The 144179-nt window shown below is 50.2% G+C and overlaps 3 protein-coding genes and 3 non-coding genes across 7 annotated transcripts in view; 2 read left to right on the forward strand and 4 right to left on the reverse strand.

Annotated features, from left to right (window-relative positions):
* Positions 1–10601, forward strand: part of CCDC24 (coiled-coil domain containing 24) — a 58074-nt gene extending 47473 nt beyond the window's left edge. The window contains exons 7-9 of the mRNA XM_040360952.1: positions 7035–7098; positions 7170–7284; positions 9977–10601. Of these exons, the coding sequence (XP_040216886.1) occupies positions 7035–7098; positions 7170–7284; positions 9977–10436 (639 nt within the window). The 3' untranslated portion in view covers positions 10437–10601. The remainder of the gene's footprint in view (positions 1–7034; positions 7099–7169; positions 7285–9976) is intronic.
* Positions 10602–19421: 8820 nt separating this feature from the next.
* LOC120946428 lies at positions 19422–19550 on the reverse strand. The gene has a single exon (XR_005750750.1). It is a non-coding gene; the product is annotated as a small nucleolar RNA SNORA35 (small nucleolar RNA).
* A 258-nt stretch (positions 19551–19808) lies between these two features.
* Positions 19809–28791, reverse strand: RPS8 (ribosomal protein S8). The gene is made up of 6 exons (XM_040360953.1): positions 28687–28791; positions 25919–26025; positions 25502–25601; positions 22580–22755; positions 20870–20999; positions 19809–19967 (listed from the first exon to the last, which is right to left on the reverse strand). Exons 1-6 carry the CDS (start codon positions 28688–28690, stop codon positions 19858–19860), a joined length of 627 nt encoding a protein of 208 aa, XP_040216887.1. The 5' UTR covers positions 28691–28791; the 3' UTR covers positions 19809–19857.
* LOC120946389 lies at positions 22414–22485 on the reverse strand. The gene has a single exon (XR_005750718.1). It is a non-coding gene; the product is annotated as a small nucleolar RNA SNORD38 (small nucleolar RNA).
* On the reverse strand, positions 25675–25779 carry LOC120946391. Its single transcript, XR_005750719.1, has one exon. It is a non-coding gene; the product is annotated as a small nucleolar RNA SNORD46 (small nucleolar RNA).
* Positions 28792–44616: 15825 nt separating the features above from the next.
* On the forward strand, positions 44617–117145 carry DMAP1 (DNA methyltransferase 1 associated protein 1). Of its 2 annotated transcripts, none has more exons than XM_040360955.1 (11): positions 44617–44718; positions 49455–49564; positions 50479–50570; positions 52557–52752; positions 54629–54787; positions 55896–56063; positions 67797–67982; positions 79137–79208; positions 99799–99871; positions 101787–102073; positions 116831–117145. In XM_040360955.1, the coding sequence occupies exons 2-11, from the start codon at positions 49463–49465 to the stop codon at positions 116888–116890; spliced, it is 1395 nt and encodes a 464-aa protein (XP_040216889.1). In that variant the 5' UTR covers positions 44617–44718; positions 49455–49462; the 3' UTR covers positions 116891–117145. The 2 variants fall into 2 exon arrangements, with proteins under 2 accessions (XP_040216889.1, XP_040216888.1); XM_040360954.1 differs by having other exon boundaries at positions 44618–44718; positions 49429–49564.
* Positions 117146–144179: the final 27034 nt, after the last annotated feature.

Genomic DNA, 144179 nt, shown 5'->3' on the forward strand with positions numbered 1-144179 from the left:
GTGGTTAATTGCCCCTCCCCCATGGCTCCCCCTTTAACCCTTTCCTAGCCATAGTCTTACATCACGCTTGTATAGACACAATGGGGGTGATGTACTAAAGGCAAATAGACTGAGCACTTTGCAGTTGCTCCAAAGCTTAGTAAACGAGGAAAAGCTCTGCTGACTTCCATCATCCAATCATGTGCAAGCAAACACTGGGCTGGATTCAAGTAGAATTGCGCTTTTTTTTACGGAGGCGCAGGGCAACGTTTTTGCCCTGCGCCCCCGCAAATTTACTGCGCTGCCCTTAATTCATGGAGCAGTAGCTCCGTAAATTGCGTGGGCGCGCCGGCAAAATGCCCGGCGTAAGCGCGCGCAATTTAAATGATCCCATAGGGGGCGGGAATCATTTAAATTAGGCGCGTTCCCGCGCCGATCGTAGAGCGCATGCTCCGTCGGGAAACTTTTTCGACGTGCATTGCGGCAAATGACGTCCCAAGGACGTAATTTGCTTCAAAGTGAACGTGAATCACTTACGCAAACTACGTAAATTTCAAATTTCGCAGCGCGGGAACGACGGGTATACGTAACATTGGCTGCCCCTAATAGCAGGGGCAGCCTTACTCAAAAAACGCCGTACGGAAACGACGTAACTTGCGTACGCAGGGCTCGCGCAACGTTGTGAATCGGCGTTAGTATGCAATTTGCATACTATACGCTGAGCACAACGGGAGCGCCCCCTAGCGGTCAACGCAAGAATGCAGCCTAAGATATGTGGGTATAAGAGCCTTATGTCGCGCAGATTTTAGGCTGCAGTCGGCGTAACGAGGTTCCTGAATCAGGAGCATTTGTTACGCCGGCGCAAGTAAGCAATTGCGCCTGTGTAACTTATGGTTACACAGGCGCAATTGCGTCTTGAATCCAGGCCAATGTTTTTATAATTTTCCCTGCATGTGAAGCTTCTCTTCATTTCCCAAGCTCTGGAATCTCTGCACTTTGCGCGGTGCACAGGCTGTTTGCCTTTAGTAAATCAGCCCCGTTGTATTTTGTCTTCCCTGGTCCCCCCTCCCCCGTCCCCGTGTGATAATGATATTCAGTGATATTCAGTCCTCCATTTTTTCGCTCCCCCGCCGTCTTTTGTTGGGCTGCCACTATGACAATGTGCCTTGTATATGGCGCCCTCCAGTGGTGAATTGTGAACACTGCTGGTCCTTCCATCTTCTCCCTTCCGGGTTCACGCCGTCTGGCTGTTTGAATGGTCGGGCTGCAATGACATCACCCCCACGCATGCGCACGGGAGCCACAATCGTGGCACATCTCTCTCTGCACTGATGACGCAGTCAGTGATCGCTGAGACACCTGATGTAGGGGAGCACTGTGATGAGGACACCTGATGTAGGGGAGCACTGTGATGGGGACACCTGATGTAGAGGAGCACTGTGATGAGGACACCTGATGTAGGGGAGCACTGTGATGGGGACACCTGATGTAGAGAGCACTGTGATGGGGACACCTGATGTAGGGGAGCACTGTGATGGGGACACCTGATGTAGGGGAGCACTGTGATGAGGACACCTGATGTAGGGGAGCACTGTGATGAGGACACCTGATGTAGGGGGGGGCACTGTGATGGGGACACCTGATGTAGGGAGCACTGTGATGAGGACACCTGATGTAGAGGAGCACTGTGATGAGGACACCTGATGTAGGGGAGCACTGTGATGGGGACACCTGATGTAGAGAGCACTGTGATGGGGACACCTGATGTAGGGGAGCACTGTGATGAGGACACCTGATGTAGGGGAGCACTGTGATGGGGACACCTGATGTAGGTGAGCACTGTGATGGGGACACCTGATGTAGGGAGCACTGTGATGAGGACACCTGATGTAGGGGAGCACTGTGATGAGGACACCTCATGTAGGGAGCGCTGTGATGAGGACACCTGATGTAGGGGAGCACTGTGATGAGGACACCTGATGTAGGGGAGCACTGTGATGAGGACACCTGATGAAGAGGAGCACTGTGATGGGGACACCTGATGTAGGGAAGCACTGTGATGGGGACACCTGATGTAGGGAGCACTGTGATGAGGACACCTGATGTAGGGGAGCACTGTGATGAGGACACCTGATGTAGGGGAGCACTGTGATGAGGACACCTCATGTAGGGAGCGCTGTGATGGGGACACCTGATGTAGGGGAGCACTGTGATGGGGACACCTGATGTAGGGGAGCGCTGTGATGAGGACACCTGATGTAGGGGAGCACTGTGATGAGGACACCTGATGTAGGGGAGCACTGTGATGGGGACACCTGATGTAGGTGAGCACTGTGATGGGGACACCTGATGTAGGGGAGCACTGTGATGAGGACACCTGATGTAGGGGAGCACTGTGATGAGGACACCTGATGTAGGGGAGCACTGTGATGGGGACACCTGATGTAGGTGAGCACTGTGATGGGGACACCTGATGTAGGGAGCACTGTGATGAGGACACCTGATGTAGGGGAGCACTGTGATGGGGACGCCTGATGTAGGGAGCGCTGTGATGAGGACACCTGATGTAGGGGAGCACTGTGATGGGGACACCTGATGTAGGGAGCGCTGTGATGAGGACACCTGATGTAGGGGAGCACTGTGATGGGGACGCCTGATGTAGGGGAGCACTGTGATGAGGACACCTGATGTAGGGGAGCACTGTGATGGGGACACCTGATGTAGAGAGCACTGTGATGGGGACACCTGATGTAGGGGAGCACTGTGATGAGGACACCTGATGTAGGGGAGCACTGTGATGAGGACACCTGATGTAGGGGGGGCACTGTGATGGGGACACCTGATGTAGGGAGCACTGTGATGAGGACACCTGATGTAGAGGAGCACTGTGATGAGGACACCTGATGTAGGGGAGCACTGTGATGGGGACACCTGATGTAGAGAGCACTGTGATGGGGACACCTGATGTAGGGGGAGCACTGTGATGAGGACACCTGATGTAGGGGGAGCACTGTGATGAGGACACCTGATGTAGGGAGCACTGTGATGAGGACACCTGATGTAGGGGAGCACTGTGATGGGGACACCTGATGTAGGTGAGCACTGTGATGGGGACACCTGATGTAGGGAGCACTGTGATGAGGACACCTGATGTAGGGGAGCACTGTGATGAGGACACCTGATGTAGGGGAGCACTGTGATGAGGACACCTGATGTAGGGGAGCACTGTGATGGGGACACCTGATGTAGGGGAGCACTGTGATGAGGACACCTGATGTAGGGGAGCACTGTGATGAGGACACCTGATGTAGGGGAGCACTGTGATGGGGACACCTGATGTAGGTGAGCACTGTGATGGGGACACCTGATGTAGGGAGCGCTGTGATGAGGACACCTGATGTAGGGGAGCACTGTGATGAGGACACCTGATGAAGAGGAGCACTGTGATGGGGACACCTGATGTAGGGGAGCACTGTGATGGGGACACCTGATGTAGGGGAGCACTGTGATGAGGACACCTGATGTAGGGGAGCACTGTGATGAGGACACCTGATGTAGGGGAGCACTGTGATGGGGACACCTGATGTAGGGAAGCACTGTGATGGGGACACCTGATGTAGGGAGCACTGTGATGAGGACACCTGATGTAGGGGAGCACTGTGATGAGGACACCTGATGAAGAGGAGCACTGTGATGGGGACACCTGATGTAGGGAAGCACTGTGATGGGGACACCTGATGTAGGGGGGGCACTCTGATGGGGACACCTGATGTAGGGGGGGCACTGTGATGGGGACACCTGATGTAGGGGGGGCACTGTGATGAGGACACCTGATGTAGGGAGCACTGTGATGGGGGACACCTGATGTAGGGGGGGCACTGTGATGGGGACACCTGATGTAGGGGAGCACTGTGATGGGGACACCTGATGTAGGGGAGCACTGTGATGGGGACACCTGATGTAGGGGAGCACTGTGATGAGGACACCTGATGTAGGGGAGCACTGTGATGGGGACACCTGATGTAGGGGAGCACTGTGATGGGGACACCTGATGTAGGGGAGCACTGTGATGGGGACACCTGATGTAGGGGAGCACTGTGATGGGGACACCTGATGTGGGGGGAGCACTGTGATGGGGACACCTGATGTAGGGCAAAGAGGAGGCAGTCCAGACATGGGAGCCCATGGTGTCAGATGGGGCCCCAGCTATGTAGGACAAGAGAAGCTCCTGTACTGATTGGGCAGAAACGCATACATAGCCTTCCTTACTGCAGAATATGGGCCCCCCCACCCTCAGACTCCTCATCGTCCAATCAGCGGCTCATGGACGGACAGAGCGTCTTGTTCTCCTCTGGTCCCTGACAGGCCATTAGAAATGATGGGTCCCCTATGATGCTGCACTGAGGTGGCTCCCATTGGGCCAGTAAGGGAAGCCCATTGGATCAGTGGGGGAGTCCATTGGGCCAGTAGGGGGGGGACCATTGAATTAGTAGGGGGGAGCCCGTTGGGTAAGTAGGGGGGGTCCATTGGGCCAGTAGGGGGAGCCCATTGGGTAAGTAGGGGGGTCCATTGGGCCAGTAGGGGGAGTCCATTGGGCCAGTAGGGAGGGCCCATTGGGCCAGTAAGGGAAGCCCATTGGATCAGTAGGGGGAGCCCATTGGGAAAGTAGCGGGAGCCCATTGGATCAGTGGGGGAGTCCATTGGGCCAGTAGGGGGGGGCCATTGAATTAGTAGGGGGAGCCCATTGGGTAAGTAGGGGGGGTCCATTGGGCCAGTAGGGGGGGTCCATTGGGTCAGTAGGGGGAGTCCATTGGGCCAGTAGGGGGGGGGGACCATTGGGTCAGTAGGGGGAGTCCATTGGGTCAGTAGGGGGAGTCCATTGAGCCAGTAGGGGGGTCCATTGGGCCAGTAGGGGGGGTCAGTAGGGGGAGTCAATTGGGTCAGTAGGGGGGGTCCATTGGGTCAGTAGGGGGGGTCCATTGGGTCAGTAGGGGGAGTCCATTGGGTCAGTAGGGGGAGTCCATTGGGTCAGTAGGGGGAGTCCATTGGGCCAGTAGGAGTCCATTGGGCCGGTAGGGGGAGTCCATTGGGCCGGTAGGGGGGAGTCCATTGGGCCAGTAGGGGGGAGTCCATTGGGCCAGTAGGGAGGGCCCATTGGGCCAGTAAGGGAAGCCCATTGGATCAGTAGGGGGAGCCCATTGGGAAAGTAGCGGGAGCCCATTGGATCAGTGGGGGAGTCCATTGGGCCAGTAGGGGGGGACCATTGAATTAGTAGGGGGGAGCCCGTTGGGTAAGTAGGGGGGGTCCATTGGGCCAGTAGGGGGAGCCCATTGGGTAAGTAGGGGGGTCCATTGGGCCAGTAGGGGGAGTCCATTAGGCCAGTAGGGAGGGCCCATTGGGCCAGTAAGGGAAGCCCATTGGATCAGTAGGGGGAGCCCATTGGGAAAGTAGCGGGAGCCCATTGGATCAGTGGGGGAGTCCATTGGGCCAGTAGGGGGGGACCATTGAATTAGTAGGGGGAGCCCATTGGGTAAGTAGGGGGGGTCCATTGGGCCAGTAGGGGGGGTCCATTGGGTCAGTAGGGGGAGTCCATTGGGCCAGTAGGGGGGGGGGACCATTGGGTCAGTAGGGGGAGTCCATTGGGTCAGTAGGGGGAGTCCATTGAGCCAGTAGGGGGGTCCATTGGGCCAGTAGGGGGGGTCAGTAGGGGGAGTCAATTGGGTCAGTAGGGGGGGGTCCATTGGGTCAGTAGGGGGAGTCCATTGGGTCAGTAGGGGGAGTCCATTGGGCCAGTAGGAGTCCATTGGGCCGGTAGGGGGAGTCCATTGGGTCAGTAGGGGGGAGCCCATTGGGTCAGTAGGGGGGGTCCATTGGGTCAGTAGGGGGGAGCCCATTGGGTCAGTAGGGGGGGTCCATTGGGTCAGTAGGGGGGGTCCATTGGGTCAGTAGGGGGAGTCCATTGGGCCAGTAGGGGGAGTCCATTGGGTCAGTAGGGGGAGTCCATTGGGTCAGTAGGGGGGTCCATTGGGTCAGTAGGGGGAGCCCATTGAGTCAGTAGGGGGGTCCATTGGGTCAGTAGGGGGGTCCATTGGGTCAGTAGGGGGAGTCCATTGGGTCAGTAGGGGGGGATCCATTGGGTCAGTAGGGGGGAGTCCATTGGGCCAGTAGGGGGGTCCATTGGGCCAGTAGGGGGAGTCCATTGGGCCAGTAGGGGGAGTCCATTGGGCCAGTAGGGGGAGTCCATTGGATCAGTAGGGGGGTCCATTGGGCCAGTAGGGGGAGTCCATTGGGTCAGTAGGGGGGGATCCATTGGGTCAGTAGGGGGGAGTCCATTGGGCCAGTAGGGGGGTCCATTGGGCCAGTAGGGGGAGTCCATTGGGCCAGTAGGGGGAGTCCATTGGGCCAGTAGGGGGAGTCCATTGGGCCAGTAGGGGGAGCCCATTGGGCCAGTAGGGGGAGTCCATTGGGTCAGTAGGGGGAGTCCATTGGGCCAGTAGGGGGAGTCCATTGGGCCAGTAGGGGGAGTCCATTGGGTCAGTAGGGGGAGTCCATTGGGTCAGTAGGGGGAGCCCATTGGGTCAGTAGGGGGAGTCCATTGGGTCAGTAGGGGGAGCCCATTGGGTCAGTAGGGGGAGTCCATTGGGCCAGTAGGGGGAGTCCATTGGGTCAGTAGGGGGGGTCCATTGGGCCAGTAGGGGGGCTCACGCTGGGTATAGGGGGGGCTGGGTGTGCTGCTCGGAAAGTGATGGGACTCCCTGCTGCAGCTATAAAGAGTCCTGAAACGCGTCGGCGCTGAAGGCGTCATTAATATTTGGGAATCATTGTTACATCGGATGTATTCGGGGAAGAAGACGAGTCGCTCTCATGGTGAAGAATGAACTTTTCTTCTGCTCCATAACATCCAATCAGATTCTTTATTCTATTCACCCATAATGCCCTAGACATGAGAGTCCGGTGTGGTTGCTGGGGGCAACCAAGCTGTTATTAGCTCCGCCCCCCTGTGATGGGGTGTGTCTCTCGGGATCTGACGTCTCCTCCCCCTCTTCTCTATATAGGAGCTCCTAGAAGAAGACTATCTGTACGCCGAGGAGATCCGGACGCCGGAACCTTCTCTGACAGGTAGGTGGATGTTACCGATCGCCTGGCCGCCATCACACCGGAAACATTTCTGACTTTTTCTCTCTTTGTAGAGCTGAAGGAGGAGCGACGGATCATCGAGAGAGATCTGCAGAGCGATCGGCCGCCGGTGACACCCGTACAATCAGCCAAGATGGCGTCTGCCAGGATAACGACCCCCCCGGCCAGGTGAGGGGGGGGAGGGGTGTGTGTGCACTGCCCCCGTCAGGAATTACACTGCAAAAGCAGATCGCGAGTTCTGATTGGCTGCAGGCTCATTCCCCCAAAGACTGCCAGGCATCGAGCATTTTCTGAAAGAAAGCAATGGCAGCCTTGACATCCCTCTGGAGGGGATTTGTTACATTGTATCTCCACCAAAACTTCTCTATGAGGTTTAGATAGCAGGCAAAAGGACCGGAAATCCCCCCGTCAGTGTGTCCTCACTGGGGGGGGGGGGGGCACCCAGACAGGAAGTGATGGGAATTCTAAGATTTTATGGTTGTCACCCAGACAGGAAGTGATGGGAATTCTAAGATTTTATGGTTGTCACCCAGACAGGAAGTGAGGGGAAATCATCCAAAGGGGGACACCTGCTCTGGGGACAAATGGATTTATTGTCACTTCCTGTTGTGCAGACAAGACAGGAAGGGGACACAAAGGATAACAAAAAATGATTTCTTGATTCAACAGGTCTGGCAGTAATCAGGCCTGGGTGTGTCAGGCGAAACGTAACTCTAAAATTGTGGTTAATCACAGTTCATTCATGATTCAGCATGGGAGGGGGTGATTACTTTTTCTCATAGGGCCAGGCAGGTTTGAAAAGCTTTTTTTTTTCCCCCTTAACCACTTCAGTCCCGAACCATTTGGTTGCCCAAAGACCAGAGCACTTTTGGCGTTTCGGCGCTGCGTCGCTTTAACTGACAATTGCGCGGTTGTGCGATGCGGCTCCCAAACAAAATTGGCGTCCTTTTTTTCCCACAAATAGAACTTTCTTTTGGTGGTATTTGATCTCCTCTGTGGTTTTTATTTTTTGCGCTATAAACAAAAATAGAGCGGCAATTTTGAAAAAAAAGCAATATTTTTTACATTTTGCTACAAAATATCCCCAAAAATATATAAAAAAATGTTTTTCCTCAGTTTAGGCCGATACGTATTCTTCTACATATTCTTGGTAAAAAAAGCGTTTATTGATTGGTTTGCGCAAAAGTTATAACGTCTACAAAATAAGGGATAGTTTTATGGCATTTCTATTTTAAAAAAATTGTTTTACTAGTAATGGCGCCGATCAGCGATTTTTATCGTGACTGCCATATTGTGGCGGACACTTTTGGCGCCATTTTGTGACCATTGTCATTTATACAGCGATGAGTGCAATAAAAATGCACCGATTACTATAAAAATGACACTGGCAGTGAAGGGGTTAACCTGTAGGGGGCTAGGAAAGGGTTAAGTGTGTGCTAGGGAGTGATTCTAACTGTTAGGGGGCGTGGCTACGAGTGACATGTCACTGATCGTTGCTCCTGATGACTGGGAGCTGTGATCAGTGTCCTGTCACTAGTAAGACTGGGGAAATGCCTTGTTTACTTCAGAATTTCCCCGTTCTTCCTCCCTGTGAGACGATCACGGGGTCCGCAGGACCCACAGGGCTTGCGGCCGGCGCGCCCACAGTGCCGCATATTAACCACTTAAGGACCGCCTCCTGCACATATACGTTGGCAGAATGGCACGACTGGGCACATCCACGTACATGTAGGTCCTCTTTAAGTGCCCAGCCGTGGGTCACGGGCGCAAGCCCTGGTCCGAAGCTCCGTGACCGCAGGACCCGATCGCCGCTGGAGTCCCGCGATCGGTCCCCGGAGCTGAAGAACGGGGAGAGGCGAGTGTAAACACACCTTCCCCGTTCTTCACTGTGGCGCCGTCATGGATCACGTGTTCCCTGATTATAGGGAACAATCAATGACGTCACACCTACAGCCACACCCCCCTACAGTTAGAAAAACATATGAGGTCACACTTAACCCCATCAGCGCCCCCTTGTGGTTAACTCCCAAACTGCAACTGTCATTTTCACAGTAATCGGTGCATTTTTTGCTGTGAAAATGACAATGGTCCCAAAATTGTGTCAAAATTGTCCGAAGTTTCCGCCATAATGTCGCAGTCATGAAAAAAATCGCTGATCGCCGCCATTAGTAGTAAAAAAACATTTTTTTAAAAAAATGCAAAAAAATATCCCCTATTTTGTAAACGCTATAAATTTTGCGCAAACCAACCGATAAACACTTTCCAAAAATACATAGAAGAATTCGTATCGGTCTAAACTGAGGGAAAAAAAATGTTATATAGATTTTTGGGGGATATTTATTATAGCAAAAAGTAAAAAATATTGAATTTTTTTCAAAATTGTCACTCTATTTTTGTTTATAGCGCAAAAAATAAAAACCGCAGAGGTGATCAAATACCACCAAAAGAAAGCTCTATTTGTGGGGAAAAAAGGACGCCAACTTTGTTTGGGAGCCACGTCGCACGACCGCGCAATTGTATGTTAAAGCGACGCAGTGCCGAATCGCAAAAAACTGGCCAGGTCCTTTAGCTGCCTAAAGGTCCGGGGCTTAAGTGGTTAAAGGCGCTGTACCTGTACGCCCATATGCCCAGTCGAGCCATTGTGCCGATGTATATCGTCATGCGGTTAATAAATGATCTCGGATTTCCTCGGATTATCTTTGTGTAATATTAAAATTAGTTTGATGATCTGAATCAGTTAAGTGTGAGAAATATGCAAAATAAATAAAGGGTGCAAATACTTTTTCCCAGCCCTGTCTGTCTGGCCGGAGTGCCGCACTCTTTGCCCCTCCCCTAATGTTGTGCTTTCCGTGTTCCTCAGGTCTCTGGAGGCTGTAAAGAGGGACTTGTTGGGGGATCCGGGGCGCCGGGCCCCTCCACAGACGCCGGGCTCTTCTGAATTACACCGCTACAAGCGGGCGCCGTGCCCTCCACACCCAAAACTGAGGACCACACAGGAAGCCCTCTGCTCCACCCCTCCCCCACCCTCACGAAGGGGTCCCTCTGCTGGACAAGAACTGGGCTCACATCATCCCCATAAACCTGCTAATGCACCTGGCAGTCTGGAGCGCCTGTCCCGGGTGTACGCCCCTGGCAGGAGTACCGGCCCGTCCACCATGAACTGTGTCCCTGCGGAGAGCAGTCAGTCTACACATGGAGTGAAGCCACCAGACGCTCTGTATGTTCCTGCCCCTCCCCCGGCTCAAAGACCGCCCAGCGGGGCCAACTCTGCACCAGCATTCCGCAGGGCGAGGGCGAAGGCGCCGACTATTCCACCGTGACCTGAAATGTCTGAGAGTGGGCGGAGCAAATGGAGGTGTACCCGCCGGATGGGCGTCCAGAGTAGGACAACCGCAGTCAAGTGAGGGTGGAGCCTTTTGTCCAAATTGTTGGTGTCTTTGGCCTGGATTCAAGAAGCAATTGCGCCTGTGTAACCATAGGTTACACAGCGCAATTGCTTACTTGCCCCGGCGTAACGAATGCTCCTGATTCAGGAACCTCGTTAGGCCGACTGCAGCCTAAGATATGCGTGGCATAAGGCTCTTATGCCCGCATATCTTAGGCTGCATTCTTGCGTTGGCCGCTAGGTGGCGTTCCCGTTGTGCTCAGCGTATAGTATGCAAATTGCATACTAACACCGATTCACAACTTTGCGCGAGCCCTGCATACGCAATTTACGCAGTTTCCGTACGGCGGTTTTTGCGTAAGGCTGCCCCTGCTATTAGCAGGGGCAGCCAATGTTACGTATACCCGTCGTTCCCGCGTGGCGAAATTTGAATTTTACGTAAGTGAATCGTGAATGGTGCTGGACGCCATTCACGTTCACTTTGAAGCAAATGACGTCCTTGCGACGTCATTTGCCGCAATGCACGTCGGGAAAGTTTCCCGACGGAGCATGCGCTCTACGATCGACGTGGGAACGCGCCTAATTTAAATGATTCCCGCCCCCTACGGTATTATTTAAATTGCGCGCGCTTACGCCAGGCATTTTGCCGGCGCTCGCGCAATTTACGGAGCTTCTGCTCCGTGAATCGAGGGCAGCGCAAAAAAATTGCGGGGGCGCAGGGCAAAAACGTTGCCATGCGCCTCCGTAAAAAAAGCGCAATTCTTACTGAATCCGGGCCATTGAGAGGAATTGTGCCCTTTCATTGGGGGAGGGAAGATAATGCCCCAAGATAAAAGCAAGCAAAGGCTACATCTGGGCAACAGTTTGAAGGCCATCAGGGAGAAATGTGGCTCTGCACACCACCCCCCCACCTTGCCCCCATGTTGATGGGGACAAGGGCCTCATCCCGACAACCCTGTGTAGTGTGAAAAAAACAGTACCGTGTTTCCCCGAAAATAAGCCCGGGTCTTATATTAATTATGCCAACAAAAGACACAGTAGGGCTTATTTTTAGGGTAGGTCTTACCATGTAATGTGCTGTCTTCTCTCCCTCCCTGTCAGGCATTCCCAGTGTGATCCGAGTTAAAATGATTGTAAAATCCGACAATCCACTTTATTACAGTATCATATAATGTACAATGTGTGTGTTCCTGTAATATAATTGTGCCAAATACCTTTGTTATAGCGCCATTCTGCGCTTCTTTGACCCGCTGGAGCTCTCTTTCCCGCATTTATATTTCAGAAACACACACATTGTACATCACATACTACTGTAATGTGGATTACAGGATTTTACAAGCATTTTAAACTAGGGCTTATTTTCGGGGTAGGGCTTATATTGCATCCCTCCTGGAAAATAACGCTAGGTCTTATTTTCAGGGTAGGTCTTATTTTTGGGGAAACAGGGTAGACAGTTTTTTGACAAGTCTTTTAATAAAAATATCTTCTTCCTTCATCCTCCGGGCTTCTCCTTCCTCTGCCGCCGCCAGCCCTTTCTCTGATCCTGCGTCCCCGCTAATCTGTCCACAACAATGTCAGGCATTTCTTAGATAAAGATGGGGCATGGCCATTGGATAATGTCATCCAGAAGCCCCGCCCTTGTGTGACATCACCAGCAGGGGCAAGATGGGTCCGTGATGTCACAGGGGAGGCGGGGGCCTCCAGATGACACTGTCCGATTGCCACGCCCCCATCGTTATCCAAGAAATGCTCGACATCGGCGCAGACAGATCAACGGAACGCAGCATGAGGAGGGTAATTTGCATAAATTACAAATCCCCCCCACCCAATATGGAGAAGGGGGGGGGGCATTATGTAGTCCTGCCCTAGGGTGACAGCACTGCTCCATAGATACATTATAGCCAGTGATGTCACTCTAGGACAGGAAGTGCATTACTGGCAGGATCACCAGGTGCCAACATGGTAATGCAGCCAATACATCGAAGGATTGGTAACCAGCAATACGTGACATTTTTTATTCTTGGGTTTAGCTAGACTTTGGGTCAGTGATCAGTTCAGACCTCAAATCCTCTGTACTTGTAAAAGGTCAGCAACAGTCATAACAGAAGGAAAAAAAAAAAGAAAGATATATAGTGGAACCTCAGATTGCAAGTAACAAGCGCTTCGCAATACAAGCTTTTTTTTTTTCTTCAAAATCCTGACTCGGTTTGCGAGTGTTGTCTCCCAAAACAAGCAGGCTTCAAGCCTCTGCAGTACCACATTTGGCCTGAGGTTGGGGGGTGCGCCGGTGACACCCGAAGCCGTTCGGAATCACTCCATTTACGAGTGTTTCCAACTGCAGCCCAGCGGTCTCCGGCGAATTGCATGACTGTTAGGCCCCTTTCACACGATCAGACCGTTGAGGTCTGCCTGTCAGTTTTTTTTTTTACGGCCGCTCCATGCAGTCCTATGGAGCATCGGAGGTCAGCGGAGACATGTCCGTCTGACATCCAACCTGATAAAAAATAGGATTTTTGTACTCACCGTAAAATCCATTTCTCTGGACGGACACAGCAGCCTTTGACCTTAGGGTATTATATCCTTAAGGTCAAAGGCTGCTGTGTCCGTCCATGAACAGAAGAGAAAATCAGACAGCTGGCGATCCCCCATGGATGGATGGGGATGTATCGGGTGAGATCTGATGAAAGACAGACATGCTGTCCGTTTTCATCAGGTCTCTCCATAAGAGACAGCGGCACTGCACAAGCCCCTCCCCGCTCAGTGAGCAGGGAGGAGCTTGTCATCTGCCGGCTCAGCGGAGATCTTCCGTAGTGACAGAGGGCTAATTGACATTTCTAAAAGTGAGCATTGAATGCTGAAAATTGGCCTCGTTAGGAAAGGGGGGGGTATACAAGTGCCCGGTGGGCAAGTGTCCCAAACAGATGAGGCCCATCAGTGGGCGTTTTTTTTTTTTTACTACAACATATACCATAGGGAACCGTCTACTGTGCCGAGATTTCGCTCCTAGCAACTACAGTGACATAGAACGCTACATTACCTGTGCATGGAAGCTTCCAATCACAGCCAACCACGTGACCTGAATACCAGTTTACCTGTATTTGATTCCCATAAACACCTCGGCCCAGATTAACAAAGCACTTACGCCAAAGTAAGTGAAAATGTGCGCCGTAGTATCTGTGCGCCAGACCCACAAACAGATATGCGCCTAAAACCAGAATCCATACCACCAACACTGTGCCAGTTCATGTTATCTGCCTGCTGTGGTTTTTCTTTGATGTGCCGTGGTGAACAAGTGTCTTTATCGTTTGGGTCTTTTATAATTTTTACTATTTTTATACATTGGACGATTTCCTTGCTGTGTACTACTATTTTTTATGAGATTTGGACTATCTCTTTGTTTATGTCAAAACATTTTTTGATCAAGAATTTTAAATAAATTTCTACACTATGAGGAGGTGTTTTCTCCCTCTTTTCTCATATCCCTCATGAAATCGGGAGTTTCCCCTCCTTATCATCTCACGTGACGTTCCTGTGGCTGGTGTTACTAACCCTCCTTCTGGGATCCATCCGGAGCATCGGAATTGGGACATCCATCCACCCATTGGTGCAACTGAAGGACGGCCAGCATATACAAGCCTTGAGGACCTACCCACCATACGGTGAGCTGTGGGTCAACTAAAGCTGGTAAGAGTACCTTAACTTTTATATGCCAAGGAATGTCCTTTTGAAGATGTGCAATTTCTGAGGGAAAGGATTCTCCATTGATGTGGAAGAGGTGTTTTCCAACTGAAGTGACGAACAGTCAGCTCTGGGAGTGCCCCCCTTCCTACTTTTCAGAACTTTTATTTATTTTATTTTTGTGTTTGTTCACCTTTATAATCACCTATCACATAAGATTTTTCTTTTGTATGCTTTTTAATACCATTCAGGTATAATATTAGCACTCAGAGTTAATATAGCTCTGTTATATATGTATGATTAGTCCACGGAGTTTGGTTTTTCCTAAATACAACTCTCACTACAGAGGTCACATCCTCACAACCAATTAGTGGTTACCCCTTTCTTTATAGTTTTGGCGCTACATTAATTTCTTTTATCTGCTTACACTTATCCACTGGTATGTTGGCTGCCTATTTACACTATATATACACTTAGATTTGTTTAGCGCAATATATTCTTTTTATATATTTTTAAAACCAGGCTACACCCCGCCAACTTAACTTTCCTACGTCGGCGTAGGGTGGGCGCACGCACATTTAAGCTGGGCGCATGGTGCCGCTCCCATTGATTAGCCATTCAAACATGCAAATGAGGGTAATACGGCGATTCACGAACCTGCGTGCCCCCAACCCAGGCTACGAGAGGTGCGCGTAAGTTGTACATCCGGCGTAAAGTTATTCCCCATAAAGGAGGTGCAACCCGGCAACAGACATGCAAAGGTCTGCACCAGGGAACACAAGCCGGCGTATTTTACGTTGGCTGGGCGTAGGTTACGTTCACTCCGTACGCAGTGATCCGGCGTAGTTTAGGTAGTTGTTCCGATGTGGTTGTGAGCAGGGGGATGCGTCCACTTCACGGCGCAGTTCGTAATCCGTATCTGTCTGGCGCTCGGCCCATCATTTGCATGGGGTCACGCCGGAGTACACCTTCAAATCCGACGCAGCGTTGGGAGCACTAGCTTGCAAAATGCAATGCTTGCCTCTCTGCGCTACGCCGGCGTAATGTGCACCCACACTCGGTTACATGACCACATTGGTGTCCCCAGGGAAATGCCACTTTTGAGAAGGGTCACTAGCCAAAGAGGCCAGGAGCATCACCTGGGGATCCCAGAAAAAGATCAAAGCCGCTCAGTGCAAAACCCTTACAAAAGGAAGAGGTTGATTGCCGCCATTACTAGTAGTAAAAAAAAATTAATAAAAAAAATAGGATTTTTGTTCTCACCGTAAAATCCATTTCTCCGAGTTCATGGACGGACACAGCAGCAATTGACCTTAGGGTATTATCCTCCTTTTAGGAGATTGACTAGGCAGAAAAACAGCATGTTAAGTGTTAAAACACTCCACATAGTACAGTACACCTCCCAGGGGGTGGTTCCCCCAGGTACATCCCCCATTCTCTGTTCTGCAGCTCCAGTTCGTAAACAAGGAGTACAAACAAAAGAGGGGTGGGTGCTGTGTCCGTCCATGAACTCAAGAGAAATGGATTTTACGGTGAGTACAAAAATCCTATTTTCTCTTCCGTTCATGGACGGACACAGTAGCATATTGACCTTAGGGACGTCCCCAAGCAGTGTCAAAAAATCGTGGGGTGGGAAAACACAGCAAACCAACTTCACCCCAAACAAACCAGAGCTCCTCAACAGAGGAACTTCAACCTTAAAACAGCCGCCTGCAAAACCTTGCGGCCAAAAGGAGGCATCCGAAGACGCACTCACATCCACCTTGTAAAACTTTGAGAAGGTGTGGCCTGACGACCAGGTCACCGCCTTACACACCTGTAAAACAGACGCTTGATGGCGGAAAGCCTAAGAGGCACCAATCACCCTGGTCGAATGCGCTGTAACCGGGAAGGGAGGCGCCCGCCCCTTTAGGGCATAGGCCTGGAGCACGACTTGTCTGATCCACCTAGAAATTGTGGCCGACGAGACCGCCAGACCTTTCTTAGGACCGGTCACCGACAAGAACAGTGACCTCCGAAACTGAGCCGAAGCAGACACGTACACCCGTAGGGCTCGAACCACGTCCAAGGAATGAAACGCGGCCTCTTTTGGGTTCACCGGCCGAGGACACAAGGATGGAAGAACAATGTCCTCATTAATGTGAAAGGCCGAAACAACCTTAGGAAGGAATGACGGCTGCAGCACCACCTTATCCCTGTGGATGAGCAAGGGGCCTTGCAAGACAAGGCGCTAATTCAGAAACCCGTCTGACCGATGTAATTGCCACCGGAAAAAGTCAATAAAGGGATTTTCCGAATGTCCTCAAACGGAGACTTGAAGCACCGAGAGGACTAAATTCAAGTCCCATGGAGGCAGTGGAGGATGCACAGGAGGGGCCACATGTCGAACCCCCTGCACAAAACGTACGCACCAGGGAGTGCGCTGCCAAGGGTCGCTGAAAGTAAACCGCCAAGGCTGAAATCTGCCCCTCACCGTACTTAAGGCGAGAGCCTGCTCCACTCCACGCTGTAAGAACAGCAGAATCCGGGACACCACGTATGTACGGGGGTGCCAATTCATCTCCTCACACAGAGATGTAGGCCTTCCACGTACGATGGTAAATCTTCCAGGAAGTAGACTTCCGCGCCCGCAGCATGGTAGAGATCACTGAGTCCGACAGGCCTCAATCCTTCAGCACCTGGCTCTCAATAGCCACGCCGTTAAAGCCAACGACTGTAAAGCAGGATGAAAGATAGGACCCTGTGACCGATGGTCCCCTCGCAGTGGCAGGCACCACGGAACATCTGCCACCAGACGCCGGAAGATCTGCGTACCACGGATGGCGAGGCCAAGCCGGAGCAATTAGGATTGTTGGTATCCCCTCGGCTTCCACTCTGCGTAGCAGGCGAGGAAGAAGCTTCAGAGGAGGGAAGGCGTAGATTAGGCAATAGTGACCCCCCCACAGCACCACGAACTGCGACACCTTCCGATTTAGTTGTGATGCCAGGCGATCCACGTCTGGAGTGCCCCATTTCAGTGCCAGTTCTGTACACGGCCGAAAGAGCCAGAACTTTCTGTTCGGCCCACCGGAGGATGTGCGCGACTTCCACCGCTGCAGCCGAGCTCCTTGTGCCCCCCTGATGATTGACATACGCCATGGCGTTGTCTGACTGAATCCTGACCAAGCGGCCCTGTAGTCTCAGAGACCACTTGGAGAGGCACAGCCTGATCGCCCGGAGTTCCAGGACATTGATTGGCAGGCAGGATTCTTCCCGAGTCCAGCGCACCTGGGCTGACTGAACACCTCAGACTCCCACCCCCCCCAGCCAGAGAGACTGGCATCCTTCGAGACCACCGTCGGCATCAGCCACCACATTAGGGAGGACCTGACCAGGCGACTCACCCAGACTTTGCAATCCAAGGACGAAGTGCGCTTGTCCCAACGCGACAGAATCTTTCTGTAACACGTGTGAAATTGAGCATATGAAACCGCCTCGAAAGAGGCCACCATCAGACCCAGAACTCGCATGCAAAAGCAAAGTGACAACCACTTCTGGTTTGCCAACCGCCTCACCGGAGCTCGCAGTGTCTGGTTTCTCCGTGGGAAGAAAAGCTCTCGCCTCAGAGGAATCCAGGACCAACCCCAGGTATTCCAGGCGCTGAAACAGTACCAGCACCGACATCTGAACATTTAAGCAGCCAACTGAATTCCCGGAGGGTCTAGCAGGTGATAGACACATCCACCTCTAACTCTGAGCTTGAAGAAGCTCTAAGAAGGTGGTCGTCCAGGTATCCTACAATAGCAATCCCGCGCTGTCTCAGCAGGGCCAGAATCGAAGCGAGCACCTTGGTGAAAACCCTTGGCGCCGAAGTCAGGGAGGACCACAAATTGAAAGTGGTCCTCCCCGACCGCAAAGCGCAGAAATCTCCGGTGCTTCGCACATATGGGGATATGCAAGTACGTGTCCGTGATATCCAAGGGTGTCAGGAAATCCCGATGGAGTGTCGCCACTACCAAGCGAATCGACTCCATCCTGAACTTTTGCACCTTGACAAAACAGTTGAGGGCCTTGAGGCACCATTTGATTTTTGACACTGCTTGGGGACGTCCCTAAGGTCAATTACGGCTGTGTCCGTCCATGAACGGAAGAGAAACATAAAATAAAACATAACAGACAAAGCCCATTTTTTTTCTTTTATTTGAGAATCCTTGTAAATTACAGAAATGTCATTAAGGACAAAAAAAAAAAAAAAAAAAAAAAACACAATTTTAAAATATTGGCACACCACTATCGGAGATCTCCTGGGACAACAACCGTTCATTAGTCGACCATGATGGAGCCAAGAGCAACAATGAACCCCCCCCCCCCCCCCCCATAGGTGTGATGTTTAGAGACACAATGGATGGGTGCAGCATGTCCCGCTCCAGTCACATGAGCGCCAAGACCTCTACAGCATGAATGAGGCGTTCAGAGGAGCCTGGAGCCGTGTGCCGGTGTTTCAGATTTGGTGACCTGTAAGAGTTGGTAACGGAAGTGACATTCCATCACCTCCATCTTGCTACACCCAGCACTCTATTGTAAGGAAACCGAGAAGGGGGAAAGCAGACATCTTTTTACACTTAACAGTAAACCGAGTTTATAAAGTGAAATACAGGTCCTTAGAACCCCGTCTGACTGGTTAGATGTTGAATTTTAAAAGGCAGTGAACTTCTGTCAGATTAGCAAACCTGAGATGGAGACGGCTCGCCGCCGCTTGTAAAATTCAACATCATAACAGTCAGACGGAGTTCCAAGTACTGGATTTCACTATATAAATTCACTTTACTGTTAAATATAAAGTGTAAAATGCAAAACCCCGGTGGGTGCAACAAGATGTCCGCTTCCCGCTTCTCAGTATCCTTACAATGGAGCAGTATGGGGTGTAGCAAGATGGCGGCGACGGGACGTCACTTCTGTTACCAATTCAGACGGGTTGCCTAATCCGACGAAACACGGGCAGCCTGCGACTGAATGGAGATGCAGTAACAATACAGACAGCTGGACGTCTGAGCTCAGACAGTCAGTGGCCCCAGAAGGAAGAGGGATGTGGCCTCCAGCGGGGACATCATGTGCTTTATTTGCAGGCAAGTGCCACATAAAGGGTTAATTTGCAATGCAGGGAATTGGACTAAAACCAAATCGGGGTTGGGGTTCACTCTCTTTAAAGAGACAGAACTGGGGGGGGGGTAGAAAATGGAAGTTGAGGCATTTAGCCATTAACAGGTGTTCCCAGCTTTCGGAAGGGTCGGCCCACAGCAGAGTCCGGCCTTTCTGCAAGAAGGGGATTATTCTGGCACCGGAATGAGACCCCAGAGTCAGAGGAAGACCAAGGAGACACTTAACAGTGCGGATGGCAAACAATGACCCAAAAAGAGACCACCCCCTCCCAAGTGCACCCCCTCACCACAACCCAAAGACCACCCCCTCACCACAACCCAAAGACCACCCCCTCACCACAACCCAAAAAATCACCCCCTCCCCAGTGCAGCCAACCCCTACAATGACCCAATATACCACCCCCCAAAGAGCAGCCACCCCATAATGACCTCAAATCACATAGCTAACCCACACCCCCTGACGTCACCTCGGAAAGAAGAACACACAGACGTTGTGTTTAATAAAGTTCTGTTTATTAGATGCCGGGGAGGGTGTGGGGTTTATTTGCCCTTCTTGGCCTTGATCTTCCTCAGGTAGAACTCCAACTCCTTGCCTTCAAGAACGTATCCGTCCGCTCGGCCACACTGTCCTGGCCTAGAGGCGATGCACGCTGCAAGAAGAACGTAGCGTTAGAGACCCCCCAGCAAAGACAATAAGATTCCTGAACCAAAAAAAATAGTGAGGAGCAGCCAACACCCCCCAGCCAATCCAAGTCTACAGACTGATAAAAAGCCATTCCACCTGGGGGGAGGGGGCGCTCCGATAAACAATTGTGCGAGAATTAAAACCGATACTTTACGGTGCGATTTGCATCAATACAAAAATGAATTGTGATTGCCTTTATCTGGCCCTTTGCGCACTATTCCACCTACTGACATCAGTGGGGCACTATTTGTACCATTCAACCCAATGATGGGGCACCAATGCCGGGACATTTTATACTCCCATGGGCCCCCCCCTAAGACCCCTCTCACACTTGGGGTGTATTGCAGGCGCCATAGCGTTAAAAATAGCGCCTGCAATCTGCCCTAAAAAGTACAGCTCCATTGTCTTTAGTGTGAAAGCCCGTATTGCGGGTGGTTTTAACTCTCGGCCAAAATGCACCACAAATCCACCCATAGCGGCTTGGAGTCCAAAGCTTGAAGGAGTCCAAAGCTTGAAGGAGTCCAAAGCTTGAAGGAGTCCAAAGCTTGAAGGAGTCCAAAGCTTGAAGGAGTCCAAAGCTTGAAGGAGTCCAAAGCTTGAAGGAGTCCAAAGCTTGAAGGAGTCCAAAGCTTGAAGGAGTCCAAAGCTTGAAGGAGTCCAAAGCTTGAAGGAGTCCAAAGCTGCCCTTTGCTCAGTAAGTTGAGGGCCCTAGCGTATAGAAAGGGAAAAGCACCATCTAGTGGGCAGTTTATTATGAAATTTTCAAAATCTGCATAAGTGTCCCACCAGTGACAGCAAATCAGTGGCTGTAGATGTGGGTCTGCCCCCGGGCCGCCCCAGTGGCATCTAGCAGCTGCAGATACTCACCAAGCAGTTTTCCCTGTTGAAACTGTTCCTCCAGCAGAGGGCTGATCTTTGCTGTCTTTTTGCGATCTTCATATTTTTTCTGGGTTTTCTTAGATCTTTTCTTGTTGAGGATTTCTTCTTCCTCAGGAGTCTAGATAAAGGGGAGGGGACAATGTTAGAATATCACCAACATGGGCAGCGCCAGCCACCTACAATGCAGAACTTACAAAAAAAGTGAAAAGGAATATTGCGATAAAATACAGAGGGGTAAATGACAGCACAAGCACTGCTATGCATCATGCTTTAAAGCCGGGGTCTCAAACTAGCGGCCCTCCAGCTGTTGCAAAACTACAAGTCCCATGAGGCATTGCAAGGCTGACAGTTCCAAGCATGACTCCCACAGGCAGACATGATGAGACTTAGTTCTGCAACAGCTGAAGGGCCACCAGTTTGAGACCCCCGCTTTAAAGGATCAAGGGGAGGATAAAACCTGTAAAGCTGAGCGGTTGCTTTAAGGAGCTGCACCAGATTCTGAGTGTTTCAGGTTTAGTATTGCTCGGTTTACATTGGGAGACCCTTCAGGGGACCAAATCTGACAAGTCACACGACATTCAGTGCAATGGAACGGTTCGAAGCGACTCAAGTCGTTCCGACTTAGGAAAATAAAAAGTTCCTGCACTACTTGGGGGGCAAATTGCATTGACGTCTATTAAAATAAGTAGTTAGAAAGCCATGATGACGTCACTCTAGTGTGAGCCGAGTCTTGGTAAATATCCCAGTATGGGGGGGGGGGGGGGCCACATTGTAGCCAAGTGAAATTCTGTCATCTTGCATAATTCCTAATTGTTGGCTAAAATTAGTGTGGATGGAATTTTACAAGAGTGATGGTGGATGTGCAGAGAAATGGAACTTAATTACCATCAAAGTACAACCTTGGGGTTGATTTACTAAAACTGGAGAGTGCAAAATCTGGTGCAGTTCCCAAACCAATCAGCGTCCAATTTTTTTGTCGTCAAAGCTTCATTGAGGCCCAAGTTCACCCGAGTGCGATGCAAGACATCGCATGTGAATCGCATTGCTGTTCAGACCACACAATGCGATTTCAGCCATACAAGCCCTGTATAGCTGAAATCGCATCACATTCGCAGGACCTTTTTTTGGTAGGCACTGGAATCGGATGGCAATGGGCGTTCACTTATGTGATCCGATTCCTGCACCATTTCACACTGCGATCTGCTGACCAATCTGCGGGTGTCGCCAACAACCATCAACACCCGCAGCGATTGGCAGATCTCAGTGTGAACCACTCTGCAATTCATGTGCGATGCCGGAACCCGCCCTGAATTCGCAGGCTTCTCACATCGCACCGGTGTGAACCCGGCCTGAAGAAGCTGAAGTTAGAAGCCGATTGGCTCCCATGCAGAGCTGCACCAGATTCTGCACTCTCCAGTTTTAGTAAATCTCCCCCCCAATAAGTAGATGTGGTGACAGTGAAGGAAAGAACCAAGAATTATCAGCGGCCGTGCTTGTAGGACAGATACATGCGGCAGACTCCTCCTCCCCGTCTTCCTCAGATCTGAAGTATCACCACTTACACTCAGTAGCAGAACTGGACAGAAAATTATCATCACTGGAAGATTGAGAAGGGAGTCTGAGCGACCTCTGGCTGGAGTGCGACAGTCACGCCCCCCCACACACCCAAACGACACAGCAAGCCCCTCCCACACTTACCAGCTTAGCTCCCTTCTTGCGCCCGAGCGGTGTGGCGTAGTGCGCCTCGTACCACTGCCTGTAGGGGGTGCTGTCGATCAGGAGGATGCAGTTCTTCACCAGAGTCTTGGTTCTGACCAGCTCGTTGTTCGACGCGTTGTAGACGACATCGATGATCCTGGTCTTCCGGGTGCAGCCTGCACGGGGGGGTACAAGTGTCAGAGAATGGCTGAAAGGACGCCGGACCCCACCACACGCTGCCAGATTAATGGAGACCTCTGCCAAGAGAAACCTTAAACCCTCGTACACGATCGGACTTCCAGACTTTTCCCGTGGATTTTGGTCTGAAGGGGCGTTGGCCGTGAACTTGTTCTGCATACACACAGCAGAACATTCAGCCAACATTCACCAAATCTCGCGACCGTTCAGCTCTTTACTGCCACCCTTTGGGCAACTTCTGCCATTGTTTGGTGGTTTCCGAGCATGCGTGTTTGTATTTTGGATTTTAGTCCGATGGGCTTGTGTACACATGATCGGATAATCCGAAGGCAACATTTGTTGATGGAAAGTTTGAGCGCATGCACAGAGAACATGGAAATTCCAACAATTGTCCGATGGAGCGTACAGATGGGTCGGACTGTCGTCAGAAAGTCTGATCGTGTGCGAGGGTTTACATTACCAGCAACCTTCTGAACACGCCGGCTGTCCCGGGCTTCAACACTGACCCTGAACAAGCATGCTGCAAGTGAACTTCCGATATGTACAGACTGAACGATTGACGCCGGAGCAGCCGGGCGATTCCAGAAGGAGGGGCACCAATGTAGCTCAAGGTGTAGGATTTACTTTACACCCAACACTAGCCTTCTGAGTTAGTTTAAATCAAAAGTCTCAAATTGGTGACTCTGCAGCTGTTGCGAAAGTCCTGTGAGGCTTTGCAAGGCCGACAGTTACAAGGATGTCTCCCACAGGCAGAGGCATGATGGGACTTGTAGTTTTACAACAGCTGGAGGCCTGTCAGTTTGAGACCCCTGCTTTAAATGTGGGTGGTTAGTGGTCGATGGTCCTAATAAAGATACGGCACCTCATCCCTTAATATGGAATTGAGAAAGGGAGTGGAGGGGTGTGGGATTATTGTGGTGCCAGCAAATAGAGACCAAAACACAATAGATATAAAAATAAAAAAAGATTCGATTACAAGATGGTTCAAGCATGTAAACAAAGCAATAGAGACGTGGAAGCAAGACAGGCCAATATCTCCATGTCTTGCTACCATGTCTCTATTGCTTTGTTTACATCAGGGATCCACAAACTACGACCCGCCAGCTGTTGCAGAACTACACATCCCATGAGGCATTGTAAACCTGACATTTACAGACATGACTGGGCATGATGGGAATTGTAGTTCCTGAACTACTGGAGGGCCGTAGTTTGAAGATCCCTGGTTTACATGCTTGAACCAAATGTTATGTTTGTGTAATCAATAAATCTTTTTATTTTTATATATCTATTGTGTTTTGGTTTCTATTTGCTGGCACCGCAATAATCCCACACCCCTCCACTCCCTTTCCCTGCTTTAAATGGTTTGGGCCAAACCGTTTGAAATGATTTCCTTCACTAATACATGCGATCGATGTCAGATGTACAGCGCAGAATCAAAACAGCGGGGGGGGGGGGGGGGGGGGGGGTCACAGTCCGTTATATATCACAGGCCACATCGACATTATGGCTGCCCTCAAAAGGCCAGTTGTATAAGGGGGGCACAGGCACTGCATACTCTGATGCGACAGGTTATACAGCACCAACTACAACTGCATGCAACAGTAAAGGAAATCATTTGGGTCAGCTTGGCCTGGATCCACAAAAAAATTAAATAAAAAAAATAAAAATAAAAATGGAACAAGACCTGGTTAGTCTTTCATCCTCCACTCAGAATTATCACTGCTGAACACCAAACACTCACATGGCAAGCACAGTACTGAGAGGAGCTCCTATATAGGGTTGTCTGTAGCAGTGGTCATCACCCCTGCCCCGTCCTCAGGACCACTAACAGGCCAGGTTTGCAAGATAACTGAAATACATGACAGGTGATCTTGCTGCTCAGTGATTGAAGAATTCTAGCCAAGGAAATACATAAGACCTGGCCTGTTAGTGGGCCCCAAGGACAGGAGTGGATGACCACTGGTCTGTAGTATACAAAAGCGCAATCAGAGTAACTATGACAAATCCCGGCACGGCGAGGGGTCACAGTCAGAATGACCGAATCTCCTCACATAGGGGACAAAGTTATCATCACGTGCGCTGAGCCAAGTTCATACATTTCTATTACAATGTGTCCAATCAGGAACGTCGGACTGTTCCACAACCCCCCCGTACCCCGACCCATTTCTACCCCTTGACTGGCCCAGGAAGTTCAAATATTCATCAGCCAATACGAGACAGATCTGTAGTGTAAAGATCTTAAATTGTAACAATTACTCCTCATGAGGAGAAGGTAAAAAGTGTCACATGACATACTTCGGCATCATGGCTTCAGTCACATGGACCCAGCCAGATCTTCAGGGGTTCAATGTTCAGGCAGCCAATCAGCAGCTCGTCTTCTAATGCCACATTACTGTACAGCATTGGTCTCCAAACTACCGTCCTTTGCCTTTATCCTGCCCTCGGGGCACCATTGCTGCCCCCAATGCCAAAGATGGGGCACTCTTCACTCCCGTGACCCCAGAACATTTTCTACCCACTCCAGCCCCCTAAAGTCTGAAGGACAATAAGCTGGCCCTCTGTGTAGATAGTTTGGAGACCCCCCTCCCCGTACAGAATGAGCTTTCCCAATACAGGAGACTGTGCAGGAAAGGCTGCAATTTCAGACAGACGCTGGCAGTACAGGAGAACGGGCACACGCCATCATTGCCTCCATGCCGGGCCACGGACGGTTGTTTCACTTACACTCAGATCCCCAAGAGAAGTTTCCGGCGTCCAACCTCAGAGCTCTGTACTTCTTATTCCCTCCCCGGACTCTCACGGTGTGGATGCGGCGTGGGCCGATCTAAAAAAATAAAATAAAATAATAAATAAAACAAAGATTCTAAAACAAAAAACACACTGTCTCTATAAATGGCGGCACATCAGAGTAACTATGACAAGCCTATCACTGGCCGGCAGAGCTGAGATGACCAAGACGGTCCACTCTGCCAGCCTAAGGTCAGTATTTCATCACATGTGCCGCTGAGCTGCATTTTAAAGGTCACGTCACAGCGGACTACAACTTCACCAACACCTGTGTGTACCCGGGAGATGGCACCAGACAGGTTCTTCAATAACCAATTACTGCCCCCCACCCCTCCTGATCACAGTCTATAGTACCTTGGTGTTGGCGGCAGGGCGGCCCAACTCATACTTCCTCTTCTTGTGGTACGGCTTCCTTTTGCCTCCAGTCTTGCGGCGCTTGTGCCAGTTATCCCGTGAGATACCTGGGGGTGGAGAGAAACAGGTGATGGGGGTGAGTGATATAGGGAACAATAGTGGCACCCCTTTACCAGGGGGAGGGGGGGTGAGAGTGCTCAGTTCTCCAAGGAGATTTCCACAGCAGTTTCAGGAACAGCAGCGTTTATCATCATCGCACTTCCCCCCCCCCCCCCCCCTAATATAAAGCATAAATCTCCAATCTCCCCCATAACATTCTAGAAAGCAAATCCCTCCCCCATCCATATATAAACCACTAATACTACCCCCCCCAATTATACATTAGAGATTAAATCTTCCCCATCCATATTTATATGCAATTAACATCCACATAGAGATCACTTGTGTCCCGTCACCCCCCTAAAAGTAGTTTAACATTATAAATGTACAGAATATATCTGGGCACTGACATTTATAGGTAAAGGTGATCCGGGAAATATTCGATTGCCTCTCAGGGGATCAGGAAGGATTTTTTTTGCCCTGCTGGAGCAAATTGGAGCATGCGCTGCTGGTGTGTATTTTTTTGCCTTCCTCTGGAGTGTGTATTTTTTTTCCTACCCTTTAATTGGTTGAACTAGATGGCTGACTATGTAACTGTGTAAGAGATGCACCTTTATCCATCTCACCTAATAGGAGTGAGAAAGAATTTATATATAAAAATCTCTCAATTTCATTTAACAGGTGTGTGTACATTACACACACGCAAGATTTTTCTCCCCTTCAGGCTAGGTTCACACTGCTGCGAATTCAAAATCGCGATTTTGCGGCTGCGATTTAAGAGACATCTGTGCAGGGTTCAATGTAAATCACTGCCCGAAATCGCAAAAAAGTAGTACAGGAACTACTTTTTGAAATCGGTGCAGGATGTGGCGTCGCACCGATTAGGACAGTGCCATTGCCGGCAAATTCCGCCGATTTGACATGTGAAATCGCATCTCAAATCGTACCCAGTGTGAACCTGGGCTCAATTGGTTGAACTAGATGCCTTTTTTTAAAGTTTATGTAACATAGGGTGTGTGGCTTTTTTTTCCATGGGGAACCCAGTTCCACCACCTCTGGCCCAGACCCTTCGGTGTCTGCTCACCGCAATCACTTGTAAACACAGAGGTCTGGTTTCTGTGTGTACAAGTGACAGTTCTGTATGCAATCCTGGTATTTAATGCACCTTCAAGACCCTTCTACTGTTTGTGAAATCTGAACGGGTCATAATTGAGTTCCTGCACCTATTTTCTGAGTGCACACCCCCTATTAGAAATCTAAAATTATATATATTTTTAGACCTCTAATAGGAGGGGGTGTGAAATATATATATATTTTACACACACACGCGATTCCCCCCCCAATATAAATTAGATTTGTCCGGACGGAGACGTTAATAAAAGCGCAGCTTTCCCCTCCCCCTGTGATCACCTGCATACTGGTTCATAGCGTTATAAAAACTTTCCATCTACATAGCAAACCCTCCAATCAACTTCTAGAATATTCTGTAACCCCAACCACCCCCCCACACAGATTTTTTTTTAATATATATATATATATATATAGTTGTGTATTATACAATCTCCATACACACAGTATAATATACAGAACAGTCTCCATATAATACACAGTATAGACAGTAAATCCCTCCATACAATAGAGGAGATGTGCCGTACATGACACGGATCTCCACACATTTCTATACCTACAATGTATGACATATGGGAGACCCCCCCCCCCCCCACTATATATAATCCCGATAGATACACACCTTATATTCCTCCACTCAGCACCTCTATATACAAGGAGCCCCCCCCTCTATATATACACTCCATGTATTTCTCCATAAACATCTCATTGTTCTCTCCATTCTGTACATCCCCCCCCCCCCCCCCCTCTATACACAATACAGGGGATATCAGAGGGGAGCCCCCCCAGGGTCTCTATACTCACTGAGGGGTGCATGTCATTCTTGTAGGGGTATAAAGATAACATGGGGGGGATATTTGTGAGCTAGAGAGGGGCAATATGAAGACCTCAGCAGAGGGGCAGCTCTGCACACAATTGGGGGGGCAGCACATTATGGGGGTGTATTGTTGGCATGGCATAGTATTGGGGTGAACAGGCAGTAAAGGGGGGGGGGGGGTATCTATAGAAGGGTAATATGAAGCTGTCAGCAGACATACAGGGGGGGAGATTGTATTCTATGAAGGGGGGTAAATAATGCTCCGCACACACCATGGATTGCTGGGGTATTATTGGGGGGGGGTACTACTATTATCATTATGGGGGTGTATTAGTATTATTAGGGGTGTATTTGGAACAAACCATCACAGAAGAGAAGGATCTGTCAGAAGACATGTGGGGGCCCCATAGAGGGGGAGGGGGATAATTTGCGGCACACAGAGGTAACCAGCCCGGCACAGGAACCCTCAGAGGCCCCTCGTGTACCGGGACTCTGGAAGTCTCGGTGTGGCCCCTCAAGCTCGGTGCGGCCTCCTCCTCGGTGTACAGCCCGGCTCTATCCTCCATGATGGCGGTCGGATCCCTCCCCGGCCCCCCCGTCACAGAATCTCCCCTCCTGTCGGTGCCCCGGCCCCCCACTATCACCCCCCGAGCCCGGTCAGGGGGAAGCGGAGGCTCCCCGGTAAGGATGGCGACGGATGAGCGGAGAAGACGGCAGGACGTACCCATGTCTCAGGCGCTGGCTGGAAAGAGGAAGTCGCAGAGGATCCCGGGAGAGTTTGTTCCCGGGGAAATATCGCGAGAGGACCGGCGCAGTGACGTCACTTCCCCCGCGACACCGAGACTGCCTGGGAAACCATGGCAACAGTGCGCGCGGCTCAAAGTGTTGTCATCATCCCCAACATAACATAACACTCCCACCATCATCATCCTCATCCCCTCATTATTATTATTATTATTATTATTATTATTATTATTATCAAAAGTCTGACCTTCACCATCCTCATCCCCACATAACATTCCCACCATCATCATCCTCATCCCCTCATCATTATTTTTATTATTATTATTATTATTATTATTATTAAAAGTCTGACCTTCATCATCCTCACATAATAAATACACATCTGTCCTTTCTCTCCACATTGTTATCCCATCATCCTCATCCCTTTCCATAATTATCCTCATCCCTTTCCATCATCTTCATCCCTTTCCATCCTCATCCCTTTCCATAATCATCATCCCCATCCCTTTCCATAATTATCATCCTCATCCCTTTCCATATTCATCATCCTCATCCCTTTCCACATTCATCATCCTCATCCCTTTCCATCCTCATCCCTTTCCATAATCATCAGCCTCATCTTCATCTCTTTCCATAATCATCATCCTCGTCCCTTTCCATAATCATCATCCTAATCCCTTTCCATAATCATCCTCCTCATCCCTTTCCATAATCATCCTCATCCCTTTCCACAATCCTCATTTTTTTCCATAATCATCATCCTCATCTTCATCCGTTTCCATAATCATCATCCTCGTCTCTTTCCATAATCATCATCCTAATCCCTTTCCTTATTCATCATCCTCATCCCTTTCCATAATCCTCATCCCTTTCCATAATCATCGTCATCATCCTCATCTTCATCCCTTTCCATAATCATCATCTTTATACCTTGCCATAATCATCCTCCTCATTCCTTTCCATAATCATCCTCCACATCCCTTTCCATAATCATCATCCTCATCCCTTTCCATATTCATCATCCTTATCCCTTTCCTTAGTCATCATCCTCATTACTTTCCATAATCATCCTCCTCATTCCTTTCCATAAACATCCTCCTCATCCCTTTCCATAATCATCCCCCTCATTCCTTTCCATAATCATCCTCCTCATCCCTTTCCATAATCCTCATCCTCATCCCTTTCCATAATCATCATCCTCGTCCCTTTCCATAATCATCATCCTCATCCCTTTCCTTAGTCATCATCCTCATCCCTTTCCATAATCCTCATCCTTTTCCATAATCCTTATCCCTTTCCATAATCATCCTCCTCATTCCTTTTCATAATCATCATCCTCATCCCTTTCCATAATCATCCTCCTCATTCCTTTCCATAATCATCATCCTAATCCCTTTCCATAATCATCATCCTCATCCCTTTCCATAATCATCATCCTCATCCCTTTCCATAATCATCATCCTCACCCCTTTCCATAATCATCCTCCTCATCCCTTTCCATAATCATCCTCCTCATCCCTTTCCATAATCATCATCCTAATCCCTTTCCATAATCATCATCCTCACCCCTTTCCATAATCATCCTCCTCATTCCTTTCCATAATCATCATCCTCACCCCTTTCCATAATCATCCTCCTCATCCCTTTCCATAATCATCATCCTCACCCCTTTCCTTAGTCATCATCCTCGTCCCTTTCCATAATCATCATCCTCATCCCTTTCCTTAGTCATCATCCTCATCCCTTTCCATAATCCTCATCCTTTTCCATAATCCTCATCCTTATCCCTTTCCATAATCATCCTCCTCATTCCTTTTCATAATCATCATCCTCATCCCTTTCCATAATCATCCTCCTCATTCCTTTCCATAATCATCATCCTAATCCCTTTCCATAATCATCATCCTCATCCCTTTCCATAATCATCATCCTCATCCCTTTCCATAATCATCATCCTCACCCCTTTCCATAATCATCCTCCTCATCCCTTTCCATAATCATCCTCCTCATCCCTTTCCATAATCATCCTCCTCATCCCTTTCCATAATCATCATCCTAATCCCTTTCCATAATCATCCTCCTCATCCCTTTCCATAATCATCATCCTCATCTTCATCCCTTTCCATAATCATCCTCCTCATTCCTTTCCATAATCATCCTCCTCATTGTTTTTCATAATCATCCTCCTCATCCCTTTCCATAATCATTATCCTCATCCCTTTCCATATTCATCCTCCTCATCCCTTTCCATAATCATCCTCTGCCCACGTGTCCCTGATTGCCCGGGACTATTCCTTAACCACTTCAATACCGGGGGGGCCTATTCTGGCACTTCTCTCCTACATGTACAAATCCTCATTATTTTGCTAGAAAATTACGCAGAACCTTCAAACATTATATATGTTTTTTTTAGCAGACACCCTAGGGAATAAAACGACGGTCATTGCAACATTTTAGCTTGCACGGTATTTGCGCAATAACTTTTCAAACACCTTTTTTTTGGAAAAAAATGGTTTCATGAATTAAAAAATAACAAAACAGCCCAATTTTTTTGTAAAATATGAAAGATGATGTTATGCCGAGTAAATAGATACCTAACATGTCACGCTTTAAAATTGCGCACACTCATGGAATGGCGCCAAACTTCGGTACTTAAAAATCTCCATAGGCGACGATTTGAATTTTTTTACTGGTTACCAGTTTAGATTTACAGAGGAGGTCTAGTGCAAGAATTGTTGCACACGCTCTAACGCACACGGTTTGTGTTTTGAACTGCGTTTACGTATGTGGGCGGGACTTATGTGTGTGTTTTCTTCAGGGCGCAAGCTACCGGGGACAGGGGCATTTTAATTTCTTTTTTATTATTATTATTTTTATTTTACTTATTTTTTTTTAACACTTTTATTCCTATTACAAGGAATGTAAACATCCCTTGTAATAGGAAATGTGTGTGACAGGTCCTCTTTATGGAGAGATGCGGGGTCAATAAGACCTTCCCCTCCCCCACATCTCTCCTCCATGCTGGAAAGCATATGAGATTGTGAAAAAATGTCACGATCTCATGATTAGTATTGCTTACTAGCCGCAATCGCGGCTTTGTTTACTTCCGGGTACCCGGGCGTGACGTCATCACATCGCGCCCGGGCCCCATCTGGTCACCAGTCATCTCTATGCTTCCTGCCAGCGACGGACGATTATTTCTCCGGGCCCCCGATGCACGGGAGACCCCGGAGAAGCACCGGATGGTGGCGGGAGGGGGGGGGTGTCCCCTTCCGCCGCCTATAAGAACGATCAAGCGGCTGAACCGCCGCTATAATCATTCTTACGGTGCACAGAATCACCGGCACTAAAGAAGGATATCTGAATGATGCCTCTAGCTGCCCCCATCATTCGGATATCACCACACAAAGCCCAGGACGTCATATGACTATGGCTGGGTATTGAAGTGACATATTTGTCCCCGGTCCCGGACACCTTCATTCCAGGACAATACAGTGTTCTGGAATGAAACTGACACTGGGAACATTCAGCAAACCAGGGGACAGGGGCGGACCGAGTCGCCATAGCGCTGGCTCTGGACCCGCCTCCACACCCACCTGACTGCAGGGATGGACTGGCCATTGGGACTACAGGGAGTTTCCCGGTGGGCCAATGGCTCAGTGGGCCGGCTTCAGTGACAGTGGACCGCCGCCGACCCCCTCCGCTGCTCTGTCTGTCCCTTCCCGCATCGCTCACCTCCTCTCCCTCCCCGCAGCGCTCACCTGGGGGGGGACAAAGAAGCAGGGGGAGGACCAGAGGAGCAGGGGGGGGTGACAGAGGAGCATGGGGGGACCAGAAAGAGCACGGTAGAGGGGACAGACTCAACAGGGCTGAGTCAACAGCTATGGCCTGGGAGTTTCTCACGTCTGCCTAATCTTGTCCCATAAGGGGGGGCACCGAACTGATTCTTTGCCCCGGGTGAAATAATGTCTAGCTTCCCCACTGGTACTGTCTATAAGAGTACCAGTACCAGCCGTTCTACTCTAATAAAGTAGAACGGCTAGTGGCTAGTGAAGAGGGGGGGGGGGCTTGGGTGGCCAGGGGGGGGGTACGGGAGTTGTCCGGCCACCATGGGAGAGACCTGTTAAAGTGGGCCAGTCTAGATGAAGTCCAGGGCCAAATTTTTGTCCCAGTCCAGCCCTGCCTGACTGTACTCCTGATCACTGGTTGCTATAGCCGCCTGGCGTCTGGCAACCAATGACGTTACATGGCCATGACTCCCCCCCTGCCCAGCGTTGAAAACGGAGAAGGATTTCACTTCCTCCTCCTCCGCACTAGTGTTCCTGGGGCCCAAAGCAGGCGAGGTAGAGGTGCATCACACACACACCTACCCACAGACAGGGGTTGGTACAGTAGGGACTGCAGGCGCCAGGCAGGGAGTAGGGTTTCACTTTCACCCACCCCCCTCTCTCTCTCTCCCATCCCCCTCTCCAACACCCCCCTCCCCCTCTCTCACCCTTCCTCTCTCTCCCCCTCACCTCCCCTCTCACCCCTCCTCTCTCACCCCCTCACCCTCTCTCACCCCCTCCCCCTCTCTCTCACCCCTCCTCTCTAACCCCCCCTCCCCCTCTCTCACCCTTCCTCTCTCTCCCCCTCACCCCCCCTCTCACCCCTCCTCTCTCACCCCCTCACCCTCTCTCACCCCCTCCCCCTCTCTCTCACCCTTCCTCTCTCTCCCCCTCACCCCCCTCTCACCCCTCCTCTCTCCCATCCCCCTCTCTCACCCCCTCCCCCTCTCTCACCTCCTCCCCCTCTCTCTCCCCCCTCCTCTCTCACCCCCTCACCCTCTCTTACCCCTCCTCTCTCTCCCCCTCACCCCCCCTCTCACCCCTCCTCTCTCACCCCCTCACCCTCTCTCACCCCCTCCCCCTCTCTCTCACCCCTCCTCTCTCACCCCCCCTCCCCCTCTCTCACCCTTCCTCTCTCTCCCCCTCACCCCCCCTCTCACCCCTCCTCTCTCACCCCCTCACCCTCTCTCACCCCCTCCCCCTCTCTCTCACCCTTCCTCTCTCCCCCCTCCCCCCCCTCTCACCCCTCCTCTCTCCCATCCCCCTCTCTCCCCCCCTCCCCCTCTCTCACCTCCTCCCCCTCTCTCTCACCCCTCCTCTCTCACCCCCTCACCCTCTCTTACCCCTCCTCTCTCTCTCTCATCCCCCTCCCCTCCCCCTCTATCTCTCCCCCTCTCTCACCCCTCCTCTCTCCCATCCCCCTCTCTCACCCCCTCCCCCTCTCTCACCTCCTCCCCCTCTCTCTCACCCCTCCTCTCTCACCCCCCTCACCCTCTCTTACCCCTCCTCTCTCTCTCATCCCCCTCCCCTCCCCCTCTATCTCTCCCCCTCTCTCACCCCTCCTCTCTCCCATCCCCCTCTCTCACCCCCTCCCCCTCTCTCACCTCCTCCCCCTCTCTCTCACCCCTCCTCTCTCACCCCCTCACCCTCTCTCACCCCTCCCCCTCTCTCTCACCCTTCCTCTCTCTCCCCCTCACCCCCCCTCTCACCCCTCCTCTCTCCCATCCCCCTCTCTCACTCCCTCCCCCTCTCTCACCTCCTCCCCCTCTCTCTCACCCCTCCTCTCTCACCCCCTCACCCTCTCTTACCCCTCCTCTCTCTCTCTCATCCCCCTCCCCTCCCCCTCTATCTCTCCCCCTCTCTCACCCCTCCTCTCTCTCCCCCTCACCCTCTCTCTCTCTTACTCACCCCCATCCACCCCCCTCACCAACCCCCTGTCTTCTCCCACCCCCACCACTGCCTCTGACCTCATCCTCCTAATGAAGGACTACAGGTCTCAGCATGAGCCCCTCAGAGCTGAGGATGTGAAAAGCCCCCGCCCCCCTGGTAGGTCAGTGTAGGGGTCAGGTAGGTCAGTGTAGTGGACAGGTAGGTCAGTGTAGTGGATTCAGGACAGGTTGTTCAGTGTAGTGGATCAGGTAGGTCAGTGTAGTGGATTCAGGTAGGTCAGTGTAGTGGACAATGTAGGAATCAGGTAGGTCAGTGTAGTGGTCAGTGTAGGGGTCAGGTATTTCAGTGTCGGATTCAGGTAGGTCAGTGTAGTGGACAGGTAGGTCCGTATAGTGGTCAGTGTAGGGGTCAGGTTGGTCAGTGTAGTGGATCAGGTAGGTCAGTGTAGTGGATTCAGGTAGGTCAGTGTAGTGGACAGTGTAGGAATCAGGTAGGTTAGTGTAGTGGTCAGTGTAGGAATCAGGTAGGTCAGTGTAGTGGTCAGTGTAGGAGTCAGGTAGGTCAGTGTAGTGGATCAGGTAGGTCAGTGTAGTGGATCAGGTAGGTCAGTGTAGTGGATTCAGGTAGGTTAGTGTAGTGGTCAGTGTAGGAATCAGGTAGGTCAGTGTAGTGGTCAGTGTAGGAATCAGGTAGGTCAGTGTAGTGGTCAGTGTAGGAATCAGGTAGGTCAGTGTAGTGGTCAGTGTAGGAATCAGGTAGGTCAGTGTAGTGGTCAGTGTAGGAATCAGGTAGGTCAGTGTAGTGGTCAGTGTAGGAATCAGGTAGGTCAGTGTAGTGGTCAGTGTAGGAGTCAGGTAGGTCAGTGTAGTGTATCAGGTAGGTCCGTGTAGGATTTTGGTAGGTCAGTGTAGTGGACAGGTAGGTCGAACATCGTATGTTAGCCGAATTTCGAACATTATGGGCCGTTTGCGTCAAATTCAAGTGGCGCGTCACTGCCTAATAATCACTGCGTCATCGCAGTGCGTTGCTGGCTGATGATTGGCCAAGCATGCATTATGACCCGCATGCTTGGCCAATCACAATGCAGTCAGTACAGAGAGCCGTAATTGGCCAAAGAAAGGGTGCCTTTGGCCAATCATGGCTCAGGGGAGTAGGTACACGCCCCACACTAAATAAGGCAGCCTGCGTGTCGGCCTTGTGTAGTGTGTGGCGGAAAGAGTCTGATAGATAAATTGATGGCACAACTATCAGCCCATCCCCACATGTCAAGGTCCTAGGAGTAGTCCTGGACTCTGAACTGTCCTTTAAAGCGGTGGTTCCCCTAAAAATAAAGTTTTGACATTGCATTTGCTATAATAATTACAGTTAGAATCGGCTGGTTTTATGTAAAAAATACCTCCGTACGTAGCGTTTGTATTATTCGTTCCCACCGCCACTTCCGGGTACGATGCTGGCGGTGGGCGTTCCTTATTGATGGACAGGCATCCGACCGACGCATCCATCACGTCACGAGATGCCGAAAGAAGCCGAACGTCGGTGCAGCTCTATACGGCGCATGCGCAACGACGTTCGGCTTCTTTCGGCATCTCGTGACGCGATGGATGCGTCGGTCGGATGCCTGTCCATCAATAAGGAACGCCCACCGCCAGCATCGTACCCGGAAGTGGCGGTGGGAACGAATAATACAAACGCTACGTACGGAGGTATTTTTTACATAAAACCAGCCGATTCTAACTGTAATTATTATAGCAAATGCAATGTCAAAACTTTATTTTTAGGGGAACCACCCCTTTAAGCCTCACGTTCAATCACTGTCCAAATCTTGCCGCCTCAACCTCCGCAACATCTCCAAAATACGCCCCTTTCTAACCAATGACGCCACAAAGCTCTTAATTCACTCCCTGGTCATCTCTCGCCTCGATTACTGCAACTCCCTTCTCATTGGCTTACCGCTGCATACTCTAACCCCCCTTCAATCCATCATGAATGCTGCGGCCAGACTTATCCACCTTACCAACCGCTCTGTCTCTGCTACTCCTCTCTGTCAATCCCTCCACTGGCTTCCGCTCGCCCAACAAATTAAATTCAAACTACTAACTACTACCTACAAAGCCATCCACAACTCTGCCCCCAGCTACATCTCTGACCTAGTCTCCAAATACCAACCTAATCGCTCTCTTCGTTCTTCTCAAGACCTCCTACTCTCTAGCTCTCTCATCACCTCCTCCCATGCTCGTCTACAGGACTTTTCCAGAGCCTCTCCAAGCCTATGGAACTCCTTACCCCAAACTATCCGTTTATCTCCTTCTCTTTTAGCTTTTCGAGGATCCCTGAAAACCCTCCTCTTCAGAGAAGCCTATCCTACCCACATCTAACAACTGTATTTTAACTTTGCCCACCTGATCACCCCCCACATCTACTACCCTCTGTTCCACTTCACCCTCCCTTCTAGATTGTAAGCTCTAACGAGCAGGGCCCTCTGATCATTCCTGTATTAAATTGTATTGTAACTATAATGTCTTCCCTGATGTTGTAAAGCGCTGCGTAAACTGTTGGCGCTATATAAATCCTGTATAATAATAATAATAATAGAGATAGAGAGAGTCAGAGTGTCATTTGATTTCAGTTAGATAGAGCAGTCAGGCGATTGAGTTAGCTTTAGTCAGTGTATTTAGTATATATAGGCATCCTAGGAGTTGTACTGTAAACAATCAGACTTTGTACTGTATACAATCAGACAATCAGACTTGGACACCTTCCCCACCGAAAATCCTCTGGCTTACTGAGTCTTGAGGATGGATCACTGGCCAGAGCTTGCACAGTACGCAATTGAGCTACTGGCTTGTCCTGCATCCAGCGTTCTTTCAGAACGCACATTCAGTGCTGCTGGAGGCTTTGTAACCAATCACAGGGTGCGCCTCTCCACCGACTCGGTCGATCGGCTGACCTTCATAAAAATGAATCAGGCTTGGATCACAACCAGCTACCAAGCACCTGATGCTGATGTAAAAGAATAATTGTATTTTGAATGTCAGATCCCTTGGAGACTGACTATCCTGTTATGCTGAGTGACTATCCTTTTCCTCCTCAATGATCTTGCTGATAGCTTGTAAGAACATTTTTGGTTCTGGGCACCGCCACCGGTGGCTAAGGCCCAATTTTTCTGCCCCTGTTTAACAGGGGCGTCTAATAACAATTTTTGATGCAATACTTTGCATGAGGCTTTTTGCTGCACTCCAACTAGAGTATCTGTGAGGGGTTGCAGAGTTGTGCATATCTCCCAACTTTGTGAGATGGGAATGAGGGACACCTATCAGCAAAAGTATGTAGGCATAGAACACACCCCTTGCCACGCCCCCTTAAAGGAGAATTGTACAAAAAAATAAGATTGGTTAAACCCACAAGTGCTTTTTTTACTACTACTATTTCTTTATATTGGCTTTTGGAATTTACAAATGCAGCAATTTAGAAATCAGATGAAAGGTTTAGCGCCGGGAAACAATTTTTGATAGATAAAAAAAGCATTTTATATACATCTGTATAGATCAGACCAAAATGAGGGACAAATGAGGAGAATGAGGGACAGAGGGACATTGCTCGAAATCAGGGACAGTCCCTCGAAATCAGGGACAGTTGGGAGGTATGGTTGTGGCACCAGCACCAGTGCCTCAGGCCCAATTTTTCTGCCCCTGTTCAACAATGGAGTGTAATTACAATTCTTGATCTAATATTTCACAGCAGGGCGTTCCAGCACCCACCAAGACTAACTGTGAGGGCTTACAGTGTTGTGGCAACACCAACACCTAAGGCCCAGATTTCTGTAGAGTATATACGTCAGGCTACCGGGGACAGGGGCGTTTTAATTTTTTTAATTTATTTTTTTATTTTTTATTTTCCTATTTATTAATTTTTTGCACTTTTTTTTACATTTTTTTTCCGATCACTTTTATTCCTATTACAAGGAATGTAAACATCCCTTGTAAGAGGAATCGTGTGTGACAGGTCCTCTTTATGGAGAGATGCGGGGTCAATAAGACCTCCCCCTTCCCCTTTCCTATAGAAATGACATTTTGTGCAGGGACAGTTCTAAACACGGAAAACACGCGCCACTTTACAGGCATACTATAGACACCCCCCAGGTACAATATTTAAACACTCCCCTGGGTCAGGACCCGGGGGCCCCCAACACTCCCATGGGGCAGGACTAGGGTTGCCACCTGTCCGCGATTCACCCGGACAGTACGGGTCTTGAATCATGTGCCCGGGTTTTGTACTGCTTGACACCCGGGCACATTACTCTGCGCAGACTAGGGCTAGACCATCTGGGCAGGGGGACCATTAGAACACCTGCCACTGTGGAGACAGCAGAAAAGGCATTTCTTCTAAATACACAGTGCCTGTGGTGTGTGTTGAAAATCCGACGCTCCTTTCTGTCTCCTCCCCCCCCTCCAGTCTCCTGCAGGCAGAGTATCTCTGATCTCTGACTGAACCCCCCAATCACCAGTGCGGTGTAGTGAGAGAACCGGGAGGCAGAGCTCACTGTAATTTCTGTCGGGCTGGCTGCTGTTCACACTGCATGCAGGGAGAGGTGAGCCGAGTTTTTTGTGACAAGTCTCCATGGATGGAAAGTTGTAAACTTTCAGGAGGATTTGTTTCACTGATGCACTGAAGGGTTAAGATGACATTAGAATCGGAAGAGATATTGGGCCGTCGTAAGTCCAAATGGGCGCCGTCGTATCTATGCGCCTGATTCTTTGAATCGGTTACGCTAGAATTCGGCCAAGATACGAGTGACGCAAGTCTCCTACGCCGTCGTATCTTGGGTGCATATTTACGCTGGCCGCTAGGGGCGCTTCCGTAGATTTACGCGTCGAATATGTAAATGAGCTAGATACGCCGATTCACGAACGTACTTGCGCCCGCTACGCCATTTACGTAAGGCTTAGTCGTACGTGAATGGGGCTGTGCGTAGGTTACGTTCACGTCACAGGCATAGAGCCGGCGTATCTTATGGTGTAAATTCGACGTGATACTGAACATGCGCGCGCATGCGCCGTTCGTTAGGCGCGTCATTTACGTGGGGTCACGATTCATTTCCATACAACACGCCCCCTACCAGCCTATTTTGAATTAGGCGGGCTTGCGCCGGCCAACTTACGCTACGCCGCCGCAATTTACGGAGCAAGTGCTTTGTGAGTACTTCACTTGCCTGTCCAAGTTGCGGAGGCGTAGCGTAAATTAAGATACGCTTCGCCCGCACAAACATACGCCCAGGTACGGGAATCTGGCCCAGTGAGTGTGTGTGTGGGGTGGGGGGAGTCTACAGCTGACAGTCTATCTACCAAGCCTGAACACTTGTCTGTACAAACATCCCCAAATCCTCATTCCAGATAATGTGACGTCATTTATGACCATTCATGTAACCCTGTGTGTGTGTGTGGTCTGATTGTACACTCTGAGCTTGGAAAACACAGTGTTACATGAATGGTCATCCATTAACTTCACATCATCCAGGTATGCAGAGTGCTAGGAGCTGGATTACAGTATATAGATATATACTTCTTATACCAGATTGTTTTCATTGAGCAGTATTGTATATAGCAGTGGATGAGCTTTTTTTTCATTATAGACATCGCTATCTGACCCCTTCTCAGCCCCTCACTCCCCCCAGCTTACATCACCCCCAGACCACTTCATAAAGACATCACTCCGAGCTGCTTCCTACCCCCAGCTAAGAGACATCATTCCATGGTCACTTACCTTCCCTTCTCTACCTAACATCGCTCCCTGGTAACCCCATAGACACTGCAAGAAATCCCTCCCCATACTTCCCCCATCATATCCTCCACACTCCTCTCTTGTACATACTGCCCCCATCATACCCTCCACACTCCTCTCCTGTACATACTGCCCCCACCATACCCTCCACACTCCTCTCCTGTACATACTGCCCCCACCATACCCTCCACACTCCTCTCCTGTACATACTGCCCCCACCATACCCTCCACACTCCTCTCCTGTACATACTTTCCACATCATACCCTCCACTATCCTCTCCTGTACATACTGCCCCCACCATACCCTCCACACTCCTCTCCTGTACATACTGCCCCCATCATACCCTCCACACTCCTCTCCTGTACATACTTCCCACATCATACCCTCCACACTCCTCTCCTGTACATACTGCCCCCACCATACCCTCCACACTCCTCTCCTGTACATACTGCCCCCATCATACCCTCCACACTCCTCTCCTGTACATACTTCCCACACCATACCCTCCACACTCCTCTCCTGTACATACTGCCCCCACCATACCCTCCACACTCCTCTCCTGTACATACTGCCCTCACCACACCCTCCACACTCCTCTCCTGTACATACTGCCCCCACCATACCCTCCACACTCCTCTCCTGTACATGCTGCCCCCATCATACCCTCCACACTCCTCTCCTGTACATACTGCCCCCACCATACCCTCCACACTCCTCTCTTGTACATACTGCCCCCACCATACCCTCCACACTCCTCTTCTGTACATACTGCCCCCATCATACCCACCACAGTCCTCTCCTGTACATACTGCCCCCATCATACCCACCACAGTCCTCTCCTGTACATACTGCCCCCACCATACCCACCACAGTCCTCTCCTGTTTGTACTGCCCCCATCATACCCTCCACAGTCCTCTCCTGTACGTACTGCCCCCACCATACCCACCACAGTCCCCTCCTGTACGTACTGCCCCCATCATACCCACCACAGTCCTCTCCTGTACGTACTGCCCCCACCATACCCACCACAGTCCTCTCCTGTACATACTGCCCCCATCATACCCACCACAGTCCTCTCCTGTACATACCGCCCCCATCATACCCTCCACACTCCTCTCCTGTACATCCCGCCCCCATCATACCCTCTGCACACCTCTGAAGATTCAGATATAAAGGGAAACTCTGTGGATTCAGATGTAGAAGGGGAACTCCTGTAATTAACTCCATATGATTAGAAATGTTATTTAATTACAAAATTGCTGTGCATTGCTTTGTATAGAGGTAATACATTGAATGTACTACAAAAAAAAATAAAAACATTTGCTTGAGCTGCTGAAGTGTTCGGGTTTGGCTTGATGAAAAGGTGGCAACCCTAGGCAGGACTTGGGTCCCCAAACACTCCCCTGGGGCAGGACCCGGGTCCCCAAACACTCCCCTGGGGCAGGACCTGGGTCCCCAAACACTCCCCTGGGGCAGGACCCGAGTCCCCAAACACTCCCCTGGGGCAGGATCCGGGTCCCCAAACACTCCCCTGGGGCAGGACCCGGGTCCCCAAACACTCCCCTGGGGCAAGACCCGGGCCCCAAACACTCCCCTGGGGCAGGACCCGGGTCCCCAAACACTCCCCTGGGGCAGGACCCGGGTCCCCAAACACTCCCCTGGGGCAGGACCCGGGTCCCCAACCCCTTTTTAGGACAATAACTTGCATGTAAGCCTTAAAAATTTTCACTTTTGATTTCGAACGTCCCAAAGTCCCAAAGACTTCAATGAGGTTCTAAAGTTTGCGCAAACGTTCGGTCCGTTCAAAGGTTCTGGTGCGAACCAAGCGGGGTGGGGGGGGTTTGTTCGGCTCGTCCCTATTGTTCACTAAGGTTCTCTAACAAACCTCTGAGAGCTTCACAGAACAGCTGTATTTATACTGAGATTACACGACACACAGGTGGACTCTATTTACTAATTAGGTGACTTCTGAAGGCGATTGGTTCCTCTAGATTTTAGTTATCAGAGTAAAGGGGGCTGAATACAAATACCCCTCCCCCACACACTTTTCACATATTTATTTGTATCATTTTCCTTCCACTTCACAATTATGTGACACTTTGTGTCTCTCACATAAAATCACAATAAAATACATTTACGTTTTTGGTTGTAACATGGCAAAATATGGGTAATTTCAAGGGGATTGAAAACTTTTTCCAGGCTCTATATATAGAGGGGTATGTTCCGGTCCGGGTCATGTGTGACGCGTTTCAGTTCGGGTCATGTGACGCGTTCCGGTCCGGGTCATGTGACGCGTTCCGGTCCGGTGTAGTGTCACATTCCGCTTAGGGTTGCCACCTGTCCAGGATTCACCCGGACAGTTCGGGTTTGGAATCATGTGTCCGGGTTTCAGAAAGTCTGAAACCCGGACACATTTTTTAGCCTGGACTATGGCTTGCCAGCAGGGTTTATGGCTGCAGTTGTCTCTTTCACACTGCCATAGAGAGGGCTCGATCTACACCTATCCCCCCCCCCCACCACACCGTCCCCTCTGTGTCTGCCCACACTCCAATCCCCAGCGCTGTGCCTCAGAAAAGTTGGGGCTGGAAATTTGAAGTCCAGCAGCCTCAGATACATCTGCATGAGAGGTGCTGACTGAGCTCACCATCCATCCATGTCTGTAAATGTCTCCCCCCCTTCTCCCTTTTCTCTCCTGCCTCTGATTGAGTACACAAAGGTGAGTTAGGGTTCTCAGAGCACCCCTTACATCGGAGTTCCCCTTTACACCAGAGGCCACAGCTTTCCCCCTTACATCAGAGTCTTCTCCGTACATCAGAGTTCTCAGTGTTCCCCCTTACATCAGAGTTCCCCTCTACACCAGAGGCCACAGTGTTCCCCCTTACATCAGAGTCTCCCCCTTACATTAGAGTCCTCCTGTATATCAGAGTTCCCAGTGTTCCCCCTTAGATCATGGTTTCCAGAGCATCCCTTATGTTAGAGCCCCCAGAGTTCCCCCTTACATCAGAGTCTGCAGAGTCTGATGTAAGGGGGAACTCTGGGGGAGTCTCTGCGAGTTCAGATGTAAAGGGGAACTCTTGGTATTAAAGCGGGAGTTCACCCAAAAATCAACTTTCTACAGTTAGATCCAGCATACTGCTGACATCTGCAGTATGCTGGTCTTTTTATCTTTATTTTGGTACTTATCGTTTTAGCCGTATTTCTTCTATGGCTCCGAGCGGGGAATCCTGCGGGGAATGGGCGTTCCCGAAGGCAAGCAAGTTAATTGACGGCCTTCGATAGCGCGTCACGGCTTCCGAAAACAGCCGAGGTGACACTTGGCTGTTTATGGTGCCTGCGCCTGCCGTGTAGAGCTGACTGCGCAGGCGCCGTAAATTGCAGAGTGTCACTCGTGTGGATTTTCGGAAGCCGTGACGCGCTATCAAAGGCCGTCAATCAACTTGCTTGTCTTCGGGAACGCCTATACCAGGAAGGATTCCCCGCTCGGAGCCATAGAAGAAATACAGCTAAAACGATAAGTACTAAAAAAAAAAAAAGACCAGCATACTGCAGATGTCAGCAGTATGCTGGATCTAACTGCAGAAAGTTGATTTTTGGGTGAACTCCCGCTTTAACTTCATATGATCAGAAATGGTGTTTAATAGCAAAATATATGTATAGGTTATACTAAAAAAATAATTGCCGTGGGCCGCTAAAGTGTTTGGGTTTGACTTGAAGAAAAGGTGGCAACCCTAATTCCGCTCCCTATCCCAGAATGCTCCGGAAGTGACGTTTCCTCGCCGCCATCTTGCTACACCCCACACTCCTGCACAGTAATGATAGAGTGTGAAGGGGGCAAGCGGACATCTTGTTACACCCTCTGGAGTTTTACATTTCAGTTATTTTCAACACAAAACGGAGCTTATTTGCTTAATTACAGTGTTTGGAAATCCAAAGGGACTGTTTACAGGTTAAATTTTAAAAGCCGCAGCAAACCTGCTGACCTGACATGGTTGCTAATGTGACAGAACACCTCTGATTTTCACATGTAAACAGTCCGTCGGATTTCAAAACACTGTATTTAAGCACATAAGCTCCGTTTTGTGTTGAAAATAACTGAAATCTAAAACTCCGGTGGGTGTAACAAGATGTCCGCTTGCCCCCTTCACACTCTATCACTACTGTGCAATGTTGTGGGGTGTAGCAAGATGGCGGCGACAGAACGTCACTTCCGGAGCAATCTGTGATGGGGAGCGGAATTGGTTCCTCTATCACCGCGCTGCGATGTCTCCGCCCACTTATAGAGAAAGAATAGTGGGAGGGGTCATCTCCTGACTCCCCCCACATACACTGAGCAACTCCACCCAGAGCGTCTGCACTTCCCTGGCCCCGCCCCTCCCCGGCTCAGTGCGGTCTGGCCCCGCCCCTCCTGTCATTCTCCTCTCTGGCCGCTGGGCGTCTCCCTTCCGCGGCGTCCTTTCGTCTCTGGGTGACGTCATCAGAGCGCGCCGGTTCGGAGGATCCTTCGGTATAATATAGGTGAGGGGGGGGGAGAGGAGGAGGGGGTCTATAGATATCTGTATGGGGGGGAGGAGGAGGGGGTCTATAGATATCTGTATGAGGGGGAGGGGGTCTATAGATATCTGTATGGGGAGGAGGGGGTCTATAGATATCTGTATGGGGGAGAGGAGGAGGGGGTCTATAGATATCTGTATGGGGGGGAGGAGGGGGTCTATAGATATCTGTATGAGGGGGAGGGGGTCTATAGATATCTGTATGGGGAGGAGGGGGTCTATAGATATCTGTATGGGGGAGAGGAGGAGGGGGTCTATAGATATCTGTATGGGGGGGAGGAGGGGGTCTATAGATATCTGTATGGGGGGAGGAGGGGGGGGGGTCTATAGATATCTGTATGGGGGGGAGGAGGAGGGGGTCTATAGATATCTGTATGGGGGGAGGAGGAGGGGGTCTATAGATATCTGTATGGGGGGAGGAGGGGGTCTATAGATATCTGTATGGGGAGGAGGGGGGGGTCTATAGATATCTGTATGGGGGGGAGGAGGAGGGGGTCTATAGATATCTGTATGGGGGGAGGAGGAGGGGGTCTATAGATATCTGTATGGGGGGAGGAGGAGGGGGTCTATAGATATCTGTATGGGGGGGAGGAGGAGGAGGGGGTCTATAGATATCTGTATGGGGGGGGGGAGGAGGAGGGGGTCTATAGATATCTGTATGGGGGGGAGGAGGAGGAGGGGGTCTATAGATATCTGTATGGGGGGAGGAGGAGGAGGGGGTCTATAGATATCTGTATGGGGGGGGGAGGAGGAGGGGGTCTATAGATATCTGTATGGGGGGAGGAGGAGGAGGGGGTCTATAGATATCTGTATGGGGGGAGGAGGAGGAGGGGGTCTATAGATATCTGTATGGGGGGGGAGGAGGGGGTCTATAGATATCTGTATGGGGGGAGGAGGGGGGGTCTATAGATATCTGTATGGGGGGGAGGAGGAGGGGGTCTATAGATATCTGTATGGGGGGGGAGGAGGGGGTCTATAGATATCTGTATGGGGGGAGGAGGGGGGGGGTCTATAGATATCTGTATGGGGGGGAGGAGGAGGGGGTCTATAGATATCTGTATGGGGGGAGGAGGAGGGGGTCTATAGATATCTGTATGTGGCGGAGGAGGAGGAGGGGGTCTATAGATATCTGTATGGGGGGGGGAGGAGGAGGGGGTCTATAGATATCTGTATGGGGGGAGGAGGAGGAGGGGGTCTATAGATATCTGTATGGGGGGAGGAGGAGGAGGGGGTCTATAGATATCTGTATGGGGGGGGAGGAGGGGGTCTATAGATATCTGTATGGGGGGAGGAGGAGGGGGTCTATAGATATCTGTATGGGGAGGAGGAGGGGGTCTATAGATATCTGTATGAGGAGGAGGAGGGGGTCTATAGATATCTGTATGGGGGGGGGGAGAGGAGGAGGGGGTCTATAGATGTCTGTATGGGGGGAGGAGGAGGGGGGTCTATAGATATCTGTATGGGGGGGGGAGGAGGGGGTCTATAGATATCTGTATGGGGGGAGGAGGAGGGGGTCTATAGATATCTGTATGGGGGAGAGGAGGAGGGGGGTCTATAGATATCTGTATGGGGGGGGGGAGAGGAGGAGGGGGTCTATAGATATCTGTATGAGGAGGAGGAGGGGGTCTATAGATATCTGTATGGGGAGGAGGGGGTCTATAGATATCTGTATGGAGGAGGAGGAGGGGGTCTATAGATATCTGTATGGGGGGGGGAGGAGGGGGTCTATAGATATCTGTATGGGGGGAGGAGGAGGGGGTCTATAGATATCTGTATGGGGGAGAGGAGGAGGGGGGTCTATAGATATCTGTATGGGGGGGGGGAGAGGAGGAGGGGGTCTATAGATATCTGTATGGGGGGGGGGGGGGGGGGGGGGGGGTCTATAGATATCTGTATGGGGGGGGGAGAGGAGGAGGGGGTCTATAGATATCTGTATTGGGAGGAGGAGGAGGAGGGGGTCTATAGATATCTGTATTGGGAGGAGGAGGAGGAGGGGGTCTATAGATATCTGTATGGGGGGAGGAGGAGGGGGTCTATAGATATCTGTATGGGGGAGAGGAGGAGGGGGGTCTATAGATATCTGTATGGGGGGAGGAGGGGGTCTATAGATATCTGTATGGGGGGAGGAGGAGGGGGTCTATAGATATCTGTATGGGGAGGAGGAGGGGGTCTATAGATATCTGTATGAGGAGGAGGAGGGGGTCTATAGATATCTGTATGGGGAGGAGGAGGAGGGGGTCTATAGATATCTGTATGGGGGGGAGGAGGAGGGGGTCTATAGATATCTGTATGGGGGGGAGGAGGGAGTCTATAGATATCTGTATGGAGGGGAGGAGGAGGGGGTCTATAGATATCTGTATGGGGGGAGGAGGAGGGGGTCTATAGATATCTGTATGGGGGAGGAGGAGGGGGTCTATAGATATCTGTATGGAGGAGGAGGAGGGGGTCTATAGATATCTGTATGGAGGAGGAGGAGGGGGTCTATAGATATCTGTATGGAGGAGGAGGAGGGGGTCTATAGATATCTGTATGGAGGAGGAGGAGGGGGTCTATAGATATCTGTATGGGGGGGAGGAGGAGGGGGTCTATAGATATCTGTATGGAGGAGGAGGAGGGGGTCTATAGATATCTGTATGGGGGGGAGGAGGAGGGGGTCTATAGATATCTGTATGGGGGGGAGGAGGAGGGGGTCTATAGATATCTGTATGGGGGGGAGGAGGAGGGGGTCTATAGATATCTGTATGGGGGGGAGGAGGAGGGGGGCTATAGATATCTGTATGGGGGGGAGGAGGAGGGGGTCTATAGATATCTGTATGGGGGGGAGGAGGAGGGGGTCTATAGATATCTGTATGGGGGGGAGGAGGAGGGGGTCTATAGATATCTGTATGGGGGGAGGAGGAGGAGGGGGTCTATAGATATCTGTATGGGGGGAGGAGGAGGAGGGGGTCTATAGATATCTGTATGGGGGGAGGAGGGGGGGGTCTATAGATATCTGTATGGGGGGGAGGAGGAGGGGGTCTATAGATATCTGTATGGGGGGAGGAGGAGGAGGGGGTCTATAGATATCTGTATGGGGGGGAGGAGGAGGAGGGGGTCTATAGATATCTGTATGGGGGGAGGAGGAGGAGGGGGTCTATAGATATCTGTATGGGGGGGGGGAGGAGGAGGGGGTCTATAGATATCTGTATGGGGGGAGGAGGAGGAGGGGGTCTATAGATATCTGTATGGGGGGAGGAGGAGGAGGGGGGTCTATAGATATCTGTATGGGGGGAGGAGGAGGGGGTCTATAGATATCTGTATGGGGGGAGGAGGGGGTCTATAGATATCTGTATGGGAGGAGGAGGGGGTCTATAGATATCTGTATGGGAGGAGGAGGAGGGGGTCTATAGATATCTGTATGGGGGGAGGAGGGGGTCTATAGATATCTGTATGGGGGGAGGAGGAGGGGGTCTATAGATATCTGTATGGGGGGAGGAGGAGGGGGTCTATAGATATCTGTATGGGGGGGAGGAGGAGGAGGATGGGGTCTATAGATATCTGTATGGGGGGAGGAGGGGGTCTATAGATATCTGTATGGGAGGAGGAGGGGGTCTATAGATATCTGTATGGGAGGAGGAGGAGGGGGTCTATAGATATCTGTATGGGGGGAGGAGGGGGTCTATAGATATCTGTATGGGGGGGAGGAGGAGGAGGGGGTCTATAGATATCTGTATGGGGGGAGGAGGAGGGGGTCTATAGATATCTGTATGGGGGGAGGAGGAGGGGGTCTATAGATATCTGTATGGGGGGGAGGAGGAGGAGGATGGGGTCTATAGATATCTGTATGGGGGGAGGAGGGGGTCTATAGATATCTGTATGGGGGGAGGAGGAGGGGGTCTATAGATATCTGTATGGGGGAGGAGGAGGAGGGGGTCTATAGATATCTGTATGGGGGGAGGAGGAGGAGGGGGTCTATAGATATCTGTATGGGGGGGGGGGGAGAGGAGGAGGGGGTCTATAGATATCTGTATGGGGGGGGAGGAGGGGGTCTATAGATATCTGTATGGGGAGGAGGGGGTCTATAGATATCTGTATGGAGGAGGAGGAGGGGGTCTATAGATATCTGTATGGGGGGGAGGAGGAGGGGGTCTATAGATATCTGTATGGGGGGAGGAGGAGGGGGTCTATAGATATCTGTATGGGGGGGAGGAGGAGGGGGTCTATAGATATCTGTATGGGGGGGAGGAGGAGGGGGTCTATAGATATCTGTATGGGGGAGGAGGAGGGGGTCTATAGATATCTGTATGGGGGGGGAGGAGGAGGGGGTCTATAGATATCTGTATGGGGGGGGAGGAGGAGGAGGGGGTCTATAGATATCTGTATGGGGGGGGGGGGGAGGGGGTCTATAGATATCTGTATGGGGGGAGGAGGGGGTCTATAGATATCTGTATGGGGGGAGGAGGAGGAGGGGGTCTATAGATATCTGTATGGGGGGGGTCTATAGTTGTTGTATCTTTGCCACGAAGAATGAAGGCCAAGGGGGCACCTAATAAAGGGGGTGGGGAAAGTAGCTTTCGGATATGAATTGAATATTCTGTAGTTACTTTGTATCACATCGACCAATCAGAATTCATTGCACTGATCTGATATTGTTTGTTATCCGGTTGCTCTTTTTTCTCGTGTGATATGAATGAAAGTCTCCAATATCTCTCCTCCTATCAGGGTGAAGAATGACGACCGGAGCCGATGTCCGGGACATTTTGGAGCTGGGGGGAGGGGAGTCGGAGACCCCCGGGATCATCAGCAAGAAGGACATCATCAATGCAGACAAGGTACGCCCCCCCCCCCCCCCCCCGAGAGAATCCATCCAATGTCACCCAACCAATCATCATCCCCACAGGGAGACCAATCAGGAGGATCAACCTTCATTATCTGCAGATAGCTCTGACCTATACCGCAGTGCAGTACAGAGATCAATGCGCCAATCACATCAGTCTCTGTACAGAGGAGCTTACACTCTAATGTCCCCTCCCCCCACAGTCACATCAGTCACTGTACAGAGGAGCTTACACTCTAATGTCCCTCCCCCCACAGTCACATCAGTCTCTGTACAGAGGAGCTTACACTCTTGTCCCCTCCCCCCACAGTCGCATCACTCTGTACAGAGGAGCTTACACTCTAATGTCCCCTCCCCCCCCCCCACAGTCAAGTCACATCAGTCTCTGTACAGAGGAGCGTACACTCTAATGTCCCCTCCCCCTCATCACATCAGTCTCTGTACAGAGGAGCTTACACTCTAATGTCCCCTCCCCCACAGTCACATCAGTCTCTGTACAGAGGAGCTTACACTCCAATGTCCCCTCCCCCACAGTCACATCAGTCTCTGTACAGAGGAGCTTACACTCTAATGTCCCCTCCCCCCACAGTCACATCAGTCTCTGTACAGAGGAGCTTACACTCTAATGTCCCCTCCCCCCCACAGTCACATCAGTCTCTGTACAGAGGAGCTTACACTCTAATGTCCCCTCCCCCCCACAGTCACATCAGTCTCTGTACAGAGGAGCTTACACTCTAATGTCCCCTCCCCCCCACAGTCACATCAGTCTCTGTACAGAGGAGCTTACACTCTAATGTCCCCTCCCCCACAGTCACACATTATTATAATACATGTATATATCTCTGACATATACCGCAGCGCTGTACAGAGACCTTCTTCATTTCTCTCTCTCTCTTTTTCTCTTTGTAGAAGAAATCTAAGAAATCTTCGGAGACTCTGACATTTAAGCGTCCGGAGGGGATGCACCGGGAGGTCTACGCTCTCCTCTATTCAGACAAGAAGTAAGTGCGCCCTCCCTTTTTGCTGAACATTGTGTTTATCGGGGGTCCCCTTTTCTCCCCGGGACATCATAGACGTCTATGGAAAGTGCAACCAACCTACACACAGCGGGAGAGCACCGGAGCCGCGTGACTCCGCCCAGGTCCTCTTTATGGGGATCTCATGTAATAGAAATAAGAGATGACAGGTCCTCTTTATGGAGATCTCATGTAATAGAAATAAGAGGTGACAGGTCCTCTTTATGGAGAGATCTCATGTAATAGAAATAAGAGGTGACAGGTCCTCTTTATGGAGATCTCATGTAATAGAAATAAGAGATGACAGGTCCTCTTTATGGAGATCTCATGTAATAGAAATAAGAGATGACAGGTCCTCTTTATGGAGATCTCATGTAATAGAAATAAGAGATGACAGGTCCTCTTTATGGAGATCTCATGTAATAGAAATAAGAGATGACAGGTCCTCTTTATGGAGATCTCATGTAATAGAAATAAGAGATGACAGGTCAAACATGTGGGGGAGGGGGACACGGCAAACATGTGGGGGAGGGGGACACGGCAAACATGTGGGGGAGGGGGACACGGCAAACATGTGGGGGAGGGGGACACGGCAAACATGTGGGGGAGGGGGACACGGCAAACATGTGGAAGAAGGCGCTCTGGTCACATGACACCAAAATTCTACTTTTTGTCCGCTATGTGTGTCACCCTGAACACACCATCCCCACTTTGAAACATGGTGGTGGCAGCATCATGTGGTGGGGATGCTTTTCTTCAGCAGGGACAGGAAAGCTGGTCAGAGTTGATGGGAAGATGGATGGAGACAAATACAGGACAATCTTAGAAGAAAACCTGTTAGACTCGGAAAAATACTTTTTAGTCTTCATTGTGTGTGACTGATGGGCAGTAGAGGATCGTTCTCCCCCCCCCCCCCCCCCCCCCCCTGATCATCTATTTGCTGCCAGTTGATAAGATACACCAGGGCTCGACAATATCCGGGCGCCAGGTCGCAATTGCGACAAGAAATTGTGACCTGGCGCCCGCCGGTAATTGAGGCCACGGCTTTGCGGCCTCAATTTCCGGCCGTCGCGGCGGGGGAGGCGCACGGAGGAACAGGTGCCTCCGGAGGTGGGTGTCTCCGTGCGCCCCCACCTCCGGCGGGCCGGCGACGGCCGGTAATTGAGGCCGCTGCCTTGTGAAGTCCCAAGCTTCCTTCTGTGACCTGGCGCCATCTGGTGGTGGCCGTTGGCACGTACAACCAGTTCTAATGTGTCATTTCTCACTGTTTTCACTGCCATCTCCTTCCCTCTAATTAGACATTATACATATTTTTTATTCTAACACCCTAGAGAATATAATGGCGGTCGTTGCAATACTTTCTGTCACGCCGTATTTGCGCAGCAGTCTTACAAGCGCACTTTTTTGAAGAAAAAATAGAATTTTTTAATTAAAAAAATAAGACAACAGTAAAGTTATCACAATTTTTTTTTATATTGTGAAAGATAATGTTACGCCGAGTAAATTGATATCCAACATGTCACGCTTCAAAATTGCATCCGCTCGTGGAATGGCGACAAACTTTTACCCTTTAAAATCTCCATAGGCGACGTTTAAAAAAATCTACAGGTTGCATGTTTTGAGTTACAGAGGAGGACTAGGGCTAGAATTATTGCTCTCACTCTACAAATCGCGGCGATACCTCACATGTGTGGTTTGAACACCGTTTTCATATGCGGGCGCTACTCATGTATGTGTTCGCTTCTGCGCGCGAGCTCGTCGGGACGGGGCGCGTTTTCTGGCTCCTAACTTTTTTAGCTGGCTCCTAGATTCCAAGCAAATTTGTTACACTCCAGGGTTTCACATATCGGAATACATGTTGATTATTGGAAGATCTCCCAATCGGAACGCAGGCTGAACGCTGATGGCGATTTTTTTTTTTTTTTTTTTTTTTTTTTTTATATATTATTATTTATTTTATTCTCTTTTCAGAGACGGGCCCCCGCTGCTCCCCAGTGACACCACTCATGGGTACCGAACGGTAAAAGCCAAGCTGGGCTGTAAGAAGGTGCGACCGTGGAAGTGGATGCCGTTTACCAACCCGGCCAGGAAAGACGGAGCCATCTTCTGCCACTGGAGGCGGGCGTCCGAGGAGGGCAAGGACTACCCCTTTGCCAGGTTTAATAAAGTACGATGCCAGTCCGTCTTGTAGACTTTTTTCTTTTTTTGAAGTGCTGCATCTTTTATTGCAGTACTTTTGTGCAGTGAGGGAGCAAACCTGACATTAGAGCAAGAGCTGACCTCGCTTAATGGTGATTTATAGCCTTTGTGTCAGTGGCGGAACTTTAGGGGTCGCCGCAGTCGCATTTGTGACTGGGCTCTTCCGTGATATCGCTGTGGGGGGGTCCCCCAAGTCCCGGCATCTCCCCCTGCACCTCTGGCTTGGTCGTTGAGTGCAGTGGGTAGAGGTGGGAGGAGGTGGAAGGCGGCGATCGGCAGCTCTATGGTGCCTGTGTGGGTGGTGGGATCCCCCTGGGGCTTGTAGTACTCTCTTGAGTGTCAGTGTATACAGAGGAGAGGGGAGGGGCCTCTGATCTGACCCGGGCAGGTTTCAGTTTCACTTTCACTCCGCTTGTACACTGTTGCTGATGCCCCTCCCCTCTCCGCTATATACATTCAGAGATAGATCTACAAGCCCCTGGGGATCCTGGTGTAAGGGGGGGGGGATGGTCTCTCTGGGGACCCTGGTGTAAGAGGGGGGGGTGGTCTCTCTGGGGACCCTGGTGTAAGGGGGGGTGGTCGCTCTGGGGACCCTGGTGTAAGGGGGGGGGGGTGGTCTCTCTGGGGACCCTGGTGTAAGGGGGGGGGGTGGTCTCTCTGGGGACCCTGGTGTAAGGGGGGGGGGGGTGGTCTCTCTGGGGACCCTGGTGTAAGGGGGGGGTGGTCTCTCTGGGGACCCTGGTGTAAGGGGGGGGGGGTGGTCTCTCTGGGGACCCTGGTGTAAGGGTGGGGGGTGGTCTCTCTGGGGACCCTGGTGTAAGGGGGGGGGGTGGTCTCTCTGGGGACCCTGGTGTAAGGGGGGGGTGGTCTCTCTGGGGACCCTGGTGTAAGGGGGGGGGTGGTCTCTCTGGGGACCCTGGTGTAAGGGGGGGGTGGTCTCTCTGGGGACCCTGGTGTAAGGGGGGGGTGGTCTCTCTGGGGACCCTGGTGTAAGGGGGGGGGTGGTCTCTCTGGGGACCCTGGTGTAAGGGGGGGGGGTGGTCTCTCTGGGGACCCTGGTGCAAGGGGGGGGGTGGTCTCTCTGGGGACCCTGGTGTAAGGGGGGGGGTGGTCTCTCTGGGGACCCTGGTGTAAGGGGGGGGGGGTCTCTCTGGGGACCCTGGTGTAAGGGGGGGGGTGGTCTCTCTGGGGACCCTGGTGCAAGGGGGGGGGGTGGTCTCTCTGGGGACCCTGGTGTAAGGGGGGGGGGTCTCTCTGGGGACCCTGGTGTAAGGGGGGGGGTCTCTCTGGGGACCCTGGTGTAAGGGGGGGGGTCTCTCTGGGGACCCTGGTGTAAGGGGGGGTGGTCTCTCTGGGGACCCTGGTGTAAGGGGGGGGTGGGCTCTCTGGGGACCCTGGTGTAAGGGGGGGGGTGGGCTCTCTGGGGACCCTGGTGTAAGGGGGGGGTGGGCTCTCTGGGGACCCTGGTGTAAGGGGGGGGTGGGCTCTCTGGGGACCCTGGTGTAAGGGGGGGGTGGGCTCTCTGGGGACCCTGATGGAAGGGGAGGCTCTCTGGGGACCCTGATGGAAGGGGAGGTTTCTGGGGACCCTGATGGAAGGGGAGGCTCTCTGGGGACCCTGATGGAAGGGGAGGTTTCTGGGGACCCTGATGGAAGGGGAGGCTCTCTGGGGACTATGAGCTATAGCCTGAGATATTTTGTGGGCCCTTCATGGTTTCTTGCACCGGGGCCCTGAAGATTCTAGTTACGCCTCCGGCATGTGTCTAAGTGTTTTTTCCAAGATGTGGATAGAGAGCTCCTCACACTTCATATTGTAATGATTGTTTTGTGTGTTTCCTTCTGCAGACAGTTCAGGTTCCCGTGTACTCAGAGCAGGAATATCAGATGTACCTCCATGATGACGGCTGGACAAAGGCCGAGACCGACCATCTGTTTGACCTCTGCCGCCGATTCGATCTGCGCTTTATCGTCATCCACGACCGTTACGATCACCAGCAGTACAAGGTAAGAGGCCTGGATATGACCGATGTGGGCGGGGCTACGGAAAGCAGTTTGCAGCCGCACCCCAGATTTAAAAGTTTAAGACCCCCTTTCACACCGGGGCGCCTGAAAAAGAAGCCGCATCTGCAATCCCTATGTGAAAGCCTGAGTGCTTTAAGACCCCTTTCACACTGGGCTGCCCATAGCGTCGGCGGTGAAATGAGAGAGAAAAATATAAAAATGTTCTTGTAATGGCGGCGATCAGAGCAACTTATAGTGGGACAGAAGAAAACACATACATAGGTCACAACACGCATATGTAAACAGTGTTTACACCACACGCCTCTGTAACTCTAAACTGGTAAGCTGTAGAAAAAAAATAATAATTGAACGTGACGCCTATGGAGATTTTTAAGTATCCTAGTTTGTCTCCATTCCACGAGTGTGCGCAATTTTTAAAAGCGTGATGTGTTGGGTATCTATTTACTCGGCGTAACATCATCTCTCACATTTGACCAAACAACTGGGTATTGGGGGCCACCCGAAACCGATCGATCCCTTGGCTCTCGGATGCTGCCGCCGCCATCCTCGGTAAGGGAAGCTTTGCGGCTTCACGTTCCAGTTCCCTACTGTGCATGCGCAAGTCGTGCTGCGCGATCCCACTGGTCCCTGCTGTCTTCTGGGACCTGTGTGTCTCCCAGAAGACAGTGGAGGGCGACGGAGGAGGCGCCGGAATGTGGCGTAGGTGATCTATGCTCGGAAGTGGGAGCAAATACCTGTATTGGACAGGTATCTACTCCCTCCTCCCCCCTGAAAGGTGTCAAATGTGGTACTGGGGGGGGGAGGTTTCCTGAAAAGCGGAAGTTCAATTTTTGGGTGGAACTCCGCTTTTAACAAATGTCAGATTAGGCTGTAAAAAAAGACTGGAGAGTGATTGGGGAGGGGGGTGTGGTTTAGTCAGCAACAGGAGGAGCCCAGGGATCAGCTTTTTAAATTGCAGATTTTGAGGAGGGAACTCTTTTTTTTTTTTTTTTTTAATCGCGAGTTTCCCTGATTTGGTGTCATGGAGGACGACTGATTTCCCAGCATGCACTACATTTACCTTTTTTTTTTTTTTTTTTTTTTTTTACAGAAAAGGTCAACAGAAGACCTGAAAGATCGTTATTACAGCATCTGTGCCAAGCTGGGAACGGTTCGCGCCACTCCCGGGACAGAGCTGAAGAGCCCGGTGTTCGATGCCACTCACGAACGTCGGAGGAAAGAGCAGCTGGAGAGGCTGTACAGCCGGACGCCGGAGCAGGTGGGCGGGGCTACTGGCAACCCTATCATTGGGAGACATGACACTAGGCGGTGGTGGGCGATTATCCTATAAAATGTTCCCCCATGTATTCCATCAGTCTGCTGCCGGCAGCTTCACCTTTTTATCCTACAGTGACTTAGTCACCCTACTCCTGCTACCAGTGCCGATCCTGACCTCCCTGGGGCCCTAAGCAAAATGACATTAAAGTTGATAAGTGGGGGGGGGGGGGGCACTGCCGACAGTGACATGTCACATTAAATATTAAAATTGGGAAGCGGGGGGAGGGGGTGTTCCGCTATCGGAACTGACATCTTGCATTAAAGTGAGAAGCGGGGGGTGCCGACTTCTTACCTCTTCTCCCATGCAGCCAGCAAGTTGAGAAGCGGGGTGAGGGGCCAAAAATGACTTCTCACCAGGCGGGGCCTCTAGTAATTTGGGGGGCCCTCTGCAGCTTTGCGGGGCCCTAAGCGGCTTCCATAGTGAGCCTATAGGGTGGATCGGCCCTGCCTGCTACCCTGCAGCTGAGTCTGTGAGTATCTGAGGATCAGAGCTAAGTTGCGTTCTGCTTTGCGGTACAACATGCCTGGTTCTAGAGACATGGGGGGTGGCGGGGGGGGGGGCGGGGAGCGGGCATTCCTGCTGTACTGAGGGGCTCCGGCACATTGGAAATCAGTGATGAACCACGCACCTTTGTAAATAGATAAAAAATAAAGTACAAAATGCAATATTCAAAAACAACCACTAGATGTCGCTGGTGGATGGATAATACAAATGCATAAAGTGCAAAATAAATGCACTGAGATTGCCACCTAATGTTTTCAGTGAGTGGCAGATGGTCGAGTGCGGCGTCCACAAAACTCATTCACACGTGTAATATTAAAGTTTTTTAAAGCGGAGGTCCGCCATTTTTTTAAAAAAAAATGTAACCACTTAAGACCCGGACCTTTAGGCAGCTAAAGGACCAGGCCACTTTTTGCGATTCGGCACTGCGTCCCTTTAACCACTTCCCGACCGCCTCATGTAGATATACGTCGGCAGAATGGCACGGACAGGCACATCAACGTACCTGTACGTGCCTGCCTAGACATGGGTCGGGGGTCCGATCGGGACCCCCCCCCCCGCTACACGCGGCGGTCGGGTTCCCTCGGGGAGCGATCCGGGACGACGGCGCGGCTATTTGTTTCTAGCCGCTCCGTCACGATCGCTCCCCGGATATTTATTATAGCAAAAAGTAAAAAATATTGCATTTTTTTCAAAATTGTCGCTTTATTTTTGTTTATAGTGCAAAAAATAAAAACCGCAGAGGTGATCAAATACCACCAAAATAAAGCTCTATTTGTGGGGGGAAAAAAGGACGCCAATTTTGTTTGGGAGCCACGTCGCACGACTGCGTAATTGTCTGTTAAAGCGACGCAGTCCCGAACTGTAAAAACACCTTGGGTCTTTAGGCTGCATATTGGTCCGGGGCTTAAGTGGTTAACTGACAATTGTGCGGTCGTGCGACGTGCCTCCCAAATAAAATCGCCATCCTTTTTTCCCCACAAATAGAGCTTTCTTTTGGTGGTATTTGATCACCTCTGCGTTTTTTATTTTTTGCGCTATAAACAAAAATAGAGCGACAATTTTGAAAAAAAAAAAGCAATATTTTTAACTTTTTTTTTCTATAATATATATCCCCCAAAAAAATATATAAAAAAATATATATTTTTTTTCTCAGTTTAGGCCGATACATATTCTTCTACATATTTTTGGTAAAAAAAAATCTTAAGCGTTTATCGATTGGTTTGCGCAAAATGTATAGCGTTTACAAGATAGGGGATAGTTTTATGGAATTTCTATAAATTTTTCTAGTAATGGCGGCGATCAGCGATTTTATTTATGGTGACTGCGACATTATGGCGGACACTTTTGACGCTATTTTGGGACCATTGTCATTTTCTCTTCCGCTCATGGACAGACACAGCAGCAATTGACCTTAGGGTATTATCCTTTCTTTTAGGAGATTGACTAGGCAGAAAAACAGCATGTTAAGTGTTAAACACTCCACACAGTACAGTACCTCCCAGGGGGCAGATCCCCCGGGTACATCCCCCCATTCTCAGTTCTGCAGCCTCAGTTTTTTTCTGCCTAGCAAGGAGATGACATGGCTCTTCTGGGCCCATGTGCTCTGGAGATTTTTTTTTTGCGATTTTTCACGTTTTTCTTTTCTGTTTTCCTGCATTTTTGGATCCTGGGATCTACAATCAACTGCCGACTGGGTGCCAGGCTGGATCATCGATCCTTGTAGTCCCCCCCCTGTTCGGCCATCGAGCGTGTGCCGGCCTTTAGCTACGCGCTGGGCCGTCCACGACATGCCCCGTTGCTCCAGGGGTGGCCGGTGAGCTATACGCTCCAGGGCACACATATGACCGGGCTCTATGGCCGTGTCAGTGTGCCGGGCTGGCAGCCATGCCGTAACTGCGCGGACAATGGTTCTGTCTGGAATGCCTCCAGCCGGTGGTCGCAAGACGGGTAAGTGGGATTCCCTTTGCCGTGGCATGGTGGTTCGGCTGGTGCATTCCTGGGGAGGTCGATCGGGGGTCCACCCTACTTTCCTCTCTCCCTCCTTCCCCACATTTTGGGTGGTCAGCTGTGAGGTGGGGGGTCCGCCTGGGGGGCTCCATCCGGTGGCTGGGGGCTGCGGCTGCTGTCGGGGGGTGCTATGTGCCGTTTTTATTTCTGCCCTGTGTGCTGCGTGGGACCTACAGGGGTCCTGCGTGTTGGCTGTTTTTTACTGTGTGTTTGGCGCCGTTTGTGTTTTACAATGTGCTCGGCCGCCATTTTGCCAGTGACGGCTGCTTTTAAAAACTATCGGCGGCCATTTTCTTGTAGCCCGCATGCTAATTTTTGCATGTCGGCGGCCTCTAGCGGCCAGACTAACGGCGCGAACGGCTGCAGAACACTTCCTTAGGGACGGCACAGCACGGACAGCGCTCTGGGCCGTCACAGCAGCATACAGGCCTGGTCAGGTGGTGAGTCCTCTGGGGGGTTCCCTGCTCTCTGTTGCGGCCGGGAGGGTGGCCTGTGGGTCTTGCCTTGCAGTACAAGGGTGGCAGTGGGTCAGCATGGCGTCCGAACCGGAGGCTTCTCCCCCAGACATGCCGGAGTTAACCCTTAGTGCCCCTGTTCCTGCGGCCTCAGTGGATGCTATGACGGCAGTCCTTGAGGCGTTTGTTGCCAGGACTAAAGCGGCGAGTGGCCAGAAGGGGGGTAAAAAGCGCCCCCTCCCTCCGCCTTCTTTTGGGGATGTGTCTGACACGGAATCGGGCCCTGCTACTGTGTCCGGCCCTGGTTCCGTTATGTCAGAAGATGCAGGCCTAGCCCACACGGACAGTGAGGATGACTCTGCTTCAGGGTCAGCGCATGATAAGGTGTTTGTTGGTGCTCTTATCACTGCGGTGCGGGATTCTCAAAAACTTGAGGATTCGGCGGAGACATCAGAGATGTCAGTCCCTTTTGGGTTCCGCAAGCCACCCCGCACCGCGAGAGTGTTTCCTTGTGTTCTTTATCTGGACAAAAAATTGTACAAGGAATGGGATCGGCCACAGAAAGTTTTTTCTGTTCCAAAATACTTTGCGGTCCGATACCCTTTTGAGAAGGACTTCCTAAAAAAGTGGATCTCTCTTCCGTCAGTGGACCCCCCCCCCCCCCAGCCTTGTGTCCAGGCTGAACAAGGCGACCACGTTACCTGTGGAAGGGGCTTCTGCCTTTAAGGACCCCACAGATAGGAGAGCTGAGACTGTGGCCCACTCCATGTTCACAGTGGTGGGGTCGGCAGTGAGACCGGTCTTGGCCGGGTCTCTAGTGTCGCAGACACTTACCGAACAAGCAAAGTCCCTGCTGCAGGAGCTGAAGGCGCAGAATGCTTCGGAGCTCTGTGTGGCGCAGGGCCTCAAATTTGTCTGTGAGTCGGCCCTGGACACGCTTCCCCTACTTTCCAGGGCCTCCGCCTATGCCGTAGTGTTGCGCCGCCTTGTGTGGCTGAAGTGTTGGTCTGCGGACCAGTCCTCAAAAAAGACCTTGGTGGACTTACCCTTTTTAAGGGTGAACGGCTTTTTGGGGCGTCTCTGGATGACATCATAAAAGATGCCACGGGAGGTAAGAGCACTCTGCTCCCACAGTCGAGTAAAGGTAATGAGCCTCGCTGTAAGCAAGGGCCTTCCTTTACCGCCCCCAAGCGTTTTTTTCGCCCGCCCGGTGCGGCAGGAAAACGTTACCAGGGTGCCAAGGCGCCCGCTGAAGGGCAGAAGCACCCCTGGTTCCGCAAGCCCAACAAGCCTGCGGAAAAGCCTGCTTCCGCATGAAGGTCTGCCCCCGCCCGTCTCTCGGGTGGGGGGCCGGCTTCGCGGCTCGGTGGATATCTCTTCTTTCCGACCGGTGGGTTTGCGAAGGAGTTTCCTCGGGGTACAAGAGAGAGTTTCTCTCTTGTCCACCAAACAGATTTTTTCCTTCCAACCTCCAGCTTCCTCCGGAACGCCTGGTGGCCCTGTCGGGGGCTGTTCAGGATCTGCTGGTCAGGGGGGTGATCGCGCCGGTTCCTTTACTGGAACGGTTTCAGGGGTTTTACTCCAATCTGTTTGTAGTCCCTAAGAAGGAAGGAGTCCGTCCAATCCTGGATCTTAAGGCCCTCAACGGTTTTGTCAAAGTGCAAAAGTTCAGGATGGAGCCGGTTCGCTCTGTAGTGGCAGCGCTCCATCAGGGGGATGTTATGGCGTCCTTGGATATCAAGGACGCGTACCTGCATATCCACCTATATGCGCAAAGCAGCGGAGATTTCTGCGCTTTGCAGTCGGGGAGGACCACTTTCAATTTGTGGCCCTCCCTTTCGGCCTGGCCTCGGCACCACTGGTTTTCACCAAGGTGCTCGCTCCGATTCTGGCCCTACTGAGGCAGTGCGGGATCGCTATTGTAGGATACCTGGACGACCTTCTCCTGAGAGCTTCTTCAGGCTCAGAGTTAGAGGTGGGTGTGTCTATCGCCTGCCAGACCCTCCGAGAATTCGGTTGGCTGCTGAATGTCCAGAAGTCAGTGTTGGTTCCGTCTCAGCGTCTGGAATACCTGGGGTTGGTCCTGGATTCCCCGGAGGCGAGAGTTTTCCTTCCAACGGAGAAACTACAGTCATTGCAATCTGCGGTGCAGCGGTTGGTGACCCAGAAGTTGTCGTCACTTTGCTTTTGCATGCGAGTTCTGGGTCTGATGGTTGCCTCTTTCGAGGCGGTTCCGTATGCTCAATTTCACACTCCTGTGTTAGAGAGAAATTCTGTTGCGTTGGGACAAGCTCCCTTTGTCTCTGGATTACCAAGTTCGGGTGAGTCGCCTGGTCAGGTCCTCCCTAGTGTGGTGGCTGACATCTCCGGTGCTTCGGGCCGGGAAATCATTTCTGCCGTGCCACTGGACGGTGGTCACGATGGATACCAGCCTCTCCGGCTGGGGGGGTGTCTGGGGTGTTCAGTCAGCCCAGGGGCGCTGGACTCGGGAAGAGTCCCGTCTGCCAATCAATGTCCTGGAACTCTGGGCGATCAGGCTGTGTCTCTCCAAGTGGTCTCTGAGACTGCAGGGCCGCCCGGTCAGGATACAGTTGGACAACGCTACGGCTGTGGCGTATGTCAATCATCAAGGGGGCACACGGAGCTCTGTTGCAGCAGCAGAAGTCGCTCACATCCTCCGGTGGGCCGAAAAGTATGTTCCGGCTCTGTCAGCCGTGTACATTCCGGGGGTGCAGAACTGGCAGGCGGACTTCCTAAGTCGCCAAACGCTAGACCAAGGAGAATGGTCGCTACACCCGGATGTGTTTCAGAGTCTGTGTCTGAAATGGGCCACTCCAGACGTGGAACTTTCTGGCGTCCCGTCTCAATCGGAAAGGGGTCACAGTTCGTGGCCAGGTCAAGAGCCCCATGGGTGGACGCGTCAGACACGTTAGTGGCGCCATGGGGTCACTAGCTTCTAATCTACGCCTTCCCTCCTCTGAAGCTTCTTCCTCGCCTGCTACGCAGAGTGGAAGCCTATGGGATACCAGAAATCATGATCGCTCCGGATTGGCCTCGCCGCCCCTGGTACACAGGTCTGGTGGCAGACGTGCCTTGGCGCCTGCCTCTGAGAGAGGATCTTCTGTCGCAGGGTCCTATCTTTCATCCTGCTTTACAGTGGTTGGCTTTAACGGCGTGGCTGTTGAGAGCCAGGTGCTGAAGGATCGAGGCCTGTCGGACTTGGTGATCTCTACCATGCTGCGGTTATGGGTCAGATTTCGGCCTTGGCTGTTTTCTTTCAGCGACCCTTGGCGGCGCAATCCCTGGTGCATACGTTTGTGCAGGGGGTTCGACATGTGGCCCCTCCTGTGCGTCCTACACTGCCTCCATGGGACTTGAATTTAGTCCTCTCGGTGCTTCAAGAGGCTACGTTTGAGGACATTCGGAAAATCCCTTTGACTCTGTCTCAGAAGGTGTTTTTTCTGGTGGCAATTTCATCGGTCAGACGGGTGTCTGAACTGGCTGCCTTGTCTTGCAAGGCTCCTTTCTTGGTCATCCACAGGGATAAGGTGGTGCTGCGGCCGCAGCCGTCTTTCCTTCCTAAGGTTGTTTCGGCCTTTCACATTAATGAGGACATTGTTCTTCCATCCTTATGTCCTCGGCCGAAGAACCCGATGGAGGCCACGTTACATTCCTTGGACGTGGTTCGAGCCCTACGGGTGTACCTGTCTGCTACGGCTCCGTTTCGGAGGTCGGATTCACTGTTCGTGTCGGTGACTGGTCCTAAGAAGAGTCTGGCGGTCTCATCGGCCACCATTTCTAGGTGGATCAGGCAGGTCGTGCTTCAGGCCTATGCCCTAAAGGGGCGGGCGCCTCCCTTTCGGGTTGCGGCGCATTCGACCAGGGCGATCGGTGCCTCTTGGGCTTTCCGCCATCAAGCGTCTGTTTTGCAGGTGTGTAAGGCAGCGACCTGGTCGTCAGTCCACACCTTCTCAAAGTTTTACAAGGTGGATGTGAGTGCATCTTCGGATGCCTCCTTTGGCTGCAAGGTTTTACAGGCGGCTGTTTAAGGTTGGGGTTCCTCCATTGAGGAACTCTGGTTTGTTTGGGGTGAAGTCGGTTTGCTGTGTTTTCCCACCCCTCGATTTTTTTGACACTGCTTGGGGACGTCCCTAAGGTCAATATGCTACTGTGTCCGTCCATGAACGGAAGAGAAAATAGGATTTTTGTACTCACTGTAAAATCCATTTCTCTGAGTTCATGGACGGACACAGCACCCACCCCTCCTTTTTTGTACTGCTTGTTACGAACTGGGGCTGCATGAGGCAGAGAGAGGGATGTACCCGGGGGATCCGCCCCCTGGGAGGTACTGTACTGTGTGGAGTGTTTTAACACTTAACATGCTGTTTTTCTGCCTAGTCAATCTCCTAAAAGGAAGGATAATACCCTAAGGTCAATTGCTGCTGTGTCCGTCCATGAACTCAGAGAAATGGATTTTACGGTGAGTACAAAAATCCTATTTTTTCCCTAAAATGGGAAATTTTCTTAGTTTAAGTATTTGATCTGTTTTCGATTTTCTAGAACAAGAATTGTTATTGGATGTCTCATATTTCTAGTATTGGGGGATGGAGGAGTTAATCTGCCTGGTAACCCTTTCCCTGCCTGGCAGTGAGAGGCTCGCCGTTGCTCGTAGCTCCGCGCACTTGTGCGTTTTTTTTCTTCTCTTCTGCTGATATTTGAAAGAACTTCTCCCGGCGCTGCGCCGTCCTCCCGACCCGCCGTCTCCCTTTTCACTGAACTCGAGTACAAAGTTACCTGAACCGGCGGGCTGGAGTCGCTTCTTTGCTCAATAAAGCGGAAAGGAGGTTTCGGATCAGGAAGGTCATTCACGTTACCACTACAAACTCCGGAATACTGCGGCTCCAAATTCCCTCCGCGCTCCTCCGCCAGAAATCACTCGGCTCTGCGCCTCCCAGAAAATCTTCACGTTAAAGAGTCGCTCCGCCTAAAATATTGCAATGATTGGTGGAGGTTGAAGAGTTAAACCCTCTGACAGTGTTCCCGGGTCTGTACACCCGCTGTGCCCATTATTAGGGGTTCCCACCATCCCTGTGCTGAGTTCCCGGGTCTGTACACCCGCTGTGCCCCATTATGAGGAGTTCCCACCATCCCTGTGCTGAGTTCCCGGGTCTGTACACCCGCTGTGCCCCATTATGAGGGGTTCCCACCATCCCTGTGCTGAGTTCCCAGGTCTGTACCCCTCGCTGTGCCCATTATGAGGGGTTCCCACCATCCCTGTGCTGAGTTCCTGGGTCTGTACACCCGCTGTGCCCATTATGAGGGGTTCCCACCATCCCTGTGCTGAGTTCCCGGGTCCGTACACCCGCTGTGCCCATTATGAGGGGTTCCCACCATCCCTGTGCTGAGTTCCTGGGTCTGTACACCCGCTGTGCCCATTATGAGGGGTTCCCACCATCCCTGTGCTGAGTTCCCGGGTCTGTACACCCGCTGTGCCCATTATGAGGGGTTCCCACCATCCCTGTGCTGAGTTCCTGGGTCTGTACCCCCCGCTGTGCCCATTGAGGGGTTCCCACCATCCCTGTGCTGAGTTCCCGGGTCTGTACACCCGCTGTGCCCATTATGAGGGGTTCCCACCATCCCTGTGCTGAGTTCCTGGGTCTGTACCCCCGCTGTGCCCATTGAGGGGTTCCCACCATCCCTGTGCTGAGTTCCCGGGTCTGTACACCCGCTGTGCCCATTATGAGGGGTTCTCACCATCCCTGTGCTGAGTTCCCGGGTCTCTACACTCGCTGTGCCCCATTATGAGGGGTTCCCACCATCCCTGTGCTGAGTTCCCGGGTCTGTACACCCGCTGTGCCCATTATGAGGGGTTCCCACCATCCCTGTGCTGAGTTCCCGGGTCCGTACACCCGCTGTGCCCATTATGAGGGGTTCCCACCATCCCTGTGCTGAGTTCCCGGGTCCGTACACCCGCTGTGCCCATTGAGGGGTTCCCACCATCCCTGTGCTGAGTTCCTGGGTCTGTACCCCCGCTGTGCCCATTGAGGGGTTCCCACCATCCCTGTGCTGAGTTCCCGGGTCTGTACACCCGCTGTGCCCATTATGAGGGGTTCCCACCATCCCTGTGCTGAGTTCCCGGGTCTGTACACCCGCTGTGTCCCATTATGAGGGGTTCCAACCATCCCTGTGCTGAGTTCCCGGGTCTGTACACCCGCTGTGCCCATTATGAGGAGTTTCCACCATCCCTGTGCTGAGTTCCCGGGTCTGTACACCCGCTGTGCCCATTATGAGGAGTTCCCACCATCCCTGTGCTGAGTTCCCGGGTCTCTACACCCGCTGTGCCCATTATGAGGGGTTCCCATTATCCCTGTGCTGAGTTCCCGGGTCTGTACACCCGCTGTGCCCATTATGAGGGTTTCCCACCATCCCTGTGCTGAGTTCCCGGGTCTGTACCCCCCCGCTGTGCCCATTATGAGGGGTTCCCACCATCCCTGTGCTGAGTTCCTGGGTCTGTACCCCCGCTGTGCCCATTATGAGGGGTTCTCACCATCCCTGTGCTGAGTTCCCGGGTCTGTACACCCGCTGTGCCCATTATGAGGGGTTCCCACCATCCCTGTGCTGAGTTCCTGGGTCTGTACCCCCGCTGTGCCCATTATGAGGGGTTCTCACCATCCCTGTGCTGAGTTCCCAGGTCTGTACACTCGCTGTGCCCCATTATGAGGGGTTCCCACCATCCCTGTGCTGAGTTCCCGGGTCTGTACCCCCGCTGTGCCCATTATGAGGGGTTCCCACCATCCCTGTGCTGAGTTCCCGGGTCCGTACACCCGCTGTGCCCATTGAGGGGTTCCCACCATCCCTGTGCTGAGTTCCCGGGTCTGTACACCCGCTGTGCCCATTGAGGGGTTCCCACCATCCCTGTGCTGAGTTCCCGGGTCTGTACACCCGCTGTGTCCCATTATGAGGGGTTCCAACCATCCCTGTGCTGAGTTCCCGGGTCTGTACACCCGCTGTGCCCATTATGAGGAGTTCCCACCATCCCTGTGCTGAGTTCCCGGGTCTCTACACTCGCTGTGTCCCATTATGAGGGGTTCCCACCATCTCTGTGCTGAGTTCCCGGGTCTGTACACCCGCTGTGCCCATTATGAGGGGTTCCCACCATCCCTGTGCTGAGTTGAAGACTCCACCTTTATACACATTTCGCTGGGTTGGTATTCAGATCCAGGAAAACAAAATAATCCGCTGTGTAGTGCATATTACCTGTATGCAGGATCTTGAAGTTTCCCCTGTGGACATCCAGGAATAGATGTGTAAGTTTTACAAACAATGTAATTCTGTGACTGCAAGAATGTTACAGAGTTCAGGGAAATTTTTATGCCATGCGCCTCCCTCCTCCCCCTGAAACTGCCCTGATATCATTTCACCACTTCATTACCCAGCCGTAGTCGTATGACGTCCACAGCGGGGAACTCCCATCCCGGGTGGGCGTCCTATGACGTCCTGGGCTTTGTGTGGTGATATCTGAATGATGGGGGGCAGCTAGAGGCATCATTCAGATATCATTCTTTCATCCCCCCCCCTCCCGCCGCCATCCGGGGCTTCTCCGGGCTCTCCTGTGCCATCGGGGGCCTGGAGAAAGAATCGCCGAATGGGAACCATAGAGATGACTGGTGACCAGATGGTCACCAGTCATCTGTATGAACGTCGGAGGCCCGGGTGCGATGTGATGTCACGCCCGGGTACCTGGAAGTAAACAAAGCCGCGGTTGCGGCTAGTAAGCATGAGATCGGTGACTTTTTTTCCAGCCTGGAGGAGAGATGTGGGGGGAGGGGAAGGTCTTATTGACTCCGCCTCTCTCCATAAAGAGGACCTGTCGCACACTATTCCTATTACTAGGGATGTTTACATTCCTTGTAATAGGAATAAAAGTGATAAAAAAAAAGTCAAAAGTGTAAAAAAAAAAAAAAAAGTAAATTAAATAAAAATTAAAAAAAAAAAAAAAATTTAAACGCCCCGGTAGCTCGCGCTCAGAAGCGAACGTACATGTAAGTCCCGCCCACACATGTAAACGCCGTTCAAACCACACATGTGAGGTATCGCCGCGTGCGTTGGAGCGTGTGCAACAATTGTAGCCCTGGACCTCCTCTGTAACTCTAAACTGGTAACCTGTAAACAAAAATTCAAAGCGTCGCCCATGGAGGTTTTTAAGTACCGAAGTTTGGCCGCCATTCCATGAGTGTGCGCATAACTTCATCTTTCACATTCTACAAAGAAATCGGGGTAACTTCATGAACCCGTTTTTTTTTTTTCCCAAAAAAAAAGCATTTGAAAAATTATTGCGCAAATACCGTGCGAGATAAAAAGTTGCCATTTTATTCCCTAGGGTGTCTGCTAAAAAAAACATATAGAATGTTTGGGGGTTCTGAGTAATTTTCTAGCAAAAAAATGATGATTTGTACATGTAGGAGAGAAGTGCCAGAATAGGCCCGGGGTTGAGGTGGTGTTAAAAGCCCGGTATTGAAGGGGTTAAAAAAAAAAATTATATAAAAAATAACAAATACACCTTTATCATTTTAGATTTTTCACTATACAATAGTTACTTATTATACCAATGAGAAGATTTCCTGCCATCATCCACCAGGGTGCGCCCTCTGCCCACGTCTTCCCTCCTCTATGTCTGTAACGTGTAGTTGCGTCTCTCCTCCTGTAGGTGTCAGAAGAGGAATATCTTATCCAAGAGCTGCGGAAAATCGAGAGCAGGAAGAAGGAGAGAGAGAAGAAGGCGCAGGACCTGCAGAAACTTATTACCGCCGCCGACACCACCACCGAACTGCGGCGCGCCGAGCGCAAGGCCACCAAGAAGAAACTGCCGCAGAAGAAGGAATCCGAGAAACCCGTAAGATCACTTTTTTTTTGTTTGTTTATTTTGTGTGTTTCTGTCCACCACACCTGTCCGTGCCGAGAAAAGAGGCGCCACACCGGGGGGTTGCCGAAACTTTTCCTGGTGATTACAGGAGAGGTTTACTATAGAAGGCGGGGGGGTGGAACCTCGGTGTCCTGTACCGGAGGAGCATCAGGGGGCACCTCGGTGCCTTGTACCGGAGGAGCATCAGGGGGCACCTCGGTGCCTTGTACCGGAGGAGCATCAGGGGGCACCTCGGTGCCTTGTACCGGGGCATGTAACTTTTCCTGGTGACTACAGGAGAGGTTTACTATAGAAGGCGGGGGGGTGGAACTCCTGTACCGGAGCATCAGGGGGCACCTCGGTGTCCTGTACCGGAGCATCAGGGGGCACCTCGGTGTCCTGTACCGGAGCATCAGGGGGCACCTCGGTGTCCTGTACCGGAGCATCAGGGGGCACCTCTGACCTCAACACCAGAGTAGGAGGGGTCATTACCCATCTACTAGAGCAGGAGGGGTGTGTGACAGTGAAAGCAAGTTTCTCAGTAGTGTGTGTGTGTGTGTGTGTGTGTGTATATGTATATATATATATATATGTATATGTATATATATATATATATATATATATATATATATATATATATATATATATATATATATATATATATATATATATATATATATATATATATATATAAAAACACACACACATATATATACATACATACACTGCACTGAGAAACTTGCTTTAAATTTATTTATTTATAATTTTTTTTTTAAATTGATTTAAAATTCTTGAATGTATGTGCTTTGTAAAAAAAAAAAAGCACATACATTCAAGAATTTTAAATCTATTTAAAAAAATAAATAAAAATTATATATATTTATTAGTTTTTTTTTATATATATATATATATATATATATATATATATATATATATATATATATATATATATATATATATATATATATATATATACATACATACATACATACATACATACATACATACATACATACATACATACATACATACACACACATACACATACACATACACATACACATACACATACACGGGAGCATCATGTTATTTTTATTACTGATGAATGTTAAAAAGAATCGCAGAACACACATGAATGGTTCATATCGGTGTGCGCCACAATCGTACCTCTATATATAAACCTCAGATACCCGCCGCTTCGCACACTGACATATCTTTGCAGTACACCATGATGCGACATCAGCAGCGATTTTTTTTTTTTTTTTTTTTTAATATGCCGATGTCTGCAGTGGAATGAGATTCGATCTCCATACATAGTTGGCGAGGTTGAATAAAGACACCGGTCCGTTCGGGACATTTCCCAGACCCGGAAATTTGCTTCATCAGAAGATATCGGAGGCGTGTCTGTAAATAAAAAACGCCGGTCCTCATCGGACGCGGCAGTGCTGTGCGCTTTTTTTTTTTTTTTTCTGCACTAAAAATGCATGCGCAGGGTTTTTTATGTATTCTAATGGCTCTGGTTCACACCATGCAGTCAGTCTCTGGTCAGTTTTCTGCACTGGTGCGGACTAAGAGCCATTAGAATACATGGAAAGCGCTGTGCATGCACTTTAAGTGCAGAAAAAAAAGCGCACGGATCTGCGCCTGGTGTGAACCAGCACTTGCGTCAAGAAAATTGGTACATATGTCACTAGAGATGCACCGAAATTTCAGCCGCCAAAACAGTTCGGGTGAAAATAAGAGAAAATAATCAGCATAAGAGAAATAGGTGCTGCAAATGCATGCGATTTATTTTTTTTTTTTTGCCACAAAGTTGCTGTGTTTTTATGGGAAATTTGCAGCGATTTTTTTTTTTTTTTTTTTTTTTTTACACGATTTTGTGCCGATTTTACTTTGCTTTATTTTGTGTGTGTGTTTCCCCCCCCCCCCATAGGTCATGCGACATCAAAAAGTTAACACAGGTGCGTTTTCAATGCATTTTTATTGGGTAGGTGTGTTTTTTGCGTCTTTTTTTTTTTTTTTTTTTTTTTTTCCTGACCAAAAATGCAGCAAGCAGGATTTTTAACACCACAACGGAAACGCATTGGACCGCTGTGACATACGTAGAATTTAAAGGGATACGTTTTTCTTGAGCTTTTCCTGTGCTAAAGGTGTCAATCAGGCCGGACTCACACCGGTGCAGACACAGACGTCGCACGTGATTCACACCACAATGCGAATTTGTATCGCATTCGGACCAAAACTATGCCACCCCCCCCATAGGTCATGCGACATCAAAAACGTAACACGGGTGCTTTTAATGATGCATTTTTGCTGCGTTTTCAATGCTTTTTTTTTTGGGGAGGCGTTTTTTTTTTTTTTTTTGGGGCGTGGGCCGTGACGGTGAATCCATAAAGGGCGCAGAAGTGCCCCCCCCCCCCGCTCTCTCCCCCCTCTTATGCTCACTCGCATAGATAGATAGATTCATGCCGGGCATATGAATTACAGCGGCGGGGGTATTTTTTTTTTTTTTGGAAGCGCCTGATTAGATCCATATAGGTAGATTCAGGTACATGTGCTTAAACTTGCGGCGGCGTAGCTTAGCGTGTTTAGGCTACGCCGCCGTAAGTTAGCTAGGCAAGTACATGATTCACAATGTACTTGCCTGCTAATATACGGCGGCGTAGCCTAAAGCGGGCGGGCGTAAGGGCGCCTAATTCAAATGTGTGGAAGGGGTGCGTGTTGTATGTTAATTGTGCTTGACCTCACGTTTTTCACCTTTTTTTTTTTTTTGTAACTGCGCATGCGCCGGGCGCCTACATTTCCCAGTGTGCATTGCGGCTAAGTACGCCGTACGGGCCTACTGATTTCGACGTGGACGTAAATGACGTAAATCGCTATTCGCGGACGACTTACGCAAACAACGTAAAAGTTTCGAAGCGGGAACGGCGGCCATACTTTAACATTGCTATTCCACCTAATAAGTGGAATAACTTTAGGCCTGATAATGGCTTACGGAAACGGCGTAAATGTACTGCGGCGGCCGGGCGTACGTTCGTGAATCGGCGTATCTACTAATTTACATATTCTACGGCGACCGCAATGGAAGCGCCACCTAGCGGCCATCCGAAATATTGCAACCTAAGATAGGACGGCGCAAGCCGTCCTATCTTAGATATGTTTAAGCGTATATCTGTTTGAGCATACGCTTAAACATAAGTCGGCGTAGATTCTGAGTTAGGTCGGCTTATCTACTGATAAGCCGGCCTAACTCTACCTGAATCTACCTAATAGGCTCTAATAGGCTTCCAAAAGGGGGTAAACGCTGTGCGTTCGCTAAATACACCAGTGTTGTGTTAGGGAAGCGAATACATCACTTCCCTAACACTGACCCCGCCTCTTAGCCAATCGGGGTATGGTTACCTGTCAACTGATTGGCTGTAACTGCTATTGGACGCCTGGCGGGACGGGAGGACGGAAGTCGGGGCGATGAGGACGGTGTCGAAGTGCCCGCAGGAGACATGAAGGACGCCGCTCATCGCCGTCACCCGCTGCCCTACCAAGACGGAGTAAGTGGCGGGCAGATGGTGAGCGGGGGGGTGGCACATGGGCAGCGTTTGACGGGCACCCTGGCTGTGTTTTGATGTTGTGTTTTTTTTTTTCTTTTCTAAAAAATTTCAGTTTGTTTGCGCAAACCGATGTGGGTCAGTCAATAACTTTACGTTGAATCCACAAAGTGGTTCGCAGATGTCAGTGTCTGCGATTCAGCGGAAAGAACCTGCGCCGGATTCGCAAGGGTTTCCCGCGTCGCACCAGTGTGAACCCATCCTAATGGCCGACCGATAAATTCAAGTGACATTAACTAGTTACCGACCACCCGCCGCATTTGTGCTGCAGCAAGTGTGATTCGCCGTCGTACGTCGGGCGCGTACACGCCGATTTGTGGGTGCGCCCGTTCACGATTGGGGGAGGTCAACCAGCAGGTCTGGCGGACTCGATGTCCGATAGCCACTCCCCGATCGCTCCAGAGATGGGCAGAACAAGGATTTGTCAGTATAAACAAACATATCCCCCTTCTGTCAGGGGAGGAGAGAGAGTGATAGTCTGTTGTTGGTGATTAGGAACAGCGATCTCTTTCTTTCTTTCTTTCTTTCTTTCTTTCGTTCTCTCTTTCTTTCGTTCTCTCTTTCTTTCGTTCTCTCTTTCTTTCGTTCTCTCTTTCTTTCGTTCTCTCTTTCTTTCGTTCTCTCTTTCTTTCGTTCTCTCTTTCTTTCGTTCTCTCTTTCTTTCGTTCTCTCTTTCTTTCGTTCTCTCTTTCTTCTTTCTGCTTCCTTCTTCTTCTTTCTTCTTCCTTCTTCTTCCTTCTTCTTCCTCCTCCCTCTCCCTCGTCTTCTTCCTTCTTCTTCGTCCTCGTCCTCCTCTTCTTCCTCCTCCTCCAGTCAGTCCCCTCCCCCTACAGTTAGAACACTTAACCCCCTTGATCGCACCCTTGTGATAACCCCTTCCCTGCCAGTGACATTTACACAGTAATCAGTGGCTTTTTTATCTCTGATCGCTCTATAAATATCAATGGTCCCAAAAAAGTGTCAAAAGTGTTCGATCTGTCCGCCGCAATGTCGCAGTCACCGCCATAACTAGTAAAAAAAAAAAAAAACGCTCAAATGTGAACAGGGGTCATTTAAATGAATGGGATTTTTGCTTTGGCGGGTTTTTTCTCTTCCGTTCATAGACGGACACAGCCTTATTTGACATTAGGGTTATGCTTCTTCCTACCAGGAGTAACCCTACTGTCAAAGGGTGCTGTGTCCGTCTATGAACTCAGAGAAATGGATTTTACGGTGAGTACAAAAATCCTATTTTTTGGGGCGTTTTAACCACTTAAGACCCGGAACAAAATGCAGGTAAAGGACCAGGCCCCTTTTTGCGATTCGGCACTGCTTCGCTTTAACTGACAATTGCGCGGTCGTGCGATGTGGTGCCAATAACTTATAGATGATAAGTAAAAAAAATTTACTCTAAATTGGGAGTGGACGGCTGAGACTCCCCCGGGGTAGGTCTGTCCATTAACCACTTAAGACCCCTGACCTTTAGGCAGGTAAAGGACCCGGCCAGTTGTTGCGATACGGCACTGCGTCGCTTTAACTGACAATTGCGCGGTCGTGCGACGTGGCTCCCAAACAAAATTGGCGTCTTTTTTTCCCCACAAATAGAGCTTTATTTTGGTGGTATTTGATCACCTCTGCGGTTTTTATTTTTTGTGCTATAAACAAAAATAGAGCGACAATTTTGAAAAAAATATTATATTTTTAACTTTTGCTATAAAAAATATCCCCCAAAAATATATAAAAAAACTTATTTTTTCCTCAGTTTAGGCCGATACGTATTCTTCTACCTATTTTTGGTAAAAAAAATCGCAATAAGCGTTTATCGATTGGCTTGCGCAAAATTTATAGCGTTTACAAAATAGGGGATAATTTTATTACTTTTTTAAAAAAAATTTTTTTTACTACTAATGGTGGCAATCAGCGATTTTTTTCGTGACCGAGACATTATGGCGGACACTTCGGACAATTTTGACACATTTTTGGGACCATTGTCATTTTCACAGCAAAAAATTCGATAAAAATGCACTGATTACTGTGAAAATGACAATTGCAGTTTGGGAGTTAACCACAAGGGGGCGCTGATGGGGTTGTGTGACCTCATCTGTGTTTCTAACTGTAGGGGGGGTGTGGCTGTAGGTGTGACGTCATCGATTGTGTTTCCCTATATTAGGGAACACACGATTAAAGATGCCGCTACAGTGAAGAACGGGGAAGGTGTGTTTACACACGGCTCTCCCCGTTCTTCAGCTCCGGGGACCGATAGCGGGACTCCTGCGGCGATCGGGTCCCGCGGCCAGGGTGCTTCGGACCGGGTCGCGCGCCCATGGCTGGGCACTTATAGAGAACGTACAGGTACATGCTTGTGCCCAGCCGTGCCATTCTGCCGACGTATATCTGCAGGAGGCGGTCCTTAAGTGGTTAAAGTACATTTTCAATTTTAGTTTTAGTCGTGCACAAGATACGTGATCAGGAGAGCCGCGCTGCCACCGCGCTCATACGTGAGGCACTCTGCAAGCGTTAACCTCTTATTATTATACAGGCTATACAGTATCTCACAAAAGTAAGTACACCCCTCAGTCACATTTCTTGTATCCTTTTCATGTGACAACACTGAAGAAATGACACTTTGTATCTACAATGTTGTGTAGTGAGTGTACATGGGGGGGGGGGGAGGGGTGTACACAGGGGGGGGAGGGGTTGTGTAGTGAGTGTACAGCTTGTATAACAAATAACTCAACACACAGCCATTAATGTCTAAACCGCTGGCAACAAAAGTGAGGACACCCCTAAGTGAAAATGTCCAAATTTGGGACCAAAGTGTCAATATTTTGTGCGGCCGCCGTTATTTTTAACCCTCTTGGGCATGGAGGTCACCAGAGCTTTACAGGTTGTCACTGGAGTCCTCTTCCCCTCCTCCATGACGACATCACAGAGCTGGTGGATGTTGGAGACCTTGCGCTCCTCCCCCCCCCACAGATGATCAGAAGGGTTTAGGTCTGGAGACATGCTTGGCCAGTCCATCACCCTTACCCTCAGCTTCTTTAGCAAGGCAGTGGTGGTCTTGGAGGTGTGTTTGGGGTCGTTATCATGTTGGAATACTACGCTGCGACCCAGTCTCTGGAGGGAGGGGATCATGCTCTGCTTCAGTATGTCACAGTACATGTTGGCATTCATGGTCCCTCAATGATCTTTAGTCCCCCCTGTGCCGGCAGCACTCATGCAGCCCCAGACCATGACCCTCCCCCCACCATGCCTGACTGTAGGGAAGACACACTTGTCTTTGTCCCGCCCACACACGCCTGACACCATCTGACACCAAATACCTTTATCTTGTCTCATCAGACCACAGGATGTGGTTCCAGTAATCCATGTCGTCAGTCTGCTTGTCTTCAGCAAACTGTTTGCGGCTCTTTCTTGTGCCTCATCTTTAGAAGAGGCTTCCTTCTGGGGACCAATTTGATGCAGTGTGCGGCGTATGGTCTGAGCACTGACAGGCTGACCCCTCCCCCACCCCTTCACCCTCTGCAGCAATGCTGGCAGCACTCCTACGTCTTTTTCCCAAAGACAACCTCTGGATATGACGCTGATCATGTGACCTCAACTTCTTTGGTGGACCATGGCGAGGCGGGGGAGGGGAAGCCATCCTGTTATACCGCTGGATGGTCTTGGCCCCCGCGCTTCAGATCAGTTTCAGGGTCTTGGCGATCTTCTTATAGCCTCGGCCATCTTTATGTAGAGACACAATTCTTTATATCAGATCCTCAGAGAGTTCTTTGCCATGAGGGGCCATGTTGTCCTTCCAGTGACCAGTATGAGAGAGTGAGAGCGATAACACCAAATTTATCACACCTTCTCCTCATTCACACCTGAGACCTTGTAACACTAACGAGTCACATGACACCGGGGGAGGGGAAAAAGGGATAATTGGGCCCAATTTGGACATTTTCACTTAGGGGTGTACTCACTTTTGTTGCCAGCGGTTTAGACATTAATGGCTGTGTGTTGAGTGATCTGTTATACAAGCTGTACAGTCACTATACAACATTGTAGATACAAAGTGTCATTTCCTCAGTGTTGTCACATGAAAAGATACATGAAAAGATGTACACAAATGTGACTGAGGGGTGTACTTACTTTTGTCAGATACTGGGGTAGATTTAGAGAGAAGATACGATGGCGTATCTGAGTTGTGGGGTCGTATCTATGCGCCTGATTCGTAGAATCAGTTACGCATAGATTTCCCTAAGATCCGACCGGCGTAAGTGTTTTACACCGTCGTATTTTAGGTGCATATTTACACTGGCCGCTAGGTGGCGCTTCCATATATTTACGTGAAGAATATGCAAATGAGCTAGATACGCCGATTCAGAAACGTACGTCCGGCGCATTTTTTTACGTCGTTTACGTTAGGCTTTTTCCGGCGTAAAGTTTCCCCCTTCTATATGAGGCGTATCCTATGTTAAGTATGGCCGTCGTTCCCGCGTCAAATTTTGAAAATTTTGCGGAAGTCGTTCGCGAATAGTGCTGGACGTAATTTACGTTCACGTCGAAAGCAATGACGATTTGCGGCGGAATTTTGAGCATGCGCACTGGGATTTTTTCACGAACGGCGCATTCACCGTTCGTAACAAACATCAAATACGCGGGGTCACAGTTTATATACATAAAACACACCCACATCATCCACATTTGAATTAGGCGGGCTTACGCCGACACACATACGTTACGCCGCTGTAACTAAGGACGCAAGTTGTTTCTGAATACAGTACTTGCGCCCTAAATTACGGCGGCGTAACGTATCTGAGATACGTTACGCCGGGCGGATAGATGAATGAATGAATGAAAAACGTATATAGCGCGGCACATGCAAACTGAATCGCCTCTGGGCGCAAGATAGACCATTGTATCTGAATCCAGCCCTGTGTGTGTGTGTGTGTGTGTGTGTGTGTGTGTGTGTGTGTGTAACTTTTTTTTTTTTTTCTTGTTGGCAGTGCTCAGTAGCTAAAGCTGGAATTGATACAAACAAGTAATTGATTCTCACTTTTGTCAGATACTGATGATGATTATGATTATTATTATTTTTCTTCAGGATTTATATTGTGCCAACAGTTTTCTCAGCACTTTACAATAAAAGAAAAGGGAGACCGTTCTGTTACGATACAAGCGGGTTAGGAGGGCCTTGCTCACAGGAGCTTACAATCCAATAGCGTTTTATTATCTGATGCCTGTAATTGTATTCCGGGACATGTAATTCTTCATGTGGAGCGTGTTCTCGGCGGGCAGCACCACCCCGGTGCATCGTCTCATTGCGTGTGCCGGGTTGTCGGGTATTTGTTTCTTTGCAGATATCTGGAATTAACACCTCGTGCGTGTCTGGAGGCGATGGCTTCTTCCTGATGGGTGCTGGCATAAAATCATTGACAAGTGTCAGGCCGCCCTTGTGCAGCGCGCATGCTAAGAGCCCCCGACGGCCGCTCTGTTTACGCTCAGGGGGCAATCAGGAAACCTTGAATCAATAGCAAGGACGAGGCTGCTCCCCTGAGCTCCCTTTCTGGGTGTTTAATGGCTGCAATCAAACGGCTATCGAGCCAAGTAACTCGGTACCGCTGTGGGGCGTCTGCAGCCTATCGGGGGTTAATCACATCCTTCAGATCTGTCGGAAATGAACGATCAGCTTGTGTGTGTCTAAGACTGTACGGGGCGTGTGATGGGCAATCGCTTTGTCTGGTATAAGTAGCTTGAATAGTAAGTGACGAGGTTGTAAAAAAAAAAAAAAAAAAAATTCCCCCCTTTACGATTTTTTTTTTTTTTTCCAAGATTAAAGTGTATTTTTTTTTCAAAGTTCTGGACAGATGAGGCAAGAGTTAAAACCCTGTCATGTTTTTATGTACTAAGAAGCAGTAAGGACTACAAGACCGAGCAGGAGGGCAGGATGGTGTTGGGCTGCGTGCGGGAGGCGGGCTGGTGACGGGCTGTGTGCGGGAGGCGGGGTGGCGACGGGCTGAGTGCGGGAGGCGGGGTGGTGACGGGCTGCGTGCGGGAGGCGGGGTGGTGTTGTGCTGAGTACAGGAGGTGGGGTGGTGTTGTGCTGAGTACAGGAGGTGGGGTGGTGTTGTGCTGAGTACAGGAGGTGGGGTGGTGTTGTGCTGAGTACAGGAGGTGGGGTGGTGTTGTGCTGAGTACAGGAGGTGGGGTGGTGTTGTGCTGAGTACAGGAGGCGGGGTGGTGTTGTGCTGAGTACAGGAGGTGGGGTGGTGTTGTGCTGAGTACAGGAGGTGGGGTGGTGTTGTGCTGAGTACAGGAGGTGGGGTGGTGTTGTGCTGAGTACAGGAGGTGGGGGTGGTGTTGTGCTGAGTACAGGAGGCGGGGTGGTGTTGTGCTGAGTACAGGAGGCGGGGTGGTGTTGTGCTGAGTACAGGAGGTGGGGTGGTGTTGTGCTGAGTACAGGAGGTGGGGTGGTGTTGTGCTGAGTACAGGAGGTGGGGTGGTGTTGTGCTGAGTACAGGAGGTGGGGTGGTGTTGTGCTGAGTACAGGAGGTGGGGTGGTGTTGTGCTGAGTACAGGAGGCGGGGTGGTGACGGGCTTTGCGCGGGAGGCGGGGTGGTGACGGGCTTTGCGCGGGAGGCGGGGTGGTGACAGGCTTTGCGCGGGAGGCGGGGTGGTGACGGGCTTTGCGCGGGAGGCGGGGTGGTGGCGGGCTGAGTGGCGACGGGCTGAGTGCAGGAGGCGAGGTGGTGATGGGCTCTGTTTTGCAGAGTGGCCCCGATCCTCCTCTTCTGGGGTCCCTACTTGGTGCTCCTGGCCTCTCCCCGCATATTGAGTGACCCATTGGAGAAGCGCTCTCCCTTGGGACACTTGTGCTGGCACGCTTACGCGCGCTGCTGCTGCGTCCGTAGACACAGACGGCAGGACTCTGCACCACCCCCTGGTGCCTGCATCATTGGATTTTATTGACAGCAGCGGGAGCCAATGGCTGCGCTGTCATCAATCTATCCAATCAAGAGCCGATACACCGGTGAGAGAGGGTGTGCGCGTCTCCGGTGTGGGAACGACTGGGCTCAGGTGGGTAAAATGGGGGGGCTGGTGCACTTCAATACGTTTTTCACCTCTGCATAGAATGCATTGGGCTGAAAAAACCCTTTAAACCATGGTTCAGGTAAAACGCGTTAGTAGGCAGGGACTGTAGTAATAGCCGGCTTCAAATAAATCTGAATCTGAGCAATCATCGGTGTGCCGAGAGTTCCTTTCTTCTCCAAGTGTTGATGTCACCTGACCTTCATTCTGATCCGCCTGTCGGAAACAAACAGAATGAAGGTCAGGTGACCTCAACGGGACCTCCATGTTGACTTGTTTCATTGAGATAGGACTACTCATGGAGAACCTCTACATCCAAGCCCTTTCGGTGAAACGCATTAGAGGGAAAGTCTCAAGAGCGGGGGACTCTAAAAATAAGTCAGAGGTTTCCTGACCACGCAGAGGACACTCTCACACTGCTGGAGCCAGTTATTTGCTTGTGTTCTTTTTTCCCTCCATTTTATTAATCCTTATTTTGTTTTTTCAGACTGTTCCTGAGACGGCGGGTATCCGATTCCCAGATTTCAAGTCGGCAGGAGTGACTTTGCGTAGCCAAAGGGTAAGAACCGCCTTTTTTTTTTTTTTTGTGTGTGTATTCCTTCTTCCCTCCCCTGACCGTTTTTTGTTATGTATCCAAATCCTTCATCCCTACCCTGACCATATTTTTTTTTTCGTGTCCAAATCATTCATGCCTTCCCTGACCATTTTTCATTGTGCATCCAATTCCTTCTCCCCTCCCCTGACCAGTTTTCTTTTGTATCCAAATCATTCATCCCTCCCCTGACCATTTTTCTTTTGTATCCAAATCATTCATCCCTCCCCTGACCATTTTTCATTGTGTATCCAATTCCCTCTCCCCTGACCAGTTTTCGTTGCGTATCCAAATCATTCATCCATCCCCTGTCCAGTTTTCGTTGTGTGTCCAAATCATTCATCCCTCCCCTGTCCAAATCATTCATCCCTCCCCTGACCAGTTTTCGTTGTGTGTCCAAATCATTCATCCCTCCCCTGACCAGTTTTCTTTTGTATCCAAATCATTCATCCCTCCCCTGACCATTTTTCATTGTGTATCCAATTCCCTCTCCCCTGACCAGTTTTCGTTGCGTATCCAAATCATTCATCCATCCCCTGTCTAGTTTTCGTTGTGTGTCCAAATCATTCATCCCTCCCCTGACCAGTTTTCGTTGTGTGTCCAAATCATTCATCCCTCCCCTGACCAAATCATTCATCCCTCCCCTGACCAAAATCATTCATCCCTCCCCTGACTAGTTTTCTTTTGTATCCAATTCATTCATCCCTCCCCTGACCAAATCCCTCCCCTGTCCAAATCATTCATCCCTCCCCTGACCAGTTTTCGTTGTGTGTCCAAATCATTCATCCCTCCCCTGACCAGTTTTCGTTGTGTGTCCAAATCATTCATCCCTCCCCTGACCAAATCCCTCCCCTGACCAGTTTTCTTTGTGACCATTTTTCATTGTGTGTCCAAATCATTCATCCCTCCCCTGACCAGTTTTCGTTGTGTGTCCAAATCATTCATCCCTCCCCTGACCAGTTTTCGTTGTGTGTCCAAATCATTCATCCCTCCCCTGACCAAATCCCTCCCCTGACCAGTTTTCTTTGTGACCATTTTTCATTGTGTGTCCAAATCATTCATCCCTCCCCTGAACAGTTTTCTTTTGTATCCAATTCATTCATCCCTCCCCTGACCAAATCCCTCCCCTGACCAGTTTTCGTTGTGTGTCCAAATCATTCATCCCTCCCCTGACCAAATCCCTCCCCTGACCAGTTTTCTTTGTGACCATTTTTCATTGTGTGTCCAAATCATTCATCCCTCCCCTGAACAGTTTTCTTTTGTATCCAATTCATTCATCCCTCCCCTGACCAAATCCCTCCCCTGTCCAAATCATTCATCCCTCCCCTGACCAGTTTTCGTTGTGTGTCCAATTCATTCTTCCCTCCCCTGACCAGTTTTCATTGTGTATCCAATTCCTTCTCCCCTCCCCATTTTTCGTTTTGTGTCCAAATCATTCATCCCTCCCCTGACCAGTTTTCTTGTGTATCCAATTCCCTCTCCCCTCCCCTGACTATTTTTTGTTGTGTATCCAATTCCTTATTCCCTCCCCTGACCATTTTTCTTTTGTATCCAAATCATTCATCCCTCCCCTGACCATTTTTCTTTGTGTATCCAAATCATTCATCCCTCCCCTGACCATTTTTCATTGTGTATCCAATTCCCTCTCCCCTGAACATTTTTTGTTGCGTATCCAATTCCTTCTTCCTTCCCCTGACCAGTTTTCTTGTGTATCCAATTCCTTCTTCCCTCCCCTGACTATTTATTTTTTTCATTGTGTATCCAAATTATTTATACCTTCCCATGACCATTTTTCTTTGTTTGTCCAAATCCATTCATCCCTCCCCTGACCAGTTTCCTTGTGTATCCAATTCCCTCTCCCCTCCCCATTTTTTGTTGTATCCAATTCCTTCTCCCCCTCCCCTGACCATTTTTCGTTGTGTGTCCAAATCATTCATCCCTCCCCTGACCAAATCCCTCCCCTGTCCAAATCATTCATCCCTCCCCTGACCATTTTTTGTTGTGTATCCAATTCCTTCTTCCCTGACCATTTTTTTCATTGTGTATCCAATATTATTTATCCCTCCCCTGACCATTTTTCTTTGTTTGTCCAAATCCATTCACCCCTCCCCTGACCATTTTTTTTTCTTTGTCCAAATCAATTCATCCCTCCCCTGACCATTTTTCTTTGTTTGTACAAATCCATTCATCCCTCCCCTGAACACCCGATGGGGGCTGGGGATTACTGCCACCTCTGTATTGCTCTTTCAAGCTGCTGTACTACAGCCAGGAAGGAAAGCCTATCAATAGCAAGCCTGATGCTCACTTACCTTGTTGAAAAATGCTCTCCCGTGTTTTCCAAAAATTCTCATTGGTTATTCTCCCCTGAAACAGGTCCCTTATGCTTGCGGTTTATGTCGGTGTTGTGTCACCAGGCGCTGCAATTTTCTGTATGGAGAAATGACTCCTAGTCACACATTTCCTCCTCTGTAGTTTATTGAAGAAGAGGGGGTGGCGGGGGGCATGCTTGCATAACACTTCCTTGTGTGGGTCGGTGCAATCTGCACAGCACCCTGATCACGACGCACAGCGCAGTGGTGTAGTGGTTAGCACTTTCACCTAGCAGCAAAAGGGTCGCAGGTTCGAATCCCAACCACTACACCATCTGCTTGGAGTTTGCATGTTCTCCCTGTGTCTGCGTGGGTTTCCTCCTGGTACTCCGGTTTCCTTCCACACTCCAAAGACATGCTGGTAGGTTAATTGGATCCTGGCCAAATTGGCTCAGTATGTATATATACTGTATTTATCGGGGTATTGCGCGCTCCGGCGTATAGTGCGCACCCCTAATGTGGACCTGCAATTTCTGTAAAAAAAAACATTTTAGTACTTGGTTTTGGTGTCTTGCACGGTGTCCATCGGCGGCCTCATCGGATCCGTCGTCCGTCTGCGGTTTCAGTGGTGTCCTCCCGGCTTCTCCTGCGCTGTCTCCCCGTCGAATCGCCGCTTCCCGCGCTCAGTTTGAATGCCTGCGCCGACATATACCGAGTGCAGTACACTCGGCTACATTCGGCCAGGCTCGGCTTTGCTCGTGCTCACGCTCTGTGACGTTTATGCGTGAGCACGTGCGAAGCCGAGCCTGGCCCAATGTTGCCGAGTGTACTGCCCTCGGTATATGTCGGCGCAGGCATTCAAACTGAGCGCGGGTATCGGCGTATATCGCACACCCACGATTTTCCCCTTATTTTAAGGGGGAAAAAGTGCGCAGTATACGCCGATAAATACGGTATGTGTGTACCACTGTGTGTCCCAAGCGTTTCAAGATCCTACGGGGTAAATGACCGCCCCAGCCAGAAAGACACTGGCTGCAAAAAAGCGCCTAGAGGCGATTCAGTTCGCATGTGTAGCGCTATACAAGTCACTCACTCACCATTGTTCGGTCGACCGACCGCATCAGTGCATTCCCATTTGAATCATGGGAAATTTAGTTCGTATTTCCTCCAAGTAAAGTTGTTAGAGGGTGACCTGCAGCGCCTGCGGAGATCCAGCTCCTGGGGAAAGTACATTTTACAAAAGAAGATAATGATATCACAAGCAAAGAAATTCATTAAACATTTTTTTTTTTTTTCAAATATACATTTTATTGAAACTTTTCAAAAGAGAAGGGGGTACAGAAAAGGTACAGTACGACTGTGGTCTGAAATCCGACAGGTCAACAAATCTAGAGACAAGTCTGTGATGGAAGCCTCGCATTCAGTCTCCTGAGAGGGTAGCACACCATATGGCAAACAAAGGAAAAGGACGTGGTAGTTCATTGTATAACTCGTATTGTTTAAAGTGGAGGTTTCATCAAAAAAACCTATTTTGCTTTAAACTGTAGCTTACGACAAAAAAAAAAAAAAAAAAAAAAATTATTTTTTTACTCATCTGGAAATGCCTGTTGCTATGCGGTCCCACGAAATCTGCCTTTGAAACCACCTAGGATTCTGACATCATCTCCCTCTAATGCTCCTGGGAAATGTGTGTCATCATTTCCCAGGATGCAGTGCGCTGTCCAATTATCACTCTCTATCCAAGACTTCCAGGAAGTAAGTGCCTGTAGGCTTCACAATGCCCACAAGCAAAATGACAACGGTGTAGATATAGTTTTATAAACGATCGTTTTTGAATATCTATGCGGAGCGACGGCGGATTGTAAAATAGTAAGTGACCGGATTTATATTATAAAAACGCAGGATGAAAGGACATACGTTTAAAATATGCTAATTGTGGTTGGAACTCCGCTTTAACCCGAAAAACCAGTCCTTACCACTTATACAGATATACCGAAGATTATTATAATGGTTAGTAGGGTTGTCCCGATACCACTTTAAGACTGAGTACAAGTACCGATACTTTTTTTCAAGTACTCGCCGATACTGAATACCGATATTTTTTTTTAATCTCATGTGACAGCGGCACATGTGTCAGTAGTTTTTTTTTTTTTCTTTATCTTTAACAATTTGTTTTTAATTTGTTTACAATATTTTTTTTTTACAATTTTTATTTATAATGCTTTCTTTTTTTAAGGTGGGGGGGGGGGGGTGGACCGTGTCAGTGGGGTGGATTCAGGTAGGGGCGCGCAATTTTTAAACGGTGGTGCAGTGTATCGTATTTACGCTACGCCGCCGTAACATACAGGAGAAAGTGCTGCATTCACGAAGCACTTGCTCCGTAAGTTGCGGCGGCGTAGCGTAAAAGGGGCCGGCGTAAGCGTGCGTAATTCAAATGATCCGGTAGGGGGGGGGGTCGATCATTTAAATTAGGCGCGTTCCCGCGCGGAACGTACTGCGCATGCGCCGTCCCTAAAATTTCCCGATGTGCATTGCGGTAAATGACGTCGCAAGGACTTCATTGGTTTCGACGTGAACGTAAATGGCGTCCAGCGCCATTCACGGACGACTTACGCAAACAACGTAAAATTTTCAAATCGCGACGCGGGAACGACGTCCATACTTAACATTGGCTGTGCCTCCTAATAGCAGGAGCAACCTTACGACGAAAACGACTTGCGCAAACGACGTAAAAAACTACCGCCGGGCGCACGTACGTTTGTGAATCGGCGTAAGTATGTAATTTGCATACTGTACGCTGACAACTACGGAAGCGCCACCTAGCGGCCAGCGTGAGAATGCACCCTAAGATACGACGGCGTAAGAGACCGATCTAACTGCGCATGCGCCGTCCGCAAATTTTCCCGGCGTGCTTTGCTCCCGATGACGTCGCTGGGACGTCATTGGTTTCGGCGTGAGCGTAACTTGCGTCCAGCGCTTTTGTGAATCGACTTACGCAAACGACGTAAAATTTCAAAATTCGACGCGGGAACGACGGCCATACTTAACATTGGCTGCGCCTCATAGACCCAGGGGTAACTATAAGCCGGAAAAAGCCAAACGCAAACGACGTAAAAAAAAAGCGCCGGGCAGTCGTTCGTTTCGGAATCGGCGCAACTGCTCATTTGCATAATTGTCGCGTAAAATATAGGTAAGCGCCACCTAGAGTCCGGCCTGGAATTGCAGCCTAAGATCCGACGGTGTAACACAGTTACCCCTGTCGGATCTTGGGCATATCTATGCGGAACTCATTCTATGAATCGGTCGCATAGATACAATCGGCGAAACTCAGATACGACGGTGTATCAGGAGATACACCGTCGTATCTCTATGTGAATCTGGCCCAATGTAATTACAGTTTACGATGTTTCAGTTATGTGAATGGACAGAGTCAGTGATCACTGACTCCGTCCATTCGAAACAGTAAGGAGCCGGATTTACCGTCTCCTACCCCGCTCTCAATCCTGACAGTTTCAGGGGGTGGAGGAGGAGCACGGAAGGGGAGAGAAACACGGCGGGATACACGGAGGAATACACTATATAGCGGTGATTGGTGTCTGTAACTACTCCATGCACTGATCACCCCTGACAGTACAAGTACTCGGGCAAATGCTTGGTATCGGTCCCGATACTAGTATCGGTATCGGGACAACCCTAATGGTTAGTGTTCACAGCCGGACTACCGGCTACCTTGTGATCAGAACACTGGAGGGAGAGAGCGACCTCACATTTACTGGCGGCAGTGACACCAGTTGAAAGGGTAGGGGTGAAACAGACAGAGAAATGGAAAGAGAAAGGAAGGGGGGGTTGGGTATTTGTTGAACACGAGCGCGATGGACACAGCGAGGACGTCGCCCCATAGTAGGTCCGCCCCAGCGTGATCCTCAAGAATTCAGTAAGGTCTGGCCTTCATCTGAGAAAATAAACATATTCCATGATGACCAAGTTTTGGAATGCTTGTCCTGCTTGTGTTGGGCTTTGAGCACTAAGTCTTCCAGTTTTTTAATGTCTTCCACTCTACGCAACCATTCATTCAAATTTAAGGGGTTCTTTAAAGAAAATAAATTACCAGCGTTTTCAATGGGCACAAGGAGAAGGAGCGAGTCCAAAGTGGGTCGGATCCTGGAGCTTTCAGATTTTGTCAATTTAGACAAACTGAGCTTCTATCAGGTTGAAGGTAAAGGATGGGGGTTGGTTGATGTGCAAGGATAATAAAAGATTTTGATTGGTGGATGTTGAAGGTGATAAAGGTTGAGGAGATGTTGGACAGGATAAAGGGTGGGGAGTTGGTGGATGTTGGAGAGGATGAAGGGTTGGTGGACGCGTGGGAGAGGGTGAAGTGTTGGCGGACGCGTGGGAGAGGGTGAAGGGTTGGCGGACGCGTGGGAGAGGATGAAGGGTTGGCGGAGGCGTGGGAGAGGATGAAGGGTTGGCGGAGGCGTAGGAGAGGATGAAGGGTTGGCGGAGGCGTAGGAGAGGATGAAGGGTTGGCGGAGGCGTGGGAGAGGATTGAAGGGTTGGCGGAGGCGTGGGAGAGGATTGAAGGGTTGGCGGAGGCGTGGGAGAGGATTGAAGGGTTGGCGGAGGCGTGGGAGAGGATTGAAGGGTTGGCGGAGGCGTGGGAGAGGATTGAAGGGTTGGCGGAGGCGTGGGAGAGGATTGAAGGGTTGGCGGAGGCGTGGGAGAGGGTGGAGGGTTGGCGGAGGCGTGGGAGAGGGCGGAGGGTTGGCGGAGGCGTGGGAGAGGGCGGAGGGTTGGCGGAGGCGTGGGAGAGGGCGGAGGGTTGGCGGAGGCGTGGGAGAGGATGAAGGGTTGGCGGAGGCGTGGGAGAGGATTGAAGGGTTGGCGGAGGCGTGGGAGAGGATTGAAGGGTTGGCGGAGGCGTGGGAGAGGATTGAAGGGTTGGCGGAGGCGTGGGAGAGGATTGAAGGGTTGGCGGAGGCGTGGGAGAGGATTGAAGGGTTGGCGGAGGCGTGGGAGAGGATTGAAGGGTTGGCGGAGGCGTGGGAGAGGATTGAAGGGTTGGCGGAGGCGTGGGAGAGGATTGAAGGGTTGGCGGAGGCGTGGGAGAGAATGAAGGGTTGGCGTAGGAGAGGATGAAGGGTTGGCGGAGGCGTGGGAGAGGATGAAGGGTTTGGCGGAGGCGTGGGAGAGGACGAAAAGGGTTGGCGGAGGCGTGGGAGAGGACGAAGGGTTGGCGGATGTTGGAGAGGATGAAGGGTTGGCGGAGGCGTGGGAGAGGACGAAGGTTTGGCGGAGGGGTGGCAGAGGACAAAGGGTTGGCGGAGGCGTGGGAGAGGATGAAGGGTTGGCGGACGTCAGAGAGGTTGAAGGACGAGACCTTAATGTCGCTAAACTAAAATCAAGACAGGGCTGTTCTGTATTAGAGTTGTGTCAATCTCAGGACCAGATGGACAGAAATACAAATCCAACACCCCGAGGGGAAACGGACGTTATCTGTTCAGCTGTTTGCCTTGAGTTTTTATCTGTAAACCCCCTCCACCCCGTTACCTATTTGCTGACCCTACTTAGTCACCCTTGGAGCCCCCTTCACCCTGATCAAATATCTAAATATAAGACCCACCACAGAATTCTCCCATCAGAGAGCCTGCTAGATTCCAGCGATTCCTCCAGTACTGGGCAGGACCCCAGACCAAGCTGGCCTTGTGATCGTTTCCACACCATCACAATACTGGAAACAGAAAAATGTCCCGGTCATGAGGGTGTAATAAAGGCCGATACTCAAGGGGTTAAAGAACCTTGTCGGAGTGACTCCCCGATATCCTTCTGGTAACTTTACATTTCTCTCGGTGTTCTGCGCGGGATAAATTGTTGGCACTTGATGAATATTGGATGATTCTCAAGGTAAATAATATGAATAATGTAACGCGGCTTTTTTCGGCGTCGGAAGCCGCTATTCGGGATGCGATTTTAATATTTTGTAACGTCCTTGTATTGTGGTTGGTGTCCGCATTAACCCTTTCATCTCCGGGCAGTGCCGAATTCTCCGGCTTCTCGCCAAACCGTCGTGCCATCGACTTGACTCCGTCCCGATGACGTTTCGGAAGTGTTTTCTGCGGCACCGAGACGGCTAAACCCGCAATAACGAAAAAAAAAAAAAAAGGCGGCGACCGCCCAGAGTAATGCGCTCGGAGACAACAGCCGGAGAGTTAGATCTAGTTCACCAGCTAAAAATTACTTTTATTCACAAATGCAAAACGTGATTTGCTGCGCGTTTTTTGCCGGGGGGGAGGGGAATGGCTGCCGGAATGCGGGAAGGTGAGGAGAGCAGCCCGGCGGCGGCGCTTATTAATATTCTGCTGCTGACAGGCGCACTTTGATTAATTAGTGGGCTCCTGTATATCCGCCGGATGATGAGTCTGCTGCAGCTAATCGTGATTGAGTCGTGGCCGGTCACAGCTCCCAGCGCTGCCAGGTGCCGCCGTCCGCTGTCATGTCTCTTGTCACCTGAGCGGGAGAGCGTTGGAATGAGAATGCAGACACAAAAAAATCGTCACTGCCATCTTATATTCTGACATTAAGCCGCGGCACGTCCCCTCCCCCCCTTCTTGGGTTACCAAATAACATCAATAGTGTCCCAACGGCCGCACTTTCCAGTACAAATACCCATCGGATTCTTCTTCGCCGGAGATGGTAGACTTGCGTTTCTAAACGCTTGTGTTGCCGCGTCCCGATCATCGGCGCTCCAGGAAGAAGTCGCCTGTAACAACAGCAACCGTCTTGCGCTGTTTTTTCCTCCTTGGCTCTTTAACCCCTTCAATACCGGGGGGCACTTCCCCCCCCCCCCCCCCAGGACAATTTTCAGCGCTGTCGCACTTTGAATGACAATTGCGCGGTCGTGCAACACTGTACCCAAACTAAATTTTTATAATTTTCTTCCCACGAATGGAGCTTTCTTTTGGTGGTATTTGATCACCTCTGGGGTTTTTATTTTCTGATAAACGAACTGACAAAAAAAAATACCAAAATGTTTGGGGGGAAAAAACGTTTTTTTGTAGTTTCTGTCATATGAAAATGTTGTTTTCCCCTTCACTGACGGGCACTGATGAGGAGGCACTGATATGTAGAATTGATGGGCACTGATAGACAGCACTGATGAGGAGGCACTGATAGGCGGCACTTGTGGGCACTGATAAATTGGCAATGATGAGGAGGCACTGACAGGTGGCAATAATGGGCACTGACAGGTGGCACTGATGGGCAGTACTGATGAGGTACTGATAAGTACTGACAGGTGTTACTTCTGGGCAGTGATTGGCACTGTGGTGGGCGCTGGCAGAATCTTATTTTTACATTGCTGGGCACTGATTGGCAGGTGATTGCTACATTTGAGGGGGCTGTCGGTGCGAACCAAGGAATGACGTTTACCGGCACTTCCTGGTTCACACGATGATCAGCTGTAATTGGTCACAGCTGATCACGTGGTAAGAAGCCTCTGACATAACTGGTGGTTCAGGACGTAGGAAAACCGTCTTAAGAACACCAGGCCCTGGGATCAAATCCGGGACACGGCGCGACAACCACAGCTATGGAACGCTCTACCCACGGACATTGGCATGGAAGAAAACCACCAGGCCTTTAGAAAAAAACGTAAGACCCGCCTCTTCTGAAGGTTTCTGGACAACGACATTGGATACAAAGCGCCTTGAGACGATTTTGTTCGCATTTGTAGTGCTATACAACTTTCTCTCTCAGGCCCCGTACACACGACCGAGGAACTCGACGTGCCAAACACATCGAGTTCCTCGTCGAGTTCAGTGTGGAAGCCGCCGAGGAACTCGTCGGGCCGACTTTTCCCATTGACTAACGAGAAAATAGAGAACAAGTTCCTCGACGGGTTCCTCGCTGAAAAGTGTACACACGACCAAGTTTCTCGGCAGAATCCAGCTCCCACCGAGTTTCTGGCTGAATTCTGCCGAGAAACTCGGTCGTGTGTACAGGGCCTCACTCACTCTAATGGTTGGTGGATGAGGGTCGGCCACAAGTAACCAAACGGCGGCCCCTTTTTTATAGTCCAGCTTCTCGGTATGGTTATAGTTTGGAGAGCGCGGCTCTCTCCGCCGAGTCTGGTACTCGCAGCCTGCGGACGTTCTCTGCTGCGTCATCGGAGAGTCGTACAAGGCGGAGCTGAGCGTCTCGCTCCCCCAAAATGATGATCTTGCAGCTTTTTGTTCCACACGTTTTTCCTGCTTTTTGTATTTATGTTCCTCCTGTGCAAGCGCACTTCACGCAGTTTAAGCGGTTGTTTATTGCATTTGCCATGTGAGCCGTAGTCCCTAAATCAAACAAGACATCTGTGTAATTATGCCAGAGAGTTAGTCTCCTCTAGAGGACCATGGGGAAAAGATGTCAAGAGTTGGAAGGTGTCCAAAATATATTAACCTTAAAAAATAAAAAAAATAAATCAAATGAGGGGGGGGGGGGGAGCCAGCTAATCAATTTCTAGAGGAAAGTTTATAGCTTAGCAGCTCCAAGGTGTGGGGGGGTCTCCAGCCACGAGGTGGGGGGGGGGGGGGGGGGTTTTGAGGGATAGAGATGGTAAACTGTCACTATGTGTTCATCTTGGAAACTTGCTGAGTTCACCGATTGGAGGGAATTGTGTGATAGGGAGGACTGTCCCCGAATTGTCAGAATGGCTGCTCGCCAAGCTCGCCACTCGGCTTTATCTAACCCCCCCCCCCTCATCTGAGATGACTACATGTGTTGTATGGGGAACCGTATAGATGGAGGGGGTGCACATGGGCCCTTTACCCACAGCCTTCTCGGGTAAATTTTTATCATCTAAGATTTATTCAGATATTTATTGGTCTCAATAATAAATAAATGCAACGTCAGCAGAGAAAGTCTGAGGCTTTTGCAACAGAGATGTTTAATGCATGAGAATCTTTACCCCCCCTCCCCCCACAGTGATCTGCCTAGTGTCCTCCATGTGGACATCTGTCTCCGCTGTGGGCACATTGGCATCTAGTCCAGAGGTTCTCGTTCTTCTTTTTTTTTTTTTTTTGCATTTACAGTCCCCCAATGGCATTGGCCAATATGGCCCTATACCACCTTCACTGGACTGATCAAATCGTAATCGCCATTCTTAATTGTTTCCAGTATGACCGAGTTTTACCTTTGGATAGCGAGGAACATAACAGCCAAGAGGGAAATCGTAAGGATTCTACAATATTTATTGGGGAAAAAAAAAATTGCAAATACCCAGACGGGCTACACCTAGAAATTCTTACAATTTTTTGGTGCATTCAATGCATGGAATGGAGGTCAAGTTGCTGACAATCTTCCTTGCATGTCGTCTGGCACATCAAAGTCTATTTCTCCACTGATTCAGGTTCAATCATGTAGCAAATCCAGTTTCAGAGTTTTTTTTTTTTTTCTGTTCAGAGACCCAGTAATTCAATTCCCCATACCCCCATAATTTAGCACAATTATACGCTCATACGGTAGTTTGGTTCCTGTTCCACCATGATTTGATTCCCTTCCCATACCGCCATAGATTGGTTCCAATGTCTCCATCATTTGATTCTCTTCCCATACCACCATAATTTGGTTCTCAAACCCTTTTTATTTCTATCCAATACCCTCATAATTTGGTTCCCATACCGCCGTCGTCATTTGGTTTCCCATACCGCCGTCGTCATTTGGTTTCCCATACCCCCGTCGTCATTTGGTTTCCCATACCGCCGTCGTCATTTGGTTTCCCATACCGCCGTCGTCATTTGGTTTCCCATACCGCCGTCGTCATTTGGTTTCCCATACCGCCGTCGTCATTTGGTTTCCCATACCGCCGTCGTCATTTGGTTTCCCATACCGCCGTCGTCATTTGGTTTCCCATACCGCCGTCGTCATTTGGTTTCCCATACCGCCGTCGTCATTTGGTTTCCCATACCGCCGTCGTCATTTGGTTTCCCATACCGCCGTCGTCATTTGGTTTCCCATCCCGCCGTCGTCATTTGGTTTCCCATCCCGCCGTCGTCATTTGGTTTCCCATCCCGCCGTCGTCATTTGGTTTCCCATCCCGCCGTCGTCATTTGGTTTCCCATCCCGCCGTCGTCCTTTGGTTTCCCATCCCGCCGTCGTCCTTTGGTTTCCCATCCCGCCGTCGTCCTTTGGTTTCCCATCCCGCCGTCGTCCTTTGGTTTCCCATCCCGCCGTCGTCCTTTGGTTTCCCATCCCGCCGTCGTCCTTTGGTTTCCCATCCCGCCGTCGTCCTTTGGTTTTTTTTTTCCCCCCATACTCCCGTCATTTGATTTTTTTCCCCCCATACCCCCGTCATTAGATTTTTCCCCCATACCCCTGTCATTTGATCCCCCCCCCCCCCATACCCCCGTCATTTGATTTTTCTTTTCCCTCCATACACCCGTCATTTGATTTTCCCCCATACCCCCGGTCATTTGATTTTTTTTCCCTCCATACTGCTTCTAATGCCCCCATTGTTTGCTTCCCATGCCCCCATTGTTTGCTTCCCATGCCCCCATTGTTTGCTTCCCATGCCCCCATTGTTTGCTTCCCATGCCCCCATTGTTTGCTTCCCATGCCCCCATTGTTTGCTTCCCATGCCCCCATTGTTTGCTTCCCATGCCCCCATTGTTTGCTTCCCATGCCCCCATTGTTTGCTTCCCATGCCCCCATTGTTTGCTTCCCATGCCCCCATTGTTTGCTTCCCATGCCCCCATTGTTTGCTTCCCATGCCCCCATTGTTTGCTTCCCATGCCCCCATTGTTTGCTTCCCATGCCCCCATTGTTTGCTTCCCATGCCCCCATTGTTTGCTTCCCATGCCCCCATTGTTTGCTTCCCATGCCCCCATTGTTTGCTTCCCATGCCCCCATTGTTTGCTTCCCATGCCCCCATTGTTTGCTTCCCATGCCCCCATTGTTTGCTTCCCATGCCCCCATTGTTTGCTTCCCATGCCCCCATTGTTTGCTTCCCATGCCCCCATCGTTTGCTTCCCATTCTCCCAGCATTTGATTTCCATACCCCCCATCATTTAATCATTTTGGTTCCCAAACCCGCAATGGGTTTTGGTGGCCATTGGCTTCACATCTGCTGTTTCTCCAGTGAATTCTATTGGTGCGTTTCCCTGATGGTGTCTTTCTGTCCAAATGTTGGTCGGTTACAGCTGTCCCTGAGATCTATAAGAGTGAGCTACTCGTTCTATCTGTCACGTGGGGTGTGAATGGGTACTCTACCCCAAATATTGAGCTTCCCATGTCTCAGACCTTAGACTGTCTTCTTCTCTGTGAATTTGAAGACGTTTTTCATTTTCTTTCAGTCTATCTGTATTCCTTTCTCGGTGTTCATCCCGATGTGATTGTCTCATTATTTGGCTGAATATCTTTTTCCAACTCAACAGAAGACCTAAAACCTTGAATGGTCGCCTGCCTGCTGGGCAGAGCTGGTATCGCCTGGTATCGCTTTGTTTTTTTCAGAGCTCTCTAACTAAAATACATAAAGCAGGCATGTCCAAAGTCCGGCCCAGGGGCCAATTGCGGCCCCCGTTCCAGTTTAATGTGGCCCCCCTGGTAATTTGGATATATACTGTATTTATCAGCGCTGCCTCAGAGGGGACAGGGAGAGGGGCAACGAGTGCTGTCAAATTACATACAGGAGAATCTCCTGTTTACTCAGCGACATCTGTAATAGGAAGTCCCGTCTCCTGGGCTGCCATTGGACGACACCTCTGTCTATCATAGGAGGCAGGAGAAATTATATTAAAGAGGCTGCTGTGTAAATGGGAGATTCTCCTTTATGTAATCTGTTGGTGCTCATCCCGCCCCCCTTTCCCTTCGAGGCTGCAGATTGGACATCGATCAGGCTGCATTCATGGCAATGGAGAGGCTGCATTCATGGCAATGGAGAGGCTGCATTCATGGCAATGGAGAGGCTGCATTCATGGCAATGGAGAGGCTGCATTCATGGCAATGGAGAGGCTGCATTCATGGCAATGGAGAGGCTGCATTCATGGCAATGGAGAGGCTGCATTCATGGCAATGGAGAGGCTGCATTCATGGCAATGGCAAGGCTGCATTCATGGCAATGGCAAGGCTGCAGATGGGCACTGATTAGGCTGCATTGATGGGCAATGACCCTTATTTTTCTTCACAGTTTTTTTTATTAACATTTTTTTTTCCATGAAACTTCCCTCCTAAAGTGAAGGTGCGTGTTATACGCCGATAAATACGGTATATCCAAATAACACGCTCATCTCTTCACCACACACAGCCACAAAGGCAAGAAAATTTGTGTTGGGCCGTGTATTAGTGCTCGAACGAACACACTTATAGCCAGATTCACAAAGAGTTACGCCGGCGTATCAGTAGATACGCCGACGTAACTCGGAATCTAAGCCCGTCGTAAGTTTAAGTGTATGCTCAAACTGAGATGCACTTAAACCTAGCTAAGATACGACGGCTCTGCTGGCCGCTAGGTGGCTCTTCCGCTGATTTCGGCGTAGAATATGTAAATGACTAGATACGCCGATTCACGAACGTACGCTTGCCCGTCGCAGTAAAGATACGCCGTTTCCGTAAGAGATACGCCGCGTAAAGATAAAGCTGCCACCTAGGTGGCGTAGCCAATGTTAAGTATGGCCGTCGTTCCCGCGTCAAAATTTGGAAATTTTACGTCGTTAGCGTAAGTCGTCCGTAAATAGGGCTGGACGTAATTTACATTCACGTCGAAACCAATACGTCCTTGCGGCGTACTTTGGAGCAATGCATACTGGGATATGTACATGGACAGCGCATGCGACGTTCGTAAAAAAAACGTCAATCACGTCGGGTCACCAATCATTTACATAAAACACGCCCCCCCCTCATCCTCATTTGAATTAGGCGCGCTTACGCCTAGTGCTTTGTGAATACAGTACTTGCCTCTCTGACTTAAGGCGGCGTATCGTAAATACGATACGCTACGCCGCCGTAACAATGCGCCGATCTACGTGAATTCAGCCCTTAGACCAAATTTTAATGGTTCAAAGAATGTCAGGCAAAATGGTCGGCCCTTTACGCATGTTCACTTCATCAAATCTGGCCCTCTTTGAAAAAAGTTTGGACACCCCTGACATAAAGCAAGTGTAACGTCCCACTAAGGCCAATATTTATTTCTCTAAAGTCGGATAGGACTAACAAATTCGGTGGGCAGAAGTCCCAAAGAGATGCAACGGCGGCCATGAAAACCCGAATTATCGACCTTTTGGTGGAGACGGCCTTTCATTTCTGGCGGCACATCTGCCGTTCTGTCCGGGCGCCGCTGGGTTAATAGTTTTCACTCGCCCCCCCATCTCTCAGCGGCCCCGGCCGGCGTGGTCAACCCCGTGTGACGCCACTTCTTAATGTGTTTAGCTAACGGAGCTCACCTAACGGATTATCGGAGCTGCGTGAGTAATAGACTGCCCATTTACTTCTAATACATTTTGCATAGAGAGCAATCAACCTCCATCACTCTTTAAGATGAATCGCCGGAGCCGGCTAAATTTTAAAGATATTAGCCTGACAGCAGCCTCATAAATCAGAACATTTTCTTAATGACGGCAAAATTAAAATATACTCTGCCTCCCAAGAGCCAATGAAGTCTCTCCACGCGGAAGAGAGAACAGCGAACGCGCAAAAAAAAGAAAAATTAGTGGAAAGATTAATTGGTTTTATTTAGAGGGCGGAGGAAGGAGCGGCGTGCCCAGCGCCCGGCTACGGCGTTTTTTTTTTGTTTGAAAGAAGAAAGTAAACATTACGCTGCGGGATGGGCGCTCCCTGCGGGGAAATCTGATCATTTTATTATTATTATTACAGAAAAGTGTGACACTTCTCTATAGATGGATATTGGGGAGATATAAATATAAATACATATATGGCTTTTATTTTTACGTCTTTTTTTTTTAGTTTTATCTGAATAACGTCGCCTCCTCTCTTTGTGGTGAATAAATTAGATGGATAGATACCGTATTTATCGCGGTTTAACGCGCTCCCGCGTATACCGCGCACCCCTAAAGTGGCCCCCAATCCTGTGGAAAAAAAGTTTTTTTGTACTTACAGTTTTGGTGTCTTGCGCGGCGTCCATCGGCGGCCTCGTCGGGTCCGGCGTCCTTCTGCGGCTTCGGATGTCCTCTTCGGCGGGTCCGGCGTCCGTCTTCGGCGGGTCCGGCGTCCGTCTTCGGCGGGTCGGGTGTCCGTCTTCGGCGGGTCGGGTGTCCTCTTCGGCGGGTCGGGTGTCCTCTTCGGCGGGTCGGGTGTCCTCTTCGGCGGGTCCGGCGTCCGTCTTTGGCGGGTCCGGCGTCCGTCTTTGGCGGGTCCGGCGTCCGTCTTTGGCGGGTCCGGCGTCCGTCTTTGGCGGGTCCGGCGTCCGTCTTTGGCGGGTCCGGCGTCCGTCTTTGGCGGGTCCGGCGTCCGTCTTTGGCGGGTCCGGCGTCCGTCTTTGGCGGGTCCGGCGTCCGTCTTTGGCGGGTCCGGCGTCCGTCTTCGGCGGGTCGGGTGTCCTCTTCGGCGGGTCCGGCGTCCTTCTGCGGCGTCCTCGCATCCTCCCCGCTCGTTTCCCGCGCCGAGTTTGAATACTGCGCCGACATATAGCGAGCGCCGTACACTCGTGTATCGTCGGGCAGGCTCGGCAACTGTCGCGCTGACGTCCTGTACGCTCAGGACGTCAGTGCGAGAGGCGCCGAGACTGCCCGAAGATACACGAGTGTACTGCGCTCGGTATATGCCGGCGCAGTATTCAAACTCGTGGCGGGAAAGCGGGTATCGGCGTATATCGCGCACCCACGATTTTGCCCTGATTTTCAGGGCAAAATAGTGCGCGGTATACGCCGATAAATACGATAAATATCTAATTTATTCGCCACAAAGAGAGAGGGGGGTGACTCGGACATTTCTATAGGTCCACTTTTTTCAGATAAAACTAAAATAAAGACGTAAAAAAATAAAATCTCAAAGCCATCTTGAAGGCCTAAATTTTGTCAGGAATTTGTATTATTTTTTATTTTTTTATTTTAAGTTGCAAGAAATGTCTAATCTTAGAAGCTTACACTCTAATTTCTCTGCTACAGTCACTGCAGTGCTGTACAGAGAACACTGAGCCAGTCACATCATTTTCTGTACTAGAGGAGCTTACACTCTAATGTCCCCTCCCCCCCCACATCACATCAGTCTCTGTACAGAAGAGCTTACACTCTAATGTCCCCTCCCCCCACATCACATCAGTCTCTGTACAGAGGAGCTTACACTCTAATGTCCCCTCCCCCCCTCACATCAGTCTCTGTACAGAGGAGCTTACACTCTATTGTCCCCCCCCCCCACAGTCACATCAGTCTCTGTACAGAGGAGCTTACACTCTAATGTCCCCTCCCCCACAGTCACATCAGTCTCTGTACAGAGGAGCTTACACTCTAATGTCCCCTCCCCCCACAGTCACACCAGTCTCTGTACAGAGGAGCTTACACTCTAATGTCCCCTCCCCCCACACACATCTGTACAGAGGAGCTTACACTCTAATGTCCCCTCCCCCCACAGTCACATCAGTCTCTGTACAGAGGAGCTTACACTCTAATGTCCCCTCCCCCCACAGTCACATCAGTCTCTGTACAGAGGAGCTTACACTCTAATGTCCCCTCCCCCCACAGTCACATCAGTCTCTGTACAGAGGAGCTTACACTCTAATGTCCTCTCCCCCACACAGTCACATCAGTCTCTGTACAGAGGAGCTTACACTCTAATGTCCCCTCCCCCCCACAGTCACATCAGTCTCTGTACAGAGGAGCTTACACTCTAATGTCCCCTCCCCCCACATCACATCAGTCTCTGTACAGAGGAGCTTACACTCTAATGTCCCCTCCCCCCCACAGTCACATCAGTCTCTGTACAGAGGAGCTTACACTCTAATGTCCCCTCCCCCACCTCACATCAGTCTCTGTACAGAGGAGCTTACACTCTAATGTCCCCCCCCCCACATCACATCAGTCTCTGTACAGAGGAGCTTACACTCTAATGTCCCCTCCCCCACATCACATCAGTCTCTGTACAGAGGAGCTTACACTCTAATGTCCCCTCCCCCCACAGTCACATCAGTCTCTGTACAGAGGAGCTTACACTCTAATGTCCCCTCCCCCCCCCACAGTCACATCAGTCTCTGTACAGAGGAGCTTACACTCTAATGTTCCCTCCCCACAGTCACATCAGTCTCTGTACAGAGGAGCTTACACTCTAATGCCCCCTCCCCTCAGTCACATCAGTCTCTGTACAGAGGAGCTTACAATCTAATGCCCCCCCCCCCCACATCACATCAGTCTCTGTACAGAGGAGCTTACACTCTAATGTCCCCCCCCCCCCACATCACATCAGTCTCTGTACAGAGGAGCTTACACTCTAATGTCCCCTCCCCCCCACATCACATCAGTCTCTGTACAGAGGAGCTTACACTCTAATGTCCCCTCCCCCCCCACATCACATCAGTCTCTGTACAGAGGAGCTTACATTCTAATGTCCCCTCCCCCCACAGTCACATCAGTCTCTGTACAGAGGAGCTTACACTCTAATGTCCCCTCCCCCCACATCACATCAGTCTCTGTACAGAGGAGCTTACACTCTAATGTCCCCCCCCACAGTCGCATCAGTCTCTGTACCAGAGGAGCTTACACTCTAATGTCCCCTCCCCCCACATCACATCAGTCTCTGTACAGAGGAGCTTACACTCTAATGTCCCCCCCCCACAGTCACATCAGTCTCTGTACAGAGGAGCTTACACTCTAATGTCCCCTCCCCCCCCACATCACATCAGTCTCTGTACAGAGGAGCTTACACTCCAATGTTACAAGACTACAGTGCAAGCCATGATGTCACCATAATACCACTTGTGTATGAATGATGTCATCACCGGTGGATGCGGCCAGTGAGCGCGCGGCGTCATCTCGCTGTACGGATCGGAAGTCGGCTGGGGTTCATTTCTCTCCATTAGTCACTCCGTCGAGTATTTCTGTCCTCCCTTTTCTCTCGCTTGGCCCCCGTGCCCCTCTAATTAATTTTGTCGCGGCCCCTCGTCGCAGGCGGGATCACGGGGTTGGCGTATTTTTTGCGCTCTTCTTCCAACAATTAAGGCGCCGGCCGCTTTCCTTCGGCCCGTGCTGCGTCGCGTTGGCACCTGACACCGGCCCAGCAAGCCTTTAACTAGGCCGCTAGCAGTGGCCGTTTTACAGCGCAGTCTAATTATTCGCACAGAGTTTAGTCCGACGCGCTTTGTCACCATCAAAGGGGAACAGAAAGTGGCCCCTGAATAGGCGCCGGAAAAAAACTCGCAGCCGGCTTTTCCTTTTCCTTTTTCTCTCCGCCAGGCCTTGTGACGCCGTGGGGAAATTTTTTGGCTGCGTGTTTTTTTACCTGTGATCTTCCCCTCCCCCGTACAATTCAATGGTAACAAGTGTCTGATAAGTGATCTTATTTTTAATGAGTACCTGTAATTCTTTTTTTTTTTTATTATTATTCGCCGTTTCCTGCGCGGCCGACTCCCGCTGCTTTCCTGCTCTGCCGGGTTACTCCCTGCTCTCCCGTCTTTTGTGGGCTTTTTCGGCCGCACTTCTGCGTTCAGTCGAACTCCTCCGCTCTTTGTTATATCACCTACTAAATGAATTCCCACTGCTCGGGGGCGCCGCCGCTACGCCGCGAGAAAAAAAAAAAAAAAGCGTTTGGCCCTGGAAGGATTATTTATATAAATATATAAAAAAAAAGTCTTGTTAATGGGGGGAAGCGGCATCAAACGGGGGGGGACCGCGCGTTGCACAACCTTTCCGGTCTCATTTATTTATTTTTTCATCTTCATCCCTCGGCAGGAAGTCGTGTTTTTTTTTTTATTTTTTTTATTTGTCAAACCAGAAAAGGTGAACTTTATCCCCCCCATCGTCTCCTTTTGCAAAATTAGGGGGGGGGATTTGTTGTAGGTTGTAAAATGAGCCCCTGACGCAGGGCAGCAGCCCCCCCCCCACCTTTTCTCCTTCCATCCCTTTTTTTTCTTTTTTTACTTCCCTTACCTTTTTTCTTTTTTTCGCTTTCCTTTTCATTCCGTCCTGCTTGTTCTGTATGAAAAGTCTTCTCGCTGCCTTTTGAACTAGGAAATGTGCGAAAGAGGCCTGGCTGAGAGCTGTGTGGCTCCTTCTCTCTCTCTCTCTCCTTTTATTTTTTTTATTTTTTTGTACCTTTTGTGTTTGCAGATGAAACTCCCGAGCTCAGTTGGACAGAAGAAGATTAAAGCCTTGGATCAGATGCTGTCAGAACTCGGAGTAGGTGAGCCGGGGAGGACGCTGGGAGCGGGGGTTGTGCGAGGGGAATATCGCGCATGCCGAGAGATCTTTTGTAGTCCCAATGGACTGTGTGTTTTATTATTTTTTATTTTATTTTTCCCCCCTTAATACAGAGAGTTTTGGAGAGAACTGTGTGTGTGTGTGTGTGTGTGTGTGTGTATATATATATATGTATGTGTGTGTGTATATATATATATATATATATTGTGTCTGTCTGTCTGTATGTGTGTGTGTGTGTGTATGTATGTATGTATATATATATATATACACACACACACACACACACACACACACACACACACACACACACACACACACACACACACACACATATATATATACACACACACATATGCACACACACATACATACACATACACACACATTTCCCTCCATCGTGTCTGATGACGGCCGATTCACATGAATTAAAAGAGTTTCGGGGTGTTGGTTTTCAATTTTTTTTTGGGGGGCAACCCCCCCAACTCAGCAGTTCCCCAGCGCTTTGGTACCCCTGTTCAGCATTGGTACCCTCATTCAGCAGATCCCCAGCTTATTAGTACCCTCACTTAGTTGATACCCCCACTCAGTAGTTCCCCCAGCTCTGCTGATCCCCCCCACTCAGTAGTTTCCCCCTTCTCTGCTGATACCCCCCACTCGGTAGTTTCCCCCCCAGCTCTGCTGATCCCCCACTCAGTAGTTCCCCCTAGCATTGATACCCTTGTTCAGCAGATCCACAGCTTATTAGTACCCTAACTTACCCGATCCCCTAACTTAGTAGTAATTCCCAGCTCTGCTGCTGATCCCCCCCCCCACTCGGTAGTACCCTAGGTCTGCTGCTGACCCCAACCCCCATACACTCAGCTGTACCCCCAGCTCCTTGGTACCCCTGTTCAGCATTGATACCCTTGTTCAGCAGATTCACAGCTTATTGGTACCCTCACTTAGCTGACCCCCCCTCACTCAGTAGTACCCCCAGCTCTGCTGATCCCTCACACAGTAGTTCCCCCCGAGCTCTACTGGTTTCCCACTCCGTAGTAATCCCCAGCTCTGCTGCTGTTCCCCCCACTTAGCAGTAATCCCCAGCTCTGCTGCTGATCCCTAACTCGGTAGTTCCCCAGCTCTGCTGCTGATCCCTCACTCAGTAGTTCCCCCAGCTCTGCTGTTTTTTCCACTCAAGGAACCCCCAGCTCTGCTGTTTTTCCACTCAAGGAACCCCCAGCTCTGCTGCTTATCCCCCCACTCAGCTGTACCCCCAGCTCCTTAGTACCCCTGTTCTGCATTGATACCCTTGTTCAGCAGATCTCCAGCTTATTAGTACCCTCACTTAGCTGATCCCCCTCACTCAGTAGTACCCCCAGATCTGCTGCTGATACCCCACCAAGTAGTACCCCCAGCTCTGCTGATTTCTCACTCATAAGTAACCCTCAGCTCTGCTGCTGATCCCCCCCCCCCCACTCAGCTGTACCCCCAGCTCCTTAGTACCCCTGTTCAGCAGATCCCCAGCTTATTAATACTCACGCTTAGCAGATCCCCTACTCAGTAGTACCTCCAGCTCTGCTGATGATCCCGCCACTCAGCTGTACCCACCAGCTCCTTAGTACCCCTGTTCAGCATTGATACCATTGTTCAGCAGATCCCCCAGCTTATTAGTATCCTCGCTTAGCAGATTCCCCACTCGGTAGGGGACCCTGCAGGGCAAAGTAGCCACCCAGCAGATTTTTATTGGTCAGTGCCGTGGAATTTACCAGCAAACGTGCGACAAGTCGGCATTAAACGGTCAATCAAGAGGGGATTGGCTCATCAGATAAAACACCTTTGAACAGAACGTCTTTCTTCTGTGTCTCTCCCAGATTTGTATCTGTCCCATAATTCACCCTTCGCTCTCTTCTGACCCGCAGATCTTAACCCGATGCCAACAGAAGAGATCGTCCAGATGTTTAATGAGCTGCGCAGCGATCTGGTCCTGCTCTATGAACTCAAACAAGCGTTCTCCAACTGCGAGTATGAACTGCAAATGCTTCGCCATCGCTTCGAAGCCTTATCCAAAACCGGGGTCCCCAGCACGCCGGTGGCAGCCGAGGGAACCAACGTAGAGGGCCAGGCCACCATCAGCACAGAGGACATCAAACTAGAGGGGAAAGATCCAATCATCGACGTTGTTGGCGCTCCGCTGACTCCCAACTCGGTAAGTGATTCTCTGTGGGTTAGCACAGAGCTGGATGTGGACCAGATGGTCCCCGGCCATCTCTATGATCCTGGGAGGTCATGACATCACTTCCGGCTACGGCGGATGTAAACGCCACCATTTTTTTGTTCTGGAAAGCATGAGATCAATGTTGTTGTTGTTGTTGTTGTTTTTTAAACTGATTCTTGCCAGGATAAGGAGAGATCTCCATAAAGGGGACCTGCCATGCCGTATTTCTACTACAATGGGTGTTTGTGATAGGAATAAAAGTGATCCTTTAACCACTTAAGGACCGGACCAATATGCTGCTAAATGACCCAAGGGGTTTTTTGCAATTCGGCACTGCGTCGCTTTAACAGACAATTGCGCGGTCGTGCGACGTGGCTCCCAAACAAAATTAGCGTCCTTTTTTCCCCACAAATAGAGATTTCTTTTGGTGGTATTTGATCATCTCTGCGGTTTTTATTTTTTGCGCTATAAACAAAAATAGAGCGACAATTTTGAAAAAAATTCAATATTTTTTACTTTTTGCTACAATAAATATCCCCCAAAAACATATATACAATTTTTTTTTTTCCTCAGTTTAGGCCGATAGGTATTCTTCTACCTATTTTTGGTAAAAAGAAATCGCAATAAGCGTTTATCGATTGGTTTGCGCAAAATTAGTAGCGTTAACAAAATAGAGGATAGTTTTATTATTATTTTTTTTTTTTTTTTTTTTTTAACTACTAATGGCGGCGATCAGCGTTTTTTTTTTTTTCGTGACTGCGACATTATGGCGGACACTTCGGACAATTTTTGGGACCATTGTCCTTTTTACAGCAAAAAATGCATTTAAATTGCATTGTTTATTGTGAAAATGACAGTTGCAGTTTGGGAGTTAACCACAAGGGGCGCTGTAGGAGTTAGGGTTCACCTAGTGTGTGTTTACAACTGTAGGGGGGTGTGGCTGTAGGACTGACGTCATCGATCGAGTCTCCCTATAAAAGGGATCACACGATCGATACGCCGCCACAGTGAAGCACGGGGAAGCCGTGTTTACATACGGCTCTCCCCGTTCTTCAGCTCCGGGGAGCGATCGCGACGGAGCGCCTAGAAACGAATAGCCGCGCCTTCGTCCCGGATCGCTCCTAAAGCCAGGGGAACCACCACATGTACGGGGGGGTCCCGATCGGACCCCCGACCCACGTCTAGGCAGGGACGTACATGTATGCCAATGTGCCTGTCCGTGCCATTCTGCCGACGTATATGTACATGCGGCAGTCTGGAAGTGGTTAAGGACCGCCTCCTGCACATTTACGTTGGCAGAATGGCACGGCTGCACAAAGGGTCGTGTCACTTGTAGCCCAGCCCCTCCCACAGTTAGAATCACTCCCTAGGACACACTTAACCCCTTGATCGCCCCCTAGTGTTTAAACCCCTTCCCTGCCAGTGTCATCTACACAGTAATCGGTGCATTTTTATAGCACTGATCGCTGTATAAATGACAATCGTGCCAAAATAGTGTCCGATGTGTCCGCATGATGTCGCAGTCATGATAAAAATCGCAGCTCGCCGCTATTACTAATAAAAAAAAAAATATTAAAAAAATGCCATAAAACTATTCCCTAATTTGTAGAGGCCGTAATTATTACACAATCCTCAAGCCGGGGGTTGGGTGACATGGCCATATAAGATATCTTCTTGTTTTTTAAGAAATGCAAATTGAGCCCCAAGTGACGCCGACCACCCGGGTTAGTCTGCATTCTACATATTATATATATCCTTTAACTGGCCCAGTAGAACACTAATAACATTGGGGTAGATTCAGAGAGCAATTGCGTCTGCGTAACCATAGTTACGCAGCGCAATTGCTTACTTGCGCCGGCGTATCGAATGCTCCTGATTCAGGAACCTCGATACGCCGACTGCAGCCTAAGATATGCGTGGCATAAGGCTCTTATGCCGTCATATCTTAGGCTGCATTCTTACGCAGGCCGCTAGGTGGCCTTCCCGTAGTGGTCAGCGTAGAGTATGCAAATTGCATACTAACGCCGATTCAGGTTTCCCCACGGAGCATGCGCACTACGTTCGGCGTGGGAACGCGCCCAATTTAAATGATCCACGCCCCCTATGGGATCATTTAAATTGCGCGCTCTTACGCCGGGCTATTTTCAGGAGCGCCCACGCAATTTACGGAGCTACTGCTCCGTGAATCAAGCGCAGCGCAGGAAATTTACGGAGGCGCAGCGGCAAAATGGTACGCTGCGCCTCCGTAAGAAATGGGCAAATGTACCTGAATCTACCCTATTGGAAACAATGATCTGAAGTTGTATAAAAAACGTTCTAATACAATTCTTAACTCAAGAACCCTCTACTGTTATCTCGCCATCTGAAAAGTGAATAAATAATACAAAAAATACAGAGCCTGGGAAAAAAACGAGATTCCAGATCAGTTCTGAACATTGAATAGTAACGTGGAATGTCGGACTTTCTTCCAAAACGTTTACACTCAGTAGGAGTATGGGAATACAAAATATGTACTTGCTGTATATACTCGAGTATAAGCCGACCCAAATATAAGCCGAGGCACCTAATTGTACCACAAAAAAATGGGAAAACGTATTGACTCGAGTGTAAGCCTAGGGTGTCCATGTGCTTGCCTCACTGTGCCCATGCCTCACTGTGACCGTGCCCATGCCTCACTGTGCCCATGCCTCACTGTGACCATGTCCATGCCTCACTGTGCCCATGAGGTCGCGGCCCAGTGGTTGAGAATGCCGCCATGTATTGTAGCCTATCCCGCTTCTTCAGGAACCACATTGATGGTGGGCATGGGTACAACTCTTGGCAAATGCCAGCAGCGGCACATCCGCCACCACCCCGACTTTGGTTAACCGTAATCACTTAAAACTTGTAACAGCCACCTTCTTCTTTTTCTTTTTCTTTTTCTTTTTCTTTTTCTTTTTTTTTCTTTTTCTTTTTTTTCTTCTTCTTCTCCTTGTCCTCCTCCTCCTGAGGAGAGTGATTGCGCGGCATTATCCGGCGTCTTCTATTTCTGGTTATGTACAATACATTGTAATATGGAAGCCGGGAGCCCACCTGGCCTGGGGCCACACAGGAAATAATCATTTTACCCCCCCCTCTCTCTAATCTGACTTCTATTTAATCCACATCTGTCTGGCAGCTCCTAAGCCCCCCGCTCTGTTTAGCTGTACAATGCGGAGAGGTGTACTCAGATATATCGGGGCGATAACGCCACCGCCGCCGCCGCGCACTTTATAAAGAGATGCAGAATGTATTGTGATTTTACAAGAAGATTGAAAGCCCCTTATCTGTCGTCTGCAGAGGTGACACATTAATCTGGATGTTACCAGTCCTCTGCCCTTATCTCCATCCGGATAGAAGTGCCCCCCCCCCCCCCCGAAGGATTGTCCTCCTCGCTACTCTCCACCACCGTCCCCCATCATTGTCCTCCTTTCATTCCCGAATGTCACGGGAAGACTGATGGGGAAATCGTGAATTCCGATGGCGCCCGCCTCGCCCCCCCCCCCTTTGTTGGGTCGCTGATATAACGGGGGCAGCGTCGTCTGCTAGGAGAGGAACCTCGTATTGATTGTGGCAAAGGTTTATACCTGGAGCCTTGCCCCCCGGTGTGACCGCCCATAACTTGGCGTCCGTGTCATGTGATCAATATTTCCTTCGGGAGGGGGAAAGGAATTCATTTACATGATAAGCAGGAGAAGTCCGCGCTTCCGACAGACGTCTGCGTCCTCCGACGGATCATCGCGGGCGAGTTCTAAATAATATGGCAGACGCACCCGTCGCATCCGTAACACTTAACGATCGAATGTGAATCCGCCTTTTATGCGAACGTTCAGGTTTGGGTGGATGGGAGATGTGAACTCCTAATGGCCTGAAATTCGAGGTCATCGACAATGTGTAGGATTCCGGCCTAAACCCAACTACTGACCCGTGTAAGAAAGCAATACTCGCTGTTTATCCGCTTGCCTACCGCGCACTTTCAATTCCCCCCCCCACCCCCAATACCAAGCACTTCTCTTCCTGCCCAGGCCAATTTTCAGCTCTCAGCGCCGTTACACTTTGAATAACAATTACTCGGTCATGTAACACTGTACACACTAATGGCGCTTTCCTTCCATGGTATTTGTTCACCACTGGGGGGGGGGGGGGGGGGGGTTATAATTTTTACAAAATAAAAAAAAAGGCTGAAAATTTTGAAAAAAAAAATCTTAGTCTTCAAGTAAAAGTAAAGTAATTTTTCTCCTTCGCCGACGGGCGCTGATGGGGCTGCACCGATGAGGTGGCACTCATGAGGAGGCATTAATATGCCGCTTTGAAAGGTGGCTCCGATGGGCGTCACTAATGCAGGGGTCGACAATATCTGGGCACCAGGTCGCAATTGCGACAAGAAATTGTGACCTGGCGCCCGCCGGTATTTGGGGCCGCGACTTTGCGCGGTGGGGGAGGTATGGGTGCACGGAGGCACAGGATCCCGTGTCTCCGTGCGCTATCGCGGCGGGCCCGTGACGGCCGGTAATTGAGGCCGCGGCTTTCCCGCCTTGTGAAGTCCCAAGCTCTTCCTTCTGTGAGCTGGCGCCATCTGGTGGTGGCCGTTGGCATTACAAGTAAAACAGCAATTCTAATGTGTCATTTTTCACTATTTTCACTGCCATCTCCTTCCCTCTAATTAGAACCCCAAACATTATATATATTTTTTATCCCAACACCCTAGAGAATAAAATGGCGATCGTTGCAATACTTTCTGTCACGCCGTATTTGCGCAGCGCACTACAAGCGCACTTTTTGGGGAAAAAATTAAATTTTTTTATTTAAAAAATAAGACAACAGTAAAGTTATCACAATTTTTTTTATATTGTGAAAGATGATGTTACGCCGAGTAAATTGATACCCAACATGTCACGCTTCAAAATTGCCACCGCTCGTGGAATGCCGACAAACTTTTACCCTTTAAAATCTTCATAGGCGACGTTTAAAAAAAATCTACAGGTTGCATGTTTTGAGTTAGAGGAGGTCTGGGGCTAGAATTATTGCTCTCGCTCTAACGATCGCGGCGATACCTCGCATGTGGTCTGAACACCGTTTTCATATGCGGGCGCCGCTCACGTATGCGTCGTCGGGACGGGGAGCGTTTTTTGGCTCCTAACTTTTTTAGCTGGCTCCTAGATTCCAAGCAAATTTGTCAAACCCTGCACTGATGGGCGGCACTGATGAGGCACTAATATGCTACACTGCTGGGCACCAGATAGCTGGCACTGATTGGTGTCACTGATGGGCACTGCTGGGGTTTTACTGTAATAAGGGCACTCACTGATGATCGGTGCCCTGATCCCCCTGCAAGGAAATGCCGCTGATCAGCTCTCCTCTCCTCACACTCTGTCAGTGTAAGGTGAGGAGAGCCGATAAACGGCACTTCCGTATTTACACGTGACTAGCTGTGATTGGACACAGCCAATCAAATGGGTTAAGAGCCACGCCATCGGCGTGAAACACGGCGTGGCCCTACGTCATGATGTTCCAGAATGAGACGTACCGTGGGATATAGTTAAGTTACACGATCCCTTCTCTTTCTGTGTATGGATGATGTAAGCTCGGGCCTCTTCTGGCACTTTTTGTTTACATTTTACATCTTATAATAACAGGGAGGTGAAGCCTCCATCAATCTACATGCAATATCCCCCCCTTGTATTTTAGTTAGTGAGCATGGAAGAGGAGGGAGTGGCCTGTCATTGTGTATACGCCCACGTGTGACTCTATAGTCACATGGGCTGCTCAGATGTGATAGGGAGGAAATGCTCAGCATAGAAACTCACTGAAAAACCGAGCATGTGCAGAGCCGACACCACAGCTGCAAAATCCCCAACAGCAGGGGGAGGTGGACAGCAGGGGGAGGTGGAGAGCAGGGGGAGGTGGAGAGCAGGGGGAGGTGGAGAGCAGGGGCAGGTGGAGAGCAGGGGCAGGGGGAGGTGGAGAGCAGGGGCAGGGGGAGGTGGAGAGCAGGGGCAGGGGGAGGTGGAGAGCAGGGGCAGGGGGAGGTGGAGAGCAGGGGGCAGGTGGACAGAAGGGGGAGCTGGAGAGCAGCAGGATCAACCAGGTTTTTTCAGAATACAGAAAAGGAATCTTGGTGACTGAGTATGACCGGCATGGAATACACCACCATTTATTTAGCGGGACGGCGGTCGCGCACCCCTGCCATACACTAAACCAGCAGCCAATCCTTGCGGTGCTGGCCCAGCCGCACTGCAGGGGAGGACTTCTTTGTTTTTTCCCCAGAGTTCAGCTATAAAATGAAGATCCTAAACGCCGCTGATTTACTCGCTGATATTTTTTTTTTTTTTTTTGTTACATTGTTTCATTATCTCCGGATTTTTGTTACTTTCTTTGCCTGTGTTGTGTGGCTCAGAGGAGAGACGCCGCCATACCTGCAGCGGGGTCCTCGGCGACGGCGGCACATCAAACAGCCCTGGCGCCTTCATGGTTAACCTGACCTGAGCTTTGACATACTTCAAAAAAAGCATAATCAACTTAATTTACTGCAAGGCAAATTCATTACCTAAAGGAGGCGCTCCGTTAAATACAGCGCTGACCTTTCCTGGCTGATTACACAAAGACGACACAATTAGATTAGTCCAAGACAAAAGGTCAGGCGCATTCACACTGTGGCCGTTTTTACACTACCTTGGAAGAGCAATCCGACTCGGGGCCCGCAGGGGAAAGCGGCCCCCCCTTCCCCTCCCCCACCTCCGCTTCTCTCATCCATCCCTGCACCAGCCATAGGGGTGAGATCCGGCTCAGTGCAAAACACCGTCTCTGGGTTTCCTATATCCTTACCCCCCCCCACATTCCGTATCCCCCCCCCCACATCCTTATCCCCCCCCACATCCTTATCCCCCCCCACATCCTTACCCCCCCCCACATCCTTACCCCCCCCCCCCCCCCACATCCTTATCCCCCCATATTATTTTCCTCACCTGGCTCACCTCCGTGTCTATAGTGAATTTCCCCGCCTGGCTCACCTCCGTGTCTATAGTGAATTTCCCCGCCTGGCTCACCTCTGTGTTTATAGTGAATTTCCTCGCCTGGCTCACCTCCGTGTCTATAGTGAATTTCCTTGCCTGGCTCGCCACCCGCGTCTATAGTGAATTTCCTCACCTGACTCTCCTGTGTCTATAGTGAATTTCCTCACCTGTGTGTCTATGGGTCAGAACAGGCATCACCAATGAGGTAAGGCTCATTAGGAGTAAGGATTACCATTGGTTCAGAGGTTCACTACGAGAAGGCAGGGAGGGTCAGAGCACACTTCACCAGTAGTGAGGGTCACTACAAGGGCAGAACAGTCAGAGTAGGCATCACCAATGGGGTGAGGTAAGCTTCACTACGAGGCGGCAGGAGAGTCAGAGCAGACATCATTATTGAGGTGAAGTTCACTACGATGCGGCAAGGAGGGTCAGAGCAGGCATTACCGATGCAGTGAGATTCACTTTGAGGCGGCAGGAGGGTCAGAGCAGGGATTACTACTAGGTGAGGTTCACTATGAGGAGGTTGGAGGGTCAGAACAGGGATTACTATTGGGTGAGGTTCACTACGAGGGGGCAGTAGGGTCAGAGCAAAGATTACCATTGGGTGAGGTTCACCATGCGTAGGCAGGAGGGTCAGAGCAGGCATCACCAATGCGGTGAGGTTCACTATGCGTAGGCAGGAGGGTCAGAGTAGGCATCACCAATGCAGTGAGGTTCACTATGCGTAGGCAGGAGGGTCAGAGCAGGCATCACCAATGCAGTGAGGTTCACTATGCGTAGGCTGGAGGGTCAGAGCAGGCATCACCAATGCAGTGAGGTTCACTATGCGTAGACAGGAGGGTCAGAGTAGGCATCACCAATGCAGTGAGGTTCACTATGCGTAGGCAGGAGGGTCAGAGCAGGCATCACCAATGCGGTAAGGTTCACTATGAGTAGGCAGGAGGGTCAGAGCAGGCATCACCAATGCAGTGAGGTTCACTATGCGTAGGCAGGAGGGTCAGAGCAGGCATCCCCAATGCAGTGAGGTTCACTATGCGTAGGCAGGAGGGTCAGAGCAGGCATCACCAATGCGGTGAGGTTCACTATGCGTAGGCAGGAGGGTCAGAGCAGGCATCACCAATGCAGTGAGGTTCACTATGCGTATGCAGGAGGGTCAGAGCAGGCATCACCAATGCGGTGAGGGTTCACTATGCGTAGGCTGGAGGGTCAGAGCAGGCATCACCAATGCAGTGAGGTTCACTATCCATAGGCAGGAGGGTCAGAGCAGGCATCACCAATGCGGTGAGGTTCACTATGCGTAGGCTGGAGGATCAGAGCAGGCATCACCAATGCAGTGCGGTTCCCTATGCGTAGGCAGGAGGGTCAGAGCAGGCATCACCAATGCAGTGAGGTTCACTATGCGTAGGCTGGAGGGTCAGAGCAGGCATCACCAATGCGGTAAGGTTCACTATGCGTAGGTTGGAGGGTCAGAGCAGGCATCACCAATGCAGTGAGGTTCACTATGCGTAGGCAGGAGGGTCAGAGTAGGCATCACCAATGCAGTGAGGTTCACTATGAGAAGGCCGGGTGGTGGCACAGAATTGGTCGAATTGCAGTTTCTGCAGTGTGTTGTCGCCCTCCTTTTTGTTCTGCAGCGCGTGCGCGGGGGGGGCATCACAGGTCTGTGTATCTTTCAGCCAATAAAACGGCCTCTTTTATGTGCATTTTTAGCTGTTTGGCTAGAATTGCCCTTTAAGCTGCCGTAGAGTTGATGGCGCTCTCTCCCGCTGAGCGATGAGGTGTCGGTCGGCGGCTGGAATAAAACACAGCCGGAATCCCTATTAATCAGCGCGTTGGCCCCCGTGTTGGTAATTACGGGATTATAGGCGATCTTCTTGTTACAACAAGGAGCGATCTTTGTGTGTGTGTTGTGCGTCTTCCTCCCACAATGCTTTGCAGAGAGTGGGGGTAACGCGCCAGCTCTCTGTCCCCCCTCTCTCTCTCTCTTCTGGATCCCCCTGAGCCGCGGTGACCCCTCCAGGGAGACGGAAGGTCTCGCAGAGACAAAGCCCATCTCCGGAGCAAATTAGTTCCATGTCGAACTTCGTCCAAGCTACTCTTAGATTAGACCGCCGTTTGATTCCCTAAACTCGTACTCCAGTCATCCGTCCCTAATGAGTTGCCTGTCCCAGAATGCCTCACACCGCAGGCCTTTTGTTCCCGCTCTCAGAAGTCAGCCCACTAATGGGCACAAGAAAAAGACCCGGGTCTGTGAAGTCGGCGTTTGCGAGTCAGAATTAGACGACTTTTAAGCTGCCTCCGTCGGCTCCCCCGCTGGCTCTGTGGGGTTTTTTCTTCCCTGAGACCATTTCAAACCGACGAGTTACATTGTTAAGATCAGTCGCAAATCTTTCATTTCCAGATGGAGTCGGAATGTTTGAATAAAAAAAAAAAATAAAAAAAAATTCTGAATGTATAATGTATAGATGGGAATGCATTGTGGCACGCAGGAACGCGGTCCGCTTTACCGACGCGCTACAAAGATCTGCCAAGTAACCGCACAACCTCTGACCGCGCCGGAGTCGCATTTCACAGAATTTCATGGAAAAGACATTAATTAGACAGGTAAAGGGTCAAAAATAAAAAAAATAATCCCTTGCGGGTTACCGAACTGTGGCGTTGAGGCCAGGCCTGTGTACCTCCCCCATGGACAGTGGCCAGCAGGCGGCGCTGTGTGTGTTTTTTATTTTATTTTATGAGAATCCATAAACTCAACTTCACAAATTTTAATTACTCCGTCATTTCCCATTCAGGCCGGAGCACAGGGGGGGACCGGTTAATGTCGGGTAATGGGCCGCTTCCCTGCAGCAGTCTCCCTTGTATGGTGGGGGGGGGGGGGTCAGACATCTTCTCATTTTAGCCGAGGGGGGGTTCATGCTAAACTCCAACCCGGGAGATAAATTTGATCAGCTGACACCTATGAAAAATGGATCTGATATCTTCGGAGTATGAAGATGTGGAAAGACGCGGAGGAGCGCTAATTTTCTTTAATTTCCTTGTATTATTCTGTTTAATGAGCGGATGAAGAATGGAGATTTCGGAGGGTAAATGCCGTCCCCGTAGCCTCCCCCGTGTCGCAGAGTCAAGCCGTTTAGTTTCGTACTGCGGCCAGAGAGAAGTTTCCAGAATCTTCTGGAATTGTGAAGTGGAGTGACATGCGAGGGAGATTCTAGAATAGACCTGCGCACTTCCAGAGGTTTTTGTTTCATTTGTTTTTTTGTTCTTTTCGGAAATGTGAAGATTTGACGATTCGGAAATGTGAAGATTTGACGATTCGGAAATGTGAAGATTTGACGATTCGGAAATGTGAAGATTTGACGATTCGGAAATGTGAAGATTTGACGATTCGGAAATGTTAAAATTTGAAGATTCCAAAAGCGGAAATTTGAGGATTCGGAAAAGCGGAAATTTGAGGATTCGGAAAAGCGGAAATTTGAGGATTCGGAAAAGCGGAAATTTGAGGATTCGGAAAAGCGGAAATTTGAGGATTCGGAAAAGCGGAAGATTTGAGGATTCGGAAATGCGGAAGATTTGAGGATTCGGAAATGCGGAAGATTTGAGGATTCGGAAATGCGGAAGATTTGAGGATTCGGAAATGCGGAAGATTTGAGGATTCGGAAATGCGGAAGATTTGAGGATTCGGAAATGCGGAAGATTTGAGGATTCGTAAATGTGAAGATTTGAGGATTCGTAAATGTGAAGATTTGAGGATTCGTAAATGTGAAGATTTGAGGATTCGTAAATGTGAAGATTTGAGGATTCGGAAAAGCGGAAATTTTGAGGATTCGGAAAAGCGGAAATTTTGAGGATTCGGAAAAGCGGAAATTTTGAGGATTCGGAAATTTGCTAAACTCCAACCCGGGAGATAAATTTGATCAGCTGACACCTATGAAAAATGGATCTGATATCTTCGGAGTATGAAGATGTGGAAAGACGCGGAGGAACGCTAATTTTCTTTAATTTCTTTGTATTATTCTGTTTAATGAGCGGATGAAGAATGGAGATTTCGGAGGGTAAATGCCGTCCCCGTAGCCTCCCCCGTGTCGCAGAGTCAAGCCGATTGGTTTTTGTACGGCGGCCGGAGAGGAGTTTCCAGAATCTTCTGGAATTGTGAAGTGGAGTGACATACGAAGTACAGCCGAGGGAGATTCTAGAATAGACCTGTGCACAGCCAGGTGTCTGTTTCATTTTTTTTTTTGTTCTTTTCGGAAATGTGACGATTTGACGATTCGGAAATGCGAAGATTCTGAAAAGCGGAAATTTTGAGGATTCTGAAAAGCGGAAATTTTGAGGATTCTGAAAAGCGGAAATTTTGAGGATTCTGAAAAGCGGAAATTTTGAGGATTCTGAAAAGCGGAAATTTTGAGGATTCTGAAAAGCGGAAATTTTGAGGATTCTGAAAAGCGGAAATTTTGAGGATTCTGAAAAGTGGAAATTTTGAGGATTCTGAAAAGTGGAAATTTTGAGGATTCTGAAAAGCGGAAATTTTGAGGATTCTGAAAAGCGGAAATTTGAAGATTCTGAAAAGCGGAAATTTGAAGATTCTGAAAAGCGGAAATTTGAAGATTCTGAAAAGCGGAAATTTGAAGATTCTGAAAAGCGGAAATTTGAAGATTCTGAAAAGCGGAAATTTGAGGATTCGTAAATGCGGAAATTTTGAGGATTCGTAAATGCGGAAATTTTGAGGATTCTGGAAATGTGGAAATTTGAGGATTCTGAAATGCGGAAATTTTGAGGATTCGTAAATGCGGAAATTTTGAGGATTCTGGAAATGTGGAAATTTGAGGATTCTGAAATGCGGAAAATTAGAGGATTCGGAAGTGCGGAAATTTGAGGATTCAGAAATTTGAAATAACTAATAATATCTAACTATTAAATGATGGGTATTGGGATTTCCTTTATAATTTGGCCGTTAGTGAACAAATACAAATTTATCTGTAATTAGGAATTATCCGAAATAACGAATGTCGTATCTAAACAAATGAAACGGAATGAATAAATAATGATGAAAAGTAATTTGTGACGTTGCATTCGTTTAGGGCTGCAGCTTTTTTTCATAATCGATTAGTTGGCCTATTATTGTTTCGATTAATCGGATAATAGCCTTAAAAAAACAAAAAATTAGCATTTTTTATTTTTTTTGGGCCAATTTGTTGCTGGGCAGATTTACAAAAACGCAAATTGCTGCAAAAACACATTCCATGCTTTTCTGCAGCTTCTCCATTGAAGTATATTGAAAAACAAAAAAGCGCCGTTTTGCGTTAAAGTCCCCGTCCTTTCCAAATATGCAGCAGCCGAAAAAAAATCCTGGATGTGAACATTTCTCATAGGAAGACATGGAAATGGACTGTAGTGTGTTTCTGCAAAAAGCACCAAAAAAAGGTGTGACCCCGGCCTGAGATGTTTAGTAACATAATAGGGGGGTTAAAAAAACTAAAATAAGTACAAAAAGAGCAAATAATCGCTACTGTAAGGGGCTCATTTTTTTTTACCGTGGGACAGTGAAAGTGATATTTACAGGAGCCATTTTCTTTTTTGTACTATAAAAGGCTAATTTTAGTTTTTTTAACCCCATTATGTTACTGGCCGATTAATCGATTATGAAAATAAATCGATTACAATTTTCATAATCGATTAGTTGTTTCGGGCCTACATTCGTTATTCCGGTTAATTCGTAACTTTGGATAAATTCGTATTCGTTACATTCAATAACAGACAAATTTGAAAGGAAATTCCAATACCTAGAATTTAGGCCCCTTTCACACTTGTGCGACCTAAAAAGTAATGCGTCTAGGGACGTCAAGTTGCCTCAGTCGGGCCAAAGCAGTGCAGGGATTACTTTTGAAGTCGCACCAATAGGAATGGTACTCCTAAATAATGGACTGCAACTTGCCGTGCGACTTTGCAGTGCCAAGTTGCAGGACAAGTGTGAAAAGGGGCCCCTAACAGTTTAGTAATATTTATTAGTTATTTTGGATTTTCCTTCTTTTGAACTTTCGGATTTTCACAATTATTTTTCATATTTTCGAATTTTCGATTTTCCAATTTTTTTTTTTTTTCGAATTTCGGACATTTAGAATTTTTATATTTCCGAATATTCAGAAAAATTTGTTATACAGGTTTTCGTTAATTCGGATATTTCCGAGTTAACGAATACGTTGAAGTTAAAAAAAACAAAAAACAAATTGCACATATCTATTATAGATGTAGGAAGTCGGATACTGTTGGGTCATACTGCCACCTACAGGAGGATTGTACACTGGCCAACCAAAAAAATCTGTACACCAGCCCAGATTCCTTCCTTCCTTCCTTCCTTCCTTCCTTCCTTCCTTCCTTCCTTCCTTCCTTCCTTCCTTCCTTCCTTCCTTCCTTCCTTCCTTCCTTCCTTCCTTCCTCCTCCTCTCTCCTTCCTCTTCCTCCTCCTCTCTCCTTCTTCCTCCTTCTTTCTCCTTCTTCCTCCTTCTTCTTTCTCCTTCTTCCTCCTTCTTCTTTCTCCTTCTTCCTCCTTCTTCTTTCTCCTTCTTCTCCTTCTTCTTCCTCTTCCTCCCTCCTCCTCCTCCTCCTCCTCCTCCTCCTCCTCCTCCTCCTCCTCCTCCTCCTCCTCCTCGCTCCTTCTTCTTCTCCTCCTTCTTCCTCCTTCCTTCCTTCCTTCCTCTTCCTCCTCCTCTTCCTCTTCCTTCCTTCCTTCCTCCTCCCTCCCTCCTTCCTTCCTTCCTCCCTTCCTTCCTCCCTTCCTTCCTTCCTTCCTCCCTCCTCCCTCCCTCCTTCCTTCCTCCCTCCTCCCTTTTTTGCTAGTGTCCTAGGAGAATGGACATCCTTTCCTCTGCTCCAATGAGAAGTAGTTTATCCTAATTTTTTATTTTCTTGCCCTAAAGGTACGGAAATCTTCGAACAAGCTTAAAGCACTCAAATAAGCATCTCTCTAGAGCAGGGATCATCAAATTTCGGCCCTCCAGCTGTTGCGGAACTCCACGTCCCATGAGGCATTGTAAAGCTCTGACATTCACAGACATGACTGGACATGATGGGAATTGTAGTTCCTGAACAACTAGAAGGGCCGTAGTTTGAAGTCCCCCTGCTCTAGGGGTACCCCCGGAAAAAAGGGACGTCAATTTTGTTTGGGAGCCACGTCGCACGACCACGCAATTGTCCGTTAAAGCAACGCAGTGCCGAATCGCAAAAAAGGGGCAAGGTCCTTAGCCTGCATATTGGTCCGGGGTCTTAAGTGGTTAAGGTGAAAACATGTTTTTTCCTTTTACAAATCCTTTAAGTGTAAATGCATCCTCCTGCCTGCAGTATAGACTGATGACGACATCTCAGCCTAGGCAGAGTCACTTGGGAGACTTGGGAAATGCTCCTTCCTTCTTGCAGCAAATTAATGACATCATCTCAACCTAAGCAAAGATAATATTAAAAGGTGGTACTTTTTTATTAAAAAAAAATAATTATACATCACTGTTGCTGTTTATTGTGACTTGTCCGGGGTTTGTATTCATGAAGATTGTAAAGTTACTGACAGGGCCACTATAAAGCCCAGTTGTCCCGTTTTTTGGGTGGACCCGGCAAGACGACGTGTTTTTGAATGATAAAGTCCGAGGTTTATAATGAAATGCGAATGTTGAATCTGTATTTTCGTTTTCGATAACGCTGATCTTTTTTTTGTTTTCCCCTCACACAGCGAAAGCGCCGTGAATCTGCGTCCAGCTCCTCCTCGGTGAAGAAGATGAAGAAGCCTTGAGGGACTTGGCAAGATGGCCGGCGAGAAAGTTTGGTCCGGCTCCAGCGTCTCTCCGCCTGGCGGGCCCGTGCCGGAGGGGGTGCGCTGACATTCTAGATGTTTTTTTTAAATCTTGTGTGTATATATTTTTTATGTTTTCTGTTAGCGAAGGCAAATGCCGTGAAAATTGTCCCCCCCCCCCCCCCCTGCTGTATGGACTGCGAATCTCCGGACACTTCCGGTAGACCCATTAAAGGAAGTTTCATTTTTTTGTTACACGACTGGAAATGTTCTGTGTGATTGGGATGGAAACTCAGGAAAGCGGGATGAATGGTCCCGAAACCCCCCTTTATATTATATCATTTTTCTCATCCAATAGTATGGCGGGGGTGGAGATAGAATCTGAATGTTGGGCTGGCAGCTTCTACACACCACAGACTATCCACCATCGCCTGGGGAGGAGTCAATCCACAACTCTGATATTCTAAATTAGGGGTCTCCAAACTTTCTAAACAAAGGGCCGGATTACTGTCCTCCAGACTTTAAGGGGGCCGGCCTGTGGCCATCAGGAGTACAAAATCCCCCATCATTGGGAGAAATTCTGCCCCATCATTGGGAGGAATTCTGCCCCATCATTGGTGTCATTGGGAGAAATTCTGCCTCATCACTGGGAGGAATTCTGCCCCATCATTGGTGTCATTGGGAGGACTTCTGCCCCTTCATTGGGAGGACTTCTGCCCCTTCATTGGGAGGACTTCTGCCCCTTCATTGGGAGGACTTCTGCCCCTTCATTGGGAGGACTTCTGCCCCTTCATTGGGAGGACTTCTGCCCCTTCATTGGGAGGACTTCTGCCCCTTCATTGGGAGGACTTCTGCCCCTTCATTGGGAGGAATTCTGCCCCATCATTGGTGTCATTGGGAGGAATTCTGCCCCATCATTGGTGTCATTGGGAGGACTTCTGCCCCTTCATTGGGAGGACTTCTGCCCCTTCATTGGGAGGACTTCTGCCCCTTCATTGGGAGGACTTCTGCCCCTTCATTGGGAGGACTGCTGCCCCTTCATTGGGAGGAATTCTGCCCCATCATTGGTGTCATTGGGAGGACTTCTGCCCCTTCATTGGTGTCATTGGGAGGACTTCTGCCCCTTCATTGGTGTCATTGGGAGGACTTCTGCCCCTTCATTGGGAGGACTTCTGCCCCTTCATTGGGAGGAATTCTGCCCCATCATTGGTGTCATTGGGAGGAATTCTGCCCCATCATTGGTGTCATTGGGAGGACTTCTGCCCCTTCATTGGTGTCATTGGGAGGACTTCTGCCCCTTCATTGGGAGGACTTCTGCCCCTTCATTGGGAGGACTTCTGCCCCTTCATTGGGAGGACTTCTGCCCCTTCATTGGGAGGACTTCTGCCCCTTCATTGGGAGGCCTTCTGGCCCTTCATTGGGAGGCCTTCTGCCCCTTCATTGGGAGGCCTTCTGCCCCTTCATTGGGAGGCCTTCTGCCCCTTCATTGGGAGGCCTTCTGCCCCTTTATTGGAAGGACTTCTGCCCCTTTATTGGAAGGACTTCTGCCCCTTCATTGGGAGGCCTTCTGCCCCTTTATTGGAAGGACTTCTGCCCCTTCATTGGGAGGCCTTCTGCCCCTTCATTGGGAGGCCTTCTGCCCCTTTATTGGAAGGACTTCTGCCCCTTTATTGGAAGGACTTCTGCCCCTTTATTGGAAGGACTTCTGCCCCTTCATTGGAAGGACTTCTGCCCCTTCATTGGAAGGACTTCTGCCCCTTCATTGGAAGGACTTCTGCCCCTTTATTGGAAGGACTTCTGCCCCTTCATTGGCGTCAATAAATAAAAGCACCCCAAGGGCCAGATAAAATCAAGCAAAGGGCTGCATCTGGCCCCCGGGCCGTAGTTTGGAGACCATTTATTCCACTGAAAAAAAAAATGCAATAATGGTATATTGATTGGTATCGGCCTAAACTGAGGAAAAAAATAGTTTTTTATATATTTTTGGGGGATATTTATTACAGCAAAAAGTAAAAAATGTTAATTTTTTTCAAAATTGTCGCTCTCGATCAAATACCACCAAAAGAAAGCTGTATTTGTGGGGAAAAAAAGGATGCCAATTTTGTTCGAGAGCCACGTCGCATGACAGCGCAATCGTCAGTTAAAGCGACGCAGTGCCAAATTCGCAAAAAGTACTCTGGAGTTTGGACAGCAATATGGTGCGGGGGTTAAGTGGTTAATAGTGTGGTGATTTTTATATAATAATAATGCATTTGTGTTCATATTTATAATATTTTTTTTTTAGAGTAAAAAGGAAATAAAATCCTAATTTTCCTCGTTTGGTGGAAATCTACAATTTGGTATTTTGATCGGAATACAATCCTCGTTTTTCATAAATCTCGTAGAACGATCGCTGATTGACATGGAGTGTAGACTACGAATGTTTATCCGTTATAAAGCGACAGTGTATTCCGCAGCACCGTACCCCCCCCCCCCCCAAAATAAATATATAAAATAGGCCAATAAGGAGGATTCTGGCCCTATGAGCTGACAATCTAACAGGCAGCAGAGGATTTGGTGACGATCTATAAACAGATGATGATAATAATGTAGAGAGATGTCTGTAGACAATATATCTGACACTCGTATTTCCTGTCACTGATCGCAGCGCATGGCCCATCGCCAGCCTGAAGTGCCTGATAAGAGAATAATATCCGCCACATGGATGATCCTGAGAACTGTCTGCGCTGCGCTAATCACCCAGTCACATTCTTTTCTTCATGTCCAAAGAATAGAAGGGAAGGGAGGTCATAAGGGGGGAAGTCAGAGATTTGCTGTCTGGAGTCTCTGTAGCAGGTGGGCAAAGTTTTCCACCCGAGTGAATTATCGGTCGGCTTCCCCACTTGTGCAGTAAGGAAGGATCTCGGGACAGTCATCCCTCATGGGGTATCCTGGGGCAGTCTTCCCTTCTGATGTTCCTGGGATGGTCACCATCCTTTAAGGATTCCAGGACGGTCTTCCCTTCTGATGATCCTGAGATGTCTGCCCCCTCTTGGGATCCTAGGATTGTTACAACCCCACCAATTAAGGATGATCATTATCTTGGAGGATCTTGGGAGGGTTATCCTTCCTTGGAGGATCTTGGGAGGGTTATCCTTCCTTGGAGGATCTTGGGAGGGTTTTCCTTCCTTGGAGGATCTTGGGAGGGTTATCCTTCCTCTGAGGATCCCAGGATGGTGTTCCCTTCTGATGATCCTGAGATGTCACTCCCCCCCCCCCCCTAGAGAATCCTAGGAATGTAACCTCCCCCCCATTAAGGGTGGTCATTATCTTGGAGGATCTTGAGAAGGGTTTCCTTCCTCTGAGGATCCCAGGGCAGTCACCCATCACAGGGTGTCCTGGGACAGTCTTCGCATCTGAAGATCCTGAGATGTCAGCCCCCCTCTGAGGATCATAGGATTGCTACCCCACCCCCCCACAATTAAGGATGGTCATTATCTTGGAGGATCTTGGGAGGCTTATCCTTCCTTGGAGGATCTTGGGAGGGTTATCCTTCCTTGGAGGATCTTGGGAGGGTTATCCTTCCTTGGAGGATCTTGGGAGGGTTATTCTTCCTCTGAGGATCCCAGGACGGTCTTCTCTTCTTATGATCCTGAGATGTCACCCCCCCCCCCCCCGAGAATCCTAGTAATGTAACACCCCCCCCCCCCATTAAGGATAGTCATTATCTTGGAGGATCTTGAGAAGGGTTTCCTTCCTCTGAGGTTCCCAGGGCAGTCACCCATCACAGGGTGTCCTGGGACAGTCTTCGCATCTGAGGATCCTGAGATGTCAGCCCCCCCTCTGAGGATCATAGTATTGTTACCCCCCCATCATTGAAGATTGTATGACTCCTATGAGCACCCCCATCATTGTACGACACCTATAAATGGCCCCCTTTTTATTGTAGAACGTCTATAAGTGCCCCTCTCCTACATTGTATGACTCCTATCGGCGCCCCTTCCATCATTGTACGACTCCTATAAATGGCCCCTGTTCATCATTGTAGGACTTGTATAAGAGGCCCCCCCCCCCCACAATCAATGTATGATTCCTATAAAAGCTCTCCTCCATCATTGTATGACTCCCATAAATGCCCCCCTCCAGTTTACGACTCCAGAAGTGCCCCCCTCCAGTGTACGACTCCAGAAGTGCCCCCCTCCAGTGTACAACTCCAGAAGTGCCCCCCTCCAGTGTACAACTCCAGAAATGCCCCCCTCCAGTGTACGACTCCTATAAATGCCCCCCTCCAGAAGTGCCCCTCTCCAGTGTACGACTCCTATAAATGCCCCCCTCCAGTGTACGACTCCTATAAATGCCCCCCTCCAGTGTACGACTCCAGAAGCGCCCTCCTCCCTCGCAGTCGATTCTGGAGATTCTCCTGTTATTTAGGGATGTAAATCTGGAAGCGGCTGAGCTGACTCTGCGGACTCATTTCCATGCAGCTCGTTAGCGGGGCGCCTTGTAGCGCGGAGGCTCATCGATGGCCTCTGACACCCGGAGTGAGGAGTCACCCAGCCCCCGATAAAGGTCACCGGAGATGTTACTGGATTTTTCTTAGTTTTATCCTTAATTACAGCTCCAAACTCACAGGTGAAATGCTGTTTGACCTTTGATCTGTAATGAGCAACACGGCGCGCTGCCAGCCGTCACATTGTACGAACACGCCGCGTCCCGCGGCTTCCTCGCTGTGCGCTGGCAGGGGCTGAGATCGGAACCGCGTGACGGGAGGGCGCAGATCAGGGGCTCAGTGTGTGATCATCAGAGAAAGATGGACGCTACCTGACCAGAGGGCTCTGCTTCTGAAAATGCTGGTTGCCTGGCTGTCATCCTGATCCTCTGCCTTTAGTACTTTTATTGACTGCACACCTGTGCCCATTATGAGGGGTTCCCACCATCCCTGTGCTGAGTTCCCGGGTCTGTACACCCGCTGTGCCCCATTATGAGGGGTTCCCACCATCCCTGTGCTGAGTTCCCGGGTCTGTACACCCGCTGTGCCCATTATGAGGGGTTCCCACCATCCCTGTGCTGAGTTCCTGGGTCTGTACACCCGCTGTGCCCCATTATGAGGGGGTTCCCACCATCCCTGTGCTGAGTTCCCGGGTCTGTACACCCGCTGTGCCCATTATGAGGGGTTCCCACCATCCCTGTGCCGAGTTCCCGGGTCTGTACACCCGCTGTGCCCATTATGAGAGGTTCCCATCATCCCTGTGCCGAGTTCCCGGGTCTGTACACCCGCTGTGCCCATTATGAGGGGTTCCCACCATCCCTGTGCTGAGTTCCCGGGTTTGCACACCGGCTGTGCCCATTATGAGGGGTTCCCACCATCCCTGTGCTGAGTTCCCGGGTCTGTACACCCGCTGTGCCCATTATGAGGGGTTCCCACCATCCCTGTGCTGAGTTCCCGGGTCTGTACCCCCGCTGTGCCCATTATGAGGGGTTCCCACCATCCCTGTGCTGAGTTCCCAGGTCTGTACCCCCGCTGTGCCCATTATGAGGGGTTCCCACCATCCCTGTGCTGAGTTCCCAGGTCTGTATACCCGCTGTGCCCATTATGAGGGGTTCCCACCATCCCTGTGCTGAGTTCCTGGGTCTGTACACCCGCTGTGCCCATTATGAGGGGTTCCCACCATCCCTGTGCTGAGTTCCTGGGTCTGTACCCCCTGCTGTGCCCCATTATGAAGGGTTCCCACCATCCCTGTGCTGAGTTCCCGGGGTCTGTACACCCGCTGTGCCCATTATGAGGGGTTCCCACCATCCCTGTGCTGAGTTCCCGGGTCTGTACCCCCTGCTGTGCCCCATTATGAGGGGTTCCCACCATCCCTGTGCTGAGTTCCCGGGTCTGTACACCCGCTGTGCCCATTATGAGGGGTTCCCACCATCCCTGTGCTGAGTTCCCGGGTCTGTACCCCCCGCTGCGCCCATAATGAGGGGTTCCCACCATCCCTGTGCTGAGTTCCCGGGTCTGTACACCCGCTGTGCCCATTATGAGGGGTTCCCACCATCCCTGTGCTGAGTTCCCGGGTCTGTACACCCGCTGTGCCCCATTATGAGGGGTTCTCACCATCCCTGTGCTGAGTTCCCGGGTCTGTACACCCGCTGTGCCCATTATGAGGGGTTCCCACCATCCCTGTGCTGAGTTCCCGGGTCTGTACACCTGCTGTGCCCATTATGAGGGGTTCCCACCATCCCTGTGCTGAGTTCCCGGGTCTGTACACCCACTGTGCCCATTATGAGGGGTTCCCACCATCCCTGTGCCGAGTTCCCGGGTCTGTACACCCGCTGTGCCCCATTATGAGGGGTTCCCACCATCCCTGTGCTGAGTTCCCGGGTCTGTACACCCGCTGTGCCCCATTATGAGGAGTTCCCACCATCCCTGTGCTGAGTTCCCAGGTCTGTACACCCCGCTGTGCCCATTATGAGGGGTTCCCACCATCCCTGTGCCCAGTTCCCAGGTCTGTACACCCGCTGTGCCCCATTATGAGGAGTTCCCACCATCCCTGTGCTGAGTTCCCAGGTCTGTACACCCGCCGTGCCCATTATGAGGAGTTCCCACCATCCCTGTGCTGAGTTCCCCGGGTCTGTACACCCGCTGTGCCCATTATGAGGGGTTCCCACCATCCCTGTGCTGAGTTCCTGGGTCTGTACACCCGCTATGCCCCATTATGAGGGGTTCCCACCATCCCTGTGCTGAGTTCCCGGGTCTGTACACCCGCTGTGCCCCATTATGAGGAGTTCCCACCATCCCTGTGCTGAGTTCCCGGGTCTGTACACCCGCTCTGCCCATTATAAGAGGTTCCCACCATCCCTGTGCTGAGTTCCCGGGTCTGTACACCCGCTGTGCCCATTATGAGGAGTTCCCACCATCCCTATGCTGAGTTCCCGGGTCTGTACACCCGCTGTGCCCATTATGAGGGGTTCCCACCATCCCTGTGCTGAGTTCCCGGGTCTGTACACCCACTGTGCCCATTATAAGAGGTTCCCACCATCCCTGTGCTGAGTTCCCAGGTCTGTACACCCCGCTGTGCCCATTATGAGGGGTTCCCACCATCCCTGTGCTGAGTTCCCGGGTCTGTACACCCGCTGTGCCCATTATGAGGGGTTCCCACCATCCCTGTGCCGAGTTCCCGGGTCTGTACACCCGCTGTGCCCATTATGAGGGGTTCCCACCATCCCTGTGCTGAGTTCCCGGGTCTGTACACCCGCTGTGCCCATTATGAGGGGTTCCCACCATCCCTGTGCTGAGTTCCCGGGTCTGTACACCCGCTGTGCCCATTATGAGGGGTTCCCACCATCCCTGTGCTGAGTTCCTGGGTCTGTACACCCGATGTGCCCAATATGAGGAGTTCCCACCATCCCTGTGCTGAGTTCCCGGGTCTGTACACCCGCTGTGCCCATTATGAGGGGTTCCCACCTTCCCTGTGCTGAGTTCCCGGGTCTGTACACCCGCTGTGCCCATTATGAGGGGTTCCCACCATCCCTGTGCTGAGTTCCCGGGTCTGTACACCCGCTGTGCCCATTATGAGGGGTTCCCACCATCCCTGTGCTGAGTTCCCGGGTCTGTACACCCGCTGTGCCCATTATGAGGGGTTCCCACCATCCCTGTGCCGAGTTCCCGGGTCTGTACACCCGCTGTGCCCATTATGAGGGGTTCCCACCATCCCTGTGCTGAGTTCCCGAGTCTGTACACCCGCTGTGCCCATTATGAGGGGTTCCCACCATCCCTCTGCTGAGTTCCCGGGTCTGTACACCCGCTGTGCCCATTATGAGGGGTTCCCACCATCCCTGTGCTGAGTTCCCGGGTCTGTACACCCGCTGTGCCCATTATAAGGGGTTCCCACCATCCCTGTGCTGAGTTCCCGGGTCTGTACACCCGCTGTGCCCATTATGAGGGGTTCCCACCATCCCTGTGCTGAGTTCCCGGGTCTGTACACCCGCTGTGCCCATTATGAGGGGTTCCCACCATCCCTGTGCTGAGTTCCCGGGTCTGTACACCCGCTGTGCCCATTATGAGGGCCCATTATGAGGAGTTCCCACCATCCCTGTGCTGAGTTCCCGGGTCTGTACACCCGCTGTGCCCATTATGAGGAGTTCCCACCATCCCTGTGCTGAGTTCCCGGGTCTGTACACCCGCTGTGCCCATTATGAGGGGTTCCCACCATACCTGTGCTGAGTTCCTGGGTCTGTACACCCGCTGTGCCCATTATGAGGGGTTCCCACCATCCCTGTGCTGAGTTCCTGGGTCTGTACACCCGCTGTGCCCATTATGAGGGGTTCCCCCCATCCCTGTGCTGAGTTCCCGGGTCTGTACTCCCCGCTGTGCCCATTATGAGGGGTTCCCACCTTCCCTGTGCTGAGTTCCCGGGTCTGTACCCCTGCTGTGCCCCATTATGAGGGGTTCCCACCATCCCTGTGCTGAGTTCCCGGGTCTGTACACCCGCTGTGCCCATTATGAGGGGTTCCCCCCATCCCTGTGCTGAGTTCCCGGGTCTGTACTCCCCGCTGTGCCCATTATGAGGGGTTCCCACCTTCCCTGTGCTGAGTTCCCGGGTCTGTACACCCGCTGTGCCCCATTATGAGGGGTTCCCACCATCCCTGTGCTGAGTTCCCGGGTCTGTACACCCGCTGTGCCCATTATGAGAGGTTCCCACCATCCCTGTGCTGAGTTCCCGGGTCTGTACACCCGCTGTGCCCATTATGAGGAGTTCTCACCATCCCTGTGCTGAGTTCCCGGGTCTGTACACCCGATGTGCCCATTATGAGGGGTTCCCACCATCCCTGTGCTGAGTTCCTGGGTCTGTACACCCGCTGTGCCCATTATGAGGGGTTCCCACCATCCCTGTGCTGAGTTCCTGGGTCTGTACACCCGCTGTGCCCATTATGAGGGGTTCCCACCATCCCTGTGCTGAGTTCCCAGGTCTGTACACCCGCTGTGCCCATTATGAGGGGTTCCCACCATCCCTGTGCCGAGTTCCCAGGTCTGTACACAGCAGTGTTCTGGTCACTGTAGTGCGGTCTCCAGACATTGATGGGCGGGGGAGGGATCTCTCACTTATGTCCTCCCATAAAACACCATCGGAGAGCGCAGGAAATGGCAGCTGCGGGGGTCACTAAACCGAAAGCTCAGTATGTGTCGTATTTCAGGCGGCTGAATGGCTATCGGAGGATTTGTTCTATTGATTTGATGCTTCAGCTAAACGGCTCTTTTTTTTTTTTCGGCGGCACAAATTGTCTCTGGACCCCGGGTGTCATAAATGGCAAAACCGGCCGTGAATTATTTAAAGCCCCGGCAGAGAAGTGAAGACGGACGGAGACGCGCTTTTGTTTCATTTCGCCTTTTTATGGTTCGCAATGTTTCTGTTATAATAACGAGATGAGAAGAAAAGACTTTGTGAGAATCGCGCCTTCATCCCGACATCGGGGGCCACGTCTAGAGAATCTCACCTTCATCCCGACATCGGGGGCCACGTCTAGAGAATCTCACCTTCATCCCGACATCGGGGGCCACATCTAGAGAATCTCACCTTCATCCCCCCGACATCAGGGGCCACGTCTAGAGAATCTCACCTTCATCCCGACATCGGGGGCCACGTCTAGAGAATCTCACCTTCATCCCGACATCGGGGGCCACGTCTAGAGAATCTCACCTTCATCCCGACATCGGGGGCCACGTCTAGAGAATCTCGCCTTCATCTCCCGACATCGGGGGCCACGTCTAGAGAATCTCACCTTCACCCCGACATCGGGGGCCACGTCTAGAGAATCTCACCTTCATCCCGACATCGGGGGCCACGTCTAGAGAATCTCACCTTCATCCCGACATCGGGGGTCACGTCTAGAGAATCTCACCTTCATCCCGACATCGGGGGCCACGTCTAGAGAATCTCACCTTCATCCCGACATCGGGGGCCACGTCTAGAGAATCTCACCTTCATCCCACGACATCGGGGGCCACGTCTAGAGAATCTCACCTTCATCCCACGACATCGGGGGCCACGTCTAGAGAATCTCACCTTTATCCCGACATCGGGGGCCACGTCTAGAGACTCTCACCTTCACCCCCCCAACATCGGGGGCCACGTCTAGAGAATCTTACCTTCATCCCACGACATCGGGGGCCACGTCTAGAGAATCTCACCTTCATCCCGACATCGGGGGCCACGTCTAGAGAATCTCACCTTCATCCCACGACATCGGGGGCCACGTCTAGAGAATCTCACCTTCATCCCACGACATCGGGGGCCACGTCTAGAGAATCTCACCTTTATCCCGACATCGGGGGCCACGTCTAGAGACTCTCACCTTCACCCCCCCAACATCGGGGGCCACGTCTAGAGAATCTTACCTTCATCCCACGACATCGGGGGCCACGTCTAGAGAATCTCACCTTCATCCCGACATCGGGGGCCACGTCTAGAGAATCTCACCTTCATCCCACGACATCGGGGGCCACGTCTAGAGACTCTCACCTTCACCCCCCCAACATCGGGGGCCACGTCTAGAGAATCTTACCTTCATCCCACGACATCGGGGGCCACGTCTAGAGAATCTCACCTTCATCCTGACATCGGGGGCCACGTCTAGAGAATCTCACCTTCATCCCACGACATCGGGGGCCACGTCTAGAGAATCTCACCTTCATCCCACGACATCGGGGGCCACGTCTAGAGAATCTCACCTTCATCCCGACATCGGGGGCCACGTCTAGAGAATCTCACCTTCATCCCGACATCGGGGGCCACGTCTAGACACGCCCATTGCATGCTCGGCACCTGACCTTGACCCAATCCGAGCGTTCGAGTCGGATCCGCTGATATTTCGGCCGGGTCGGCTTCGGCAGAACGGGGCCCCGAGATTCGGTTACAATGGGGAATCACCGCTCTCAGCCCAGAGCTCAACATTCCAAGATTGGTGATTCCATAATGGAGCGCCCCGGATTTCCGTCCTTCGGGGATCTCCTAATGGCGCCTTTACAGTCCTGGAAAAACTTTCCCGTGTTTAAAACAAATGTGAAGAAACTCAGATTCCCCCCTTTACATCTGAGTTTCCCCCATCACATCAGAGTCCCACCTATACATCGGGGACCCCCGTCACATCAGAGTCCCACCTATACATCGGGGACCCCCGTCACATCAGAGTCCCACCTATACATCGGGGACCCCCATCACATCAGAGTCCCACCTATACATCGGGGACCCCCATCACATCAGAGTCCCACCTATACATCGGGGACCCCCGTCACATCAGAGTCCCACCTATACATCGGGGACCCCCGTCACATCAGAGTCCCACCTATACATCGGGGACCCCCGTCACATCAGAGTCCCACCTATACATCGGGGACCCCCGTCACATCAGAGTCCCACCTATACATCGGGGACCCCCATCACATCAGAGTCCCACCTATACATCGGGGACCCCCATCACATCAGAGTCCCACCTATACATCGGGGACCCCCGTCACATCAGAGTCCCACCTATACATCGGGGACCCCCGTCACATCAGAGTCCCACCTATACATCGGGGACCCCCGTCACATCAGAGTCCCACCTATACATCGGGGACCCCCATCACATCAGAGTCCCACCTATACATCGGGGACCCCCATCACATCAGAGTCCCACCTATACATCGGGGGCCCCCATCACATCAGAGTCCCACCTATACATCGGGGACCCCCATCACATCAGAATCCCACCTATACATCGGGGACCCCCATCACATCAGAGTCCCACCTATACATCGGGGACCCCCGTCACATCAGAGTCCCACCTATACATCGGGGACCCCCGTCACATCAGAGTCCCACCTATACATCGGGGACCCCCATCACATCAGAGTCCCACCTATACATCGGGGACCCCCATCACATCAGAGTCCCACCTATACATCGGGGGCCCCCATCACATCAGAGTCCCACCTATACATCGGGGACCCCCATCACATCAGAATCCCACCTATACATCGGGGGCCCCCATCACATCAGAGTCCCACCTATACATCGGGGACCCCCATCACATCAGAGTCCCACCTATACATCGGGGACCCCCATCACATCAGAGTCCCACCTATACATCAGGGACCCCCATCACATTCGAGTCTCACCTATACATCGGGGACCCCCATCACATCAGAGTCCCACCTATACATCGGGGACCCCCATCACATCAGAGTCCCACCTATACATCGGGGACCCCCGTCACATCAGAGTCCCACCTATACATCGGGGACCCCCATCACATCAGAGTCCCACCTATACATCGGGGACCCCCATCACATCAGAGTCCCACCTATACATCGGGGACCCCCATCACATCAGAGTCCCCCCAATCCATACCATCCCATCAAACAGTCCCCTCTTCACATCAGAGCCCTGCCTTTTGACTCCAACAGCACGACAGAGGGCGAGAGGTGGGGGGGGGGGGGGGCAGTACCAGGACAGGTTCATCTAGCCACACCCCCTCCTCCCTCACTGATAATGGATGTCGTAGAATGGGTTTACTGCCCTGTGTCCATTCTTCAACCCCTTGTTCCGCTGTGCCCAGGGCAGCTTTCCCTCCTGCCCAACCCTCCGGGACAGGTTCATCTAGTGCCCAGGGCAAGGATGCATAACTGCCCCCCTTCCCCACTGATAATGCATGCCGTAGAATGCGTTTTCTTCCCTGTTCATTCTTCAACCCCTTGCTCCGCTGTGCCCAGGGCAGCTGTGCCTCCTGCCCACCCCTACAGGACAGGTTCTAGCGCCTAGGGCAAGGTTGCAGAACTGCCCCTTCCTCCCATGATAATGCATGTCGTAGAATGGGTTTACTGCCCTGTGTCCATTCTCTAACCCCTTGCTCCGCTGTGCCCAGGGCAGCTGCCCAACCCTCCGGGACAGGTTCATCTAGTGCCCAGGGCAAGGATGCAGAACTGCCCCCCCCTCCACTGGTAATGCATGCCATAGAATGCGTTTTCTTCCCTGTTCATTCTTCAACTCCTTGCTCCGCTGTGCCCAGGACAGGTTCTTCTAGCGCCTAGGGCAAGATTGCAGAACTGCCCCCTCCCCCTTCCTCCCATGATAATGCATGTCGTAGAATGGGTTTATTGCCCTGTGTCCATTCTCTAACCCCTTGCTCCACTGTGCCCAGGGCAGCTTCCCCTCATACACAACCCTCCAGGACAGGTTCATCTAGTGCCCGGGGCAAGGATGCAGAACTGCCCCCCCCCCCTTCCTACACTGATAATGCATGCCGTAGAATGGGTTTACTACCATGCTCGCAGCACTCGGGGTAAGCCAGTTGGCACCCTGGTTGAGAAACATTTCGAGGATATTTAGAAAAATAAGCTGCCTTTCACTGCAGATCTCTCCTGTAAATTTTAGTTCATTAAGTATCATGCTGATCCAAAATGGAGGTCACTGCGCCTAATATATGATGCTTGCCAGGCTCGTTGGGTCCCAAACCCTACTCCATAGAAGCCATGGTTTACATCCATGGCACTGATGATGGCCATATAGCCTGAAACAGTTGGAATACATTTTGGCTCCATAATATTCGGCTATATGTGTACCGTACACCCCCAGGGGTCCGATCCACATCCAGAGCAATGATTGGCCTGGCTCCACCTACTGTCCTGAAATGAGGAGTAGTCCTCTTATTTTTGGGATATGCGATGGAATGAGACACGTGAATACCTTCTCTTCGGAGGACTTTCCTGTGCTTTCTCTATCAGGCAGAGACTCCGGCCCATATTCTCTCTAAAAATCCGCGGGCTGCGCTTAAGGCACTTACACTCCGCTGTCCCAACTTACAGGAGCAAGTGCTGTATTCCCCAAACACTTGCTCCGTAAGTTGGGACGGCGGATGTGTAAATGCCCCGGCGTAGCCTGGCGGATCTCCAAGGGGGCGGCTTGTATTCAAATTAAGCGTGCCCCCGATTCTAATGAACTGCGCATGCGCCGGGCTTCAAAAAGCCCAGTGCGCATGCTCCAGTTCTCGGCGGAAAACGTCAATGACGCCGACGTGTGCGTCATTGACGTAAAGTCGTATTCAAGAACGGCTTACGTAAACGACGAAAAAACACGACGCGGACCCGACGCCATCCGTAACATGGCCTACGTGGGACTTGCGGAAACTTACCCCTCATATAGCAGGGGTAAGTTTCCGCTTACGCAAACGACGTTAGCGACGGTTACGCGACGCGAACTCGTTCGGGAATCGGCGTAGAAGGATCATTTGCATAAGCAAATGAGTCCTTCACGTAAATGCCATCTAGCGGCGGCCGGCGTCATTACATTTAAGATCCGACAGTGTAAGTGACTTACAGATGGCGGATCTTGGGCCAGATTCACAGAAGAGATACGATGGAGTATCTCAGATACACCATCGTATCTCGGATTTTTACTGGTCCTATCTATGCGCCTCATTCATAGAATCACATACGCATAGATAGGGCTAGATCCGCGCCGGGGGCGTTCCCGCTGATTTACACTGAATAATATGTAAATCAGCGAGATACGCAAAATTCACGAACGTACGCGGACCCGACGCTGTGTTCTTACGTCGTTTCCGTAGCGCGGTACCCGTCGTATACTTACCCCTGCTAAAAGCAGGGGTAAGTATTGTTAAGTATGGCCGTCGTTCCCGCGTCGATTTTGAAATTTCCTACGTCGTTTGCGTACGCCGATTCACGAACACGCGCGTCGCAAGTCCCGCTCACGTCGCAACCACGGACGTCCTATTGACGTCAGTGGGAGCAATGCACGCCGGGAAATTCCCCGGACGACGCATGCGTATTTAAATCGGCGCGGGAGCGCGCCTGATTTAAATATGACACTCCCCTAGCCGCGGAATTTGAATTCCGCTGGGGGAGTTAGGATCCGCCGTCGCAAGTTTGGAGGTAAGTGTGTTGGGAATTTGACACTTTCCTCACAAACTTGCGAGGGCGGATCTTAAAACACATAGGTTACACGGATCTAAAGATCCGCTAACCTTTGTGAATCTGGCCCCTTAAGTGTATCTATATGAAAATGATTCTAAGAATCAGTCGCATAGATACGCGGGCCAAAAAAGGGAGATACGATGGAGTATCCTGAGATACTCCATCGTATCCTTACTCAGAATATGGGCCTCCGTGTTGGTCTCTTTGGAGGAACGCTCCATGGTGAACGTTGGGTTCCTATCAGAGCCGGTAGTTTTTCATGTAGTGCGCGCCGCGCTCTCGGCCTTGATAAATCATCCTCCAAGGCAGGTCCCCCCCCCCCCCCTTCCGTCACCTCCTGGCTGTGCAATTGCCACTAATGACCCATTTCTGTGTTTCAAATCTCCGGATGGAAGGTCACACGGCTTGGTGAAGTAGCCGCTTTCTGAGCTACACTGGCCATCAGTCCATCATTGTGACACGGAACGTCTCGGGCCTCCAGATGGAGATGTGACAGCTCTCTCCATCTCTCAGGTGCGACTCGCTCGTGCGGAAACTTGTACTCTCTGCTATTGGCTTGAGGATTTGCTCCCGGCACAGATGAAGGTGAAGGCGGTGAACCCTGCCCGGCGGGTGATGGGTGAGGTCTTGGAGGCCCCCAATATTGGAGAGGTTTTAGGTGCAGGGAGAAGAAATAAAAGGAGGAAATCTTGACTTGTAGCTTTAGAAGTCAAATTACCTCCAAAATCATTCTCCAGGCACAACCTGTTCGGCTTTTCCGTGTGTCACGTCTGCAGGGGGCGGGCATGCGGACTTCAATGGCCGCCACCTTCACCGGATCGAAGGGTCTTCTACATAGGCAACTAATCTCTTCCTAATACAAAGCTAAAGACCAAAGGAAACAAGTCATTTCATTTTCCCCAAATACATCAAAAGAGAAGAAGGAGTGCAACGTTTTATAATAGTCATTAGAGAGCCGCCACAGCCCTGCCAGCAGGGAGCGCAATTTTGTTTTGGGGGGGGGGGCGCAAACAAACTGAAAAATTATGAATACAAATTTTGTATTGCAGCCACTGACTGTGCCATCAAACACAGCCACTGGTACTTATCAAATGCCGCCACTGCGCCCATCAAATGCAGCCACTGTGCCCATCAAACGCAGCCACTGTGCCCAGGGGCGGACTGATAACTCATGGGGCCCCCGGGCAATAGAAGATTATGGGGCCCCTGGGCTTACAGATGGCCACCACGCCAGGAGGCAGTGCAGAGGCGGGGCAGCTAAAATCGCGGGATTTTCACATCAAAATCATGTCGGTTTCGGACATATCAGGGACAGATGTAAAAAAAACAGATTTTTACATACTGTCCCTGGTTTTATTAAGCCTGGCAACCCTGATGGGGCCCCCTAGTGGCATAGGGCCCTCGGGCAGTGCCCGAGTGACTCAATGGTCAGTCCGCCCCTGACTGTGCCCATCAAACGCAGCCACTGTGCCCATCAAACGCAGCCACTGTGCCCATCATTTTTTGCCACTGTGCCCATCAAATCAAACACAGCTACTGTGCCCATCAATTGTTGCCACTGTACCAAAACGCAGCCACTGTGCCCATCAATCGCAGCCACTGTGCCTATCAATCGCAGCCACTGTACCGTCAAACGCAGTCACTGTGCCCATCAAACGCAGCCATTGTGCCCATCAAACGCAGTCACTGTACCATTAAACACAGTCACTGTACCCATCAAATGCTGCCACTGCGCCCATCAAATGCAGCCACTGTGTCCATCCAATGCAGCCACTGTACTCATCAATTGCCGCCACTGTGCCATCAAACGCAGTCACTGTACCATCAAACACAGCTACTGTGCCCATTAATTGTTGCCACTGTACCAAAACGCAGCCACTGTGCCCATCAATTGCCGCCACTGTGTCATCAATCGCAGCCACTGTACCGTCAAACCCAGCCACTGTGCCCATCAAATGCAGCCACTGTACCATCAATCACAGCCACTGTGCCCATCAAATGCAGCCACTGTACCATCAATCGCAGCCACTGTGCCATCAAACGCAGCCACTGTGCCATCAAACGCAGCCACTGTACCATCAATCGCAGCCACTGTGCCCATCAAATGCAGCTAATGTGCCCCATGAAACGCAGCTACTGTGCAATGTCAAATGCTGCCAGTGTGCCACCCGCCCGCCATCTGCACTTACCCTGTCTCAGTGGGGCAGTGGGTGACGCCGAGCGGTGTCCTCGATGCTCCTTGATGTCTTCTCTCTTCCCGTCCTCTGCTATGATTGGACGCCTGATAGGCATCCAATCGCAGCGCCCAGCATGGTGCTCGCAGGTTACATTTTGCAATGCATTAATCTATCTATTGGTGAAAGAGGGGTGGCTAGAGAGAGGGGGCGGCGCCCGTGCGCCCCTTATGGACGCACCGCCACTGCGCTGCCAGCATGCCGCAGAGAAGACCTTTCCTTTTCATACACCTGGAATATATTAAGCAGATTTTTTATTGGGCTTTAACCAGTCGCCTCGTTTGGCTTGAGCTTCGCGTTTTCGTATCTCGCTCAGTCCTGCGATCAATCACTCGGCGTAGCAAATGAACACAAAACAGACGACTCCCCGCGGAGGGAAGTACACAGGTAGTAGCGATCAGTCTTGCATGATTGCACAATGCTCCGCTCCGCTGTGATTGATGTCTACAAGACACTTCTTCATGCTTCTTGTGTAGCTTCCTCCATAGGGAGCCATTCGTTCCATCGGCTTAGCGATCATTTCCTTCTTCCCGAGATTTCGCTGCGCTCTAATTAGGTGACGGCCAGCAAGTGATTAAAGAGATTAAAACAACCGGTAAAGCTTGGCCTTTGGGTGTTCCGACTCATCACACACTCAGGAAGGAAAGAGGCCAGTGTGACCCCTCCCCCCCCCAGTACTCACCATACCGAGTATTTGTGGGTGCAGATATGGACTACAAACACCTATAGAGATACTTACCTTCATGTATGCGATTCCCCAACAGCCGATGTACTTTCATCAAAATATAAACATAGGAGGCAGTAAAGCTATTAGTGCCCTCAGCAGCCGGCCACTTACCTGAGTGGAGGAACTTTGTACTGCCCATTCGGCAAAGAGGAGCCACAGATCGTTGTACACTCAGAACATTGTGCACCTCTTATTTGCTACTTGCTCATAATGCCCCCACATACCACGTATTTGCCACGTGCTTGTACTGGTCATTGTACCTCAACTCTGCCACCTGCTCATTGTACCCCCTCTCTGCCACCTGCTCATTGTGACCCCTATATATCATCTCTGCCACCTGCCCATACTGGTCATTGTGCCCCCCTATACCTCATCTCTGGTAATAGTGACCCCTATACCTCACCTCAGCCATCTGCTCATTGTACCCCCTATACCTCACCTCTGCCACCTGCTAATACTGGTCATTGCACTCCCTATACCTCACCTCTGCCACCTGCTCATTTTGTCCCCTATACCTCACCACTGCCACCTGCTCATAGTGCCACCTATACTTCACTTCTGCCACCTGCTCATAGTGCCACCTATACCTCACCTCTGCTCATAGCGCTCCCTATACCTCACCTCTGCCACCTGCTCATAGTGCCACCTATATCTCACCTCTGCTCATAGCGCTCCCTATACCTCACCTCTGCCACCTGCTCATTGCGCTCCCTATAGCTCACCTCTGCCACTTGATCATAGTGCCCCGCTACCTAATCTCTGCCACCTTCTCATACTGGTCTTTGTGCCCCCTATACCACCTGCTCGTTTTGATCATTGTGCCCCCTATTCCTCATCTCTGCCACCTGCTCATTGTGCCCCCTATACCACCTGCTCATACGGGCACTTGTATGTTGTATACTTGGACAGAGAGGCTGTGGACATACATAGTATACGAGGAACAGAGGGGTGTGCAGGACACTCAAATTCCTCCAAACATCACACTTATATGAGCTTGTTGGACATCATGTTACAAAACCTTGACCGTCAATACTGTACACTCCCCCTTCCTGCCCAGGCCATTTTTCTGCGATATCACACTTTGAATGACAATTACGCGGTCATGTAACATTTACCTATATGAGATTTTTATCATTTTTTTGGTCCCTTCATTGTAGCTACAGCAGCCTCTTTTGGGAAGTCATTGTTGGATATGCCATTCCAGAACCATGACCATTGATATTGAGTTATCTCCTCTCTCCCATGGCCATTGATATGGAGTTGTCCCCTCTCTCCCATGACCATTGATATTAAATTGTCCCCTCTCTTCCATTAACAATAATATGGAGTTGTCCCCTTTCTTCCATGGCCAATAATATGACGTTGTCCCCTCTCTCCCATGACCATTAATATGGAGTTGTCCCCTCTCTCCCATGGCCAATAATATGACGTTGTCCCCTCTCTCCCATGGCCAATAATATGACGTTGTCCCCTCTCTCCCATGGCCAATAATATGACGTTGTCCCCTCTCTCCCATGACCATTAATATGGAGTTGTCCCCTCTCTCCCATGGCCAATAATATGACGTTGTCCCCTCTCTCCCATGGCCAATAATATGACGTTGTCCCCTCTCTCCCATGGCCATTAATATTGAGTTGTCCCCTCTCTCCCATGACCATTGATATGGAGTTCTCCCCTCTCCCCCATGGCCAATAATATGGAGTTGTCCCTTCTCTCCCATGACCATTGAGATTGAGTTGTCCCCTCTCCCCCATGGCCAATAATATGGAGTTGTCCCCTCTCTCCCATGGCCAATAATATGACGTTGTCCCCTCTCTCCCATGACCATTGATATGGAGTTGTCCCCTCTCTCCCATAACCAATAATATTAAGTTGTCCCCTCTCTCCCATGACCATTGATATGGAGTTGTCCCCTCTCTCCCATAACCAATAATATTGAGTTGTCCCCTCTCTCCCATAACCAATAATATTGAGTTGTCCCCTCTCTCCCATGGCCAATAATATTGAGTTATCTCCTCTCTCCCATGACCATTAATATTAAATTGTCCCCTCTCTTCCATTAACAATAATATGGAGTTGTCCCCTTTCTTCCATGGCCAATAATATGACGTTGTCCCCTCTCTCCCATGACCAATAATATGACGTTGTCCCCTCTCTCCCATGGCCAATAATATGACGTTGTCCCCTCTCTCCCATGGCCAATAATATGACGTTGTCCCCTCTCTCCCATGACCATTGATATGGAGTTGTCCCCTCTCTCCCATGACCATTGATGTTGAGTTGTCCCCTCTCTCCCATGACGATTAATATGGAGTTGTCCCCTCTCTCCCATGACCATTGATGTTTAGTTCTCCCCTCTCTCCCATGACCATTGATGTTTAGTTCTCCCCTCTCTCCCATGAACATTGATGTTGAGTTCTCCCCTCTCTCCCATGACCATTGATATGGAGTTGTGCCCCTTTGTAGCTATAACATCCTCCACTCTTTGGGAAGGCCTTCACATGATTTCGGAATGTCTGTGGAAATTTGTACCCATTTGTGAGGTCATGTACTGATGTTGGATGAGAAGAACTGTCTCACACGTTGCCCCCCCCCCCTCCCCCCAAAAAAAACAAGACCCGGCTTGTAGTTGACATTACAATTTATCCCAAAGGTATTCAGTGGGGCTGAGGTCAGGGCTCTGTGCAGGACACTCAAGTTCCTCCACACTAAACTGGTCAAACCATGTCTTTATGAAGCTGGGTCCATTCTTCTGGGAAAGCTTTCCACAAGATTTCGGAGGATGCCTGGGGGATTTTGTAGGCATTTGTGAGGTTAGGTACTGATGTTGGATGACAAGACCTGGCTCACAATTCTTCTTAAAGGTGAGTAGAAGCTCTTGGAAACCCCAGCAGATGTGAGAACAATGATCACTTAATTGGTGTATGACATAAGCATAGTCACCACGTGTACAGTAGGATAGAGGTCAGGGCTCTGTGCAGGACACTCGATTTCCTCCACACCATGTATCTTTATGGAGATGTTGGGTAAGAAGACCCGGCTCATTCCATTTCATCCCAAAGGAGTTCAGAAGGGTTGAGGTCAGGGCTCTGTGCAGGACATTCGAGCTCCCCCACACAAAACCGGTCACACCACGTCTTTATGGAGCTAACTTTGTCATGTGTGACCAGAAAAGGGTCTTCTCCAAACTATTACCCCAAGGCTGGAAGAGGATACACAGGCTTTTGGCTACATATTGTATCTACCTGACCCAGCTGAAGAGTTCTATATGCTGCAAGGTTGTAATATTTGTTGTTTACGTCATTTTTATTTTATTGTATCAGTTAAGAGATAGAATCAGCCCAGAGACCTTCGTATGGAAAATCCAAACACCTTCCTGTCTTTGAGACCCTTTCAAAATGAGACAGCACCCCCCCCCCCCCACAATGTACAGCCACACATATATTTCACTTATTTTTATTTTTCTCGTTTATTTTGTTCATTTATTTGTCTTCACGTAACTGGCGCGATCACACCCGCGGTGCATGTGATGTAATGATAAGGTGAGCAGTGACTCTCCTCTCACTGCGGGCATCCAGGTATCTCTGCACCTCTTCGGGGCTCTCGGGAAGGGGCAGGAGGCTTATGAATGGATTGTCGCAGAGGAAGGGGAGAAGCTCGTTTGATGTGTTATCGGGGTTGAGGCCAAACATCAAACTCTTTACAGTAAAACAGAACTAAGCTTTGAGGCTTCCTGACTCCGCTGTCCTATGGACCCCTTCCCCCCCCCCCCCTCCAGCAGAATGGAATGGTACACGTCTATCAAATTTTCTTTGGACTGAAAGAAAGATCCATTGGATAAGGGGGGGGGGGGGGGTCCGTAAAAATAAAAGCCGAGGAACATTTCTCAATCTTTGGGAGTGTAAAGTGGCACGAAGATCGGTCCGTCCACGCCAACAATGGAAGGCGATCTCCTCCCACTGATAATACGAGCCACCAGCCCCCGACCATCTCCCAGACCTCCTGGGCAAACTGGTCGCTCTGGTGGGCTAAACAAAAAAAAACGTCCGTAAGACCGGTCCGAAGAAGACGCATTAGTGTCCAACGCCAACAAAAACCTTGAAAGAAAGTCCAGGACAACATTCTGAATACGTCACCGAGGTTGTGTCATATTCAGAGGACACCATTCGTTATTTCCACCAACAGGTGGAGACACAGTAACCCAACAGGGCCCATTGGGCTCCACGCTGGAAGAGACGAGGCCCGGGCACTGCAGTATACAGCGAAGGAAGCCCAGGCCTGGTTATCCAAAGATCGGAAAATTCCCCAAACCAATCGGAGCGAACGCCGACTGTTTGGAAACCGAATGAAAACGTCGAAAAAAATTTGAGGAAACGTCGCGTCCCGAGAAAACATTATTTTAGAGGCCAGGAAGGTACCCAGAATTCCTGGGAACTCTACTGAACGCAAACAAACCCCATCTTCATCACCTCCGGGCTTCTCCTCACAAAGACACTGGGGGGGGGGGGGGGGGGGAACACGCCGAAAACCGGCTTCACTGATCACGCACCCATTTCTGTCGCCTGGGGAAACGCGTCCCAAAAACATACAAAAACCCAACGAATTTAAAAAAAAAAAGGCAGAATGCCCGTCACGCCGCTCCGTCCGCCTGACGCTACATCGCAAAGAGAAAAATATATAAAAAAACGCCGCGTAGCCATCGGTCTGAGTAGCCATGTTGGCTGCCACATGACTGAGTCACTTTACCGCACAGACTTTACCCAGACGCCTTGTTTTTTTGTTTTTTTTTTGGGATATTTTTTTTTTCTCAAACACCAAACCTTAGACTACAAACTAAAAAAAAAAAAGACAAAATCTTCTCCAAGTTGTTAAATAAAAATAATATCTAAAAAAAAAACCTTGACACTAAAAGCGGGACAGTCGGGTGGGAGAGTAGTAAAGTCCACCCTATATGAAAAAACAAAAAGGAACCCCCCCCCCCCCACAAGATTAAACAATCCGCTAGTCAAAAAACATAGCTAAATGCTACAAAGTACCTAAAACTAAAAATAAAGCGTCCCGCTCTTTACGTTTCTAGAGTTGCCTTGAGACCTCAGGTGACTCTTATGTGTCTAAAGTCCGATCCTCTCTAAATCCCCCCCCAGCGGAGTTCCTACAAGCTTGATACTGGTTTTAAGTGGGACACAACACTTCACACCACACGAACGCAACCTTCCCAATCAATGCCATGCGATTATTTTCGTTTTCTACGTTAAAAAAAAATAATAATAAAAAACTGCCGACCAGGCGCCTCAATAGAACATCTCAGCCGAGGGACAGCCGTAGTCTCAAAGCTCTGGTAGGAGATGAGACGTCGTGTTCACCTTCTAACGTTTCGGTGAGGATACGGGGGGGAGGGGGCGGGGCATGTTACATGGGTGGGGAGAGAGGAGATGTTGTATTATTGAGGGGGGGGTTTGGGGGGTAGACAGAGGTGGAGCAGCAGGTCACAGGTAATGGAGTCATGGTGGATATATAATACGTTTTATATACAACGATGGGCCATCGTCACACCGCCGGGTTAGTCCGTACCAATCAGGTTGTGGTTTTGCGTCTCCAACCTTTGCGTTTTCTTTTTTTTTTTTTGCGCTTCCTGTCTGTCCACCCGCGTGAACGTGTGTTAAGGGAAGAGCTACATGCAGCCTCCTGCCCCACTCCCTCCCCGTAGCCCGTCTCCCCAGCCGCATCAGATGCGCCTGGAGGTCTGCTTGAAGATGAAGCCTCGGTGAGCCAGGGTCTTCATAATGTTCGCAATGTTCCTGCAGTCATCTGCAAAGAGAAAGGGAAAGAGAAAGGGAAGGTTAGAGAAAGTCCGTCTGAGACAGATACAAGAGATGAATTAACAACAAAAATAAAAATATATATATTATTTTAGGGTATAAAAAGAGATATTTAACCACTTGACTTACGGAAGCTTTCATTGTAACTTTGTAGGAGGAGGAGTCATTTCCTCAGTCTCCCCTCCCCCCAGTGATCAAACTGCAACATTGTAACTTTGTAGGAGGAGGAGTCATTTCCTCAGTCTCCCCTCCCCCCAGTGATCAAACTGCAACATTGTAACTTTGCCTAGTTTGAGATTAATTAATGATGGAGGGCCAGATTCTCGTACTTTTGCGGCGGGCGTAGCGTAAGCCATTTACACTACGCCGCCGCAACTTACTGGAGCAAGTGCCGTATTCCTCAAGCACTTGCTCCGTAGTTTGCGGCGGCGTAGTGTAAAAGGCCCGGCGTATCCCCGCGTTAATTCAAAGGGGGCGGCTTGTATTTAAATTAAGCGCGCCCCCGTGCCGATCGAACTGCGCATGCGCCGGGCTTAAAATAGCCCAGTGCGCATTCTCCAGTTCTCGAAGGAAAACGCCAATGACGCCGACGTGTGCGTCATTGACGTAAAGTCCTATTCAAGAACGACTTAGGAAAACGACGTACCCGACGGGAAAAGACGTCTCGGACCCGACGCCATACTTAACATGGCGTACGTGGGACTGGCGTAAGGTTACCCCTCATATAGCAGGGGTAACCTTACGCTTACGCAAACGACGTAAGCGACGGCTACGCGACGCAAATTAATACCTGCAATGACAGGTGCTGCACTCCTGATGTAAAAGATCTGATGACAGGTCCTCTTTAATGATCATTCACAGGACTCTGATCAGGGAATTGCCCCCCCCCCCTCCACCCTCAGATACTCCTGCAAGGGATTGCCCCCCCTCCCCCTCAGATACCCCCACGAGGGATTGCTCCCCCTCCCCCTCAGATACCCCCGCGAGGGTTAAACAGGAAGGGCCCCCTTTGCTAAACAGGGGAGGCAGAAATAGAAAAGCGTCCTTTAAATTGATTTGCGCCGTCGATATTTCACGCTGGAAATTGGCTCGTGAAGCCGAGTTTTGATTCATGGCGACCGTCTCCTTAAGAAAAAGCAAAAGTAAATGTGTAATTTCTCCCTTGACAGAACACGGCACAGCCGGCCATCCTTCTTCCCTCTCCCCGCCGCCGCCGTGGGACAGCTGCGTTGTGTCGGATTAACGCTTTTTTTTTTCCCCCTCTTCCTCGCCCCCCACGCCTTGATGTCTCCATTTCATTACGCCGCGGCCATTTATCAAGTTGTTACCGTAAGGGTGACTTTGCCAACTTGCATGTGGCAGGCGGTGAGGCAGTGCCATGCTATGAGGACCGGGGTGGGGCGGGGGATGGGATGGGGGGGGGGGAGGACGAGGAGAAATGAAAATGAATGGGGGGGGGGTGAAGAAGCTGCTCTTCCCACTGATGTGTAAATGATAAAGACGACTCGACATCCATCTCTCCCTGTAAACCGGCAGAGTGCTTTATAATCAAGCGGCGGCGGCGGCGATAATAATGTGGAATTAGGCCTCTCTATCAGAGGGGGGGGGGCGTTTAATCGCGCCTTAAAGGGTGCGATCGCTGTTTATCATAATTGAACTCTATCCGGGCTAATTGCACCCATCTCTCTCTGTCTCCGCCGCCGCCGTCGCCTCCGCCGCCATCGCCTTCTCTCCGGGCTGCACCTGCCGGTATATTCGTATATTCGGGGGGTACAGACTCGCGCCCGGCCGTCCCGCTTCCCCCCCCAAACTATTTTTTTCCCAGACAAGCCCTGGCGGACCGTTTAGCCGCTCAGGCGTGCGGTGAGTTGGCAGAAATTAAACGGCGGCAGCGGCGGCGAAATAAGGGAGTAATTAGCAGAAGCAATTAATATGGTTTCTTAACTCCTTTATGTAATTATTACTCAATTAACTCCAAATTATTCCCCTCCCTTGTTAATAAGGAAATATTGCTCTGCGTGCCGCGAGAAAGAAAAAAAACACGCCGAGATAACGGCGCACTTACACCGCGACCGCGGGAACCCCCCCCGCCGACATTAATGGTTGTACAAGAAAGAGGACGTCCTCGCCAATGAGTACTAATTATAATACGGCCGCCATTCCCGTACTTCACATCTCCTGCTCCTCGAAGGCGACGGCCGTCCGGCGTTCGTTTTATTAAAACCGCAGAAGTAAAGTATTGTAGCGTGCGAGACGATGATTGGCGCACAACGTTTGGGCTTTGAGTGATCCCCCAAATTATGAAAGATGGAAGACTTCAAAAGATGTATAGAGACGTATAGAATTGTATACAATGTATAGAGTCGGTATAGTATTGTATACAATGTATAGAGTCGGTATAGAATTGTATACAATGTATAGAGCCGGTATAGAATTGTATACAATGTATAGAGTCGGTATAGAATTGTATACAATGTATAGAGTCGGTATAGAATTGTATACAATGTATAGAGTCGGTATAGAATTGTATACAATGTATAGAGTCGTATAGAGTTGTATACAATGTATAGAGTCGGTATAGAATTGTATACAATGTATAGAGTCGGTATAGAATTGTATACAATGTATAGAGTCGGTATAGAATTGTATACAATGTATAGAGCCGGTATAGAATTGTATACAATGTATAGAGTCGGTATAGAATTGTATACAATGTATAGAGTCGTATAGAGTTGTATACAATGTATAGAGTCGGTATAGAATTGTATACAATGTATAGAGTCGGTATAGAATTGTATACAATGTATAGAGTCGGTATAGAATTGTATACAATGTATAGAGTCGGTATAGTATTGTATACAATGTATAGAGTCGGTATAGAATTGTATACAATGTATAGAGCCGGTATAGAATTGTATACAATGTATAGAGTCGTATAGAATTGTATACAATGTATAGAGTCGGTATAGTATTGTATACAATGTATAGAGTCGGTATAGAATTGTATACAATGTATAGAGCCGGTATAGAATTGTATACAATGTATAGAGTCGGTATAGAATTGTATACAATGTATAGAGACGTATAGAATTGTATACAATGTATGGAGTCGGTATAGTATTGTATACAATGTATAGAGTCGGTATAGAATTGTATACAATGTATAGAGCCGGTATAGAATTGTATACAATGTATAGAGTCGTATAGAATTGTATACAATGTATAGAGTCGGTATAGTATTGTATACAATGTATAGCGTCGGTATAGAATTGTATACAATGTATAGAGCCGGTATAGAATTGTATACAATGTATAGAGTCGGTATAGAATTGTATACAATGTATAGAGCCGGTATAGAATTGTATACAATGTATAGAGACGTATAGAATTGTATACAATGTATAGAGTCGGTATAGAATTGTATACAATGTATAAAGTCGTATTGAGTTGTAAACAATGGGCTAGATTCAGATAGCCCAGCGTAATTTTCTGCAGGCGTAACGTATCTCAGATACGTTACGCCGCCGTAACTTAGGGCGCAAGTTCCGGATTCATAAAGAACTTGCGCCCT

Source organism: Rana temporaria, chromosome 7, assembly GCF_905171775.1.
Source record: "Rana temporaria chromosome 7, aRanTem1.1, whole genome shotgun sequence".
NCBI classification, from domain to species: Eukaryota; Metazoa; Chordata; class Amphibia; order Anura; family Ranidae; genus Rana; species Rana temporaria.

Coding starts and splice junctions, on each gene's coding strand:
- DMAP1 (XM_040360955.1), top strand. CDS start 49,463: ATGACGACCGGAGCCGATGTCCGGGACATTTTGGAGCTGGGGGGAGGG. Junction 52,753..54,628: donor CCTTTGCCAGGTTTAATAAA/GTACGATGCCAG, acceptor TTCCTTCTGCAG/ACAGTTCAGGTTCCCGTGTA. Junction 56,064..67,796: donor ACAGCCGGACGCCGGAGCAG/GTGGGCGGGGCT, acceptor CTCCTCCTGTAG/GTGTCAGAAGAGGAATATCT.
- RPS8 (XM_040360953.1), bottom strand. Junction 25,602..25,918: donor GCCCTGCCGCCAACACCAAG/GTACTATAGACT, acceptor TTATTTTTTTAG/ATCGGCCCACGCCGCATCCA. Junction 21,000..22,579: donor GCAAGAAGGGAGCTAAGCTG/GTAAGTGTGGGA, acceptor CCCTTTATCTAG/ACTCCTGAGGAAGAAGAAAT.